The sequence below is a fragment of the Silene latifolia genome, chromosome 10, assembly GCF_048544455.1.
Source record: "Silene latifolia isolate original U9 population chromosome 10, ASM4854445v1, whole genome shotgun sequence".
Lineage (NCBI taxonomy): Eukaryota > Viridiplantae > Streptophyta > Magnoliopsida > Caryophyllales > Caryophyllaceae > Silene > Silene latifolia.
In genome coordinates this window covers 136,908,915-137,053,093 of record NC_133535.1, presented here as the reverse complement: position 1 = coordinate 137,053,093, position 144,179 = coordinate 136,908,915, and the positions used below count along the sequence as shown (strand labels likewise).

Sequence of the window (144,179 nt, the reverse complement as noted above, 5' to 3'; positions counted from 1 at the left end):
AATTTTGCTGTTACAGTATGAAATAGCAGTAATATTGATCTATTACAGTATGAAATAGCAGTACATGGAATCATGGGTGCCATTTTCAATTAAGTTCTCTAATCATTCCTCTTCAAGAATATAGAGAAAAGGGCAAAGATGGGTACACAATTCAGATAACACCACACAAAAGAACATACCGAACTACCAGCACGAAATTTCTTTTCCACAGTGTTCCCAGTCACATAATTGCGCATCTTAGTCCTCACAAAGGCGGCCCCTTTTCCTGGTTTCACATGGAGAAACTCTGCAAATTGTCCACGGGAAAAGACTAAGTTTGTTACCTTACAATCAAATTGATCGAAAAAACTCTGGAATAGATCAAACTGATTGGAAAATCGCTACAATTGATCGGAAAATCGCTGCAATCTACGAACAATTGCTTCAATTGATTTGGTTATGGAGATTGATTTGGGAAAGATGGCTGAGAGGAGTTTTGATGATGAAGAAAGAACGTTGTTTGTAATAATGTAATTGGGTCAATTTTGATCTAAACCCAGTAGCGCGCAATATATCACAGTCCACTCAACATGTATTATTTTGGTGAGACCGGCCGCCTCGCCATAATGAGGTGCCTCACCTGATCCGGCCTATATATATATATATATATATATATATATATATATATATATATATATATATATATATATATATATATATATATATATATATATATATATATATATATATGATGATCTTTGTTGTGGTTGAATTGAATCTATTGAGTTCGATGAACCCATTTGTGATTTATCTTTGTATCTTGGTATATGGTGCTGCTGATATATGCAGGTTTTTGAATGACATGAAACAAATTTAATTTTTAAAAACATTAGGAGTTCGTAATAAAAACGGTTACTAAAAAAAACCCGTTGTGAATAACTTTCGCAAATACCGCGCATAATATTCAACAACAGGTTTTAAACGAAGAACCGTTGTTAAAAGTCTTCACAATTTTGGAGGGAAAGTTACAACAACGGGTTTTAAACTAAGAACCGTTGTTACTACAAATTTCAACAACGGGTATGTATCATATACCCGTTGTTAAAAGTTTTCACAAATTTGGGGGGAAAGTTACAACAACGGTTATACATATGACAACCGTTGTTATATTATTCCCACCAAATTTTTGAAACACTTTCCACAACGGCTTACACGCAACAACAACGGCTTTTAACCGTGGTGAATACTTTCGACAACGGTTTAAGTAAATAACCTAACCGTTGTAAATACCTTTTACAACGGCCGCTTTAACAACGTCCGCTTTTTGTTTTTACAATGGTTTTTACCCGTTGTTATAGCCTTTATCTGTAGTAGTGTACTGACATTCCATTGCGTAATGACACTCAACATTTCACTCAAATTGGCAGTGAAGCATTTGTGACTGCAGAAGAGGAAGTAGCGGATGTGGTGATGTCTTGTCATGCAGACTTGTTGCTTGGGGCTGTGTCTGAGATAGATAAATCTGATAAACAAGATTCTGAGGTTGTGTTGGAGGCTGGTACTGTTGTTGGTGAGGCTATCCGAGAGGACAATGGCGTTGCTGGGTTGAATGTTCCTAATATCGGTACAAGTTATTTGCTGCACTCTGCTGCACATGAGGAGCTACTGGTGTCTGTTGTGCCTCAGAATTTCGGATGCACCTATAATTGTGGTCCTGTGGATCCTCAGCTAGTTGTCCTGTCAAAATCAATGATAACGATGAGACATGTTTTCAACCCAATGCTATCCAAGCGGAAAGAGGTTGCAGACTATTGCTTCTTGTATGATCATAATATATCGCAAGGGTAAGAGCTCGTTTGTAAAATTTTCTGCTTTCTGTTTAATATATTATACTGCTTTTTGTTCTTCAAAAATATATTTATGTGACTCTTATTTTTCCTGTTTATTCGGTTTTGAAGGGAGAATCTTGTCACTTGGGGTGTGAACAATTACCTGAATCGAGAGGATATGGAATTGATGGTTTCAGATACAATGATAATGCTTGGTGTTGTGGACTGGTGGTCCCTCTTTCTTAATGATACTTGTATAAGAGGAAGTCCAAGTCGACTTTTCTTTGGGATGGGTGCAACGGTTAGTTATTCTATCTTATCGTTTCTTTTACTTTATTTTTCATTTTTGCATCACGTTTCAACTCTTTTCTCCACTTTTTGTTTAGTATCCATTGGGGCGAATTTGTACACCGTCGAAAGATGAGAAGGCTTCCAGGAGTGATTTATGTGCGGAAGTCATATTGTCATTTACTGTGTTTGTCAATAACAACAAGAGAGAGTGTGATCTTAATTCTGATATGGTATGTTTTCTGTACTTGTGTGTATTCTACTACTATTCTCTTTGTTAGTCTACTATTACTGTTTGTTATTCTCTTTGTGTGTTTCGCTTTTTAAAAAAACCACATAATTAGTAACAATTTTTTTGGCCAAATATTTTCCCAGATTTTCATCCCAATTCTTTTGTATGAGCACTTCAGCTGGTTGTGCATCAACTTTATTGCGAAGAGGGTTGAATATCTTGATAATGTATTTCAAGAGGCGATGTTTGTTGATGATCAACAGGCGTGTGTACGTTTGGTGTATTGTCAAACTGCTGTAAGTCATTTATTCTGCCTAATTTTCTCTTGGTGTTTAGCCTAGTTTGTTTAAGTATTGTTAGTAATTATGTTTTCTTTTTCCTTGCTTTTTTGAAGGTGAGCTTGATGTCTGATTTTCTGGTCAACAAAGGAGTTGCCCGAGGCGGGGAGGTTAAAGATTATAAAATTGTCAACGTCCCTTTTACCTGGAAAACCGCTGTGATTGAAAATTTGGACTGCGGTGTATATACGATGTTGCACATGCTCTTTTACCGTGGAACTGTTTTTGATTGTGACTTGGGTAATTCTGATTCTAGAGCGCTTTACCGCGCTGAGATCGTTGCCTTGTTGGTGTTGTCTGATATGAACGAGTCCAAGGAAGATGTGTTGAAAACTTTGGAGGAGTTGAACAAGACGAGAAAGGAAACCCTGAGTGTGCTTGAAGAGAAACGGCGTATTGAGGATGCGGAAGCGGGGGTTTCTCAAAGCGGTAAGAAACGTCGTGGTTCTGGCAGGGTGAAAACTGTTGGTAAGAAGGTTAAGACGGCGCAGCCTGTTGTCGAGCCCGTCGCTTCTCCTACTGTCATTGATAGCACTGAATTCTCTACAAATACCCCTACTGCCAGCCGTCAAGTGGGAAGCAGGGGTTTGGATAGCACCGTGAGACCAAAGTCGGCTTTGGGTAGCCGTAAAAGGGGTAAGGCAGACGATGGGTTGGGTTGCTCTATGGATTGCGGGCCAGAGGACAGTAGTTTTGTTGCGGTGTCGGATTTGTTTCGGAAGAACAAAAAACTGTTCTCTAAGATGCTGAAGGTGCGGAAAAAAGTGGTGGACTTTGTTCTTCGTGAAGACGCTCACTTGAAAGAAGAGTATGTGTCGATTTTCATTTCTTTGATTGTGGTGTTCCTGTTCAGTTAGTCTTTTTGTTTCCAACTATTATTCTGCTGTTAATCTACTGTTATTATGCTGTTATTTTGTCAAACTAGTATCAGTAGTTCCACTGTTAGGTCCCTTTGTTATTCTGCTTTTATTGAACTGTTATTTTACTGTTATACCACTATTATTCCGCTGTTAGTCCAGTGTAATTCCACTGTTAATTCCTTTTGTTATTCTGCTGTTAGTGAACAGTTATTCTACTGTCATACCACTATTATTTTGCTGTTAATTCCCACTGTTATTCTACTGTTATACCACTATTATTCCGCTGTTATTCCACTATTATTCTACTGTTATTGTTCTATTATTGAACTGTTATTCTGCTGTTTATACCGTTGTAATCCCTTTGTTCTTATCATTTGTTTTTTTTGTAAATGCAGTGAGATGTTAGTGTTGTACAACGACGACGACGGCGTGTTTTTGGACAGGGGGGATATTGTTTCCATTGTGGATGCAGCTGCTATGATGTCAACAAGAGTAGTCGATGTTTGGTCGATTCTTTTGAATTCGTTGGAGTTTGAGGAACGTTCAGAACCAAGCTCAATATTTTTCGGACTTCGTCATATGGTATTTTGTTTTTTGCTTTGCTATTTTGCGTTATTACCTACATATTTACTCACATGTACTGATATAAAGTTAACACTTGTGCACTATTTTTTGTTGTTTATGCTTTCTGTTTAGGAGGATGCTCTTTATTCACTCTTAGAGAACTTTGATTCCTCAAGCCCTCTTGACGGTCCGGGTAAGAAGCTGTTGAAATTCTGGAATGTGTTTTTTGATTCCTGCAATGGAAGATGTCGTCTGAACTCGGACCTTGTGTTTGTGCCGATTCTGTACAATGATCACTACTCTTGTTTCTGCATCAATTTTATGAATGAATCGATTGATATTTTGGACAACATGACTCACGATGCCAACCAATTAGCGGATTACAGAAGATTGGCCAAGATTGTGGCAAACTATATGTATGTATTTATGGAGGGTCATAATGTTATGAAGTCTCAAGATTGCCGCAATTTCGAAATCGTTGATGTTCCTTTTAAATGTAAAAAGAAGGAACTGTTGAATTCCGAGTTTGGGTGTTTCTTGCTGTACACGATGGCCGAATATGGTGGAAGCGTGTTTGAGTCCAATCTTCACAGCAAGATTGCTCGTCGAAGCTTCTGTGTTGAAATGTCGGCTTCCCTGATCTTGGCGGATATTAATATTTATAGGCAAGTAGTTCTTGATAAAGTGATGGCTTGTGAGAATCAAAGGCCGAAGACGTTGGGTTTGGCGTCAGCAAGGAACAAGTTGAAAGAAGTGAAACCCCAATCATCTGATGGTAATGAAGAGTCAGACATCGTCGTGAATGCAGTACCTTTGACTGTTGTGTATCCAGGAAAGTCAGACTAAGTTAGTGTAAATTGTTTGTTAAACAATTAGTGTCTTTGTTATTGCAATCGTTATTCGTATAATAACTAGTATATTGTCTTTGTTATTCCCCTATTATTCTAGTGTTATTCCAAAGTGTGTACTCTAATTTAATTGAGTTTTCATATTACTTGTACTTTTTTCAAACACCAACCATTTTTACTCTAATCCCATCGTTATTCTCTGTTATTGCAAAGTATTATTCAAAGATAATGAGCAGTTGTTGTCTTTGTTATTGCACAATTAGTCTGATTATTTTAGTCTAATTAAGCTTTCTTATTACCTTTGTTTTCTACAAACACTATCCATTTTTATTCAAGTGTAAATTTAGTCAAGTGTAAAAGCTGTGGTTTAGATCGCTTTTATTCCATCGTTATTCTACCATTATTCTCATTGTTATTACAAGATTACTCCGCATAATAAGCGACTTCTCTCTGCTGTTATTGTAGTATTAGTCTACACTTATTCTGTTGTTATTTTACTAGTTTAATTAAGGTTTACAAACACTATCCAATTTCTACGAAGAATATGCATTTTCTATTCAACTGTCAATGACGGTTTTTTCTCAACTGTGATTCTATTCTTATTGCACCGTTATTAACATTGTTAGTGCACTATTATTCCGCATAACAAGTAGTTTATTCTAACTGTTATTGCAGATTATTCCACAAAAGGACTAGTTTATTCTCATTGTTATTCCACCGTTAGTCCAACATTATTTTGTTAAAACTATTCATTTTTATTCAAGTGTAAATTTAGTCAAGTGTAAAAGCAAAGTGGTTTAGACCGCTTTTTATTCCATCGTTATTCTACCATTATTCTCTGCATTGTTATTGCAGTATTTATTCTGCATAATTAGCAGTTATTATGCTGTTATTGCACTATTATTCTGGCAAAGACTTCTGTTATTCCAACATTACTTAAACATAGTAGTAAATAGTACTTAAAGATAGTATTTACATAATAAACATTAACGATCTAAAATATTAAAGCCATTATTTTTAAAGCAGCAGCCATGGACCATCATCGTTAGATTTTTATATCTTTATTCTATTCTCTGACGCATGCGCGCCGGTCCTTGGACAGTGCTCTCAACTTCCACCGACTCATCCTGAAAAGGGTTTTTGTATGCTTCCATAAGTTCCATGGCTTTCAGAACTGGTGTCCAATCGCCAGAGATTGAAATATCGACTTCAGTGTAATACTTCTTAAAAGCATTCACCCCAGAATGAATTGATTGTCCATGTTTCCGCTTCGTGTAGTTCCAATTTTTCTTTTCCTTCAACTGTCTACGCATACGTTCATTTTGAAGTTCAGCAACCTTCAACTGTGCCGTAACATTGTCGACCTCTCTTATTAAGGCCTCTTCACGGTTTTCTGCTGCCTCTAAATTTCTCCTTGTGTCGATCAACTCTATCGCGAGGAACTCTATCGTCCGTTTCGCTTCCTCGATTTTCTCCCTTGTCGGGGACCTTCGGTTATCATCAGTTACGTCACTCATCCTGCAGCATTGGAAGTATGAAACTTTTTGCATTATAAAAAGATGTTTAAAATATTTCAACCAAATTAAAAGCAAACCAAAGCAGAAGAAAGAGAATTACCTTTTCTGCAGCATCAAGTATAGTGTAGACAGATAAGAAAAATAAACATCAAAGAAAAATAAAGAATATAAAGATAAGAAATTACCTTTTTGCAGAGGAGATAAAGTTTTTTTTTGGAATTGACTTTTTCAGTGTGTGTGTTTGTTTTTTTTTACTCGAAATAGCAGTATTTATAGGGGTTTGGGGAATAGAAACAGTTTTTCTGTAATAAAGTATAGAAAGATAAGAAATTACCTGTCTACCAAAAAAAAAGATAAGAAATTACCTTTTGCAGAGGAGATGCAGAGTTTTTTCTGGAATACAAACAGTTTTTCTGTACTTATTCAGTGTGTGTGTGTGTGTTTTTTTTTAACACGCAATAGCAGTATTTATAGGGGCTTGGGGAATACAAACAGTTTTCCTATAATTATATTAGATTAGGTTAGGTAACTGTTTTTAATAAAAACTGAAAAGTGGAACTGCTTTTTATAAATATCACGAATCTGTTATTAGTCAACTATTATTGTAGTGTGTAAATGCAGTTTTATTTTGTGGGTGGTTTGTGAAAAAACAGTCAGATAATATTAACAAAAAAAATTAAAGTAACTAGTATTAATTCTCATATAATGTAGGTCTCACTTTATTATCTAGAAGAAACATTTTAGGTTAAAATGTAATTCAAACAATGACAAATAGTAAAAGTCTTTGACATTTTTAGGCGAGGTCTTCATCGTAGCCGCTGTCTTTTGCGTCTCTTTTGTCTTTGTTAGTTCATGCATCTGATTCATATTCCTGCAATGTTTGCTTAGTATTTAGCAGCTACATTAATAGCAGAATAGCAGTAGAATAACATTAATAGCAGTAGAATAACAATTAGAGCAAATTTAGCAGCTACTCTGCTGTTATTGAAGACACTATCCATTTCCACGAAAAATATCCATTTTCTATTCAAAAATAACAACACATTAATAGCAGAATAGCAGTAGAATAACAGAACAACAGTAGAATAGCAGAGTAACACCGGAATAATAGGGGAATAACAATAGAATAAGAGGATAACATTAGAATAATAGGAGAGTAATAGTTCAGATTCATACCTCTTCAGTTTCTGATTCTTCTTCATCTTCGTCATCAGAAGGGGGACTTTCAGCAAATGGAAGATTACAAGTTCTACTGTTGTGGTTCACCCACTTTTTGCAGTTACCGCATCTTCGCTTCCTCTTTTGTGGCTTGCTCTTGGCCTTTTCTTTCGACGACCTTAATCTTTTACCACTGTCCTTATTCTTGGCCTTGTTTGGCGGTCGAAGGTCAATATCATTTGAAGTTGTGATGCCAAGACGAGCCTCGATTTCCTGGTTTTAGTTTTCGGTTCAATTGGTCCTCTGATGTTCTCCCTGAATTGTGTCAGGGTTTTCTGCAGTTGCTTCATGATGCGTGTCTTTTATATGATGTTTTACACCTCATTTTACACGCATTTCAGAGCTCATGTATGTAGTTTATGCTACTATTCTCCCTATTTTCGTCTACTTTCGTGTTTTTGTACATTATTGCAAAAATGTGAAGAATCCAGCGGAAATCGAGCTAAATCCGTCCCTGAGTACCTTGCATTGCATTTGATGTGAAGTATTTACTCAAGGAACGAGCTTGGTGCGCATTTCGAGGCCTGAAAGACAGTTTTATGAAGAATTAGAAGAAACCACCAGTTAAAGTAGTCGATCGACTGGCCTCTGTAGTCGATCGACCAGAGCACGACATACAGGAGCTTCTGTTCAGCACAGTCCAGTCGATCGACCGGTCACAGTGGTCGATCGACCAAGCCGTTATTCTGACGTGAATTAATAGAACGAGGATTAGGAAGCCCATTGTGTTTTTAGGTTTTGAGAATAAAGTTACGTGATATTTCTATATAATGTAACCTGCTCATTGAGATAATCATCCAGTTTTTATCATCTAGTTCTTTAGATATAATTCAATCATTAGTTTAGTTAAATCTTTCGTAAATAAAGTTTTTGTTTTGCATTCGGTCTTGATCTTTCCTTTACAATTCCTCTATACGGTATTCTTCTGCCCCATTATTCAATTTTATTACTTTCATTCGTAGTATAGAATTGCTAGGTTAGATCTCCCGAAGCCAAATTATTGTTTTATGCTAATTGTTCATTTAATTAGTTTAAGTATGAATTCGAATGTTTTAATTGTTAAGTTTATTGTTGTTATTATTTCCAGTATGAGTAGCTAAATACCTTGTGTTAGGATGTAGGGAATCTGTAGAAGTAGGCGGCATTAGAATAGTAGACCAGAAATCGCGCCATGGTCGATCGACTGGGTTCCCTGGTCGATCGACTGGCCTCGTGAGTTTTACCTTCGTTTTAATTAATTTAATTGCTATGTTTGACGAATCGAGTGCACGCGACTAGTTGAATGTTTAGGAATTGACCGACCCAATAAAGATCGAAAGATAGGGAAGGGAGATAGCCTACCTAATTAAGACAACTAAATTAATAAGATCGAGAGATGAGTTAATTTAGCCTTTTTAGTCACTTTTCAGAACAAAAGTTAGTATTAGTGATATTAGGGACCTGTAGCGAGATCGAAAGATGCTACCTGTAAGAATGGACCGAAAGGACTTCTTATTTTCCTGTCTCACGTGTTTGTTTTAGACCTACCTAGTACATTGCCGCCGAAACTATAGTGAACCGACCATCTTAGCACCCCTTTTAGTATTTGTTTTCATCCGTTTATTTAGTTTATTTTTCTTTTACTGCCTTTAGCTATAGAACAAATCAAATCAAACCCCCACACACCGTTACTTTAAGACTTAAATAAACAACTATTAATTGCATCGCCTCCCTGTGGTTCGACCCTGACTGCCACTAGCTATAGTAGTAGTTTGGATTATAAATTTTATTTTTGGTGCACACAACGACAGGCATCAAATTTTGGCGCCGTTGCCGGGGAGGCAATTGTTTAAAATTATTAGCTGTTTTATTTTTAGTCTTTATATTAGTTTAAGGGACATCTGTTCCTTAAACTATTATCATATTCTACTTGTAGTTTCTTTTTATGCGCAGGTCATAGGGTGGTGAATTACTGCCGTTCAATCCTGAGATTGAGAAGACTTTACGTGAGTTGAGACGATCATCTAGAGTATTGCCGATAGAGGAAGAGCTGAGTACTCTGTCTAGTTACTACGAGTGACACGTCTGTCGCGTACCTGTCAAAAATACCAACTGGCTCTAACTAATATAGCTAGGGAAGTCGGGTCGAATCCACAGAGAGATAGGAAATTGTAGCTTAATCTAAGTTCGTCAAGGTAACCAAATGGGGGGTTTTTAAATGTGATATTCTAAACTAATAAGAAAAGGGAAGAGGAAATTAAAAGGAAGGAATCAAGCAGATAAGGAGAAACAGCTAAGACAGACGGTTCACCATAATCATTTAGTCAAGTAATCTAGGTCTCAGGCCAATGCAAATACGGTCTAAGGGGTAACGAACGTCACCTTTCGGTCCTTAATTCACTCTAGAGCGTAAATAGCTTAACTTTCGCCCTCACTACAATACCCTATTGTTCGCTACTAGTCTCGCCTTTTCCAACCTTTCGGTCCAGGTCAAGGATCACTAAGAATTAAAGGTCTAATTGTGTCGACTCAATTAGACGGATACAGTTAATTGTAGCAATTAACCAACAAAGACTATACCAGCATTAACCCAATAAATCGATTACTATTTCCTCATGATTATGGATCCCCTATAGTCTTAGCTTAAGGGAATTAGCTACTCATTACCATTGAATTAACATTAACAACAAATAGATAATTAAAACTTGACATGATGATAAAACTAATAAGGATGCAAGTAAAGCAATTATGATAACAATTAAAAGAGGGAAAGAATTAAAGTAATAAATAAGATTAAGAATAAAAATAGAACGATAATACCAATCGCAAAATCCAAATCCGAGTAGCAAGGTGTAAAGGAAGCACAAAATCCAAAGAACAGTAGCAAGGAATACAGTGAAGTGAAGGAACAAAGGGAGAGAGCCCCTAACGTAGTCCCCCTGCTTTGTCTTATACGAAAAATCCATCCTAAAACCTAATATATGGACTAATTACAAAAGCCCATAAAATGATCAGGCGGAAATTAACTAAGGCAGGAAAAACCACTCGATCGAGTAGAAATAAACTACTCGATCGAGTAAAACCAACACCAAACCACTCGATCGAGCGAGCGAATAAACCGCTCGATCGAGCACCTCATGCAAAATCTCCTCGATTGACTCCTTAAACTGCTCGATCGATCAGTCTTGAGTATATAAAGCATTCGATCGAGTAGAAAACTACTCGATCGAGCTATATAAGCACGCTAGACTTTGAAACGCCTTCCGAAACCAGCTCACGCGTCTTCTAAATGTTAGATTTCCAAGCTCCAGCTCCTCATCCTCCATAAATGCATGCAAATGGGACAGATTAAGGCTCAGTTTAGCTCCTCTTTGGTCAATTCCTGCAAATTACATAAAACGAATCAAAGTAGGATGTTCGGAGGCATTTGTAGCTAGATGCTACATAAAAAGTGCAGAAATGCGTGTAAAAATGAGGTAAAAACCTTATATAAAAGACACACATCAAATCTCCCCAAACCAAACCTTTGCTTGTCCCCAAGCAAATATGAATGCAACTAAGAATAAACAATGGACCAGGACCAACGCATCAGCTACAAATCATCCACTAGAACCAATTTAATGCGACAAAATGACAAAATGACAAATGAGAAGTGCAAACGAGTTAAATCAATGTTTCAAACTTACTGAACCGTCGACCTTGCAAGACTCAAAAGATATCGGACTCTCACGGGCCGCTCGTCACTCAAAATTAGGCACAAGGTAAGTATATATGTGAAAGATAGAAAGAAGTAGAGACACTCACCTAACTCGATCTATAAGAACATGCATGCAGTTAACATGAATAAAGTCTCTACAACCGTACATATGAATTCCAACCATACTAATGACCAAGACACATGCCGAGGACTTACATTTGGGTAAGTGAGGTAATGGGTAAGAAGGGGCTAAGATGAATTTGGATATGTGGAGTTAATAGCCAGGCTAGCAACAACGGATCCAAAATTAAACTGCATCCCAACTTCGTACTCAATATAACAAGATGAAACGGTGCAAACTATGCACTAAACTCACTAAACACCAATACTTGTCAACTCCCCATAAAGTATAGATAGAACATGGGAGTGAAAATCATTATCCAATTCTCATTTTTTTCTCATATATGATTTTCCTTTCTTTTTCTTCTTTTCTTTTTCTTTTCGCTTTTTTTCATTCTCTTTTTTTTTTCTTTTTCGTTTCTTTTTTTTTCAACAATTCAACATTTTTTTCTTTCTTTCTTTCCCTTCAATTCTTCCACCATCTTCTGAAATCAGATAAAATAACCATATTGCAATAAAACATTCCAAGAGCTACTCGTCACTAGCTCAGCTAGGGTAGGAAGTATTATAGAAAGTAGTTAATAGGACAAAAAGGCAATTTGGCTATGTGGGGCTCATGGGTAGAATGAAATAAAGGGGACTGCCTCTCCTAACATGTGTCACCATCCACAGACCGAATGCATACAGGTATTAAGAAGACTAGACTCATGCTTATGCAAATTGATGTTACATGCCTTAAGGAGAGTACTACTCACATCCTAAATGAAACCGGTCATGAATGTCACCAGTTTAAAAGAACTCTAACCTCAGAATGTAATGTAGCTTGCCGACATAATGAATCAAGTCTATTCGTTCAGATAAGAGAGAAACAAAAACTCGTAGATTATGCACATAATCATGCCAACTAAATGTCAAGAATATGCAAGGCTTAAGTAAGGATTCAATGTAGCGTCAGCGTTCAAACGTTCCGACTCAAATTAAACATGAAAATTTTTGAACTTTTATGATTTTTTTTCGAATTAATTAAAGCAACAATGCATGCGGAAATCAATAAACGTGAAAGCAAAAATGCAAGAAAACATGCAGACACAGATATGGATGCATACCTCCCCAAACCAAACCGTACAATGCCCTCATTGTACCAAAAATAGGGAAAGAAATGCAAACTGAAGAGAAAATGAAGAGTGGAGTCGTAAAACTTACAAAACGTCATAAAGAGGGACCTCCCCAAACCGACCATGAACATGGGAGGTCAAAGAAGGTCAAGCAGTAGCTCCATAGACGGAAAAACAGCAACTGGGAAGCATAACTGCTCGATCGAGCACTTAGAACAGCTCGATCGAGTGAACTGGCAATTGGAAGGACTCGATCGAGTGAAAAACCAATCGATCGAGTAAGCGTAAATTTGATTTTGGTCGATCGAGGACAATTATCACTCGATCGAGTGAAAACTCCCCAAAAAAGTGCTCGATCGAGCATAAAGCCACTCGATCGAGTACTGTGTCCTGCAAAACACGCATTCCAAAGCGAGAAAAACATAAGGAGTTCGTAAAACAGCGTCTAAAGTTCAACGTAAAGCTAAAGAAAATAAAATGTTCAACAAAAGTACAATAAGACAGTCCGGGCTGCCTCCCGGAGAGCGCTGGTTTAAGAGGTCCCGCACGACCTTTCTGGCATCAATTAACTGGCGCGTCAAGCTCGTCGAAGCGCAAGACTTCAACGCGATTGTCTGCTTCATTCGCCTCGTGGTAATGTTTCACATATTGGCCATTCACCTTGAATCTATGACCCTCGGAATCTTCGAGCTCCACGGATCCAAATTTGGTAACAGCTGTCACCGTATAAGGACCACTTCACCTGGACTTCAGCTTGCCAGGGAATAATCTCAATCGGGCATTAAACAGCAGCACCTTTTGCCCAACATGAAACTCACGAGGTAGGATTCTCTTGTCATGCCATCTCTTCATCTTTTCTTTGTAAATGCGCGAGCTATCATAGGCATTAAGCCTAAATTCTTCTAACTCATCTAGCTGCAAAAGACGATTCTGACCACACAACTTAAGATCATAGTTAAGCTCACGAATCGCCCACCAAGCCTTACATTCCAATTCAACAGGTAAGTGACACGATTTCCCATAAACCAGCCTATAAGGGGATGTACCAATTAGTGTCTTAAAGGCAGTTCTATAAGCCCATAATGTGTCATCTAGCTTAAGACTCCAGTCTTTCCGCGACTTAGAAACTACTTTAGACAAGATCTCTTTCAACTCGCGGTTAGAGACCTCAACCTGACCACTAGTTTGGGGATGATACCCCAAACCTCGCCGGTGTTGGACACCAACTTTAGACAGAATAGAAATGAGTTTCTTTTCCTTAAAATGCATTCCCCCATCACTAATGACGACCCTAGGGACACCAAATCGGGGGAATATGATCTTTTTAAACATCTTTATCACGGTCTTAGCATCACAATGAGGTGAGGCAATTGCCTCAACCCATTTCGACACATAGTCTACTGACCACTAAGATATACCGTTACCTTTTTGGATGGATGGGAACGGTCCTTGGAAATCAATGCCCCAGACATCGAAGACCTCAACCTCTAAGATGCCGTTTTGTGGCATCTCATGTCTCTTTGAAATGTTCCCTGATCGTTGACAAACATCACAAGCTGAAACAAAAGACCTAGCGTCAGCAAACAAAGAAGGCCAGTAAAAACCAGACTGAAGTACCTTAGCCACGGTGCGCGATGGACCGTGGTGACCACCATATGAAGAGGAGTGACAGCCTTCCGGGACTATTTTGGTCTCCCACTGCGGAATAAACCGTCTGTAGAGACCGTCTGCACATTCCTTAAACAAGTAAGGATCATCCGTATATCGCTTAGCGTTATACGTAAAACGCTTCCTGGCGATGAGAAAGGTCGGGCGCGACTTGCCACTGACGACGAAGTTAGCTATATCTGCATACCAAGGTTCTTGGTTAACAATAGACGAAATAACAGCAATTAAGGTATCGTCAGGAAAAGAATCATCTATAGGTAGAGAATCTTCCCCTTCTTGTCGCATCAGTCGCGACAAGTGATCAGCTACAACGTTTTCAGCTCCTTTCTTATCCTTAATATGCAAATCAAAATCCTGAAGGAGGAGTATCCATCTCAGTAGCCGTGGTTTAGCCTCCTTCTTAGCAAGGAGATGCCTCAAAGCTGCATGGTCAGTAAAAACAGTGACTTCTGACCCAACTAAATAAGTACGAAACTTCTCTAAGGCATAAACTACGGCTAGCAGCTCTTTCTCAGTGGTAGTGTACTTTACTTGAGCCTCATCCAGAGTTTGGCTCGCATAGTAGATAGCACTCAAGGCCTTGTCTTTCCTTTGGCCTAGCACCGCTCCTAGTGCGTAGTCACTCGCATCACACATAATCTCAAACAGCAAGTCTCAGTCGGGAGGCTGTATGATTGGCGCAGAGACTAAGGCCTGCTTTAACCTGTTAAAAGCAGAAAGACAATCGTCAGTAAACACAAAAGGGGCATCCTTAAGTAGCAACTGTGTAAGTGGTTTAGCAATCTTTGAGAAGTCCTTGATAAACCGGCAGTAAAAGCCGGCATGACCAAGGAAACTCCTCATCCCCTTAACATTAACAGGGGGTGGTAATTGCTGAATCACTTCCACCTTTGCTTTATCAACTTCTATTCCCCTATCAGAAACTAAGTGCCCTAGAACAACTCCCTCATTGACCATAAAGTGGCACTTCTCCCAGTTCAGCACAAGATTAACCTCAATGCAGCGCTGCAACACTTTCTCAAGGTTAGACAGACAATTAGAAAAATCACTTCCATACACACTGAAATCGTCCATAAAAACTTCCATGATAGACTCAATATACTCTGAAAATATCCCCATCATACAGCTTTGAAAGGTGGCAGGGGCATTACACAAACCAAAAGGCATCCTGCGATAAGCAAAAACGCCTTGAGGACAAGTAAAAGTAGTCTTAGCCTCGATAAATGCGGGTGGATAGGGATCCGAAAGAACCCGAATACCCGTCTAAATAGCAGAAAAATTTATGTGAAGCTAACCTTTCTACCATTTGATCAATAAAAGGAAGGGGAAAGTGATCTTTCTTGGTGGCGGCATTGAGCTGTCTGTAATCTATGCACATCCGCCAACCAGTCACTACTCGAGTAGGTATTAATTCATTCTTCTCATTCTTGACAACAGTTGTCCCTCCTTTCTTCGGGACCACCTGTACTGGACTCACCCATCTAGAATTACCGACAGAATAAATAATACCTGCGTCCAGCAGCTTCATTACCTCAGCCATCACAACATCCTGCATCTTCGGTTCAGCCGTGGCGACCGACCTGTCTCGCAAGGTTTGTGATCTTCCTCCAGCTCTATCCTATGCATACAAATATAGGGACTAATCCCCTTGATATCGTCCGATGTGAATAGCCCATTGCTTTCTGTTTTTCTTAAGTACGACTAACAAAGAAGTCGGTGATCATCATTAAGCTTGGCACTAACAATGACTGGATATTGCTCTGTATCGTCTAAGAAAACATATTTAAGATGAGAAGGGAGAGGCTTACGTTCTGGTACCTTTACCTCAATGGAGCAAAGAGTGCTAATCATTTGTTCCACTTGCTCTCCCTCAGCTTCGGTAAGTTCGGGCTCATCTAAATCATCAACAAGCAAATCTAACACAGCGTCATCGTCGTCTGGGCTATCTGCACACTCATCAAAAAGCATAAGAGCTTCTAGTGGGTCCTTCATGAAAGAACCCGACCAGAAATCATAGATAGATTCGTCAATAATATCAACCGAATAGCAAGTATCCTCTATCATTGGGCGAGCCAAGGTACTAGGCAGGCTGAAAGTGATAGCGTCATCCCCTACTGCAAGAGTCAAACGCCCATTTCTAACATCAATAACATCCCCCATTTGTACAAAGGAATGGTCTTCCTAAGATAATTTGGGTCCGGGTGTCCTCAGCTATATCTAAAACAATGAAATCTACTGGGATAAAGAGCTTGCCTATTTTCACAGGCACGTCCTCTAAGACACGTAAGGGCTTCCTAACAGATCTATCAGCCATCTGTAGGGTAATGTTGGTCACTTTAAAATGACTCATGTTCGGTTTCCAGACGGAAGGGCATGACATCGACATCGGCACCTAAATCGCAAAGGGCCTTATCAATAACCATGTTGCCTATAATACAAGTAATAGAAAAGCTGCCTGGGTCTTTCATTTTAGGCGGACTCTTATTCAAAAGCAAATTACTAGACTCTTCCATAAATGAAATCGTCTCAAATTCACTCAAATTTCTCTTACGCGTCACAATATCTTTCATAAACTTGGCGTAAGTGGGTACCTGAGTAACAAGTTCGGCAAAAGGGAGGACGATTACCGGAGGTTCTTCACAACGTCCACAAACTTACCGTACTGTCGCTCAATCTTTGCGTCCTTCAGACGGCCTGGAAATGGTACCCTAGTGGCAACGAGTGGACCCGCAACTTTTCCTTTACCTTTATCAATGCGTGACGTCTCCACAGCAGGGGAAGATGACACGGTAGCGGCATTAGATAGTAAAATAGGATCTCCGCCACTTGAAGTACTCGATCGAGCACTTAAATCACTCGATCGACCGCTCTCTTCTTCTGTTTCACTCGATCGACCAGTTTTGTCACTCGATCGAGTGATTTCTGCAGCAGACTCATTCGATCGAGTCATAATATCACTCGATCGACCAACATCAAATTGTGCACCACTCGATCGACCAGTAATTTCACTCGATCGAGTGATAGGATGAATTGATTCACTCGATCGAGTAGAGAATTCACTCGATCGAGTATCTTGATTACACGTTGCAAGTATTTCGATTAAGAATTCATCTAGATCGTCCTCCTGGGTATCTTGACTATCAAAACCTCGTCTTCTTCATGCGTAAGGTCATTTTGAGAATTCATTGCACCGATCGGATCGCATATTGGAAGAAGCTTGGTTTGGTCTTTCGCGAGTGTTAATCGCACGACTTGTTCTTTCAATTCGATATGACCATTTTGATTGCCGTGATATACTCATCGAATAGATTTTAATTCGGCAATTTCTTCACTTGCGAGAAGGAGAGACCGGGCATGCGATGCTTGGCGTAGAAGGGGTAGAGACATTCTTTATTTCTTCATACAACTGAGAAAAAGGAACTCCTTGCTTATAATTTCGATAAGCAAGGGCACGCTCTACACTTGCCATGTATTCAATAGGACCATGCCCTTCCTCGCCACATCTACCACATGACTCTATATGCTCAGTAATCGTAGGCATCCTGGCAAATAGACTTACAAAGCAACGAACAATCTGCAAGACTAATCAAAACTTTGCAAAAAAAATGAGACCAGCCTCAAGGAATAAATTCCTTAAGACAAGGGACAAACTTAACTAAAGCAACAAAATTACGCCACCTCCCCGGCAACGGCGCCAAAATTTGACACGTCTGTCGCGTACCTGTCAAAAATACCAACTAGCTCTAACTAATATAGCTAGGGAAGTCGGGTCGAATCCACAGAGAGGTAGGAAATTGTAGCTTAATCTAAGTTCGTCAAGGTAACCAAATGGGGGGTTTTTTAATGTGATATTCTAAACTAATAAGAAAAGGGAAGAGGAAATTAAAAGGAAGGAATCAAGCAGATAAGGAGAAACAGCTAAGACAGACGGTTCACCATAATCATTTAGTCAAGTAATCTAGGTCTCAGGCCAATGCAAATACGGTCTAAGGGGTAACGAACGTCACCTTTCGGTCCTTAATTCACTCTAGAGCGTAAATAGCTTAACTTTCGCCCTCACTACAATACCCTATTGTTCGCTACTAGTCTCGCCTTTTCCAACCTTTCGGTCCAGGTCAAGGATCACTAAGAATTAAAGGTCTAATTGTGTCGACTCAATTAGACGGATACAGTTAATTGTAGCAATTAACCAACAAAGACTATACCAGCATTAACCCAATAAATCGATTACTATTTCCTCATGATTATGGATCCCCTATAGTCTTAGCTTAAGGGAATTAGCTACTCATTACCATTGAATTAACATTAACAACAAATAGATAATTAAAACTTGACATGATGATAAAACTAATAAGGATGCAAGTAAAGCAATTATGATAACAATTAAAAGAGGGAAAGAATTAAAGTAATAAATAAGATTAAGAATAAAAATAGAACGATAATACCAATCGCAAAATCCAAATCCGAGTAGCAAGGTGTAAAGGAAGCACAAAATCCAAAGAACAGTAGCAAGGAATACAGTGAAGTGAAGGAACAAAGGGAGAGAGCCCCTAACGTAGTTCCCCTGCTCTGTCTTATACGAAAAATCCATCCTAAAACCTAATCTATGGACTAGTTACAAAAGCCCATAAAATGATCAGGCGGAAATTAACTAAGGCAGGAAAAACCACTCGATCGAGTAGAAATAAACTACTCGATCGAGTAAAACCAACACCAAACCACTCGATCGAGCAGTAATAAACCGCTCGATCGAGCACCTCATGCAAAATCTCCTCGATTGACTCCTTAAACTGCTCGATCGATCAGTCTTGAGTATATAAAGCATTCGATCGAGTAGAAAACTACTCGATCGAGCTATATAAGCACGCTAGACTTTGAAACGCCTTCCGAAACCAGCTCACGCGTCTTCCAAATGTTAGATTTCCAAGCTCCAGCTCCTCATCCTCCATAAATGCATGCAAATGGGACGGATTAAGGCTCAGTTTAGCTCCTCTTTGGTCAATTCCTGCAAATTACATAAAACGAATCAAAGTAGGATGTTCGGAGGCATTTGTAGCTAGATGCTACATAAAAAGTGCAGAAATGCGTGTAAAAATGAGGTAAAAACCTTATATAAAAGACACACATCAAATCTCCCCAAACCAAACCTTTGCTTGTCCCCAAGCAAATATGAATGCAACTAAGAATAAACAATGGACCAGGACCAACGCATCAGCTACAAATCATCCACTAGAACCAATTTAATGCGACAAAATGACAAAATGACAAATGAGAAGTGCAAACGAGTTAAATCAATGTTTCAAACTTACTGAACCGTCGACCTTGCAAGACTCAAAAGATATCGGACTCTCACGGGCCGCTCGTCACTCAAAATTAGGCACAAGGTAAGTATATATGTGAAAGATAGAAAGAAGTAGAGACACTCACCTAACTCGATCTATAAGAACATGCATGCAGTTAACATGAATAAAGTCTCTACAACCGTACATATGAATTCCAACCATACTAATGACCAAGACACATGCCGAGGACTTACATTTGGGTAAGTGAGGTAATGGGTAAGAAGGGGCTAAGATGAATTTGGATATGTGGAGTTAATAGCCAGGCTAGCAACAACGGATCCAAAATTAAACTGCATCCCAACTTCGTACTCAATATAACAAGATGAAACGGTGCAAACTATGCACTAAACTCACTAAACACCAATACTTGTCAACTCCCCATAAAGTATAGATAGAACATGGGAGTGAAAATCATTATCCAATTCTCATTTTTTTCTCATATATGATTTTCCTTTCTTTTTCTTCTTTTCTTTTTCTTTTCGCTTTTTTTCATTCTCTTTTTTTTTTCTTTTTCGTTTCTTTTTTTTTTCAACAATTCAACATTTTTTTCTTTCTTTCTTTCCCTTCAATTCTTCCACCATCTTCTCGAAATCGATAAAATAACCATATTGCAATAAAACATTCCAAGAGCTACTCGTCACTAGCTCAGCTAGGGTAGGAAGTATTATAGAAAGTAGTTAATAGGACAAAAAGGCAATTTGGCTATGTGGGGCTCATGGGTAGAATGAAATAAAGGGGACTGCCTCTCCTAACATGTGTCACCATCCACAGACCGAATGCATACAGGTATTAAGAAGACTAGACTCATGCTTATGCAAATTGATGTTACATGCCTTAAGGAGAGTACTACTCACATCCTAAATGAAACCGGTCATGAATGTCACCAGTTTAAAAGAACTCTAACCTCAGAATGTAATGTAGCTTGCCGACATAATGAATCAAGTCTATTCGTTCAGATAAGAGAGAAACAAAAACTCGTAGATTATGCACATAATCATGCCAACTAAATGTCAAGAATATGCAAGGCTTAAGTAAGGATTCAATGTAGCGTCAGCGTTCAAACGTTCCGACTCAAATTAAACATGAAAATTTTTGAACTTTTATGATTTTTTTTCGAATTAATTAAAGCAACAATGCATGCGGAAATCAATAAACGTGAAAGCAAAAATGCAAGAAAACATGCGAGACACGAGATATGGATGCATACCTCCCCAAACCAAACCGTACAATGCCCTCATTGTACCAAAAATAGGGAAAGAAATGCAAACTGAAGAGAAAATGAAGAGTGGAGTCGTAAAACTTACAAAACGTCATAAAGAGGGACCTCCCCAAACCGACCATGAACATGGGAGGTCAAAGAAGGTCAGCAAAGAGCTCCATAGACGGGAAAAAACAAAGAATCGGGAAGCATAATCGCTCGATCGAGCACTTAGAAACATTTCGATCGAGTGAACTGGCAATTGGAAGGACTCGATCGAGTGAAAAACCAATCGATCGAGTAAGCGTAAATTTGATTTTGGTCGATCGAGGACAATTATCACTCGATCGAGTGAAAACTCCCCAAAAAAGTGCTCGATCGAGCATAAAGCCACTCGATCGAGTACTGTGTCCTGCAAAACACGCATTCCAAAGCGAGAAAAACATAAGGAGTTCGTAAAACAGCGTCTAAAGTTCAACGTAAAGCTAAAGAAAATAAAATGTTCAACAAAAGTACAATAAGACAGTCCGGGCTGCCTCCCGGAGAGCGCTGGTTTAAGAGGTCCCGCACGACCTTTCGGCATCAATTAATCGGCGCGCGTCAAGCTCGTCGAAGCGCAAGACTTCAACGCGATTGTCTGCTTCATTCGCCTCGTGGTAATGTTTCACATATTGGCCATTCACCTTGAATCTATGACCCTCGGAATCTTCGAGCTCCACGGATCCAAATTTGGTAACAGCTGTCACCGTATAAGGACCACTTCACCTGGACTTCAGCTTGCCAGGGAATAATCTCAATCGGGCATTAAACAGCAGCACCTTTTGCCCAACATGAAACTCACGAGGTAGGATTCTCTTGTCATGCCATCTCTTCATCTTTTCTTTGTAAATGCGCGAGCTATCATAGGCATTAAGCCTAAATTCTTCTAACTCATCTAGCTGCAAAAGACGATTCTGACCACACAACTTAAGATCATAGTTAAGCTCACGAATCGCCCACCAAGCCTTACATTCCAATTCAACAGGTAAGTGACACGATTTCCCATAAACCAGCCTATAAGGGGATGCACCAATTAGTGTCTTAAAGGCAGTTCTATAAGCCCATAATGTGTCATCTAGCTTAAGACTCCAGTCTTTCCGCGACTTAGAAACTACTTTAGACAAGATCTCTTTCAACTCGCGGTTAGAGACCTCAACCTGACCACTAGTTTGGGGATGATACCCCAAACCTCGCCGGTGTTGGACACCAACTTTAGACAGAATAGAAATGAGTTTCTTTTCCTTAAAATGCATTCCCCCATCACTAATGACGACCCTAGGGACACCAAATCGGGGGAATATGATCTTTTTAAACATCTTTATCACGGTCTTAGCATCACAATGAGGTGAGGCAATTGCCTCAACCCATTTCGACACATAGTCTACAGCCACTAAGATATACCTGTTACCTTTACTGGATGGGAACGGTCCTTGGAAATCAATGCCCCAGACATCGAAGACCTCAACCTCTAAGATGCCGTTTTGTGGCATCTCATGTCTCTTTGAAATGTTCCCTGATCGTTGGCAAACATCACAAGCTGAAACAAAAGACCTAGCGTCAGCAAACAAAGAAGGCCGAAAAACCAGGATCTGAAGTACCTTAGCCACGGTGCGCGATGGACCGTGGTGACCACCATATGAAGAGGAGTGACAGCCTTCCGGGACTATTTTGGTCTCCCACTGCGGAATAAACCGTCTGTAGAGACCGTCTGCACATTCCTTAAACAAGTAAGGATCATCCTGTAAATCGCTTAGCGTTATACGTAAAACGCTTCCTCTCTGGCGATGAGAAAGGTCGGGCGCGCACTTGCCACGACGACGACGAAGTTAGCTATATCTGCATACCAAGGTTCTTGGTTAACAATAGACGAAATAACAGCAATTAAGGTATCGTCAGGAAAAGAATCATCTATAGGTAGAGAATCTTCCCCTTCTTGTCGCATCAGTCGCGACAAGTGATCAGCTACAACGTTTTCAGCTCCTTTCTTATCCTTAATATGCAAATCAAAATCCGAAGGAGGAGTATCCATCTCAGTAGCCGTGGTTTAGCCTCCTTCTTAGCAAGGAGATGCCTCAAAGCTGCATGGTCGGTAAAAACGGTGACTTCGACCCAACTAAATAAGTACGAAACTTCTCTAAGGCATAAACTACGGCTAGCGGCTCTTTCTCGGTGGTAGTGTACTTTACTTGAGCCTCATCCGAGTTTGGCTCGCATAGTAGATAGCACTCAAGGCCTTGTCTTTCCTTTGGCCTAGCACCGCTCCTAGTGCGTAGTCACTCGCATCACACATAATCTCAAACAGCAAGTCTCAGTCGGGAGGCTGTATGATTGGCGCAGAGACTAAGGCCTGCTTTAACCTGTTAAAAGCAGAAAGACAATCGTCAGTAAACACAAAAGGGGCATCCTTAAGTAGCAACTGTGTAAGTGGTTTAGCAATCTTTGAGAAGTCCTTGATAAACCAAAAGAAAAGCCGGCATGACCAAGGAAACTCCTCATCCCCTTAACATTAACAGGGGGTGGTAATTGCTGAATCACTTCCACCTTTGCTTTATCAACTTCTATTCCCCTATCAGAAACTAAGTGCCCTAGAACAACTCCCTCATTGACCATAAAGTGGCACTTCTCCCGATTCAAAGACAAGATTAACCTCAATGCAACCGCAACACTTTCTCAAGGTTAGACAGACAATTAGAAAAATCACTTCCATACACACTGAAATCGTCCATAAAAACTTCCATGATAGACTCAATATACTCGGAAAATATCCCCATCATACACCTTTGAAAGGTGGCGGGGGCATTACACAAACCAAAAGGCATCCTGCGATAAGCAAAAACGCCCTGAGGACAAGTAAAAGTAGTCTTAGCCCGATCGTGCGGGTGGATAGGGATCCGAAAGAACCCGAATACCCGTCTAAATAGCAGAAAAATTTATGTGAAGCTAACCTTTCTACCATTTGATCAATAAAAGGAAGGGGAAAGTGATCTTTCTTGGTGGCGGCATTGAGCTGTCTGTAATCTATGCACATCCGCCAACCAGTCACTACTCGAGTAGGTATTAATTCATTCTTCTCATTCTTGACAACAGTTGTCCCTCCTTTCTTCGGGACCACCTGTACTGGACTCACCCATCTAGAATTACCGACAGAATAAATAATACTGCGTCCAGCAGACTTCATTACCTCGGCCATCACAACATCCTCGCATCTTCGGTTCAGCCGGCGCGACCCTGTCTCGCAAGGTTTGTGATCTTCCTCGACTCTATCCTATGCATACAAATATAGGGACTAATCCCCTTGATATCGTCCAGTGAATAGCCCATTGCTTTCTGTTTTTTCTTAAGTACTGACTAACAAAGAAGTCGGTGATCATCATTAAGCTTGGCACTAACAATGACTGGATATTGCTCTGTATCGTCTAAGAAAACATATTTAAGATGAGAAGGGAGAGGCTTACGTTCTGGTACCTTTACCTCAATGGAGCAAAGAGTGCTAATCATTTGTTCCACTTGCTCTCCCTCAGCTTCGGTAAGTTCGGGCTCATCTAAATCATCAACAAGCAAATCTAACACAGCGTCATCGTCGTCTGGGCTATCTGCACACTCATCAAAAAGCATAAGAGCTTCTAGTGGGTCCTTCATGAAAGAACCCGACCAGAAATCATAGATAGATTCGTCAATAATATCAACCGAATAGCAAGTATCCTCTATCATTGGGCGAGCCAAGGTACTAGGCAGACTGAAAGTGATAGCGTCATCCCCTACTGCAAGAGTCAAACGCCCATTTCTAACATCAATAACATCCCCAGCTGTACAAAGGAATGGTCTTCCTAAGATAATTTGGGTCCGGGTGTCCTCAGCTATATCTAAAACAATGAAATCTACTGGGATAAAGAGCTTGCCTATTTTCACAGGCACGTCCTCTAAGACACGTAAGGGCTTCCTAACAGATCTATCAGCCATCTGTAGGGTAATGTTGGTCACTTTAAAATGACTCATGTTCAGTTTCTTGCAGACGGGAAGGGGCATGACACTGACACTGGCACCTAAATCGCAAAGGGCCTTATCAATAACCATGTTGCCTATAATACAAGTAATAGAAAAGCTGCCTGGGTCTTTCATTTTAGGCGGACTCTTATTCAAAAGCAAATTACTAGACTCTTCCATAAATGAAATCGTCTCAAATTCACTCAAATTTCTCTTACGCGTCACAATATCTTTCATAAACTTGGCGTAAGTGGGTACCTGAGTAACAAGTTCGGCAAAAGGGACAGTTACCTGGAGGTTCTTCACAACGTCCACAAACTTACCGTACTGTCGCTCAATCTTTGCGTCCTTCAGACGGCCTGGAAATGGTACCCTAGTGGCAACGAGTGGACCCGCAACTTTTCCTTTACCTTTATCAATGCGTGACGTCTCCACAGCAGGGGAAGATGACACGGTAGCGGCATTAGATAGTAAAATAGGATCTCCGCCACTTGAAGTACTCGATCGAGCACTTAAATCACTCGATCGACCGCTCTCTTCTTCTGTTTCACTCGATCGACCAGTTTTGTCACTCGATCGAGTGATTTCTGCAGCAGACTCATTCGATCGAGTCATAATATCACTCGATCGACCAACATCAAATTGTGCACCACTCGATCGACCAGTAATTTCACTCGATCGAGTGATAGGATGAATTGATTCACTCGATCGAGTAGAGAATTCACTCGATCGAGTATCTTGATTACACGCTGCAAGTATTTCGATTAAGAATTCATCTAGATCGTCCTCCTGGGTATCTTCAGCTATCAAAACCTCGTCTTCTTCATGCGTAAGGTCATTTTGAGAATTCATTGCACTGACTGGATCGCATATTGGAAGAAGCTTGGTTTGGTCTTTCGCGAGTGTTAACTGCACGACTTGTTCTTTCAATTCCGATATGACCATTTCAGATTGCCGTGATATACTCATCAGAATAGATTTTAATTCGGCAATTTCTTCACTTGCAGAAGGAGAGACCGGCTGCGGTACTGGCGTAGAAGGGGTAGAGACATTCTTTATTTCTTCATACAACTGAGAAAAAGGAACTCCTTGCTTATAATTTCGATAAGCAAGGGCACGCTCTACACTTGCCATGTATTCAATAGGACCATGCCCTTCCTCGCCACATCTACCACATGACTCTATATGCTCAGTAATCGTAGGCATCCTGGCAAATAGACTTACAAAGCAACGAACAATCTGCAAGACTAATCAAAACTTTGCAAAAAAAATGAGACCAGCCTCAAGGAATAAATTCCTTAAGACAAGGGACAAACTTAACTAAAGCAACAAAATTACGCCACCTCCCCGGCAACGGCGCCAAAATTTGACACGTCTGTCGCGTACCTGTCAAAAATACCAACTAGCTCTAACTAATATAGCTAGGGAAGTCGGGTCGAATCCACAGAGAGGTAGGAAATTGTAGCTTAATCTAAGTTCGTCAAGGTAACCAAATGGGGGGTTTTTTAATGTGATATTCTAAACTAATAAGAAAAGGGAAGAGGAAATTAAAAGGAAGGAATCAAGCAGATAAGGAGAAACAGCTAAGACAGACGGTTCACCATAATCATTTAGTCAAGTAATCTAGGTCTCAGGCCAATGCAAATACGGTCTAAGGGGTAACGAACGTCACCTTTCGGTCCTTAATTCACCCTAGAGCGTAAATAGCTTAACTTTCGCCCTCACTATAATACCCTATTGTTCGCTACTAGTCTCGCCTTTTCCAACCTTTCGGTCCAGGTCAAGGATCACTAAGAATTAAAGGTCTAATTGTGTCGACTCAATTAGACGGATACAGTTAATTGTAGCAATTAACAAACAAAGACTATACCAGCATTAACCCAATAAATCGATTACTATTTCCTCATGATTATTGAACCCCTATAGTCTTAGCTTAAGGGAATTAGCTACTCATTACCATTGAATTAACATTAACAACAAATAGATAATTAAAACTTGACATGATGATAAAACTAATAAGGATGCAAGTAAAGCAATTATGATAACAATTAAAAGAGGGAAAGAATTAAAGTAATAAATAAGATTAAGAATAAAAATAGAACGATAATACCAATCGCAAAATCCAAATCCGAGTAGCAAGGTGTAAAGGAAGCACAAAATCCAAAGAACAGTAGCAAGGAATACAGTGAAGTGAACGAACAAAGGGAGAGAGCCCCTAACGTAGTTCCCCTGCTCTGTCTTATACGAAAAATCCATCCTAAAACCTAATCTATGGACTAGTTACAAAAGCCCATAAAATGATCAGGCGGAAATTAACTAAGGCAGGAAAAACCACTCGATCGAGTAGAAATAAACTACTCGATCGAGTAAAACCAACACCAAACCACTCGATCGAGCAGTAATAAACCGCTCGATCGAGCACCTCATGCAAAATCTCCTCGATTTACTCCTTAAACTGCTCGATCGATCAGTCTTGAGTATATAAAGCATTCGATCGAGTAGAAAACTACTCGATTGAGCTATATAAGCACGCTAGACTTTGAAACGCCTTCCGAAACCATCTCACGCGTCTTCCAAATGTTAGATTTCCAAGCTCCAGCTCCTCATCCTCCATAAATGCATGCAAATGGGACGGATTAAGGCTTAGTTTAGCTCCTCTTTGGTCAATTCCTACAAATTACATAAAACGAACCAAAGTAGGATGTTCAGGGGCATTTGTAGCTAGATGCTACATAAAAAGTGCAGAAATGCGTGTAAAAATGAGGTAAAAACCTTATATAAAAGACACGCATCAACGAGAACGAGCTTTTTGAGGAGGATCCACCTTCATCACCTATTTCTACTTCCTCAGCTGAGACCGTCACATCTCCAGACATGGCTGAAGAAGCAAGTATAGCCGATCACTGAGCCGACAAAGTGAGAATCTCTATAAGGGATTCACATTACCAGGGACGGACAGAAAATTCGAGCCGAAACCGTCCTATATCAACTTGGTTGAGAGAAACCAATTTGGGGGAGCTGCAAAATGAAGATGCAGCTACGCATATGGAGACTTTCATTGATTATTGTTGTTCCATACCCCCACCAACCGGTGTGACCCAGGACCAGGTGAAGGAGACCATGTTCATATTCTCTCTTCGTGATGCTGCAAGGGAGTGGCACAGAGACCTGGATCGAGCTGCTAACGAGATCACTGATTGGAAGTCGTTGGCCCTGACATTCTACAAGAAATACTTCTCTGCCTCGAAGACAAATGCTATTAGAGCTCAGATCACGAGCTTTAAACAGGGTTCGGATGAGAATTTTCATGAGGCATGGGTCCGTTTCAAGAAGCTGGTGCGAACTATTCCGCACCATGGGTTTGAGAAGTGGAGCCTATGCAATCAATTTTATAATGGGCTTTATGACGATCGAGGGCTATCCGGATGCGGCAAAGAAATGGTAGATTCCAGGAGAATGTTGGAGAGACCAAGGGGTGGAAAATTATTGATGATTTGGCCACCCATAAAGCTGAGTATGGGAATTCCAGGGGAAATCAAAGGAGAAGTGCTGAATCCCCTTCTGTAGCTGCATTAGAGGCTCTCACGGCGAGATTTGATAAGTACGAGTTGGGAGGAGCTTCAAAAGGAGGGATCTATCATGTGAATGCTGTTTCACACGGTCCTTTCGTCTGCAAGAGATGTGGAGGAGAAGGACATGTTTCAGAAAACTGCAACATTCCCTATGAGTCTTGTGCTGCCTTTCAACATTATAGGCAGACAAACACCTATTTTGAGCCGAATGTCCATCCGAACTTGAGGTGGAGTAGCCAAAATGTCCTAAATCCGACTCCACCTCCACAGCAGCAGCAGCAGCAGAATTATGTGCCCCTTCATAAGCAGCAGCAGCCATACCAAAAACCTACGTATGTCCCTCAGCAGCAGCAGCAGTCCCAAGGTTCCGAATTTGCCGAGTTGAAAAATTTGTTGCTGAAAGAGTCTCAAGCTATAGAGGTCGGGATAAAGATGTTAGAGAGCCAAATTGCTCAATTGGCTAGCAAGAGTGCAACTCGAGCTCCGGGACATTTACCGTCGCAGACGGATCAAAAGGAGACCCTTAATGCTATTACTTTGAGGAGTGGGTCCACCCTTGAGGGGCCCGCTATGGTCGAGGAAGCTACTGGAAAAGATGAGGCGGAACCAAGCAAGAAGAAGGTAGTGACGAATAATAGCAAGAAAAAGACGATCAGCAGGTATATCAGACGATCGACTGACATACCCAGTCGATCGACCAGTCCGCGAAGTGAAACAGCTTCTGTTCCTGTAGAAGTCAGTCGATCGACTGGCGTGCATGGTCGATCGACTGACAACGCTGCTGATGGTAAGTCTTTTCGTCCTCCAATGCCAAATAACTTGAGGGGCCACTTGTTTCGGGGTACGACTACTCCGAAAATATTGAGGCAGGACCCAAATGCTGATGGGTCAGTTCCGGTTCCAAAGTATGACCCGATGACGATTAATGGTTCATTTTTGAGACGATCTGAAGAAGGGTCAAGCTACAACAAAGAGAAGGTAGTGGATTTTCAGCCTAAGTCCACCGATGCCGGCATGAGAGACCTAGAGGAGAGGGCTAAGTTACTTCTTTCAACCCCTTATCCGGAGAGATTGGTGCCGAAAAAGGAACAGGTATCGTTTAATAAATTTGAAAATGTTATTCGTAGTTTAAACGTACAAGTTCCTTTTCTTGAATTAGTTAATCAAGTGCCTGCTTATATGAAATTTATGAAGCAACTCTTATCTAAAAAGAAGTCACTTGAAACTGTGCAATCTGTCGCATTAATTGAGGAGTCATGTTCTTATCTGACCCACACTGCACCTCATAAGCTAGAAGACCCAGGTAGTTTTTCAGTCCCATGTAGTATTGGCACCTTTTTCTATTGAGAAGGCCTTATATGACCTAGGAGCCAGTATTAGTGTAATGCCCTTGAGTCTTGCTAGAAAGTTGAAATTGACTAGGTTTGCAGTCACCAACATGACAGTACATATAGCTGATCGATCTGCGGTCCAGCCTATAGGAGTCTTAGAGGACATTCTCGTGTAAATAGGAAAGTTCTTTTTCCCTGTTGACTTCGTTGTACTAGATATGCCCGAGGATGCCCACATTCCTATCATATTGGGTAGACCATTTCTGCACACTGCTGGTGCAGTTATAGATGTTGGCTCAGGGACATTGACCTTCAAAGTAGGGAAACACTCCATTGTCTTTGCCCAGACGGCTAAGAAGAAAGACCCCATGTGGCCCGTCACTTGTAATACGGTTTCTGAAAAGAAATCCTATTTTATGCTATCTGACATGCCTGTCTCTATGCCTGTTTCTGCTATAACACCTCCGCCCCAGATTGGGAGCAAATTGGAGGAAGATTCTTCTGTTTTGGATGTTGCAGGAGCTGGTTTGGGGAAGGAAGAGCCGTATGCTGCTCCAGCTGTGAAGGAGCCAATCGTTCAAAGTGGCGGCCTAGGATGTCTTAGCTATGTCACAGATGAGGAGCCCGATGAGGAGCCAGTCAAAGTGAGGGAGTCCGATTTGGATTCTGATGAGCAGAACGAGGTCATTGATTGGGGAGATGCTGAAGCCGTTGATCCCTTGAGTTCTGCGGATGTTGGAGTTGAGAAGAGTGCAGCTGAAGAGATGAGCACTGTAGAGGCTACCTCTTGTAGCCAGAAGCCGAGCAAGTGGGCCATTCCGTGGCCGTTCTTGATCAACTATTAGTTGATTAAGGCTTTTTCGAACAACATTTTACTACTTTTTAAGACTATTTATCGTTTTTCGTGTGCGCGAGACTTCGCAATTTCAATAAGTTTGCTTAGGATTTTATACATTTTAGACAGTTACTATGGGTTTTGCGCAATTTTGGGCGCGTTATTGTGTGTATTTGCAGGTTCATAGACTTTGATAGTTCCATTTATCGAGCTAATTCGAAGAAAATTAGAACTTACAGCAGGTTTCCCAGTCGATCGACTGCCTCCTATGGTCGATCGACTGAGCTGCGAGTTCCAGGAGCTTCTGTTCCTGTTCATACCGGTCGATCGATTGCTTGCTATGGTCGATCGACCATTGTCGCTGCTATACCTGTTTTCGATCATTCCCCTGCTGCGTTTGGTCGATTTGCGGAATTGAGGGAGTCTTTTCTCCACTTTATTCTCCGACTCATTTCTGTTTTTCTTCCGTTTCTTTATTTTACAAATAATGTTGCGTTTAATAAATTGTTTTCTCGGATTTACGCATGGTACTTTTGCTTCTTTTCAGGTACTTATTGGTAGCGCTGCTGGCTACTGAAACCTCCTAGCTCACGCTGGTTTGGGGAGGTTTCCTTTTGCTGCGCTTAAAGTCTTGTGAGTTCCGAGTCCTTACTTCATGTCTTGTTTAGTTAATTTCACGCAAATTCCCGTTTTCCTTTTATTTCATTACATAATTTTGCACAATGGGGACATTGTGTGATTTGGTTTGGGGAAGGGTTTTGCGTTGCATTTCATTTGCTTGCATTCACGTTTACATTTTGTCTTGCATTATTATTTATTTTCTCTCATATATATATAAAAATCTCAAAAAAAAATTGAAAAAATTTCATAAACTTCAAAAAATGCACGTTTATTTTAGCATATAGGTCGAGTCAGAACGGTAGTATTTCAATGATGACATTGCATTTGCAGCTGTTTTATGCCTAAGCCTTGCTTAATTGACATGTTATTAGTAGAATCATATGCATAGTCTACGAGTTTTCGTTAATTATTTGCTGGACTTGAGACTTGACTTAAAATTTTGGCAAACTACATCATTTTCCAAGGTTTAGAGCTTATAACTGGTGTCATTCATGACCAGTTCATTTAAGATAGTGAGTAGTTACTCCTTATGAGACATGTTACATCAATTTGCATAAATATGAACTTAATCTGCTTAATACCTGTATGCATTCGGTTTGTGGTTAGTTGACACATGTGGAAGAGGTTTCCTTTATTCATTTTGCCCATAAGCTCCACACTGCCAAAAATAGCCTTTTTGTCCCGTTACTACATCCTACATTTAGCCTGCCCTTGTCAAGCTAGTAGTTTAGTTTTTGGGATTGTTACTTCGTTTTGGTGGCTAATGCTCATTTTGAGATGACGTTGGGAAGATGAAAAAGGAAGGAAAGAAAGAAAAAATAGAATTGAAAAGAAAAAAAAAGAAAAAAAAACGCATGTTGTACTGTATAATCCGGTCGATCGACTGCCCATCTTGGTCGATTGACTGAAGCCCGAGATGAAAAGAAAAATCAAATCGCATAATTCAAAGTCTTTATTAAATGTCGATTTTTGCTCCCATGTTGCATTCATATCTTATGGGGAATTGATTATATCGGAGATTGTGAGATTTGTGCTTTCTATTAGCACCGTTTTGATTGGAAGTTTGAGCAAGAAGTTGGATGTTGTCATAATTTGGTTCCCTTAGTTACTAGCTTGGCTTTTAACTCTGTTTTTATCCAGATTTATCTTAGCCTCTTCTTACCCATTACCTCACTTATCCATATTTACCTCGGCATGTGTCATGGTCATTTGATTGGTTGGAATGCATATGTACGGTTGTAGAGATTATTTTCATATTAGATTGCAGGCATGTTCTTATAGGTCGTAGTTAGGTGAGAGTCTTTACAATATTACTTCTTTCTATCTTTACATATACTCACATGTATTTAATGAGTGATATGAGCGACCCGTGAGAGTCCGAATTGATAAGTCTCTATAGTTGACGGTTCAGCAGTTTTTAATGACTACATAACTCGTTTGCATGATTCGTAATGCTAATTGATTGTTAATTGTTGCATTAAATTGGTTTAGGCTATTCGGTTTGCATTTCGCTCTGAGATTGAACTCGTTCCATTAGGTTTTAGGATCGAGTCTAGTTCTTGCTTGGGGACAAGCAAGAGTTTGGTTTGGGGAAGTTTGATGCGTGTCTTTTATATGATGTTTTACACCTCATTTTACACGCATTTCAGAGCTCATGTATGTAGTTTATGTTACTATTCTCCCTATTTCCATCTACTTTCGTGTTTTTGTACATTATTGCAGAAATGTGAAGAATCCAGCGGAAATCGAGCTAAATCCGTCCCCGAGTACCTTGCATTGCATTTGATATGAAGTATTTACTCAAGGAACGAGCTTGGTGCGCATTTCGAGGCCTGAAAGACAATTTTACGAAGAATTAGAAGCAACCACCAGTTAAAGTGGTCGATCGACTGGCCTCTGTAGTCGATCGACCAGAGCACGACATACAAGAGCTTCTGTTCAGCACAGTCCAGTCGATCGACCGGTCACAGTGGTCGATCGACCAAGCCGTTATTCTGACGTGAATTAATAGAACGAGGATTAGGAAGCCCATTGTGTTTTTAGGTTTTGAGAATAAAGTTACGTGATATTTCTATATAACGTAACCTGCTCATTGAGATAATCATCTTGTTTTTATCATCTAGTTCTTTAGATACAATTCAATCATTAGTTTAGTTAAATCTTTCGTTAATAAAGTTTCTGTTTTGCATTCGGTCTTGATCTTTCCTTTATAATTCCTCTATACGGTATTCTTCTGCCCCATTATTCAGTTTTATTGCTTTCATTCGTAGTATAGATTTGCTAGGTTAGATCTCCCGAAGCCAAATTATTGTTTTATGCTAATTGTTCATTTAATTATTTTAAGTATGAATTCGAATGTTTTAATTGTTAAGTTTATTGTTGTTATTATTTCCAGTATGAGTAGCTAAATACCTTGTGCTAGGATGTAGGGAATCTGTAGAAGTTGGCGGCATTAGAATAGTAGACCAGAAATCACGCCATGGTCGATCGACTGGGTTCCCTGGTCGATCGACTGGCCTCGTGAGTTTTACCTTCGTTTTAATTAATTTAATTGCTATGTTTGACGAATCGAGTGCACGCGACTAGTTGAATGTTTAGGAATTGACCGACCCAATAAAGATCGAAAGATAGGGAAGGGAGATAGCCTACCTAATTAAGACGACTAAATTAATAAGATCGAGAGATGAGTTAATTTAGCCTTTTTAGTCACTTTTCAGGACGAAAGTTAGTATTAGTGATATTAGGGACCTGTAGCGAGATCGAAAGATGTTACCTGTAATAATGGACCGAAAGGACTTCTTATTTTTCCCGTCTCCCGTGTTTGTTTTAGACCTACCTAGTACATTGCCGCCGAAACTATAGTGAACCGACCATCTTAGCACCCCTTTTAGTAGTTGTTTTCATCCGTTTATTTAGTTTACTTTTCTTTTACTACCTTTAGCTATAGAACAAATCAAATCAAACCCCCACACACCGTTACTTTAAGACTTAAATAAACAACTATTAATTGCATCGCCTCCCTGTGGTTCGACCCTGACTGCCACTAGCTATAGTAGTAGTTTGGATTATAAATTTTATTTTTGGTGCACACAACGACAGGCATCACTTCATCTATTTAACCGTAGCATAAATGTCCATCACCCCGACAGTTGCATAAATCTCAGACCAAACCTTTGGCATCTCAGCTTTCTTGATGTCAGCTTCATCAATGTCTTCTATCACCTTTCCATTTTCATCTTGGACAATTGGCATGTAGGATTTATTTGTCCATCGAGCAAGGACATAAGGCTCGGGTATCCTGTGTACCTGCCTACCATTCCACACCCACAGTATATGCCGACAGACAATGCCATGTCTCTCAAACAGCGTACATGCACATTTGCTCTCGTTAGTTTTGGTGTTAAATTCCATTCGGAAGTCTCTGTGCTCCAGTCCATCACGAACGTCATGGTACTCCACTGTCCCTACTGTTGTCAAATTTCCGACCCCCATACTGCATATCGCGTGTTTGACTTCGTTCTGAAAGTCCGCAAAGATAGGATGTGTGTAGACAAGGGAGGCATGCATCTCTACCTTCATCGGCCCTACTTTCTCGAGCATACTATGCTCATTGGCAGTGTCCAACCTCCTTTGTGAATGCCTTTGCTGTTCTATTGCGGAATTGTACCTCATCCAGAACTCGACAAGGGTTCCAAAGTGGTTTTCAAACCGCTTGAAATAATTGTTTGAACTTTCGGAACTCTGGGTTGTCCGCAGCAAACAACCTAGAGGCAGATCCCGAAAGTAAGCCGGTATCCACTTTTGTCTTATTGCAAATACATACTTCAACCACCGGTTGCTTTGCATACCATGGGATTCAATAACAGTTTCCCAGTTCTGTTCAAATTCTTCTGGCTCGAGGTCGACATCCCACACAACGGCATTTATGTCGGTCATAAATTCCGTGTCATTGCAGATTGCCCTTCCCACCTTCTCTGGCATTTTCTGCATGATATGCCACATGCAGTACTTATGCACAGAATGCTTGAAGACATTTGGCATGCCTTTTTAATTTCAGGGCACTGGTCTGTAATTACACACTGAGGTTGCTGCTGCCCTATTCCTTTGAGGAATTTTTTAAAAATCCACTCAAATGAATCCTGACTCTCGAAGTCAAGTAACCCAGCTGCAAAAGTTACCGTCTTCTTGTTGTGGTCTACTCCGGTGAAGGGAGTAAACACCATGAAATATTTGTTTGTCCCATAAGTAGGGTCAAACGAGATCGTGTCTCCATATAACTTGTAGTTGTTTATCCCTTCCTTATCAGCCCAAATAACCTTCGTCAAGCATTTGTTCTCATCCTGATCATAAGCAAAATAGAACCCGTTTGTTTCAGCCATCATTTTGAAATGCCCAATGAACATTTTAGCATCCTTATCCCCAATGTAACACTTGATATTTCGTTTGAAGTTTTTGAAGTCTAGAAAATAGGCACCGATATTCTGATAACCATTTGAGTATTCCTTGAGAATTCTGAAGCTCAATGTTGGACCTATGTTGAGCTTAGTATGATCAATAATGGTCCTCTTAATGTAGTCATGGACGTCCCTTGAGAGCTTTTGGAACTCTCTGTTTTTGACAGAGTAAAGAGAGTGATTGTGAACGTCTACAAAGACGTCCACAATATATCCAGCCGGCCTGTCGTCGGTTTTTCACAGGTTCTCAACCTCATGTGCGCCTTGCAGCCACACCTTGTCAGAGCATGCTTCTTTGGCTGTCTAATTCTTCGCTCTTTGTTCTCTGTTGTACTCAAATTACCAGCTTCGTGATTTGTTGCTTCAAGTCGCAGTTTTCTTTTCATATCCCTATACCCCGTCTGCATTCTGGACAGTGATTTGACGCTGACGCCCCCCTTATACTTCGCATTTGTGTACCTTCTCACATCAAATCCACAAGCCAATGCATATATGTTGTAGAATTGTACTACATCGTCCAAGGTAAGAAAGAACATGCCACGTTTAGGCGTAAAATCACTCTCAACAGTCCTTACCCACTACTCAGTACCCCCCGGGTGTACTGCTGTAATGAAGAGTTGGAACAAACTCATCGTTTTCTTTGCCTGAACAGGTTGGGCTGGTGAATATATTGTTATTAGAAGAATCCCCAATAGCTAAGACTGCATTGTCTTCAACAATAGAGACAGTAGAAAGATCTGGGACAGTAAATTATTATAACGAGTACAGTCAGTGGACAATAAAATGACAATAACATCACAATACCAGTAGCATGGGGGAGAGATCAACATTGCAGTAATGTGACAATAAGAGTATGATAACAGCAGCTGGGAAACAGACGACAATCAATAACATCAGAATAATAGTAAATGTGTTTTTCTACTTAATATCAGAATAACAGACGGTATATTTTCATGCTAGTGCACCATAATATCAGAACAATAGGACCATAATATCAGAATAACAGTACAATAATATCATCATGTTTCTCTACTTTTTACAATATGAAGACAAGTAATATCGAATAACAAAGACAATAATATCATCATGTTTCTTCTACTTTTTACAATAATAGTACAATAATATCAGAATAACAGTACAATAATATCACCATGTTTCTCTACTTTTTACAATAATAGTACAATAATATCAGAATAACAGTACTCTTTTTCTACTCTAATACAAGACAGACAATACATTAATATCAGAATAACAGCTGAGAAACAGATAAAATTCAATAACAGTATTTTGAACAAATGTTGATAAAGAGATAAGAATCAATAACAGTATTATAAACTACAGCTGAGAAATAGAGAATAATTGTTATTACCTGTTTCCATATTTACTGTCGAGTTGTTTTCTTCGCTACAATTGTTGTTAATATCGTTGTCCATATTTTATACTTGAAAACAGTAAAATCAAGTATTCAATTCAATTAAAATCAACGAATTTCACGATTTTTACATTAATTTCGATAATACGATTGAATACACTAAAAATCAACGAATTTACATTACCTGTAAATCGATTGCAGCTAAAAATCAATGAATTTGTGTAATCTTATTAGATTTTTTTATGAGATTTCTATAGGCGGCGTTCTGATTTTTGTGTTTCTGTGTTTCTGATTTGTAGAGAGATGTAGAGAGAGAGAGAGAGAGAGAGAATTTCGTTTGAATGAAGTTTCTGTTTTTATGTTTCATCGCTTTTGTATTTTTCGATTTTTCCTTTTTTTTCCTAATTTATCATTTAATCTCAGCCCTTGATTTCTTTTAATCTCAACCCTTAATTTCCCCAACTCACAACTCACCATAAGACCCCAACTCACGAGATCCCGCCTATATATATATATATATATATATATATATATATATATATATATATATATATATATATATATATATATATATATATATATATATATATATATATATATATATATATATATATATATATATACTTACAAGGAGTTAAATTTACGTAACTAATCATTCCCTAACTTCAACAAAAAATTTACTAATAAGTTGATCTAAACTCGGAGTATCATGCATTTCTATTTTCTAAGACGTATTTGCCCAACATGTCCCTTACCTCGTCTATATCTACACTTGAGTACTTTTTGAATCTCTTGTGACGGGTTGATTACATATCTTTGCGGAAAACAAAGACAAGACATTATTGTGACAACATCAAATATCGCATAGCAAAATCATGGTATAGCAAACAAGCAAGACAACATCACTCTAATTTAAAAAAAGTAATAAACATATTATTAAATTACTAACCTTTTTTCGGAATAAGGATATATCTTCGCCTAATAATCTCCAACATGAACCGACAAACGTAGTATCCACATTGTATGCTATCCTATTTGGCGAGGGACCTATTATTACATAAAAACAAACAGAGACGAGAGAAGGCTCACATCGAATCTTGAACTTTAGGTATTATATTAGTATTAAAACATGATTTTTGCACTTAATGTATTGTATTTGAGCACGTACCCCTGTTATCGTAATAAAATTAGGGCCATCATCAGAATCTTTCGTGGGTTGATCCTGATCGTTAGCTCTTCTCTTCTCAAAGGCCCTTTTTTTTTAAAAAAAAAAAAAAGGAGGCAGAAACTCATTTTTTTAGGGGCAAAAATGAGCTTTTTGCTATAAATAAAAATTGAAACTTAATGTTATTATAAATAAATCAGTATTATAAACTTATTTATTAATCAAGCGCTTAAAAGTCTCGCTTGGTTGATTATGTAAAGAATCCAACCAAAAAACTTTCTTCTTTGTCGGCATGATGGCTGCTAGCACCCAATGAGTCCTACATCAAGAGACTTCATTATTATTAACAAGTACATATATTAATTATGAAAATGAAATTGTAAGGGGAAACGTAATATTAATTTGTTTATTACTCTTTTTCATTATAAGGGGCAAAAATCAGCTTCTTGGTTGTCGCCAATTGCTGAGCAATATAATCTACCCGATCTTTGAACGAGAATTCCGGAATAAATAAAGATAAAACATAGGGGCACAGGAATCCGTATTGATCAGATGGAATCTTCTTCTCGGGGATCACTCTCAATTTCAATATCCTACATTATTACGGTATTAATTCCGGTATTTAAAACACTATCTAGTAGTCAGAATATTAGAATATGAAATTATTTATTAAGAAACTTACTTCATCCAAACAAATAGATGTTGGACATGAATCTGGTCTAGGCCAGCCCAAATGACTAGCATATCCCATGACATAAGTGCTTCGCGCTCAACCCCTAGAATATCCTCCTCGAGCGGAATAACTATCAATTGCTCGGTGGCTATGCGACGGCCAGCCTCCTCATGCAGTTTCCTCATCGTCACCGTTCTTACTTTTTGCATGTAATCCTTCCCAGAATATTGTGAGTCGTTTAAACTCCTAACTTCTTTCAGGTCGGGGAAATAATGATTCTTTGATTTTATGCTACTACCACCAGCCTACACATGTAGATAATTAAAATAATAAAAAATCCAAAGGTAACATATCCTAGTTGGAGTAATAAAAATAAAAGCGTACTTAACTAAATACCTCATCAACCTGCTCTTTCAATGATGAGGTAGTAGTAGCAGGTATGACTGGGGACTTAGGCTTATCAGTCTTTTTTGTCCCCTACACAAAATTACCATGCATGCTTTTTAGAAATACAGACAAAATATAAGGGAGCGAGGTTTTTAAAAAAATGGAGAAGTTAATTAAATACCTCATCAAGTTGTTGTCTGGACGAGGTAGTTGGCATGTCCAGGGACTTAGGCTTATCCGCCTTAGCCGGCTTTTCTGTTCCCTACATACAAAAAATTTCCATGTTTTTTAGAAATACAGAAACAAAAAAAAATTAAAGGGAGGTTTTTATAAAAATGGAGAAGTTAATTAAATACCTCATCAAGTCCCCGGACATTAGGCTTATCCGCCAAAGCCGTCTTTTTTGTTCCCTACAAAAAAAAAATAACATATAAATTTAACATATAAAAACATTCAACAATTAAAAATGTAACATATATATAAAGGTATTTCTTCTAACCCCAAATGCTTTCGGCTGCTGAGGCGGAGACGACCGAGCCAAGTAGATGTGAGTTTCAGGTCATTGGATGAAACTCCCAACCGCATCTCCCAGAATGGTAATGTCGTCACGAACTGGGACATGCAGTTGAAAGTTTTTATGGCCTGTAAAGAATGTAGTTATCTCTACTTTTCTATGATTCGGCAAAAGTTTTTCGCCATGAACTACTACAGTTACCGCTGCTTATTTGGTGTGCATTTCTACGAGACCCCGGCCAACACGCACATATGGATTTTCGAATTAGGGTCAGCAAGAATAACTGGCCTCTTGTTTACGGCCTGAAGAATATACACATACATTATTATATCCCAAAATTTAATAGAATTCATATAAATGTAACTAATTAAACACTTCATGCATACCTTATCGAAAAACAGGGAACCGACTTGAAGGGGATGTATCTTTGTTTTCCATCAGCCGTCTTCTTAAGTTGCATCTCCTTTTCAGACCCATTATTTACCTAATAAAATTAACCAATGGCACGATGTCAGAAGTTATAGCATTAGAGCTGGTAGGGAACACACCCCCTGATCTTACCCAAAAAAAAAAGAAAAGAAAAATAAGGAAGTATTAGGTACCTGATCGGCTTTAGTTGTTACAACTTCAGAAGCATTAAGTACCTGATCTTTCTGAATCTCGTTGACCGATACTTCCTTCTCATGTATTGCCAAGGTAGTAGCGGCCTCTTTACCAATATGTTGTACCTTATTACCCCCTTTATAAATGACATCCTCCATCATCTTCACTTCTTCTTCGGAAATCTTGCCTCCAGCATTCAACTTTAGTAGTACGGATGCCATTAACTGAAGCTGCGTGCCAAGAATGTAATGTTTCAGCAATTTTTATCCCAACAATAACATGTGAATTGAACTTAAATGAAAATAATAGAATAAATGGTACCGTGTCGCCTTCTCGGACTTAGTCTTTCTTTTCTTCTTTATCGGGCGGTTGTCCCATAATATTTCGTTACTCCAACCTCGTAACGGGACGCCCCTCAAACGACCTGGATGTTCGGGTCGGCCGATCGCTCTAGCAAGAACGTCATTACGACCACTGGGAGTGAATTTCCCTTCTTCTACCTCTTTCAATACGTTGTCCTATAATATATTAAATAAACTTCAAATTATATTTCTGACTAAAATAATAAAGTTAGTAATGAGCTCGTCTTAATAAAATAATGCTTACTATGTTGGCCAACACTTCCTCATCATATTTGTCACGCGATCGGGATCCTTTAGGCGTGTGCCCTTCTTTATAAGTTACATGCCGATCCAAGTTGGTCACTCCCTTTGCCACCTACACATTAACATGGTAACATTTATACATGTAAATGTGTATCAATGCAAGTCCAAGTGTGATTAAAAAAATAAAGTCTCACGGGCCGGGGAATAATGCATGCTACTTACGAGGTTCTCCTCTATCTTTCTGTAACCGCCTCGAGAACCATACCATTTCCCCTTCTTGCATGAAATGTTAGCAAGATTTCTTCTGCTAACGGCCTTCAAATAATTATATAAAAGCGCAAGTAGATGAGATAATAAAAAGATTATATAAAGGACTCATTAATTAAAAAAATGATAGGTAAATCGTTAAAAGGCGAGGATATTTAACCTGAAACTTCTCAGTAGTTCTCATCTCTTTGAAAAGATCTCATTATTCCTGACTGACGGTGGGACACTTGTTTGCCACTGGGCTCTTACGCATCTCCCCTCTTGCCTTGTCCACATACAACCAATCCCTAGCAACGTCACACCTCCACTGCCTGTGGACATCCGCTGCCTTATGCATTAAATACTTATCATGGCTTTCATCGGGTATAATAAAGGCTTCCTTTACACGAGCCAAGTATAACTCCGCCAATTTTGGATTCAAAGTTCTAGCATCATCTAAATGGATAAGCACAAACTGTCTTGTGCAACATCCAATCCAACTGAATAAAAAACCCGCATTTGGACCAGTAGGGAAACCCTTCGAGCTCCATGTTATTTCCATCGGGTCTTTAGCGGCTATAGCTGCAAGGGCTTTCGGGCACTTCGTAGCACCCCTCTCACCAGGCTTATTATCCCAAGGCTTATTATTCTTTTGACTTCTTTTCCGTTTTTCACCCATGATAATCCTAAAACCCAAATATGAATGATATAGGAAATGAACAACTTAACAACGTACATGCAGAGTATTATCTAAAACCCTAAACCCTAATAGGAATGAAAATTTAAAACAACAGATTGAGCTTCTAAAATCCTAAACCCTAATAAGAGGAGTGAAGTAGATGATGCGGGATGATAAAGATCACAAAGAAGACGAAAAACAAACAGATGCATGAAAAAGAAAAAAAGATGATCGTCTTAAAACCCTAATGACGAAACACAAAACTAAAGTGAACATACCTGATGATGATGATGATGATGATAAAGAGAACGAGCAGGATGATAAAGGAAGGCAACGGAATCTGGGCGTCGGAAACTGGGCGACGGCCGGTGACGAGAATGTAGAAAGCGAGGAAGAGAGAAGAATAAACTCAGGATACCAACGGTTGTGTGTGTTTGTGTATGGTATGCTGTATGTGTTTGTAAATTAGTTTTTTTATTAAGACAAACTATTGACAACGGGTTCTCAAAGCAAAACCGTTGTTATATGTTAATAACAACGGGTCAATAAAAATCAACCGTTGTCAAAACTTTATTACAACGGTTAAAATATACCCGTTGTAATATATTTTCACCAAATTTGCGCCAAAATGAAATATGTCAAAAAAAAATCAATGAAAACGGGTAGGGGTACTACAACCGTTGTTGAAAGTAATAACAACGGGTAATGTAACTATAACCGTTGTTGAAAGTATTAACAACGGGTAATTTAAATATAACCGTTGTTATTGTTGAACCTTTTTTTAAAAAAAAAATTATCGTAATTCCATTACGGTCCAAACTGTAACAATACATACATAAAAATGAAGAAGCACCATATACTTTGCAACATTATTCAAGCAATTTCAACACCATCCACATCTAATAATAAGATCAAGAAAATAAGACACCACCAGCATGCATGCATACTGCATATCTAAGCTACAGGATTTACCATGCCATGCAAATTTGGGAATTTTTATTTAACAATGACCATTATTGATTTGCCAATAAATTAAACCATCAAATTATTGGTCTGAAAATGACTCAAAATGTTGGTCGTCCATATCACTGTGTCCTGATGAACTATCTCAGGATCGGGGACGTTTCTTGGATGTCATAGTTTCTTCGTTAACCCAAATACCTTCACCATGGTCATCACGCATATAGATGCTTTCAGTGTCCTCATGATCAGTGTCAACATCGTCGAAATAAGATACAGTGGTAGAGTGATCCATTCCCTCAAAAATGACATCCTGATCATCATCACCATTATCGGATGGACTACTCCTTCTACTCCTTATAGACAGTACAACAGACCACTTCTTATCCATAGGATCGATGACATAGAACACTTGTTTAGCTTGGGATGCCATTATGAAAGGATCATCCTTATTATTGCCAACCTTACCCAGATTGACCAACGTAAATCCCATATTATCCTTTCAGACACAATGGATGTTGTTATCAACCCAGTTACATCGAAACAAAGGCATTGTGAAATCAATGTAATCTAATACCAATATTTCTTGAATAACACCATAATAAAGGCATTTTCCCCAAATAGGCTTTTTATCTTTTAAAGTAGCAAAGTGCATTGCCTCAAATTCAGAACTCACACCACTATTTTGCATTGTGCTCAACTCATCTTGCTCGCGGGTGTAAAAAGTATATCCATTAATGGTAAAACTGTTGTGAAAGGTGACCCTGGCATTTGGACCTAAACCAAGACGTAGTAACCTAGGAGAGATGTCATCACCAGTTTGATCCGTACACTCTAAGACAATATTCCTAAACCACTATGCAAACGTCTTCGTATGCTCGTTCGCAATCCACTTCTCGGTCTTGTTTGGGTGATCGTATTTGAGCTCATCTTTGTGTTGTTGAATATAAGGTTGCACCTCATCTTCGTTGTTTAGCACATACGTGTGTGCTAAATGCAACATTTCACGTGTCACAATTTTTTCAACCCGGCCCCTAATACCTTTTCCGATCATCCAGTCACTATGACGATTCTTAGGAACGCCAATCAACGCCTCAGGGGAGAGATGAGCGTAACAATATGAAAGAGCTTCGTCTAAAATAGCGCGTTCAGCAATACAACCTTCCGGACGATACCGATTAGATGTATAGTCCTTGTAGACTTTCATCAATCTTTCGAAAGGATACTGGTATCTCAAGTACACGGGCCAAGGTACAAAATCTCCCTAACCAAGTGAATGGTCAGATGAATCATGATAGTGAATAAAGAGGGTGGAAAATACATTTCCAACTGACAAAGAGAGGTTACAACGAGGTCCTGCAATGAATCCGCGTCATCGGGATCGATGACTTTATCGCATATGGACTGGAAGAAGAGACAGAATCTAGTTATAGCATATCTTACCTTTTCAGGTAAAATGGAACGAATAGCCACAGGTAGTAATTGTTGCATCAAAGTGTGACAATCATGTGACTTTAACCCGGTGAGTTTTAGGTCTTTTATCGACACTAGGCTTTTGATGTTCGACGAATAACCATGTGGCACTTTAATTCCATTCAAGCATGCACAGAACTCTTTTTTCTCATTCCGTGAAAGGGTATAAGCTGCTGGCGGTAAAAATGTATGATTACCTCTCTTCTGTGGTGCCAACTCTAGCCTAATACCCATCATTTTCATATCTTTCCTAGCTGCGGCGTTATCCTTTGTTTTACTAGGAACATTCAGAAGGGTATTGATAATATTATCACAGACATTTTTCTCAATGTGCATGAAATCGAGGCAATGCCTGACCTTCAGGTCAAGCCAATATGGAAGTTTATCAAAAAATATGGATCTTTTCTTATACCCACGAGTAGACAATTTAGAGCCGCTCTTCTTCCCATAATCTATCTCAATATGCTTTACTTTCTGATAAACTTCATGCCCACTCAAAATTCTAGGAGGTTGACGAAGTTCTTGTCTTCCATTGAATGCTTTCTGCATCTTGCGATAACAATGATCATGATACAAGAACCTCTTATTTCCCATATATACATACTTACGATAAGACTTCAAGTATTCAAACTCGATATCCTCCCCACACAATGGACAAACCTCTTTCCCATGAACCATGTGCCCAGAAAGGTCGCCATAAGCCGGATAGTCAGATATTGTACACAATAACATCGCTCTCAAATTGAAAGTTTCGTTCTTATATGCATCAAATAATTCTATCCCACTGTCCCACAACAATCGCAAATCATCTAGAAGAGGTTCCAAATATACATCTATATCATTTCCAGGTTGTTTAGGGTCGGAAATTAACAACGACAACATCAAATACTTTCTTTTCATGCACACATATGGAGGTAAGTTATAAATAGCCAACACTACTGGCCAAGTACTATATTGGCTACTCATGTTTCCGTGTGGGTTCATTCCATCAGTGGACAGCGCTAGACGTAAGTTTCTAGGTTCATTGCCGAACTCGGGATACTTAGCGTCGAACGATTTCCATTGCATACCATCTGCCGGGTGTCTTAGCTTTCCATCATTTATTCTTCCTGTTTCATGCCAAGTTAAAATTTTTGAATCATCGGGATTCGCATAAATCCTTATAACTTTTGGTATCAATAGAAAATACCACAACACCTTAGCCGGGATCCCTTCCTTATCCTTATAACGCCACTCCAAACATTTAGGGTAATTGGTTAAGTTTTGATATAATTTCCGATACAATATGCAATCATTTGGACATGCATGTATTTTCTCATATTTCATACCCACTCCTCTTATTAGTTTTTTCGCCTCATATGTCTTAACAGGTAGAAAATTACCATCAGGAAGCAACTCCTTTATCAAGGCTAAAAAACTAGTGAAACACGTGTCACTCACCCCATTTGCCCTCTTGATATTATACAACTTCACCACAGCCGACATTTTTGTGAACTTACAACCAGGATACAGAGGTGCTTCAGACTCACACAACTTCTCATACATGTTGTTAAGGTCATCCCAATTACTAGTGTCATCACCTACATCTTCAAAAGCAATTGACTCATCATCATTCTCTTCATTATCTATAGACCCAACATTCAACTTCTCTACTTCCAACTCTTCCAACTCAAAAAACTCGGCAAACTCAGGATCATCAGTTAGCCTTTCGTGTACCTCAACATCATCTTCTTCAGAGTTATTCTCTTCCTCTAATGATTCCCCATGAAAAATCCAACGTGTATAGGATCGATTAAATCTCCATTTTTCTAGGTGTATTTTAACGTCCAGAAAAGCCATATAGCTAATATTACCACATCTTTCACAAGGACATGCAATACTAGAAGAACCTTTCAAATTGTTCGAAACGAATTCATAAAATTCAGCTAAACCATCCTTGTAGGTGCGGTCACTCATATTTGCATCAATCATCCAAGTTCGAGTCATTATTCTACATTCGTAATAATAGGCAACTAATTCAGAAAAATACAATAATAAGCAAACAAATAAACGAAATTCAGGAAAGCAATTAAGCTAAATTATCAACAAATTAGATAATAACCCAAAAAATCCTATATCTATAAGCGTTGCTAAGAAACATATATACACCTGATTGATAAACACGATGAGGGAGAGAAGACGGTGACAACAGTGACGGAGATGAAGACAGAGAGACGATCAGGGAGGAATGGAGGATGATATAGTAGCAGTATTAGCTTGTGTTTGTGTTTTGTAGCGTATAGCGGAATAAAGCAATCTGTTGTTTTTAAGATTTTCATAACATTAATAACAACGGTTATTGAGTCTACAACCGTTGTTAAAAAGTATTAAAAACGGGTTCTAAACAAACCATTGTAATTACTTTTCACTAATTTTGCGCCAAATTATTAACAACGGTTAAAATGTATTACAGATTCAACCGTTGTTATTAGTTTTTATATTAACAACGGTTTTTCAAGTATGACCCGTTGTTAAAACCAATAACAACGGTTAACAACACAGAACCGTTGTAATTAAGTTTGGTAAAATTTGCGGCATCAATTCTACAACGTGTTATGATGATTTTCGTGAATAAGCGTTGTTAAAGGGCTGTTGTAGTTGCCTGTATTTGTAGTAGTGGCACCGGTATCCGTCACCTCCGTCTCAGGCAAACAAGCATCAGTCTTTGGAATTTGATTTGCTTGAACCTCTGCCGGTGTACACTCAACAGTATTAGGCACGTCCTCTGGCGAATTATCAACAAGATAGTCTTCAACTTGAATGTTAACGTCCTCCACATCATTGTTAACATCCTCCACGTCAATGGTAATATCCCCAACATCAACTACTTTCTCACCGACATCATCTGGCTCTCCATAACGAAACTGAATGTCAGCACAGATATCCGTCGTAATAGAATCTAAACCGAGTGGTGATAATTGTGGAGTCCCCACCTTTGCACTTTCTTGAATGGCGGGACTATGTTCAACACCCTTCTTTTCAGCTATAGTCGGCTGCACATCCGAAAGCCCGACACACTCCTCATAAAATTGAGAAAACGGATTAAATGATGGGGGTTCAATGATGACATCTTCATGTCTAGCTTTTTGGAAGTGGTTCTTGAGAACAGTTGATCGCGATTTATTTGCCGCTTGCATAGCCAATACATGCTTTACCCGTTCGTCACGGATAACTTGATCCGTGAAGAAAGATGGGGTGGCAACCAAATTCTCGGACCCTTCACAACCAACTTTTTCTCGATTGTTCGGTTGTGCTTTCTTTAGCAGCTCGTCGGGTTACTTGGTCTGGGCAACTTAGCAAGGTGTGCTTGACGCATAGCCTGCTGGTTCTTCTGCATCATTTTCGACTTTATAAGTTCCGTCCGTTCCAAGTATCGGCGGCATAAAATCTGAGAGTCCCTCTCATTCAGCAGTATAAGTTGATGAACATCCTGTCAAGATAAAATCCCAAAATTTTACTTAAAACTGAATTCCAAAACATAATAACAGTACCATAATAGTAGAATAACAGAGGAATATAGTACACTAAGAGCAAAATAGATAACAGTGGATTAATAGTAGAATAACAGTGCAGTAATAAAATAACAAAGAAATAACAAAGACACTAACAATGGAATAAATAATAACAGTGGAGTAGTAGTAGAATAACAGTAGAATAACAGTGGAGTAACAATTGGAATAAAAATTAGAATAACAGTGGAATGACAGTAGGAAAACTGAGGAATAACAGTGGAATAATCGTTAAATAATAGCAGTAGGAGAACTAATGCTTAAAGACAATAACAGAATAACATTTTAGAATGATTCGTTTAAAAACAATCAAACAGGTGCTTACGTCGACCGTTGCGGACTGTACTTGCTCATCCGTAAGAATATCATCAGGTAGATCCAGCACAAGACATCGACGTTGACTACGTTGACCAGAGCCAACGATGTTTGCACGAGACAATGGGAAAGCAACGTCTGAACGCTCCCGGTGCCGAGCACCAAGGCCGCCTCACGCCGCAACCTCTCACCGAAAGACTTAAAATCCCAATGTTTAATGAGCGGTAGCTCATTATTCACCTGATCACCGCTAAAGAAATAACGGTGAAAATAGGTGATAGCCAACAACACTACACAACAACGAATATTTTTCCTCCCGTTAAGGGTTTTACGCACAGAAGTCACCAAGTCTGAGAAGACAAACTGACACCAATTAAATTCCTTGATCCTAGAAACATCTTCCACAGCGCTTAGAAGTCTAAGATCAACCACATAACCCAACACAGGAGCAACGAAACACGACATAGCAAACAGAACAAAAGTCTTCTTAAACTCATCATCCGCAACCAAAGACTCTAGCAGGGTCTCCTGAACTTTGTTAAGTGGTATCCCACTTTTGTTATTGGCGATACCATACTTCTCACGCCAAGCACGCTTCAAAGCTTCTCCATCAGCGTCTGCAGAACCAGGAAACCCAGTAATAACCAGATCCAGTTTTGGACCAGAATTTGGTAAACCAAACACATCGTGCACATCATCTGCAGTCAACTCGAACTTCTCCGTTTTAGATATTTCAAAATACTTCCCACTCCTAAAAGCATATATAATCTCCCGGAACATGGTATGGGGGAGGGAAGAAAGCTTCAACTAAAGTAAACCCCCGAATCCCATTTCCCTAACAGCCTCCTTCTGCTCCTCGGTGAGGGCTTCAATAACTCTGAAAAGACAACAGGCCGACAGCAGCTAACAAATGGATTGGCACTGTGCACACAAAGGGGAAAAAATATATAATGCATTAAAACATTTAAGATAACATAAGCAAAGCAGCAGAATAATAGCAAAATAACAGGAGAGCATCAAAAAATAACACGAAAAGTAACATATTAATAGCAAAATAACAGCAAAATAAAAGTAGAATAACAGTAGTACATACACTGTGTTATTTCCTGCAGCAACTCCAGCCTGAGGTTGGTTGCTATTTACCACAATTCCCTTCTCATGCTTAACTTTGTCAGCCAACTTACTACTAGTCTTTGGTGGACTAGACGACAACTTCGCAAGTTGGGTCTCGGCCTTTCGTTTGGTTTTTTTAGTGGGTGGTTCAGTTGTACATATTTCTTGACTACGAGTACTCCTTCTCTGAGAAGCAGTGCTCTTTGATGGAGATGTGACAGGGGATTTGGAAGGAGACGGACCCGGAGAATTTGATGATGACGGTTGAGTAGACTTTGATGAAGCGGCGGATTTGATTTTTAACTTCATTTTCAGCTGTACTATCCAGAAAATAAAGATAAGGATCACTTTCAATGATAAATAGGTATTCATTTGGACTTTTTTAATAATGACGCTTAATGAGAGTACCGTAAAATGAGAATAATGTAACACTAACAATTAGTCAAACTAATAACAGAACCGTTATAATACAGCAGAAAAAAACACAAAAAAGAACAACACGGAAGTGTAAACAAAAACACAAAGGGAATCAAAAGAAAGCCTCTTTGAATAAAGAGTCAAAGACAGTTTCAAAATTACATACGGCCTACATAAGGCTTCATAAAACAAAATAACGTACTAAATTACAACCAGAGACAGTTTCAAATTACATAATACCCAAAATACATTCTTTCCGAGTAAGAACCAAAATGTACTTCCAAAAATACAGGACATAACGTAAAAAGTCAGTCAACGTCAACAACATCGAGACTGACTTATAATACAATTCGTAAGCAAGATCATAAGCAGCAGGATAGTCCCTGAGTGTTTCAAAGTACTCGTGAATTAGCCTGATCCGTTCAGATACAGGTGCCTCAAGGATCGAGTCACGATCGTGTATATAACGACAAGCATGCAACACCGCCTTTGCTGGCTCACTTGCAAGCATGTAGCACTTGCATCGTTTGGAAACTACTTTCGAGCCCCTTGACAAAATCTTAAAACCTTCACTGTGACTTGTTGTTAGAACTTTCATATATTCGGCGTGAACACCGGGCGCACTTTTATGAAATAGGAACATTTGTGACCATTTCTTACAAACAAGACACATATTGCTCTTGTCCAAAGTAGTCTCTACATGATCGAATACTCTTTCCATTAGGTCCTGGCTATTTAAAACTGCCGACATTGATTGATTACGACGACGAACTCGTACATTAACTTCAAAGCACTTATCACTCTTATCTTCCAATAACCAACCCAATTTATTTTTCTTTTCAAAGAGCGAACTCTCTAGCAAATAACAATTTATCTTCATTCACTATATTTATTGCCCATCCCTCACAAACTAGGTCCATTAGTGATCTTTGAAACCTACAAACAAACAAAGCCAAACAAACAAAACCACTAGAATAATAGCAGAATAACACAAAAAGAATAATGAGAAAATTAAACACGGGAAAAACACTACAATGACGGGAAGAGTAACGCCGCAATGACACCATAGGACCAAAGATAACGGCGGAATAATGAAATCTTGAAAAGTGAAGACAACACGAACAAACACAAAAACCCTAGAAAAACACATTAAACAATTAAAACATGACAAATAACTTGACAACAAACTAAGCGATAGAATAACAGCGGAATAACACAAAAAAGTAAAGTGTGTAGAGATCAATAATAAAGTTCTCAACACAACTCGTCACATAGAACATGCAAATCACTTCAAAACAATAGAAAACTGCAGAAACGACTAAGAACATGCAAATCAGTTCAGGAAAAATCAGAAACTCAAAAATGCAGCATAATATTACAATGAACAAACTGCATAAACACAATAACGACATTAAAGTACTTGATTAAGTAAAACTAGCGATAATTAAACTGGAAAAACGAATAAAAAAGCATACAAAAGCATGAAATAAAACAAAATAACAAAATAAAAGAGGAAAATGTCATGAAATTACCTTCAATCGGAAGAAATATGATGAACGGCGAAGAGAAAACGGGAGAAAACACGAAGGAGACGAACAGTTGAAGAAGAATAACACAAGAATAATAGAAGAGAGAGGAACGCTTGCAGTTGATAATGATTATATAAACGGTTTTGCAGTAATATGGAGTATTAATTAGAGAGGGAAACGGTTAGAGAGTAAATGACAGAAAGAAGAGAGAGAGAGAGAGAGAGAGAGAAAAAAAAAGGAAAAAAAAAAGAGAAAATAAACTAAATAACAATGCTTTTATATGACAATTAAGATTAATCTTGGCCACTCATCTATAATTTAATCTAATGGCTGAGATTCACCCAACTCACAACTCACCATAAGAATCAAAATCACCAAATTCAATTTCTCTCTATATATAGAGAGGAGAGAGTATGATCTTAATAATTGATCATATTCAGGTTAAGTCTAGTGGCTTACCTAAAAAAAAAATTGATGATAGTGGGATATGATTTATCCCTTTAACTCTTAAAGTAGGAGGGTATTGACCTATTGTTTAAACGAAAGTATTATAGAATGATAAATCCCATTGAATGCCCATTCTCCTTATATTGTACCGCCATAATGCCCTTATGTCGAGTCGGCATGATGTAATAGGCCTCAGCAATTTCAATTTTTAAAGTCTCGGATCCGTGATCTATACACATATATCCGCCACTGGTAGTTATACATAATTTGCAATGTTTAACCAGCTAACGCATAAATTGGACCCGTCACCAGAGGTCATATGTCTTACACATTATGTAGGCCTTGTGTAAAAACTGCGGCTTTACATCTCTAAATTATTAAACAGATGTATATTACGGGTATCATACGATCATTTCGTCTGCAAATGGTAGGAGTCAGAGAATAGCAAAGGGCTTCAGGCTACTGATCAGAGATTATAATGAAGTCATATCCCTTAAATCCTAATGGCACATTTAGAAAAACTAATAGGTTTGCGAAACATTACCTTTCCGATTTGGTTTTGCGAAAATCGGAAGATTAACCGACAGTAAAAAGCAGACATTCTTGCTGTTTTTCAAATCACTGTTAGCCTAGGTAGATGCCTTGATAAAACATCAAATCAACATGTTTCTGTAATCAGGAATCCAACTGTAATGGTGCAAGGATCCTCTCCATTTCCTTCCATTTCCCTCTCACAATACAATTTAATATTGTTGTTTTGATTCCACTTGCTTTTACCTTTATTTTTCATACTAAAATCGGGTCCGTTAGATCGTTGCAAGATGAAATCTAGACCGTTTATAGGAAATTGCCTCTCCATTTCTTTTAGGAAATGGAGAAAATCCTAATTGACTGTAATGCTAGTTTGCTCTGAGCTCCCTAACTAGGTAGGAGTCGGAAAAGGCAAAACCAGGCTTGGAACATATCTTGCAATATTAAACGATCCTGCAGACCTCAGAAGCATTGTGTACTGCATAGGTTCTGATGTTCTGTACGATTGATCAACCAACGACATCTTGTAACTCCAGACGATCAGGCCATCTTGTACTTCATGAGTAGAAGTTCAATGGTTCATCACAACACACAGGCACACACAAATACAAAATCCTAGAAAAGCTACAACATTCAATTTGAATTGCATTAATCCGTTAATTAAGTGCTGTTAAATGATCCGTCCGACTCAACATATCCTTTACGTTTTATTTAAAGTATTTCTCACGAAAGAATAAAAACGTAAAGAACTTGTTGAGCCCGAGCGGGGTACTATGACAGTATAAAACAAAACCATGATGTAGCTAAACATAATAATACTCCGTAGAGGTTAAATATTCGAATCCTCGTCCTTGTGCTTCTCGAGTGTCTCTGTAGCATGAGCATTAAGTGAAATAAGACTTGCACAATAACTAACAATCTCAACTTTTGGCCCTCTATCAAGGATCATCAACAACGTATGCTTTAAAGGCTGCGAAGTTATATCGAAAACTCCTAAACGTAGTGCATAATCACCATAATATTGTGTGAAGATCTTGTTACCTCCGGTGGATCCAATTAAGTTGTCGTACATCCAGTCAGCCAAATCCCTAGAAAGAACAATTTCTTCCTTTTCTCCGGTACTTTTCAACACAGTTATGACATCCTCGCCACTTGTAGCACGTCTACCGTACTTAGATAAACACCCATTTACGACACATAATAACTCATCAAAACATCCATCCTCATCTGTAACACATGTTGAAGGCGGTGTGCTCACCTCGAGATGAGGAAATGTGTCAAAAATCTCAGATGCTAAATCAAAGGAAAGAATTTTCCTTGGCAACCCATCAAGCATGGGTGGCACGCCGCCCATCCAATACAGAGTCTCATTAACCAGTACTCTTGGTCTGCGTAAGCGCTCAGCTATTCTCAACCCAAAGAAATTATCAGAAGTATCATTGTCGATTCTTTTCATTTTGTCAAACCTTGTCGAGTAGACGTGAACCCTTATCGATTTACTAAACACTTTTTTGCATAGCCTAACAATCTTGTAATCATCAACTGCAGAAACATACCCAAATCCCCAAGTGACCATACACCCTCCAAAGTCAGAGATTTCAGAGTCCAAATATTTGCAAAATTCGCCGGTTATTGGATTCCATACAATGAACAAACAACCAGTAGTTGATCCTAAACCAACCAACCCATTACAAGTCCCCACCAAGACCATGTTCAAATCACCTACATCAAAGTCAACTTCCACGTTGACCAAGTCAATTTGGCCCTTTTCATAAGACATAATTCGGAATTTTTTGCCATTTCGTATGAGCAAGGATTGTGTGGTTGAAGGGTTTGAAAATTTGAGATGGGCAAAAGCGAAACGAGAAGAAGAGAGAGTAGAATACCAGAGTTTGGAAACGGACTTGAAACGAAGAATGGATTTCATAGGCAATCTTGTTAATATCGTCTCACTTATTACATCAAATGGCAGTTCTCTTTGCTCAGTTTGCTGTATTGGATCTTTGTCATCCTTGCTTTGACTTTCCATCTCTGCAATAACAATTGACATTCCTTCACCTTCGTTTTGTTAGTTTATTGTTGGCAAATTGGCATTACGTAAAAATTTTCATTGTATTATATTGTACAGAACATGATAATCTAATACTATAGGACTATAAGCTCATTAGATCGTGTATCCCATAACTTTCACATATTCCACTTACCTCAATCATGTCCTTAACTCCTTACTCATAAAAATATTAAAAGTAAAAAAAAATGAACGAGTCGGAGGGAGTACATAGCTTTGACTTGTGGCAAGGTCATTTGTGGCAGAACGATAGAACTAAAATCTGCAGTCCTCTGTAATGCGTGATTCTGATACCGCCATTGAAGGTCACATGTCTTACGCATTATGTTGGCCACAAGACTGATTTTGCATCTGTAAATAACTTACTGTGTTTTATTCCATGCTTATAGACTAAAATAAAGTCTAGTGTCGGACAGTCACAGCGTGCTGACATGTCGAATATCAGACACGGAGTATAACGGATGAGAAAACTATGCATTTGAATTCTGAACATGATAAGATAAATTCACCCATATAAAGATCATTACACATCAAGACTTGTTAATAAACGGGAGAATATAAAACAGAGACTTGAACGTAATCCTTACGAGTAAATCTCCAATGGAAAATGGTGAAATCAAACTTGGAACCAATGTCACAACAGGGGTCCGGTCTTTAGCCAATAAATCTGGATTCATTAGTGCTAGCTCTGAACCCTTTGAGATTACAAAAAACATTCCGGTTTTGGTGGGTCCCACCAACCCGGAACAGACCCATTTATCCGAATTAGAGGATATGGTCACCGATTCCATTTCTCCGGGTCGCTTCAAAATGGAGAGATCTGCCACGTGGCGAATGTTCAGATTGTACCTGGACAAACACCCTCCTACAACACACAAGAACTGATCCTTACCACTTGGGACTACTAAACCGGGAACTTCTTCAAACTTTTCAAGAGTTAGGCTAAAATGAACGACAACCCGTTTCCGATGAGGACCTTTTGATTCCATAATCCAATAAAGTGAGTCGTTAACTAGAACACCGACATTTGTTGTGCTTAAATAGAGACTCGGGTCAAGCCCATGATCATAAACCGGTTTCCATTCCCGAGAAGCCAAGAAAAACACAAGGACAGTGGTTTCTAGTAGGTCAGAGACTTGAGCTACTTTGACAACCTTATAGTCATCAGAAATGGAGACATGGGCAAATCCCCAAGACACAACACAATTACAGGAAGTAAAACAGGGGTCGGAAAATTTGCGCCAATTGTAACTTACAGGGTTCCATATATAAAAATAATCAGCAGAAAAAGAGGAATTTGCCAAACAAATTAACCCATTACATCAATCAAAAAGCTAAAAGCGGTGACTCAAAAAGATGTCACCAAGTTGATCATAACTAAAGTATTTAAAATGCACTTAGATTCCATACGTTCCATTAAAATACACCTCACATATATTAAACAAGCATATGGAATCTAAGTGAACGGAGGAGGTAATCTAACAGTGATTATCTTAAAATAAGTTTACTCATCCTCTTTTCCATTAACACAATTAACTATCTAGTGTAGTCACGAATATAGCTGCCCCATGATGCTTATTACGAAGTAGATAATTATAATAGAGGACCGATGACGTCACAGTCACACGAGCATCTACTTTACCATTAAAAATATGCGGGTGTAGAATATGAATAACTTAGGCGCTACATTTTTGCTCCGGGTCCAAACTACATACTCAAATTGAGTACCAAGTTGAGTACGAGAATAAAGTCGGTCTTAAATTTAAAGGAAGAAATAAAGTGGCACGAGCATTTTACGGGTGTTAAATTAAAAGGACGAAATTAATTCAGTCCTAATTATAATACGCCAAATGCCCAAATCCGAATCCCATTAACTTTCTGCATTTTGGGCATTTGGGATAATTTGAAATAAAAAATCCCATTGTTTATGCTTAATTAGGTTCATTTATCATGGGTTAAACAAAATCAGAAGACAAATACTCCATCAGAGGACAGTAAAAAAAACAGTCATCTTTTAAAATTAATCTTTTTGAATAAATGCAGAGGGGTAGCCGGGTAAGGTAAGGCTTGACTCTACTTTAAATTAGAGTTTCTAGGAGTCTAGAGCCACCTCGACTCAGAATGTAAGCAACATTCACTGGGCCAAGAGCACCCCCGTCTAGGTGGTCATATTAGTATTAAGAGTTTGCGAATATATACAAAAGCAAACTCCGAATCATTCAATAGTTTCATGAAGCCAAAGGATAAAAGATGACTCGATAAATTATCGACTAAATATATTCCTGCAATCAGGAACCCAACTGTAATCCTAACGTGCCATCCTTTACTATCAGACTATGGTGAATTATATACTCTAATTTGTTATGTAGATAAACTTCTGGAAGTCTCAGACTAGGTTATATTTTAGTTGAGTGATTTCAAATCAGTCAATATAGGGTCCAACAAAGTTGGTAACAGCTACGCGTCAGATCAAGTCTGTTTGCATTTTGGTTCTTACTCGGGTTGTAGGGTGGTCATTCAGGTTGGGTTGGTTTTCATTTCATCATCTATATAGATGTCCGCAAGCGATAATTGTACAAAGAACACTGAGCAACTAACCATAATTTATTAAAGAACAATGAGAAAACGAACCTCTAACTCTCAGAAGACCCGGCCGAACAGTGTGTCATACAGATATAAGCTCTGCAGCATCAGAATTGTCTCATAGACTCTCAGAATCAGCCATTGCAGCCTCGTCTCAATCATTTAGCTATAAAGCGATCTATACTCTCAAATGCGGCCGTGGATATCTTTCGATCTCCCAACATATATTTAAAATTATAGTCAGATATACATAACTATTCGACTACCCGCAATAACAAAGAAATTATTTCCAAAGTGATCCACAAGTAAAAGAACAACCTAAATGATCCAAAGTGATGAAATACCAAGACTCAAAAGGGCGTCGATGTCTCACAGACCCTTTAACAATAGGTATCAGAATAACAAATCCAGTAACAAATCAACAGGCCAGGATACCAGTAGCTCGTCTAACTACCCACAATTATAAGAATAGACGACTTACATGCGGACTAATAAGAAACCACAAAATCCAAAATATTTCATCAGAAAAAGACATAGTTTTACCAAATCATTTCAATATATTATCACATACTAGTATTTGGTCAGTTGTAAATCACGATTTCTATCATTATACAGTAACGTAACAACCACCTAGCGGAAAATGACACAAAATACATAACTGATAAAAGTAACAGACATGCCAGAAACACTACACAGTTGAAAGCAAAAATATCGTCAAGCAGATCAATATAAAGAAGAACAAATGTACCATGTGACTGACAAAGACGACTGAGCTATAATCGCATTGCAGGACATACAAATATGAACTAGTTGTTGCATAAACTAATCAAATGTAGAAACTTGAGTACTTTAAGAGCATATGCCAAAATCCTTGCTCATAGATTTCATACAGCATGATAGTACAACAAGATTTTCATTTCACGTTTTATATTCACAAAAACCTAACGGACTTACATGTGTGACCAACCATTAACCTTATAATTTAAGGAAAAATGTGAGATCACACTTTAAACATAGCTCACTACGAGTCTACAACCTCTATCGGCTTGTTCCAAATTTATAGGAAGAGTACATTATATATTAGTACAACATCTATCCGGGTTCATGTGCCATGTGTGCTAGCTCCAACTCCTTCAAGATGACAAAACATTTAGCGATGCTGATGAGTCCCGCCAACCAAGGACAAAAGCCTGAACTAGAGCAAAAAAATTCCACCGAAGCACAAATTCAAGTGCCCTACCAAGGAAGTACAACACAGTCACATAGAGTTCTACAAGCAATTTATAAATAGCATACAATGCATTGTACTTATGCCTCCAAAGGCTCTATGATGGGAAAAGGTGAAACCAGGCTTGGGAAATATATTGCAATTTTAAAACACTTATCAAACCTCAAAAGTGTTGTGTATTGCATAGGTTTTGTACGGGTGTCAACTAACCCTAATGTTCTACTCCCAGAACCCCCCTCATCATTTAATGGATCCTTCACAAAAAACTTGTCAGCCTTTGTGAATCCGAGCATTTGAGAGGATATGTCTAATTTGAACCCCTTTGGTAGACAAATAGATTTCAGTATTGAGGGAAGTTCCAATATATTCATTAACTTGCCAGTACAGTTGCACGTGCTCAAACGCCCTCCCATAACTCCTAAGACGTACCTTTCGGCACAATTGATCGAACTTATGTCAAACTTCTCATTCCGTAAATCAAAGCTAACAACTGAATCACCGATTTGGTTACTAATGGCAGCCCAGTATAATTTGTAATCAACAGGCACCGCATTTCTATAAACTAAGGGAGGATCATGACCAAAATCAATTTCTCTCCACCTATTTTCCCTAAGAGAGAAGATGTGAACAATAGTACTTTCTGCATTTCCCCATTCTGACAGAATTCGAACATATTTGTAGTCATCGATATTAGATGCATACCCAAATCCATAGACTACATAAGGGCAATTTAGTCCATCAAAATGCTTTGAATACCCATCTAAATCATATTTGTGCAGCTTACGGGTAGCCGGATTCCATAAAATGAAGTATTCACCATAACATTGGGTTAAACAAATTAACCCATTGCAGCATCCTGTAAGTTCAAGATGATCTTTTCCAACCCCAAAGTCGACGTCTAGCTTAACCAAATTATCTTCAAAATTGGCACAAATTTGATCATCATCGTCGCAAGAGAAAATGTAACAATTTTCACCACATTTGATAAACAAGGTGTCAATAGGAGTAGAAGGGTGAGGAAAGGGGGATTTGATAAGGTGGGCATTGGCGAAATCGGAAGAAGAAAGAGTAAAATACCATTGTTTCGAAACCGATTTAAATCGAATAATTGATTTGACGGGTAATCTTGTAAGTATTTCTTCAACTATTAGATCATCAGAGAGGTAACTTTGTTGCGGAATCACATGCTGCTTCTTACTCTTTGCCATTGAAAACTAAGATGTAATTAACTAGAATGATTACTAACCATAAAACTGAAGATTTTCCCCCAAATCAATTAATGTATGAGAACAAAGCATGAAACCCTAAAATCTGCTGCAAACCTGAAATCAGAAGCAAGAGTAGTCGCCGATCGTCGGATACTCTGCTCTCCCTCTTCTATGTGAGTGAGTGAGTGAGTGAGAGAATCTTGTTAGGGTTTTGGATCGGGTTATATTATTGATACCTTTAGTTTTGATTTTAGTTCAATTCCAATCAGGTTCATTTTGGTAGCAATGTTAATCGGCTTGTGTTATTTTAGGTCGATTACGCAACGGGCTAGGCAAATAGTTAAGGTAAGTAATTTTCTTGAGTTGGGTGTAATTTCAATGGCTTAGTTCGAATTACATGAAATTTATTAAATAAATGTTGATTAATTCAGTTATCTGATTTTCAAATGTATTCGTGTAACAGTTATCATAGATTCTTATGTATTTAAGTTGGTGATTTTTTGGGTGTATCAAATTCGGTTCATTTGGATTGAATCATGTTTCGATTACTTATTAGGTTACTATATAGGTGGTTTTCAATTGATTATGAACTCAGATGCTTTCAACCGGCATCTCGAATCATTTTCTTCCTGTGTTTTTCACCAAGTTAAACCATTTTTTTTTCAAATTAGTGATAGCAGTTTAATTACACGAATTTCTGTACATACGATTTGAATTCTGTATATAAGATACAGTTCCTCGAAAACCGATTAGGTTTGAGTTAGGCATCAAAAACAGAACCAAATATACGGGTTTTAAAAAAAGAAAAAATAAATAATAAGCATGGTCAAGTTAATTTCCCGTGATCTCCAAAATTTTTATAAAATGACTGTGTTTCATTGTTGAGCCCTGGACCTTGATTTAATACCATAATATCACCAAAATTTTTTTAACATTAGTAAAATCAAATTTTAATGTATTTGGATTAGTAATTTCAACTTTTGTAGAAAAATAAATAAATAATACTTTGTATTGCTTTACCATTTTATCGTGAATAATGAGTGGTAAACCTAGACATCATATCCATGACAATATAATTTGACATGCTACATAAATCGTATATCCCATAACTTTCAAGTTTCACATGCATAATTTTGACTTGTGGCAAGCTAGGTCATTAGTGGCGGGGGCGAGAGACCTACAGTCAATAGTCCCCTCTAATGCGTAATCCTGACACCGCCACTGATGATCATATATCTTACATTCTTACGCAATAAGTTGGCCATGGGTAAAAGTGTGACATACTGACATCGCATCTGTAAATTACATGCTGCATAAGCAGTGAATTTGGTATAAAAAGGCACTGTTATATTGTTACATTATACAGTATAGTCCATGCTTTTAGCCTAAAAAAATTACAGTGGTCAACTGTCACCGCAGATTGCCGACCTGTCGAGTATCAGATATAACGTACTCCGTATGAGAAAATTATGCATTCGATTTCAAAACATGACAAGATAAAAAGATTAGTACATAAATTACAACACATCAAGACTTGTTAAAGGAAGGGGAGAATACAAAACAGAGCAATTGAACGTAATCCTTCTAGTAAATCTCAGATAGAAAATGGTGAAATCAAACTTGGAACATAACTCACTATAGAAAGTCTGTCAGCCTGTTCTAGTGTCAGAAGAGGGGTCCGGTCTTTAGCCGAGAAACCCGAATCCATCAGTGCTAGCTCTGAACTCTTTGAGATGGCGAAAAACTTGCCAGTCTTGGTGGGTCCCACCAACCCGGAGCAAGCCCATTTCTCCGAATTAGAGGATATTGTCACCGATTTCACTTCTCCGGGTCGCTTCAAAATCGAGAGATTCGCCTCCTGGCGGATATTCATGTTGTACGTGGATAAACACCCTCCGGTAACACACAAGAACTGATCCCTACCACTTGGGACTACTAAACCGGGAACTTCTTCAAACTTTTCAATAGTTACGCTAAAACGAACGACAACCCGTTTCTCAAGAGGGCCTTTTGATACCATGATCCAATAAAGCGAGTCGTTAACTACAACACCTGGGTTGGTTCTGATTAAAGAGAGACTCGGGTCAAGCCCATGATCGTGGATTCGTTTCCATTCCCGAGAACGCAAAGAAAAGACAGACACATTTATTTCTAACAGGTCATAGTCTTGAACTATTTTGACAACCTTATAGTCATCCGAGTTGGAGACGTAGGCAAATCCCCAAGACACAATACAATCACAGGACGTAAAACAGGGGTCGAAAATTTTACGCCAATCGTAACTTACAGGGTTCCATATATAGAAATAATCAGCAGAAAAAGAGGAATTAGCTAAACAAACTAACCCATTACATGAACCTACCAATTGAACCTCATTTACTTCGTCGCCATGGTTGTCAAAATTCGGCTCTAGTTTAACTAAGCAATAATCAAGAACTACATTGTCATCTTGAACGGAAAGAAGATAGAACTTAGTAGCTACCTGAATGAATAGGTAATCTACAGGAGAAGACGAAAGGTGACCTGAAAGACGGGTTTTAAAATGAATATTGGCAAATTCATAAGACGAGACAGTAGAGCACCAATGTTTCGAAACTGATTTTAACCGAAGCAAGCATTTGATAGGAAGCCTAGCAAGTATCTCATAGGTAAACAAATCAAGAGGGAGGTCATTTTCTTGGGTAAGAATTGTGAAATTTGTGAAAGTAGTTGTTGGTGCAATAGTTTTGACGATTTGGTTAAGTAATTTGAGACCCTTGACGATTGTACGATGAGGTTTTCTCTTAACAATCGTCGTTTGGTAGGCATAATCTTCAACTCGATACACATCGGAATTGATTAATTTCCTACTAATTTGTTCCATTCTTTTTTTTTTTTCCTTTTTACCTTAACGATCAACTAATTATGGGTGAGGTGATGACTGGGGAAGTCTTAATAGAAGTTCAGGGTTTTATATAGAAGAGTGGATGACTTACTTGTTGACAGCTCTTATGTTATACCCCCAGGTTTTTCAATAAAATAATCTACAGTATTGCATTAACATCACCCTCGCTCGAACCAGGGTAAGGGGGTTGGATCTACGTACATACCCTTCACATGCAAGACCATGACACATGCAGTGGCATAGCCAAATATAAGGTAGTGGGGTCTTGTGACCCCATAGCTTTTCGACAATTGACAGTTTTTATCATTAAAATTTGTCTTTCTTGAAAATTTTATGTTTTTAAGACCCCGTAACATAAAAAATGAATAAAATTACATTAAAATAGACCTCGCACTTAAACAATTCTGGTGCCACTAGACACATGACACATAGGTTCCTCAAGTGGGTCATTTTTTAAAAAAAAAAAAAAAAAACAGGATAACTATCCGCCACATCAATAAATGAAAAGAAGATAAGAATTACGGAGAAATTTTATTTGAGACCATAAGTCTCTTCATTTCAGTTGTATTGTTTACACTTGACTTTACTAGTCAATCGATATCATGGTTTTGATAGGTTGTAAATTAAAAACGATCTTAAACATAATTATAGGTCGATGTGGAACCGATATCAAAGACTACGTAAAATATTGGAGATAAACAGGACGTAGGAAACTAGGAAATGTAGGAGTCATGCAAATCTAAACAAGAATAATTCAAAGCAAAATACACGCTCTATTCTCCACGTAAATCCATATCACCAAAATCTAAAAGCAATGACTCATGAAAATGTCACCATGTTGGTCAGAACTCAGAAGTCATAACTACGGAATATTTAATTTAATTTCCTATTGATAAGTCATGCCAATCGAAAACTGACCAAACAAAAATATTGTTGTACAATGTCAATAATTTTAGGGTGAGACTATTTTATACTATAACATGATTTAATTGTTAAAAATTATTCTTTTATTAAGAGTAATAAATGAACGATTTTTTTTTACAAAAGACCGTCTCACGGGGTAAGACTGTTCTATTATAAAAATTGTGGTGTAAAGTATACTAATCTAACTTGGTGGAGCTGGGGGCTAGCAGTACCCTCACCCCACGTCGGATTAAAATTTTGAAACTTTTAGTTACAATTTCCAGCACTCAGAAAATTACAATCGCATATATTTTTCATCATAATATTTTTCTTATAAAATAACTATAAAAGAAAATTGATAACGTCTGCCCAAGCCCAATTCCAAATTCATGCATCTCCCAAACACTAATGAGAAATTGAAATTTGAAATCCAATACAACTTGATCTCCGAACGAGCTTTTAGAGTTGAAACTGAAATCGACTTTGCACACTTTAATTTCTATATTTGAAATCATAAAAATAAAATCAATTCCGTGATTTCAAATAATAAAAAAAATAGGTTCAATTCAATTTGGATTCTCTCCATTACTTTTTCTCCATTTTCTCTCTAATACACCAATATTATATTATATATTTCATTTTCATTTATTTACCTTTTCCTACTTAAATGTATTTACAACCACCCGATCTATCCAGAATTAGATCCGAACCCTTAAAAGGTAATAAACCCCCATTTCTTTTGAGGAAATGGAAAGAATTCTTACTCGGTTCATTTATCTTTGGTGGGATGGGAGCATTGTTAATTGGCTTCTCAAAACATCAAAAGACAGACACTCTATCAGTGGACAGTAAAAAGCATACATCTTGTTTCCTACTAATTTGTTCCATTTTTGTATTTTTATTTCCACGCAGCTTCACTATGGCCTTACAATTGGTCTCTCTTGTGACGGGTCACCATTTGTGACGGATATTTTGTGAGTACAAATGGTAACATAATGGGTTAGTGAAGAAAGGGGACCACATGAATAGTGTTGCAGAAAGAGAAAAAGTGGGTACTTTGTGAGGTAAAATGGTATCCGTCACTCAAGAGTGACGGATATGTCATGTCTTCAATGAGAATTTGTGATGGCCTTAGAGCATCCACAATAGAGAGTATGTTATCTTCCTCTTAATTTTTCTCTTTCTTTCTATTTTTTTGACACCTCATTTTCTCTTTCATTCACCTCATTTCTCACCATTACCATCCTCTTCCATTAATTTTTCCCACAATAGAGAGGATCCTCTTACATTATCTCTTATACTTTAAATAATCTCTAAAATTTTAAAAAACAAAAGTATTATTAGGTAAAAGACAAATAGTGATTGGTTGGTAAGCACTAGGGCCAAGGTAAGCTTTCCTCTAGTTTCCTCTAAAACTAGAGGAAGTAAGCATCTTCCTCTTGCTAAGAGGACATCTAACATGTGCCTCATAATAGAGAGGATGTCCTCTTAGAGGAAAGAGAGTGTTAAGAGGATCTCTCATCCTCTCTATTGTGGATGGTCTTATGGGTGAGGTGATGACTGAGGAAGTCTTAATATGGTTCAGGTTTTATATAGAAGAATTGATGACTTGTTGACAACTTAACACACTTATGCCCTACCTTTTTGAATACTTAAACATGGGTATAGTAGAAACTATAATCAATATCACAAATAGGAACTATAGTACGGCATTAACAATTTAACATTTCTCTCACTCGAAACAAGGGGGTCGGAATGTTGGATATACTATAATAGTAACAATACACACCCTTCATACGCAGGGGTGGCCCAAGTAAGAGCAAACTGATCGTTTAATGTGTGTTTGGATAGCAAAAATAGAGGAAAAGGGAGAAGAGGGACGGAGGGTAAATGGAGTATGGGTGTGAAGATACAATTTTCTTCTATATTATGGAGAGATTTTGATTAGTTTTGTAGGAGAGGGAAAATAAATCTCTCAAAATCTCTCCCCTCCATTTCCTCCCACCTTTATTAGCTATTCAAACAAGGAATTTTAAATCCTCTACGCTCCCTCCCTTTCTTTTACCTCCAAATCCCTTAATCCAAATCCAAACACCACCTTGGGGAGTTAGAGCCTACCTAGGATCCAAGCTTGAAAGAAGTTTAATTTTCTTGAATTTTTTCTATTATACATTTGTATTTTTTTCACAAATTATTGAACGAGACCATTAATTTATGACCAACCTATTAAAAAAAAGTCCAATTAGATTTCTAAATTTTTTGATAACCTAATATTTCCTCCAATTCATATTATAGATCATTTTAGGAAATCAAAATTTCCTTTTTTTTCTAAGTCGTTTTACACTTTTTCATTTATTACATCATCTCTATATCTCGTAACTAGAGAAAAGAGATTATTTAAGCCATTAGATTGTTGAAAAAGAATATATCAGACATATCCAAGAGTCCAAGACTGCTACTTAATAACGCAATTGAAATCTGATCCATTTCCTTTTAATGTCTAAATTATGTCCTAAAATAATCTAACTTAATTGAATGAAGAGGTTAAAACCGTATTAAATATGAATAATTTATAATAGAGGTATAAATCCATCCCAACCAACACCTTTTTTGGGGGTGACAGGATGATATATCCTTCGTTATAATTTACAACGGTTATAAATAAGACTAATTGTTAAAATAAATATTGTTCCGTATTTTATTAAAGGAAATGGAATGAAATAGAGGGATCAATACACGTAATAATGGACATTGGACAGAGACTGGAAGTAAAGACTGTAGCAGTCATGCAAATCTAAAAAGTTAAAAAGAATTGAAAGCAGAATACACGCTCAATTCTCCACGTAAAACCATATCACCATGTCAGCATGTTATTGTTGGTCATAACTACGTAGTCCGTAGTATTTTTTTTTTAGACAAAGGTGTACTAACTTATTATAAATAAACAAAAATTACAAGAAACCGCTAACATACCAGTTTTGATTACAATCTAGGAAAAGCTTAACACGATTAAAACTATTAGAAACAGCTATCGGGACTAGAGGCATGTCGCTTTTGTAAAGCAACTGTAGAAGGTTTTTGTTGCTGATTCTGAACAGCACTGATTGGATATAGGAGGCATAAGTCATGGCCTCCAGTAGAGCTATGATGGTAGCTTGAAGACGAGAGTTGCAGAAACGGTCACAACAATCGAGAAGAACAAGATCGTTGTAACAGATTTGAAAGGAACAAGTCGACATCTTTTTGTTGAAAGCAAAAACAATATCGACACAGTGGTAAGGTTGCTGTAAACCAGAGAAAGAGGGGCCAAAAACAGACTGTTTTGAAGGTGCAAGAACAGTCTCCGGGAGCCTGGAACAGAAAACAAGCTGCTGCGCCAAAAGCTGATCAGCCTCATGAATAATTGCAGCAGGGTTGACAGGGAGAGCTCGAAAAAGAACATTATTCCTGTGATTCCAAATAGCAAAAAATAGAAGGATAAAGTGCATTTTTCCGCCAGTGGCTTCCGCATCAGTGCGAGTTAAATATCTCAAGAAATTCTGGAACCACCGATGAAAAGGGACATTGGATGCAGAATCCGTTCGAAGACCAAGGTGACTAGCAAACCAAACTCTTTTAGTGACTTCACAATCTCGGAAAAGGTGTCCCATTGATTCGGAATTCAAATGGCAAAAACAACACGCAGGGTTAATAACCAAACCTCGTCGAATTAGCACATCCGAAGTAGGTAAAATTTGATGAGCCATTTTCCAAAGGAAAATCTTAATGTGAGGTTGACATGGAATTTTCCAAAGTAAATCCCACTGGAAGTCGGAACAAAGGCGCGAACCAGAAGAAAAAGGCAAGGAACATTTTTCCAGAAGGAAGGAGTAACCAGACCGAGATGAGTATCTTCCATCTTCCGTGGACTTCCAATAAATATAGTCATCCATAGGTTGATGAGGAAGTTCCAGGGTACAAATAGCTTTTGCGGAAATTTTATTAAAGAGCTGGAAAATAACTTTTGTATTCCAGTGAGTCGAGTCTAGCAGAAGATCATCAAAGGTAACAGATTGAGGTTGTCTCTGAGCTTTGAAAGAAGGTTTATTACCAAGAATCCAAGCATCAGATTTAAGGTCAATAGATTTTCCATTTCCAAATTTCCATGCAATTCCATCCCGAAGTAAAAAAGATGTCTTGACAACGCCTTTCCAGGCATAAGATGCTGCTGAATACTGTGATTTGTTGCGGGGTATAGGAAAATCCTTCTTGTATTTGGATCGCATAACTTTTGAAAAAAGCAAAGATGGCATATGATGAGATCGCCAGAAATTTTTAGCCAACCGTGCTTGACTAACAATTGTTGCATTCTTCAGGCCAAGTCCACCATTCGACTTTGGTTGTTGTAATTGTTCAAAAGGTAACCAGTGTTGAGCATTTGTATGATGAGGTTTTTTCCACCAGAAAATATCAACTAGGTAATTTATTTTAGAAGTAATCTGTTGAGGTAAAGGGATAACGGAGGCGACATAAGCAATGGAAGCCATAAGAATTGAGTTGATTAGAATCAACTTAGCTGCTTGTGAAAAATTTGCTGGCCCCCATGAGAGGATCTTATTTGAGAGCTTGTCTAAAAGAAACTGAAAAGACGGCAATTTTCTTCTGCCCAGATCAATTGGGATGCCCAGATAAAGTCCGAAATTAGATTTTGATTGCACATGTAAAATGTCAAGAATATGCTCCTTAAAATCCGTTGGAGTATTGGGGCTGAATTTGATATATGATTTCTGATGATTTATCATTTGACCCGAGATAGAGCTGAAATCATTCAGGATTCTTCGCAAGGACTCACAGGCAGAGGTTGTAAGACGAAGACACAATAGCGAATCATCTGCATATAACAAATGAGAAATAGCAGGGCTTTGCCTAGAGAGTTTAATGCCTTCAATTTCACCATTTGCTTCGGCTTTTAAAATCAGAAGCGACAAGATCTCCATGCACAAAATAAAGAGGTAAGGCGAAATAGGATCACCTTGACGCAACCCACATTGAGGAAAGATACGGCTGGAAGGAGTACCATTGATAAGAATTTGCAAAGAAACAGTTCTCACACAAGTTTTGATTAGCTTCCTAAAAGCCTTTGGAAAACCAAAAAGTTTGAGAACTTTGAATAAGAAGGGCCAGGAAACTCTGTCGAAAGCTTTATTCATATCCAGCTTAATAGCCCCATAACAGCGGGTACCCCTTCTCCTCTGATTAATATAAGTCAAAATCTCATGTCCCAGAAAACCCCAATCATTGATTAAGCGTCCGGGAACAAAAGCATTTTGATTTTGTCCAATGATGCCATCAATAACCTTCTTGAGCCTAAGAGCAATACATTTAGAAGCAGCTCTGTAGATGACATTACAAAGACTGATAGGTCGGAACTGAGAAATCATCTCAGGTAGGTCAACCTTCGGAATGAGAACAACATGAGTGTTGTTCCAAGCAGGAGGAAGAATACCTGAGTTTAGGAAGGATAGAACAGCCGAGGTGATGTCGTCCTTGATAAGTCCCCAAAAAAGATGATAAAAACGAGGAGGAAAACCGTCAGGTCCAGGAGATTTATTAGGTTTCATCGAAAAGAATGCATTTTCCACATCACTGGCCGAGAAAGGTTGAGACAAAAAATCCTGCTGAAAACCATCAAGCTGAGGAATAGATAAATCCTGAAGCATTAAAGAACCCGTAGATCGAAAATCTTGGAAGTAAACAGGCAGGTGAAGTGAGAAACAATAAGATTGGAGAGATCCATATCAGAAGAAATCCAATTGCCCATATCATTTTTCAAAGCAAAAATCCTAAGACGTTTCTCACGAGCTTTCGATCGGCTAAAAAAATATGAAGTTGGCAGGCCATCATTAAAACGGAAATCGGATTTAGCACGTTGTTTCCAAAAGGAGTGCTGGATGTAGACATCATGTTCAATTGATCTAATATTGGTAATGTGATTAAAAGCAGAGGAGCTATCCTGAATATAAGCAGCAGAAACTGAAAAGTCTTTGGAAATTAAGCTCCAGTCTAACATAAAGTGATGACGATTCTCCAGAACCCATTGTAAAATTGCAGAACGGATTTTTGCAAGTTTCAAAGAAACAGAAGTAGCAGCATTGCAAATAGAAGAAGAATTCCAGATGACTGAAATAAGAGCTTGAATAGCCGGAAGTTCCAAACACCAATTATCCACTCGATAGGGTCGCTTTGGTTTCTTGACTTTGGCAGAAGTAGATAACACAATTGGGGCATGATCGGAAAGGAAAAGGTTGAGATTTTTAAGATAAGCATCTGGAAACAAAAGATTCCAATCCTGAGAAGCGTAACAACGATCAAGACGCTCCAAAATCAAACTAGACGAATTTCTCTTGTTAGCCCAAGTAAAATTAGGGCCGGAATACGGAAGCTCTGAAAGAGGAATATGTATACGCCAATCTAAAAACGATTTCCATCCCGTAATGTTTGAAGAGCCTCCAAGTTTGTCGTAATGATGTTCAACCTGGTTGAAATCTCCAATCATACATAGAGGAGAGTAGGATGAACACAGAGCTTTCATTTCATGCCAGAAACTAGCTCTAGACGCAGAACAAGACTCGCCGTACAGAAAAAGAGCATACCACACACTATTGGAGCCATGATTTACAACTTTACAAAGGATGAAATGCGGATCCGTTACAAGAGGGAAAATATCGGATCTGGCATCCCAAAGCAAAAGCAACCCACCACTCGTACCAACAGAGTCAGTACCACAAAAACGAGGTAGGTTGAGAGGACTAGTTTTACAAACAGCATCCGCTACAGAACATTTTGTTTCTTGAAGGAAAACTATACAAATATCATAGTAGCGTACGGACCAACATAAATATGGAATTTTAGGGGCGTCCGTACTTCTCAAACCCCTACAATTCCAAGAGAACATCTTCACTGGTAGTCCGTAGTATTTAATTTCCATTGATAATATAGCTGCCCCATGATTAGGGATGGCAGTGGGTCGGGGACCCGACCCAGATCTTGAGGGTCGGACCTTAATGGGTCGGGTATGGGTCTCATTTTTTCAGACCCAATGGGTATGGGTCGGGTATGGGTCTTAAGAAAATATTTCGGGTCCGGGTCCGGGTCTAAGTTATGAGATCCATACCCGACCCTTAGACCCTTTATTAAAGAAAAAAAAATCAAAATTACAACTTTTTTGAATTCATACTGACAGTAGAAACCCAACTAAAGTATCTTTATCTTCCCTCATCCCATAAAGTGATAAAACCCAACCACTGACAATACCACCACTCCACCACTGACACAAGCAAACCAGCACCAGCACCACAACACTGATACGCGACTGGCAACCACCTCTCTAATAGCCGGCGACCGGCAACCACCATTAACGGCAGATTAATAAACTCATAATGTTAAAGTAGTATAATTTTTTTTTTTAATATTATTGACCCCATAGCTGTTAATCTTGTTACTAAAGTGGCTGAAACTCGGATCCGCGGGTAGACCCAGACCCTACCCTTACCCATAGGGTCCGGGTATGGGTCCTCAAATTTTAGACCCTTGCGGGTCTGGGTCGGGTACGGGTCCAAAGGGAAAATCTCGGGTCGGGTCCGGGTCTAGGCGGACCCTACCCAGACCCTACCCATTGCCATCCCTACCCATGATGCTTATTGTAGACCATTATAATAGGGGACTGATAACTCGAAAATCTACTTCATCACTCAAATTAGAATAACTCCTACCCAGGGCCGTCTGGGAAGTTCTGGTGGCCCTGTGCAAAACTTTAAAATAGGCCCCCCGTATGCTACAATATACGAAAGAAACGCATAAAATAATCGCTACAAATTTCATCTTCCATACATTACATTGATTACAACAACAAAATTTATAATGTTAAGTCTCATCGTCATTAATAAATGAAACTAACCACTTAGTGATGGCTCAGGACCAATTTTGACATTTTCGGGGTGCTATTCGATATTTTACAAAGAAGCCCTTATAATATTAAATTATATACATGGGAAAAAATCTTAATAAAAGTCCCAAAATGGTGTAAAAACCGTTTATCTAATAATACACTACTATTAAATTTACTTCATTGGAAAATTACTTGATAAACACTATAGCTATATATCCTTATTTACTTTGTTTAATTAACCAAGAATATTGTGGCTGAGATGGTTCATCACCCTCTTTAGGGTCTTGAGGTTGAGGGTTCGAATACTGTTTCACACATTAATTGGTTTTCATTTTAGATAAAATAATATCTAAAAAAGATAAAGCTGGTACTGTGAATCGAACACACAACCAATTGATTAGAATAAAATGCTCTTGCCAACCGGCTCAATTGCTCTTAATGTTCAAAATAATCGCTGTAAAAAATATATATCTATACTACATGAATTTTCAGAATATTAGGCCCCCTAAAATCGGGGGCCCTGTTCGGTTGAACGGGTTGAACACCCTCTTAGCCGGCCCTGCTCCTATCTTTATCCTAAACTGAAAATAAGTCCTTAAGATTTGTTATTTTATTTTTAAGACTTAATCTAGACTCACTTTCCCACCCATATTTTACTATTCAGTATCCATGAGTCTTAAATTAAGTCTTTGACTCCAAGACCCAACAAAAACATTTCTAACTTCAGCTTGTCTTATTGAAGACGGACACTATCCGTCACAAGCTGAAGATGGATAGTGTTCCTCTCACAATATCACAAGTGGGAGGACAAGTAGGGTGCTCCATTCAATTCCCACTTGATTTGCCACTTACATATTATGATAGGGGTACTATCCGTCTTCAGCTTGTGACGGATAGTATCCGTTTTCAATGAGAATTTGTTGGGGATAAAGTCGGTCTTAAATTTTAAGGAATAAAGTGACACAAGCATTTTAGGTATATTATCTATACCATTATACTTATAATACACCAAATGCTCAAATCAGAATTCCACTAGCTTCCTTCTCAATTCATCCATTATGTAGTCTCAAAGGTCACATCAATTCAACAACTTTTGGATTTTGGGCATCTGGGATAATTTGGCTCTAAGATTTAAGTACATTTGAAATAAAAAAAATCCCATTGTTATTTGCTTAAATAGGTTCGTTTATCATGGGTTAAACCTTTGTTAATTGGCTTTTGACAAAATCAGAAGACAAACACTCTATTACTGAACAATAAAAAGCAGAGGGGGTAACCGGGTAAGGTAAGGCTCGAGTGAGTCGAGTCTACTTGACTATCAATATAATGGTGAATTTTTGAAATTAGGTACCCAATCTCTGTCAAGGTTATATTTTAGTTGAGTGGTTTCAAATCAGTTAATATAAGGTCCAACAAAGTTGGTAGCAGTTGCGGGTCAGATCGTGTCTTTTCATATTTTGGTTCTCACTCAGGTTGTTGGGTGTTTATTCAGGTTGGGTTGGTTTTTATTTCATCATCTATACGACTATACAGACGTCCGTGAGCGATAATTGTACAAAGAACACTGAGCAACCATAATTTACTAAAGAACAATGAGAAAACGAACCTCGGACACTCAGAAGATCCGACCGAACGGTGTCATACAGATTGCTCTGCAACATTAGAATTGTGTCATTGACTTGTTTTAACCAGCCAAAAAAAAAAAAAACTAGATAATTCAAGGAAAATACATAAGCATTTGGAGGTAGTATGAGCCCCAACATAGTATTAAATCATGGTTTAATACTCAAGAGTCAATCTAAAATTATTTCATCCGAAAAAGACAGTTTCACGAAACTATTTCAATATAAAGAAAAACAAATATTTCATATGAAACTCATGCTGCTATAATCGCACTGCAGGACATACAAATGTAGAAACATGAGTACTTGAAGAGCATATCCGAAAATCCTTGCTCAAAGATTCCATACAACAACAACATTATTTTCAATTCAGATTTTCTATTCACAAAAACTTAAATGAGACGGTCTTACGTTACGTGTGAGACCAACTCATTAACCTTATAATTCAAGGAAAATACATAAACATTTGGAGGGTTGTCACATGAGACCGTCTCATACAAAACTTACAAGGGAGGGGATAGGAATATAGGATAATTGAAACTAAGTAGAGTATACAAATGCTTACAGGTAAAGTGATTGATGCATCTAATCCCATATCATCTGTAGAAATAAAAATCCGCACAACCATGACGAATTTACTGATATCATAGCTGTAACTTCAGTTTCACCATTCCATTGTAGTCATTCTGTTCCTTAAGCACATTTCAAGGAAAGGGAGAAACAGCACTCTGAATGAAGCCCACTGTCTCAATATCACCCAAATCTTTCACCGACGACTTATATTTCAGCATGCTTTGATTCGGGTCAGCTAGCAAGAGCCTTCCATTGTTAGTCTGCACTAGAACCTTCTTACCCTCAGTCCTTCCATACTCTAAAAACATACTCCCTCCTATTCCGAATAAGTGTCTCATTTGGACAATGGCACGAAAATTAAGGAATATAGTTAAAATAATTAAAATTATTGTATAGGGGTAAGAATATATGAGTTAATTAATGAAAAGTATTAAATATGATGGGTTATGGGTGGTTGGGGTGGTAAATAAAGAAAAGAGCTAAGGTTAGGAAAGTAAAAAAACCATGTCCAAATATGGCAAATGGGACAGTTATGTGAATAGACGGAAATGGCAAATGGGGCAGTTATTTAGAATAGGAGGGAGTACAAATTTCCACAACTCCATTCACAGCGACTGAAGGTCACGTGTCTTACGTAGAGTTGATCATATGGCCCAGGCCCGCTAGCCCGACCCGGCCCAGCCAGATTTTTTCCCGGGCTTGGGCCTCGATTTTAGGCCCGAAAAGCCCATGGCCCGATTCAATAAAATAGGGCCGGGTTTGGGCCGCCTTTACGGCCCGGCCCGGCCCGAACGTATGCAAAATTTACGAATATGTACAATTTAAGAATGTTAATAAGCAGTTAGTGAAATAAATAAATAATTAACCAATCAATTATTGTATTGTAAATAAGCCGTAGTCACTTGTTTACATGTATTAATTTCATAAGGCTTAGTATTTTCATTTACCAGTATTTATATTCTAAAAAATGAGCTAATGATTTTGTATCACACTAGTGCCGATAAATTGTTTACCATTATCGGCGTGCTAAGTCAATGTTTTTGAGACTAAAGAACAACAAATATCAAATCAATTACAATACTACAACAACATACAACGAGCACCACACTAAAATATATTATTACACTACTAAAAATTATGCATTTAGCTTGTATGAGTCACCTCAAGCAGTAGGTTCATAAAAGTTTACATTAAGTTACTACTTCTTAATTAACAATACTCGAAAAAATCACATAATTCTAAACGAAAATTTTGATAACAAATACACAAAGTATTCTAAACTTATTTCAAGAGGAAAAATATTTAGCCCGAATTGGCCCGAAGCCCGCTTTAAGCCCGCATGGGCCGGGTTTGGGCCGATAAAATAGGCCCGCACTTGTAGCCCGACCCGGCCTGGCCCGCACACTTGCTCTTAATTTAAAGCTTGGGCCCGGCCCATGATCACCTCTAGTCTTACGCAATATGTTGGCCGTGTGTAAAAAATGTGAATTTGCATCTGTAAATTATTTACGATGTGAACTGTGAAATCGATATACAATACCATGTTTGTACCACAATGAAGTGCATGTTTTTTTTGGAGTGTCATACTGTCTCGGCATGCTGACCTGTCGAATATCAGATATAACGTATGAAAAAACTATGCACATGATGATATGAATCCTGAACATGATTAGATAAAATGAGCATTACATAAATCACTAATTCACTACGCATCAACACTTGTTAAATGAAAGGGAGAATACAAAACAGAGCATTACGAAATCCTTCTTGTAAATGCTGTAAATCTCAGATAGAAAATGGTGAAATCAAACTTGGAACATAACTCACTATAGAAAGTCTGTCAGCTTGTTCCAATGTCACAAGAGGGGCCCGGTCTTTAGCCGAGAAACCCTCATCCATCAGTGCTAGCTCTGAACCCTTTGAGATGACGAAAAACTTGCCGGTTTTGGTGGGTCCCACCAACCCGGAACAAACCCATTTATCAGACATAGAGGATATGGTTACGGGTTTTACCTCTCCGGGTTGCTTTAAAATGGAGAGATCTGCCTCGTGGCGGATATTCAAGTTGTACGTCGACAAACACCCTCCTATAACACACAAGAACTGATCCCTACCACTTGGGACTACTAAACCGGGAACTTCTTCAAACTTTTCAAGAGTTAGATTAAAACGAATAACCACCTTTTTCTCCAGTGGATCTCTCGATACCATGATCCAATAAAGTGAGTCGTCAACCAACACACCTGGGTTGGTTTTGCTAAAAGAGAGACTCGGGTCAAGCCCATGATCATGAACCCGTCTCCATTCCCGTGAATGCAAGGAAAAAACATGGACAGTGGTTTCTAGTAGGTCACGGTCTTGAACTATTTTGACAACCTTATAGTCATCAATACTGGAGACATGGACAAATCCCCAAGACACGATACAATTACAGGAAGTAAAACAGGGGTCGGAAAATTTGCGCCAATCGTAACTTACAGGGTTCCATATATAAAAATAATCAGCAGAAAAAGAGGAATTTGCCAAACAAACTAACCCATTACATGAACCTATCAATTGAACCTCATTCTCATTTTCATTTTCACCACGGTTATCGAAATTTGGCTCTAATTTAACCAAACAATAATCAAGAACTACATTATCATCTTGGACTGAGAGAAGATAGAACTTAGTAGCTACCTGAATGAATAGGTAGTCTACCGGAGAAGACGGAAGGTGACCTGAAAGACGGGTTTTAAAATGAATATTGGCAAATTCATAAGAAGAGACAGTGGAGCACCACTCTTTCGAAACAGACTTAAGCCGAAGCAAGCATTTGATAGGAAGCCTAGCAAGTATCTCATAGGTAAACAAATCAAGAGGGAGATTGTTTTCTTGGGTAAGAATTGAGAAATTTGTGAAACTGGTTTTTGGTGCAACAGCTTTGACGATTTGGTTAAGTAATTTGAGACCCTTCACGATGGTACGATGAGGTTTTCGTTTAGGAATCGTCGTTGGATAGCTATAGTCTTCAACTCGATACACATCGAAGTTGATTAATTTCCTACTAACTTGCTCCATTCTTACTTTTTTTTTACCTTCACTGTGAACTAGTTATGGGTGAGGTGATGACTGAGGAAGTGTTAATATGGTTCAGGGTTTATATAGAAGAATGGATGACTTGTTGACAGCTCTTATGTTATACCCCACGTTTCTGAATACTTACATAAAAAAATATAGAAACCACAAACAATAGGAACTATAGTATTGCATTAACATTACTCTCACTCTAATCACGGTAAGGTGGTTGGATAAACAATAATACACACACTTCACACATGACATGTAGGTCTCTCAAGTGGATCATCATTAAAAATAAACCAGGATAAGTATCCGTCACTTAAATAAATTAAAACAAGATCGGCGTTAAATATTTTATTTGAGGATGTTATTCTCTTTATCTTATTTATATTGTTCTCACTTAACTTTACTCGTCAGCCGATGTTAAATGTTGACCACTAAACACTCCGTATATTGTGAAAACATATCAGTCAAACTTAACCGTTAGCACGGTTTAACCATCAAAATTAAAGGAGGACGGAAAACAAAAATCGGACTTATCCAAGACTACGTAAAAATGGACAGAGACAGGAAGTAGGGACTGTAGTAGTCATGCAAATGTAAACAAAAAGAAATGAAAGCATAATACACGCTCAATTCTCCACGTAAATCCATATCACCAGAAAGCAATGACTCAAAAAGATGTCACCATGTTGATAAGTCATGCCAACGGAAAAGTGACGGAACAATTATATTAAAGACTATACTAATTTAATAGTGATTATCTTTTCCATTTAACGCATAATTAACTATTTAACAGTGACTATCTTTTCCATTTAACGCATAATTAACTATCTTGTCTAGTCACTAATATAGCAGCCCCATGATGCTTATTAGACCATTATAATACAGGTACAGGACCAATGACGTCACTCGAAAAACTACTTCATCACTCAATATATGCGAGTGTAGAATTAAAATAACTCTGGACTCAGTTCAGACTCTTCTATTTGTTTTCACGTTATCCATAGTCTAATGCTCCGACTCACATTAGGAGTTTAGGACCGACCACCCACATTTTACTATTTACGAGTCTTAATTTGAATCTTGGATTTCCGAAACCAAATTTAAGTCCCAACAAAAACTTTTCTACTTTGTCCAGAGTGTGATACTCATACTCATATTAGTCTCATACTCGGGTTGATTAACTTGAGCTTAGGGATAAAGTTCGTCTTAATTTGAAGGAATAAAGTGGCACAAGCATTTTACGGGTGATGTTATCAATACCCTTTTAATTATAATATGCCAAATGCCCAAATCAGAATTCTATTAACTTCCTTCTCAATTCATCCAATATGTAGTCCCAAAGGTCACATCAATTCAACAACTTCTGGATTTTGGGCATCTGGGATCATTTGGCTCTAAGATTAAGTACAGTTAGAACAAAAATTCAATTGTTATTCTCTTAAATAGGTTCATTTATCATGGCTTAGAGCTTTGTTAATTGGCTTTTGACAAAATCAGAAGACAAATACTCCATAGAAACAGTGAACAGCAAAAACAGACATCTTTTGAAATTAATCTTTTGGATGAATGCAGGGGAGGTAAGGTACACACATTCTTCTATAAGACGGTCACATTCGTCTTGAACATGAAACATGACAAAAAGTCGATTGCCTAGACAATGGCAAAAAAACATGTCCCATCTATCTAAATGGGATACTAATTGACCTGTTTTAGGGAGTCTAGAGTCACCTCGACTCAGAATGTAAGTAGTATTCACTTCTGGAAGATTCAGATTCGGTTATGTTCTTAGATGGGTGGTTTCAAATCGGTCAGTATAGGGTCCAAAAAAGTTTAAGGCACTTACAGCTCAAATTGAATCCGTTTATATTTTTGTTCTAACTCGGGTTGTTGGGTAGTTATTCAGATTGGTTGGTTTTCATTTCATCATAGGTACAGACGTCCGAGAGCAATAATTGTACAAAGAACACTATGCAACCATAATTTATACAAGAACAATGAGAAAACGAACCTCAAACTATAAAGCAGTTGCTGCAGCATTAGAATTGTGTCATACAGACTCTCAAAATCGGCAGTTGCAGCCTCGTCTCAATCATTTAGCTATAAAGTGGTCTTATACCCCCTCCAAATGCGATCATGAACTCATGATAACCTTCAAAACATTACTAACATGGTCATCTTTTGGTCTCGTAACAGATATTTTAAAATTATAGTCGGATATACGTAACTTTTCCACTATCCATACAACAACAACATCAGAGCCTTAATCCCAAAATGATTTGGGGTCGGCTGACATGAATCATCCTTTCGAACCGTCCATGGGTGAACGCATGCCTCAAAATGCGAATAAAAAAGGGAAAATGAAAAACAAAAAGGAAGAACGAAAATGTAATGGAAAGTCAAGGTAAACTTAGGGGTTTTAAAATCGAATTCCGTCTTTCTTTTATAAAAACTTAAAATTTAAATCGAGAGAAAAGATTAAAACGATTTTTAAAAACCGAAATAGAATTAAGGATCCGGAATGAACCAAGTAAAATCTGTAAGAAAGTGGTTGGTAAAAAAGTGTAATAAATGAGAGAAGAATAAATAATTTAATTTCTTTAAATTAAATAAAAAAACACATAAATATGTCAAAAAAACATCAAATACTAAAAATCCACATGTATCATTTCCCTCCATTGTGCCCTCTCCGTCACCATACTCTTCTCAAGCCCCAGAACTCTCATATCGTGCTCTATCACTCTCAACCATGTCTGTCTCGGTCTTCCTCTACCTCTAGGGACCTTTTCTATTCTCTAAGTCTCCAGCCTCCTAACTGGTGCGTCCATAGGTCTCCTTCTCACATGGCCAAACCATCTTAGTCGGTTTTCCATCATCTTGTCCTCTATTGGCGCCACTTTTACCTTTTCCCTAATCACCTTATTCCTTAACCGATCTTTCCTTGTATGTCCGCACATTCACCTCAACATGCACATCTCCGCCACACTCATCTTTTAAATGTGACAATGTTTCACGGCCCAACACTCGGAACCGTAAAGTAAGGCAGGCCTAATTGTCGTGCGATAAAATTTTCCCTTTAATCTTTGGGGCATATCTTTATCGCATAGAAACCCTGAAACACTCTTCCATTTCAACCATCCCGCTTTAATTCTGTGAGCCACATCTCCGTCTAACTCCCCATCTTTTTGAATAATAGATCCTAGATATCTGAAGAAATCCGAACCCTCAACAATATTCCCATCGAAAATAATACTCCCCGCCTCTGTCGATCTTAACCCCGCCACCTTAGTGAACTGACACCTCATATACTCTGTCTTACTCCTGCTCAGCCTAAACTCACGAGTCTCTAAAGTCTGTCTCCACAATTCCAACTTTCTCTCCACCCCCTCTTTTGTCTCATCAATCAACACAATATCATCAGCAAACATCATACACCAAGGGATGTCGTCCTGAATATCCCTTGTCAACTCATCCATAACTATAGCAAAGAGAAAAGGACTAAGTGCGGAACCTTGATGCACCCCGATGGTAATAGGAAATTCTTCCGTTCTCCCAACATTAGTGCGAACACTTGCACTAGCCCCCTCATACATGTTCTTTATGAGGTCAATATATTATCGCGACACACCCTTTCTCGCCAAAGCCCACCAAAGTACTTCTCTTGGTACCCTATCATATGCCTTTTTCAAGTCAATAAAAACCATATGTAAGTCCTTCTTCTTGTCCCGATGGTATTCCATCAACTGTCTCATGATAAAAATCGCATCCATAGTCGATCTCCCGGGCATAAATCCAAATTGGTTATCTGAGATGTCTACACATCTCCTAAGCCTTTGCTCGATTACCCGCTCCCATAACTTCATCGTATGACTCATAAGTTTAATTCCCCGATAATTGGAACACTCTTGAACATCACCTTTGTTCTTGTACAAAGGGACAAGAGTGCTTCTCCTCCAAGCCGATGGCATCTTGTTGCTCCTCCAAATCTTGTTGAAGAGCATAGTTACCCATTCAATCCCTTTCTCCCCGAAGCACCTCCAAACTTCTATGGGTATACCATCCGGTCTCTCTGCTTTCTTTGACCCCATCTTCCTTAACGCCTTTCTAACTTCACTCTTTTGTATTCTACGCACAAATTCCCGATTAACCATGCTTGGTGTTACCTCTACATCCCGAAAACCTTGTTCCTGATGTCCATTGAATAAAGTATCAAAGTAAGAACTCCATCTAGCCTTTATCTCGTTATCCTGAACCAGAACCTTGTCGTCCATATCTTTCCACTATCCATAGTAACAAAGAAATTATGATCCAGAGTTAAGAAATACCAAGATTAGGTAGCAGAATAACAAATCAGGTAACAAATTAACAAGCAAGGATACCAATAGCAAGTCTAGCTACCCACAATTATAATAATGCACGACTTACATGCGGACTAATAAGAAACCATAAAATCTAAAAATATTTCATTAGAAAAGGCATAGTTTAAACCAAATCATTTCAATATATTATCACATACTAGTATTGATCCATTTTAATTTTTAATCATGATTTCTATCCGTATACAATAACGTAACAACCACCTAACGGAAAATGACATGAAAAACATAACTGATAAAAGTAACAAACATGCCAGAAACACTTCACAGTTTAAGCAAAAATACATTGTCAAGCAGATCACATGAGATCAGCAGATCAATATAAAGAAAAACAAATGCTTCATATGAAACTCATGCTGCTAAATGCTAACATACAATATGTTGACGGACAAAGACTGAGCTATAATCGCACTGCAGGACATACAAATATGAACTAGTTGTTGCATAAACTAATCAAATCTAGAAACTTGAGTACTTTAAGAGCATATCCGAAAATCCTTGCTCAAAGATTCCATACAGCAATAACAAGATTTTCATTTCACATTTTTTATTCACAAAAACTTACATGAGACGGTTTACAAGTGAGACCAACTCATTAACCTTATAATTTAAGGAAAATACACAAGGATTTGGGTCATTGTGATGTGTGAGACCATCTCATACTAGACTTATTGTTTTCTGCTATGCGTTTTTTCGCTTGCTACAGGGGAGGGGATAGGATAATTGAAACTGAGTAGAGTATACAAATGCTTACAGGTTTAGAGCATGCTCTAGGAAATGATTGATGCATCTATCCCATATCATCTGTACAAATAGAAATCCACAGCACCTTGACGATTAAACTGATATCATGGCTGTAACTTCTGCTTTACCATTTCATTGTAATCAATCTGTTCCTCTAGAACATTCAAAGGAAGAAACAGAACTCCGAACGAAACCCTCTGTCTCAATATCACCCAAATTTACCAACTTATATTTCATCGCGCTTTGATTCGGGTCAGCTAGAAAGGACTTCCAACCTTCCATCACATGTCTGTAATAAAACCTTCCCACTCAGTTCATCCACAAAAACTACGCAAACCCGGAACCATATCAAACTTGAACATCTTCACCCAATAGTCCCATACTCCATACTCTTTCAACACCCCCATTCCACAACTCCATTCACATCCACATTCCAAGCACCTAAACAGCCACTAGTCGCACATAATTTAATACCCAAATTACCAACATTACCCAATAACATTCGCGGCATTTCGACGTCCTTGAAACCCTCATCAACCAAATCAAAACCACATATACACTTCACATTAGGAGTCCAAACTTGGGTATATCCCAATGCAACACCTCATTAACCAAAACCCCTCTACCACCAGAGAAAATAGACAATTCACCTTCACCAAACACCCCAATTCTCCTCCAAATATTCGCCGAATAAACATACAGAAAAGTATTAGCCTCCTCTTTTGAAGCCCGCCAACAAACAAAACGTAATCATCTTTTGAAGAACATAACCAAATCCACTAATCAACATCCATTGAAAATTAGCCAAAGGATCTACACCATCACAAAATTGACCCTCCACAGGATTATAAACATGAAAACAGTTATTATACCCAATACTTGCACTACCTTTACCAAAACAAACCAAACCAAACCAGACCATCTGTTGGTGTCTCGGGTATATCCATCTTAAGATTAAAACGGTCAAATTGCACCCACTTGTATAGATGGGACAAATATTTAGATATTTTGCTTTTGTCCCATCCATCCTATTTGACCCGTAATCCGTCTAAACAAGAATTTGTGGCAAACCATTACATGAACCAATTAAGAAAGTATTAACAACATTATCATAAAAGATAAGATTTTTAACATGAATTAATCCTTTTTCACTTATATGATCATCTGGGTATCTATCATATGCACCAAAATTAAGGATATAAAAGTAATAAGGTGATCTTATAAGCACACAATTAAAGGGTACATTAGGGTTTGAACTTTTGGATTGAAATTACAAAATTCCAATTTTTTGAAACTAATTTGAATCTGATTAAAGATGGTATTGGTAATATCGCGAGAATTTCAGAAAAGATTACTTCTTTAGGGAGTTCAATAACAATATCAGCATTATTAACAAGAACTACCTCAGAAAATGGGGTTGAAACGATGTCGTTTTGAGGTATGATGATAGTTTATAGTCTTTTTCTCTTTCTTTTTTCGGAATTTATCGGTTGTTCTCATCATTTGAACTTTGAAGTGTTGGGTGTTGGAGGAGGACGGACAGCCGGAGTAATCTTCGGCCGAAGATGAGGGAGATGGTAGTTTATGGTTAACCGGTAAAATCCCGATCTAATTGACTGGACTCAAGAGAAGATTATGAGTGCGAAGTTAACCTGGATAGTAAGATCATGTTCTTTTGGATTGAAACTTATCTGATCTGAATTGAACTGAATTTATAGGATCTGAACTGAACTTATAGAATCTGAACTGAACTTATTGGATCTCGAATCGAATCGAACTTATAGGATTCGAATCGAACTTATAGGATCGAATCGAATCGAATCAACTTATAGGATTCGAATCGAACTTAAATTAAGTGAGGTATAGGATCTCGAATCGAATCGAATCGAACTTATAGGATTCGAATCGAACTTATAAGATCTCGAATCGAATCGAATCAACTTATAGGATTCGAATCGAATCAACTTATAGAATCGAATCGAACTTAAATGATTCGAATCGAATCAACTTATAGGATCTGAAGTGAACTTATATTAAGTGACTTTAAGTCCAAAAGAACAGGGCCTAAGTACTAAGTAGAACGTAAAACTAGACCTCCCAAACTGGTTAATAGATCCGGTTATGTCTGATTTCAAGTGTTTTTGGGTATGTTGGACTATTCGTCGGGTTAAATGGGTTGAGTTATTTCGGCTCAGTCATTTTTTAGTTAACGATTCTTTATTTTAGCGAAAATAATATTGAGTGTGATTAAATAAGGCATTTTAAGTCTTTTGGGTGAATTAGAGCCATGTTTTGTCTCAACTTAGGAAAAAACAAGTTATGTTTTGTAGGGTTATTTTTGGGTTGGGCGGTTTCGAATGGGGTCATTTTGAGTCGGGTCAGTTACGAGTCAACAAAGCTCGAATCATATTTTGGTCGGATCGGGTCAATTCGGGTTTTGAGTCACATCAGGGTATTGTAGTTCGAGTCTTAGGCTAGCCTTTTCGGGTAAAGTAAATTTTGTCAGGTCTACCTAGAACTAGGGTGGAACTAGAATTGCCCGGGCTCAACTCCACCTAAGTTTTGCCAATCAGTAACCGACTCGATTCTAAAACATCGAGCCTTAAAATGATACTATGATATTCTTGAATTTAGTCATCACTTAAAATAACTAATTTATTATCGCCGTTAAAATAAATAATAAATTGTAAAACCCTTATTTAAAGTAATCACAACTCGGAAAATGACCTATCAAAAATAACACAAATTCTTATTATAGATTAGAGATATCCGTCTATAGTTATAGACGGCGAAATATTCACTCATTTTAAGCATAAGACAAACAACAAGTTACATGGTGGTGCCAAAAAATGTCACCACTTTAAGTATATTTGAGCCGCCTTTCACTTTAGACGGATATATCCGTCTATAGTGAGACTAATGCTCCTTAAGTGAGTCGAAATGATCCGACCGTAACTTTAACGAATAAGCTTACACCACTCTACATTTTACTTAAATATCATATTTCTTATCAACCACTCATATTTCGGTGAGGAATATTATATATTTTTGATGTATGAATTTAGAATAATTTAGTGAAATTATTTTAATTAGTCTTATACTCACATTAGAATTAGAAGCACAATAAATATTTCATCAAATGAAGATTTGAGGTTCAAATAGTACTACCTCTTTCTGGTTAACTAATTTCCACGAGATGTCATTATCAAAAATGACTCTGTGGCCCAATGGATAAGGCGCTGGTCTACGAAACCAGAGACTCTGGGTTCGATCCCCAGCAGAGTCGTTTTGTTTTATTTTTTGAATTTTGTCTTTCCTTTTTCTTTTTATCAAACCATCCCTGCCAGTCGTCAATTCTTGGTCATGACTAGACCAGACTGGTCATCTTCGGCCGGGCTTGCTTGGCCAATGTGCTGTGAGGGCGGGCGGCTCTCTGGTCAAACCGGGCCAGCCGAGGGGAAGGGACGGGCTTGTCCGGCCGGCCGGCCGGATATGCTTGACCGGCCAGGACAGAGGCGGGCTAAGGCCGGGCAGGTGGCGGGCCTTACCATTTTATTTTTTTATTTTCTATTTTTGCTAAATTGGCGGGCCAAGGCGGCCGGCCGAATTTCGGGACCGGGCCGACCTGTGGTTAACGGCGGGCTAAGGCCGGGCCGGGCCGGTTCAGGCCAGGCTGCATAAAATAACGGGCTAGGGCGGGCCGGCTCTCCTGGTCATGACTCATGACTTTGTTTGGTCACGGTTAATCACATAATTAGCATTGTTAATGTGTGACCAAAGGTGGTCAATTTGTGACCAAAAGCAAGAAATGGTCAATTTGTGACCAAGGTTGGTCAAAAGAGATGGTCTTATTGACCTTTTACGTGTCAATTTCTTATTGATTGAACAATTATAAAACAATAAAAAAACCTACTTTACACTACTCTACTCTACTTTCGTAACTAAAGTTTGGGAAAACTTTCGTAACTAGAATTTGCTTTTAATGCATTTTATCATTTCGTAATAATTAATGTTTTTAAAAAAAATGTATGCAGTATTTTATATGTCGAATCATGTTTTTCAATAATTTTTTTTAATTGTTAATGAAATCGTCTAATCACTTTTCAAAATTATAACGTTATTTAATATTTTTTTTTCCGTAAAGTACACCATAAGATTAATATAGTCATAAAATATTGGGGTAGTTTTTTTATTAAGATAATTACAATAATAGAAAAATAACTATATTTATAAAATGTTAGGAAAAATAATTGTGAAAGTAAGAGAGAGAAAAGTGGGGTAGAGAATGTGGAAAATGATTGGAAATATTGTAAAGTGGATAATGATTGGGTTGATGACCTAGGTCGCGACTTTCTGCTTGGGAGGGTGAAAATGGGTCAAGGACTCAAGGTTAATAAGGTGGAATTAAGAGTAAAATCGAGTCGCGACCTAATTAGCGTGACCACTGCTTGTAGATGGTCTCATACATCCACCTTCAACGCCTCCTTTGGGCCCTTTCATTTTTCTTTCCATTATGTAGCTCCTAGCATAGTGTTTGGGTTAATAACGCGCTTATCGAGTAATCTAAGAGGGGGAAAATGAACTTCCTGAAACTTGATAGGAGGTAGTAGCCAACTAGGCAACTAGCAACATCGGTACTTGCTCTAAGGCGGTAGAGACGAAGCTTGGATCGAGTTCTATGTGGAGTAATGAGTGAATGAACGAATGATCAATCACTATCATAGATTAAAAATAATGAAAATTGTTGCAAGAGAGATTTTCGACGACTTAAGTTAATTATAGGTTATTGATCATTTTGAGAGTAATCCAATCGTTGACAAACTAACACAATTTGGATTATCGATGCATCTTTCGTACAACATGGCCTCAGTCATGCCCATGAAAATGAGAGAGTCCACTTCACAAATTTAAGGGTTTCCGTCTCAAAACCAATTGGGTAATTGGTGGTATAAATCTTTCATTTATGAATTAGCAAACCTCTTTTTTCAGTGAGAACATTTACATGTGATACATCTACCTACGTGTTGTAAAAGCTGAAGTAGTACTTGAACAACCGTAAAACTCACTCGTATACTAAGGCCAATACATATGAATTTCCGTACTCAATTGTGCTACTACAATAAGTGGCGAAACAAGGCTATCGACATGCCTTCTAATCGACTTGACCGGGTTCTTAGTACCGAACACTTCAATGTTTTGTGTTTGTCTCGCGTTCAAATCCTTCACGAGCAAATCTCCGTGAAAGAAGGAAGAACGATCTCCCTTCTTTTCTCGTACTGATGGACAAGTTACAACGCATGCATCATCATCTCCTATAATAGTGCTCGACCGACATCAAAGTTGTATATTCTACTCCACAATTCACTAACCCCATATTTCATCATCATCCATACCTCTACCGCATAAATATCATATTCTTTTTGTGTTGACAAATGACAACAAACACTCAAATTTTGCTCTATACCACCAATAAAGATGTCACAATATATATTATCATCTATGAGCACGGTCGCTACAATGTCCTGAGGAAGCGATACCTCATTGAATGTTTCATTGGTTAAATCGAAAGCAAGAATACAAAAAGCACGTCCATATGTTTGTTTCCTTGATACAATCCAATGCGCCTTTTCATTAATAATGTTTCCTAGAGTTCGAGAGTGCCAACAATAAGGACCAAGATTGAAACTCGACTCCTTCCAATTATGAAAGTCATTATCGATACTAGTACTCCGCAATGTGTGAACATATGCCTTGCGTACATTATCATCTCTTATTACATCTACATATAGAAGTTTGTACTCGTCATTCATTGTCGAGTATCCGAACCCCCATAAGAATGGATAATTGAATAGATCAATCGCTTTTGGACAGATAACTTCTCGACATACTCGAGTAGCCGGGTTAAAGAAACATAACTTTTTCGCACCAATAGCAAGGCATATTAAGCCATTACATGAATCGATAAGCCTATCTCGGAGCCTTGACTTATTATCAGGTCCTGGTTACGGTTTAACTGTCGATCAACGACCAGGTCATGGGACGTACTATTAGAAATTATATATGGGGAAGAGTTAGACATCGCCTATTTACTAAATGAATAGGTGAAACTTGAGATTTTTCAGCTCAAATCATTTCACCTAAAAATTGGGCCTAATACTTTAGTTAATCTATACAAGTATTGGGCCTTTGTAGTAGAGATAGTATATTCAGTAGAATATTTATATTTTACGTGTGTTAGATTCTACAAATATGTTGTCAAACTAATATATTTTGCTCATATTATGTCTGAACTTTAATCATAAATGTAACTTAATTAGGAGTATTATATTTAAGGATCTTCTCCATCATCACACATATGAAAATACAACACGAAAATATAAATAATGTAATTTTTACCTCTTAATACTACATATAATAATTGTAGACTATAACACTTAATTTAAAATTTAATTACTAAATGTTAATTTCTCTACACATTACAACCTAAAAAAACCGTGTATTTGCACGAGATCTACACTAGCAATATCATTGAATTAATTATTGTGTTTGTACAATCATTTGACTATGCTATTTATACAAAAGGAATATCTTGCAAATAAGGAATGAATAAAAATATAACAACCAGTATTCACAAAAGGAAATAATCAATCAATGATCCCTTGATTGATATTAGCAACGGCTCCAAGGCAACGGCTATGGAGCTCCAAGGCAACGACTGTAGCATGGCTAATACTGATTGATATTAGCAACGGCTCCAAGGCAACAACCAGTATTCACAAAAGAAAATAATCAATCAATGATCCCATGATTGATATTAGCAACGGCTCCAAGGCAACTTGTTGGTATACTCCCTTCAAGTTGGAGCGTGGAGGTTGGAAACGCCCAACTTGGATAGTAATTCATCAAATAGAGCATGTCCGAGGGCCTTAGTAAAGATATCTGCGAGTTGTTTCTTGATATGGATATAGCTTGTGGAGATGGTGCCTTTTTGTATTTCGTCACGAATAAAATGGCAGTCGATTTCGATTTGTTTGCTGCGTTCGTGGTATACAGGATTGCGTGCAATATGTAAGGCGGATTGGTTGTCACACTTAAGTTGAATAGGACGATTGTGAGCGATGCCAAGAGACACGAGGAGGCCTTTGAGCCATTTGAGCTCACATGTAGTATATGCCATAGCTCGATATTCAGCTTCAAAGGATGAACGAGAAACCGTATTTTGTTTCTTTTTTCATGAGATCGTGGAGGAGCCTAACAACACGATATAAACTAATATGGATCGTTTAGTGGTAGGGTAGGCAGCATAATTTGCGTCGCAGAAGGCTTGTAATTGAAGATCATTATGAGCCCAAAGTAAGATACCTTGGCCAGGGCATTTTTTTAGATATCGAACAACTTTTAGCGCAGCATCCCAGTGCTCGGTAGTGGGAGCATTTATGAATTGGGCGAGAATTTGGACGGAGTAAAGAAGTTTTGGGCGAGTTATTGTAAGATATATTGTTGCTCCACAAGCCGCCGATAGGGCTGTGAGTCTTTCAAAAGAGGTGTCGTGGATGTAGGTGCCGTGGATGTACCCAATTGATGGTTAGGTCCTATCGGAATATTTGTCGGTTTTGATCCAAGTAACCCGAATTTAGTAAAATGTCGATTGTATACTTTCGTTGAGAAACAAAAATTACGGTTTCATTGCGATCGATTTCATGTCGGATGAAGTATTTGAGAGCCCCCAATTCCTTCATATAAAAACAGAAACTTAAGTATGATTTGAATTGTTCGATTAAGGCGTATCATTCTCACATATAACAAGGTCGTCGACATAGACAAGGATATGGACCGCGGTAGGGGAGTTGAGCATGGAGAAAAGGGAGTGATCATATGGGCATTGTGTAATACCGTAACAATAAGAGCGGAAGCAAGTTTGGCATACCAACACCGTGGGGCTTGACGGAGGCCATATAATGATTTTCTTAAGCGACAAACTTTTCCGTTAGTGGAAGTGAAGAACACAGAAAGCGGCTTCATGTATACTTCTTCGTGAAGATCCCCATGGAGGAAAGCATTGTGGACATCCATTTGACGGAGAGTCCATCTTTTGGCGGCAACAATGGCGAGGAGCGCACAGACCGTGACAAGCTTGTCTGTTGGGACAAAAGTTTTATTGTAATCGACCCCTTCGACTTGTCTATTACCTATTACGACAAAGCGAGCTTTATAACATTCTATTGTTCCATCCGCTTTGTACTTTATTTTGTATACCTAGTTCAAACCATTGCTTTTTTATTAGGAGGAAGAGGTTCGAGCGTCCATGTTTTGTTCTTTTTGAGAGCTTCTATCTCGAGTTTCATCGCTTGTTGCCATTCCGATACATGCATAGCTTCGGAAAAAGTACTAGGCTCGTAACCCTTGGTCACGGATGACAAGAATGGTTTGTGGTTAGTGGAAAACTTAGCATAGTTAACATAATGAGAAATCGGGTATTTAGTACCTGAAGATGTGGATTATGCGTGGAGTGAGTGTGATGAGGGACGACCTATTTTAACAAAATCCTTGTGACGGGAGTTGGCAAACTTCGTGCGATGCCCACGCCACATATATGATGGGTTCGTGGGTTCGGTTGTACTTGATGGATCAGTGGGGTTGTCCGAGGGTGTATTATGGTCGGGTGTAGGTGTCGAAGTGGGGTTGTTGGGGGGTGTCTGTGGGAGATGTTGAGGATGGTATATTGTTGTCGTTTGTGGAGGCTCCTGGTGTCGGGGTTTGAGTAGATGGACTGATTAGTAAAAGGTCATCTATGGGAGTAAGGTCGTGGTTGTGAAACAAGGTGGAGTCCGTGTCGTGAATATTAATGGATTGAAAAGGGAAATCTTTTTCAAGAAAAACAACATCTCGTGACTCAAAGTAAGAGCCAGTATCGAGATCGTAGACATGCCATCCTTTCTTTCCGAATGGATAGTCGATAAAAATACATTTATGACTCCGTGAGGCAAATTTATCGTGAGAGCGATTGATATTTTTGGCGTAGCACAAACATCCAAAAACTCGGAAGATTTTCCACAAGCGGAGACTTATTAAAAAGAGTTTCGTAAGGTGTTTTACCATGTAAAAGTTTTGTTAGGGTACGATTTATTAAATGAACTGCAGCGAGAACGCATTCGCCCCCCAAAAAAAATATAGGTAAACTTGCTTGAAAATAAAAGAACACGTGCCACGTTCAAAATATGGCGATGTTTGCGTTTCACCCGACCGTTTTGTTGAGTGTGTCGACGTTTGAAGTTTGAAATAAAATCCCATTTGTGGTAAAAAAATTGTTTAGACAAGTAAATTCAATACCATTATCGTTGCGTAAGATTTTGATTTTCTTTTGAAATTGACGCTCAACCATTGCGAATTTTTTTAATAAGGTTTGGTTAGTGTCACTTTTGTGTCGCAAAAGGTAAACCCATGTTGAGCGTGAAAAATCGTCAACAATTGTTAAAAAATAACAGAAACCACAAGACTCATTTTCGAAGTATTTACCCCATAAATCACAGTGAATAAGATCAAAAGGTGCCTCTGCATTGTTGGAACTTAACGAAATATTCACGGGTTTGTTTCATCCGAAGACAAATATCACAAGGTTTACTTAAAAATTGAGATTTGCTACGAGTTTGTTTATTAAAAAACGGTAAAAAAAGGAAATGTTGGTGGATGGATGTCCCAACCTTCTATGCCATAGCTCAATCGTATCATTGGTGCTCACCGAGTATGCTTTCACGTTGTCAGTTTGAACACCTTTTAAATAATATAGCCTTTAACGCCGCTCACCAGCACCAATCAGCATTTTCAAGGAACGGTCCTGAATAAGACAAAAATTTTGCGAAAATTGTATAGTGAGAGAATCATCAAGAAGTAAACTTGAGACGGAAATAAGATGACATTGTAATTTTGGTGCATATATACATCTTTTAAAATAAGTCGAGACGATAAAACAATGTCACCGCATTGTGTAGCTTGAGTTAAATCACCATTTGGCAGCCCAACGGACAGTGGAATGATGCTACGAATATTAGAAAAATGAGATAGGCATCCCGACATATGGTGGGATGCTCCTATATCAATAATCCAAGAGGAAAGCAGTACATTACCATTAAGACGGTCACAAGAAGCATCCTTGCGTGAGTGATATCGTCCTAATTTAGGACGATCTAGCCCCATCCTATTACCTTATTCCGACTCGATTTTGCGTGCTTAAATGGTTAAAAAGCTCATTTAATTACTAATTTATAATAATTAGTCGTCGTAGTTATATTTAATAATTATTCGGATTTTTATTTAATATTAGTATTAATATCATTTTATTATAATAACGTGTAGGCAAGGAGGAATAATGAAACGAAAATTGAGAGGCGAGACAGAATTTGAGACAAAATAAAATATGGCATGAATGAAGTCAATCTTTGACTTTGTCAAAGTCAACTCTTGACTTCAACAAACCAAATCCCACAGCATTCACCATCACCATTCATCACCATTCTGTATAAGCTCACCATCAATAATGGCATTCTTCAATACTTCATCTCCTCGTTGCATCCCTCCATTCACCAACTACACCTTCTTCAAACATTAGCCACCACTCACCTTCATCTTCACTCACCATACAACAACCTCATGTAAGATATTTCCATAAATTAAATAAGTATTATATTAATATTTAATTAAGTTATTTTATGGAAATTAAGTTGGTCCATTGTATGGTGTAATTTACCTAGGATTATGTTTCCACTATTGTCTCCCATAACTTACCACTCACAATTTAGGAAACTGTTCAGTTGCCTATTTGATGGCAAGAGTCTATATAAGGGGAACATATTTATTCTGATTAGGGTTCACCAAGCCTACCTCATTAAGAAAATACACCATCTAAATTGTGAGGCTGAGGGTTTGGAAACCAAGTCAGATTTGGGACGGATCAATTATTTCAAGCAATGGCTGGAGGTAAGTAATCAATCTCTTTTATCGCTTCCGTATTCGGTTCATACAAGTTCATTATGAGATTAGAACATGTTATTTTAGACTATAAAAACTTACAGTTGGTATCAGAGCGAGTAATCGCCTCTGTCTTGCTTGATATCTGAATATCAATTTTATATGACGGTCTTCATATATATATGCTACGAAATTGTTTTAATTTGAGTTATTATAGATCTGACTTGAACATTCATATTTTTTTGAACTATTACCATGTGTGAGAAATTTTATAATCACATGTCTACTATATACAATCCGGTTTTGTCTTCCTTTGCCTATGCCGTATTAGCAAGTTGCCTTATCATGGAAAGTTGTAGACATGAGATTTGCCTTATTGTTAATGTTACCCGTAGCTTTTAGTAGAGTTTAGACTACAACAATTTGTCATCTCTCTTCTTGATACGTGTGTCTTCTTTCTACATGTTATCTTTGGCTCATAGTCGGCAAATTTTGCTTCTTTAATTATCTGTTTTTCGCATGGTATTATTATTATTGTGCTATTGTAAGTGATTATATTCTTATAATTGTTTATAATCATATATATAGAGTGTTAGACCAATTAAGTTTTCTGGTTATATATTTTTCATATATACATTAAGTTGAGTATATAGATTAAAATTTTAACGTCGAGTGATTCAAAATTTTATTAGTTAGAGAGTAGCCACATCACCTCTAGTTAATTGAAATTTTATTTTGGAATCACATTTGAAAACTAGACTTTAATTGTGATTAGTCGTATGTAATATAATGAGACTTACCTACATGAATCATGTTGTATGTATTTGTATGACTAATTAGGATGATATATTGAATCTTGTTTCTTAATCTACCCACAGGAGTTAAGATATATATATGGTTTGATAGTATCGTTATAAAGTTAAATTTATTTATGTATCTAATTGAGTAAAACTTTAGCCCACATGCAAGTTTTATGTCTCTAGATTCATATTTCAGCATGATTTACATTGGTAAAACATGATTAAATTTAAAGTCTCAATTTTTGTAATAAGCATGTTATTTATTATATTTGCAGCAATTTTACCTGGGAGTTCTATTGATGTTAAATTTGACATTCCTGAATTGAATGGTGATAACTATAAGGTCTGGAAAGAGAGAATGCTACTGCAGTTGGGATGGTTAGATATTGATTATGCTATTCGGAAAGACGAATCACCTAAAGTAACTAAAGAAAGCACTAAAGAAGCAATTGATCTTTATGAAAAGTGGGAGAAATCTAATCGTCTCTCCATTATGTTTATAAAGACCAGAATGTGTGCTAATATTCGTGGTTCTGTCGATCAGCATACTAAAGTTAAAGATCTAATTAAGGCCATCGATGAGCAGTTTGCAACTTCTGATAAAGCTCTTGCTCGTACCTTAATAATGCAGTTTTCATCTTTGAGGCTCACCGAGACTAAAGGGGTGCGTGATTATATCATGCGCATGAGGGATATTGCAGCCCAACTTAAGACTTTGGAAGTTACCATGTCTGACTCTTTCCTTGTGCACTTCATTTTATGCACTCTTCCTCCAAAATATGCCCCATTTAAGATCTCTTATAACACACATAAGGATAAATGGTCAATTAATGAACTTATGGCCATGTGTGTTCAAGAGGAGGGCAGATTGTTAATGGAGGAAGGTGAGAAGGTGAACCTTACTGTTGCTTCTTCTTCAAAGAGGCAAAAGGGTCACACTAAAGATAAGGGAAAGGGAAAGATTTCAGCTGAGCCAGCCATTAAGAAAGAGTCTACGTGTTTCTTCTGTATAAAGAAGGGACACATGAAGATAGACTGCATTAAGTTTAAGGCTTGACTAAAGAAGAAAGGTAATTTTCATGCGTTTGTTTGTTATGAATCTAATATGGTTAATGTTAATCATAATACATGGTGGATTGATTCTGGAACTACAATCCATGTTTCGAATACCTTGCAGGGTATGATAAATCTAAGGAAACCAGTGGGCAGTGAACTTTCAATCTATTCAAGAAACCAGATTAGTTCACATGTGGAGGCCATTGGGACATGCAGCTTAATATTAAGTAGTGGTTTTATTTTCCATTTGGAAAAGACATTTTATGTTCCAAATTTATCTAGAAATTTGATTTCAGTATCAAGACTTGTACATTTAGGTTTTACCTTTAATTTTTCTATAATACACCGTATTTATAAGTCTCTGGGTACTCTATCGAGTAGGCCTTACTCTGTCGAGTAAGGGTGAGTTGCGTTTTAAAATAGTTTCTGACCTGTTGGGTGCTCGATCGAGTAACTATGATACTCGATCGAGTAAGGGGGTACTCGATCGAGTACCTTAGATACTCGATCGAGTAGCCGGTTTACGGGGAGTTATTTCTTGGGTTTTGTTAATTATGCGATTAAGGTATATAATCTTTTCCGTCATTGTTCTAAACACTTTTTAAAACCTAAATTACTGTCAAGAGAGAAAGCAAAGTATGTTCATCACCTTAATCGCATTGTTAGGAAATCCCGGAGTTTGGAAGGTCGGATTTCACCTTTCTTTATACCGTTGTGATCCTTGCGTCAAGGGTAAGACCTATATACCATTTTTATAATGTTTCTTTAAAGTTGGTTAAACCCTAATTTGGGAATTGGGGGTTTTGTAGTATGTTATGCTTGGTAGTGATTATATGTTTGTATGTTAGGAGGAGGATTCGTAGAGGAAGCTTTTTGATATCAGCTGTGAGATCGTCTGATTGTTGTGCTTTCCAGGTAGGGTTTCCCTACTCAGTATTAGTTACATAATGTGTGGTGATTGTGCTGTAATTAGTGCTTGTTGATTGGTTTTGTGACGGTTGTTGATTGATTGTTGTTGATGGATGTGATTGTTTGTCTCTGGTTCTCGAGATGCGTTCTCGGCTGAGTGGAGTCACTTGCGGGAGTGGCTTCACGCCCTAGTTTCGCCCTCCGTGGAACCCACCACGGGAGGGGATGTGCACATTAATGGGACGGGGTTATCGCTCGGTATGATGAGCGGGGCTTAGGTGGGAACAGTGCGGTCCCCCATGGCGGGTCGGTCCGGTGGAAGGGATCGGAGACGGAGTTGATTGGAGTGAGTGATTGTGTGTATTTGTTTGAGCCGTGTTGTTTTTTTCATCGTTAATTATATAAATTGTGTAAAGAGTACTGGTTTATTGTTTCTAAAACCTGCGGTGATCCATTCGGGGATGGTGAGCAGATATTGAGCAGGTATAAGATGAGTACTGGGATAGCTGGGATGTGCCACGATATGATGATAGAAGTCTTCCGCGTAGCTTAGTAGTTTTCATAACATTTCATTAGATCAAGAATGATCAGTTTAAGAACATGTATTTGTACTTTTGGTTTTGGTTTCGAGATTGTAACCTTTCACTAAGTATTTCTATTTAAACGTTGTTTCTTTATTGTTTATTTGATTATCATTGCCTCGGGTAACCGAGATGGTAACATCCTTATACCTGGGTGGTCCTGGTAAGGCACTTGGAGTATGGGGGTGTTACAAAATGGTATCAGAGCGACGATCCTGAAACCTGTAACCAATGAACCCAATGAATATAGGGAGTCAATTAAAATGAACCTGGGGTAAAGGTTGTAGGAGCTAATGCAAAAGCTTGGGAGACGTCCTAAAGTCGCGAAATCGCCCTACAATTTTGAACCGGTCACATGGGGGGTGTCTGTCAAGTCGTATGTGTTGTTTGTCAACTTGTGTGTGGATGTGATGAAGTATGTCGTAATTGTTGGATGTTTGGAGTAGAGGATTGATATATGAATGAAAGATTGATGAGATATATAGAATTGTTGTTGGAATATAAAAGCATGTTGGATGATTACTATGTGGCGTTTGATAATATGACGTCACTGTTTCGTTGATTATATGAAAAGCTTGATAAAGTTGCATGCTTAGCTATATCACATGTTGCGTTTATAATGTTGCTTAGTATGTTGGGAGATGTGAGATAACATGCGGGTAGTTTATGCGAGTCAGCATGACTCGATCGAGTAGGGGGATACTCGATCGAGTAGGTGAGATACTCGGTCGAGTGGGTTTAACTCGATCGAGTGGGTATTTGACGATTTTGAATCCAGAATCGTGTTTTTGGGCACTCGATCGAGTACCTCGGGCACTCGATCGAGTAGGGGTCACTCGATCGAGTAGCGGGCTACTCGGTCGAGTATGTTAGAGGTCGGAAGGTCCGTTTGGGTTCGGAGTCGAGGCACTCGATCGAGTATGTTGGGCACTCGATCGAGTAGCCTCTTACTCGATCGAGTAGGTTTGGGCACTCGATCGAGTGTGTTCTGGGCAGCCTGTTTTCGTGTTTTGAGGTTCTAGTGCGTATGTTTATGTCTACCCTTTCTTATATAGTTGCAAGATGCCGCCCAAGAGAAACGCGTACTATGCGAGAGCTGAGACCATGAACATAGATGATGTTGTTAAGATGTTGGAGCACCAAGATGCTCTCACTGAGGCTTTAAAGAATGTGAATAAGGATAAGGAGGTTGATCACTCTAAGATCAGTCTCTATATAGCGAGGTTTAACCTAAAAGAGTACACGGGAACCGGGGAACCAAACCTTCTTGACAACTGGCATCACGAGATGGAGAATATTCTGGACCTGGTTCATTGTCCTGATGAGATGAGAGTAGAACAAGCTGCGTTCTACCTGAGGGATGCAGCTGGAAAGTGGTGGGATACGGTGAAGGTGGGTGCTAGGGAGATGTATGTGAACCAGGGCTTACCTGCTATACCTTGGGAAGAGTTTCGGAGGGCTATGAGGAAGGAGTTTGTACCGGAACATGTGAGGAGTAAGCTGAGAGAGGAGTTCGATGGGTTTAAGATGACATCTGATATGTCAGTTGCTGAGTATTACAAGCAGTTTAATGAGAAGTCTAGGTATGCTGAGGATATGGGTCTGAGTGAGGAGAACCTAGCGCTGAGGTTTGAAAGAGGGTTGACACCCAAGATTATGGGTAAGTTACCCGTGGGAGTCCTTACCGATGTTAAGGAAGCTTATGAGAGAGCTGGGAGAGCTGAGAGGCTGGTTGAGATGGCTCAGGAGAGAGTGAGTGAGAAAAGAAAGGCTGAGAGTGAGGGTGGAGGCCAGTCTAATCACAAGAAAGGCAACCACAATCAAGCTAGAGGGTTTTCTTCTGGGTCAGGGTTTAGTGCTGGGGCTTCCTTCGGGCGTGGCCGTGTGAGTAGCAGTGGTAGTTGGGGTATGACTTGCTTTGGCTGTGGCGGTGTGGGCCACAAGAGACATGAGTGCACGAGTATGCCTGGAGCTTTTCAGGGATCGGCTCGGGGGAGCTATTCTCAGGGACCTGCTCAGAGTTATGCGAGCAATAGACCGTCTGGGTCATGGTCTAAACGGGAAGTCAGAGCTATCAGGGTGGAGGTAACCGCAATGGCGGTAATTCTTATCAGAAACCAGCTACGAACAACAACAACAATCAGGGGTCGGGTGCTAAGCCGACCACATCAGCCAAGATCTTGTCCCAGGGAGGTGGATGGAAGACCGATGAAAAGTTTGTTCATGATGGACAAGAAAGCGGTGAGGAGGATGCCCATGTTATCACTGGTACTTTTCTTGTTAACGGTATTCATACCTTTGTTTTGTTTGATTCAGGGGCTTCTCAGTCGTTTGTATCTTCGAGTCATGTTAAAAGGTTGGGTTTGAAAGTATATGAGTCTGTGAGTGAGAAAGTTTTTATACCTTCGGGAGAGTCTGTATCATGTGGGAGGTTGTTTAGAGATGTGTCTATGATGGTTGGGCAAGTAGATCTACCTGTAGACTTGCTAGAGTTTCCTTTTAACGGTTTTGAGATGATAGTCGGGATGGATTGGCTGGGAAAGTATAAAGCTAAGATAGATTGTCATCAAAAGAAAGTTTCTTTGAGAGGGCCTAAGGGTGTTAGTGTGTCTTATCGTGGGTTTATGGTCAAACCCAAAGTTAAGTTGATTGCAGCTGTCACTTTGAAGTCTTACCTGAGGAAGGGATGTCCTTTGATCTTGTGCCATGTGAGAGATGACCGGATAGAGAGTCCGACAGTTGACCAGATACCGGTGGTGGGAGAGTTTGCAGATGTTTTTCCAGACGAGATTCCGGGGTTGCCACCGAAGAGGGAGATAGATTTCACCGTTGAGTTGAAACCGGGGACGGGGCCAATCTCTAAGTCACCGTACCAGATGGGTCCTAAAGAGATGGAGGAGCTCAGGAAACAGTTAGATGATCTGATAGAGAAGGGATACATTTGACCTAGTGTATCGCCGTGGGGAGCACCAGTTCTTTTTGTGAAGAAGAAAGATGGGAGTTTGAGGTTGTGCATAGACTACAGAGAGCTGAACCGAGTGACAGTGAAGAACAAGTATCCTTTGCCAAGGATAGATGGCCTGTTTGATCAGTTGAGTGGTGCATCAGTCTTCTCCAAGATTGATTTGAGGTCGGGGTACCATCAGGTGAAGATTAGAGAGATGGACATACCAAAGACAGCTTTCACGTCGAGGTATGGCCATTATGAGTATGTAGTGATGCCGTTTGGGTTATGTAATGCACCGGCTGTGTTTATGGATTTGATGAACAGAATCTTCAGACCGTTTTTGGACAAGTTTGTGGTGGTGTTTATTGATGACATCTTAGTCTATTCCAAGACTAAGGAGGAGCATGAGGAGCATTTGAGGATTGTGTTGCAGACCTTGAGGGAGCATGAGTTAAATGCTAAGTTGTCCAAGTGTGAGTTCTGGTTAGAGAGAGTTGCTTTTCTGGGGCATGTGATCTCTAAGGATGGGGTAGCTGTGGATCCGGCAAAGATTGAGGCAGTGACAAAGTGGGAGGCACCAAAGAATGTTGCTGAGATTAGGAGTTTCTTAGGTTTAGCTGGATACTACAGACGGTTCGTGAAAGATTTCTCCAAGATAGCTAGACTTATGACAGCTTTGATGAGGAAAGAGAACAGGTTTCGTTGGGATGAGAGTTGTGAGAAGGCGTTCCAAAGATTAAAGGAGCGTTTGACCACAGCTCCTATCTTAGCATTGCCTGAAGGGATTGAGAACTTTGAGGTTTATACAGATGCCTCAAAGAATGGGTTAGGATGTGTGTTGATGCAGAACGGTAAGGTGATTGCCTATGCTTCTAGGCAATTGAAGCCGTATGAGGAGAATTATCCTACACATGATCTAGAGTTGGGTGCAGTGGTGTTTGCTCTCAAGATTTGGAGACATTACCTTTATGGGGCGACCTTTAAGGTATTTTCGGATCACAAGAGTCTCAAGTACATCTTCACTCAAAAGGAGTTGAACATGAGACAGAGGAGGTGGATGAAGCTGATTGGCGATTATGACATGGATATTATCTACCATGAAGGGAAAGCCAATGTTGTTGCAGATGCTTTGAGTATGAAGAGTGTACATTCCCTGTGTACAGCTCTATCTTTGATGAGGTTGAGAGATGAGGTGGGGAAGTTTGGGATACATATGATGCGAGAGGGGATCTTTGTGGGAGATTTGACGGTTCAGCCTGATCTTTATGATGATATTCGAGGTAAACAGGCTTCAGATCCTAAGATGGTTGAGTGGAGAGCTGGAGTAGAGAAAGGGACAGTGTCCCGATTTTCTATTCACACAGATGGTAGTTTGAGGTTCGATGGTAGGTGGTGTGTCCCTAATGATGAGGAGCTGAAAAAGACAATCATGACAGAGGCACATTGTACACCGTATTCAGTGCATCCGGGTGGTGACAAGCTATACAAGGATTTAAAGAACACGTTTTGGTGGCCTGGGATGAAGAAAGAAACAGCTGAGTTTGTGGCCCGTTGTTTGACATGCCAGAGAGTTAAAGGGGAACAGCGATGACCACAAGGTAAGATTCAGTCTTTAGAGGTACCTGAGTAGAAGTGGGAATCCATTTCTATGGATTTTATCGTGGGTTTACCAAAGAGTCAACATGGTAATAACATGATATGGGTGATAGTGGATCGACTGACCAAGTCAGCTCACTTTGTTCCAATGAAAGATACATGGACTAAAGCACAATTAGCTATGGCCTACAGGAAGAATGTGCTTAAGTTACATGGAGTCCCTAAGGACATAGTGTCTGACAGAGATGCGAATTTTATCTCAAGGTTTTGGAAAGAGTTGCAGGAATCTTTGGGAACAACTTTGAAGATGAGTACAACTTTTCATCCTGTGACAGACGGTCAGACTGAGAGAACAATCAAAACTCATGAGGATATGTTACGAGCTTGTGTGTTGAACTTTGGTGGTAGCTGGGAACAGAGGTTGGATTTGATAGAGTTTTCTTACAACAATAGCTATCACACTAGTATTGGCATGGCACCGTTTGAGGCTTTATATGGGAGGAGATGCAGGAGTCCGATTTGTTGGGACGACTTGATCTTTGAGGCAAAGATGGTTCTAGGACCAGAGATGGTACATGAGATGGTTGAACAGATTAAGATGATCCGGGAACGGATGAGAGCAGCTTAGGATAGGCAAAAGAGTTATGCAGATCTACATCGCCGGGATATAGAGTTTCAGGTTGGGGATAAGGTTCTTCTGAAAGTGTCTTCTATGCGTGGGGTTATGAGATTTGGGAAGAAAGGCAAGCTGAGTCAGAATTTCATCGGGCCCTATGAGATCTTAAAGCGAGTTGGGGAAGTTGCTTATCGTCTGGATTTACCTGCTGCGTTAGAGAGAGTGCATAATGTGTTTCATGTATCGCAGCTGCGGAAGTATGTGAGTGACCCGTCACATGTGTTAGAGGCAGAGAACTTAGAGCTAGATGAGTCTTTATCATATCTTGAGGTACCTAAGCAGATTCTTGACCTGAAGGTTAGGAAGACTAGGAGTGGTGAGACAGTTTTGCTTAAGATCCTTTGGTCTAACCACGAGACTAAGGAAGCTACATGGTTGGCAGAGGATGCCATGAGAGAGCTCTACCCTTTCCTTTTTGATCAGGTATGTTTGGTTACGAGGACGTAACCTTGTTTCTTTTAGGGGGGTAGGAGATGATCGCAAAGAGTTTTTAAGAGCTTTATACCCTTCTTATGTTGTGTCGGTATGGTTGTTGTCGTTTGAGTCGGGCTGAGTTTGAGTTAGTAACATGTTTTATGTTGAGTTTTGTTTTGGTTGTTGAGTCGGGAGTGCGTAGTATGAGTCTTTGTTTTGTGTGGTTTGAACTTCGGGGACGAAGTTCTTTTTAAGGAGGGAAGACTGTAATACTCCGTATTTATAAGTCTCTGGGTACTCTATCGAGTAGGCCTTACTCTGTCGAGTAAGGGTGAGTTGCGTTTTAAAATAGTTTCTGACCTGTTGGGTGCTCGATCGAGTAACTATGATACTCGATCGAGTAAGGGGGCACTCGATCGAGTACCTTAGATACTCGATCGAGTTGCCGGTTTACGAGGAGTTATTTCTCGGGTTTTGTTAATTATGCGATTAAGGTATATAATCTTTTCCGTCATTGTTCTAAACACTTTTCAAAACCTAAATTACTGTCAAGAGAGAAAGCAAAGTACGTTCATCACCTTAATCGCATTGTTAGGAAATCCCAGAGTTTGGAAGGCCGGATTTCACCTTTCTTTATACCGTTGTGATCCTTGCGTCAAGGGTAAGACCTATATACCATTTTTATAATGTTTCTTTAAAGTTGGTTAAACCCTAATTTGGGAATTGGGGGTTTTGTAGTATGTTATGCTTGGTAGTGATTATATGTTTGTATGTTAGGAGGAGGATTCGTAGAGGAAGCTTTTTGATATCGTTTGTGAGATCGTCGATTGTTGTGCTTTCGGTAGGGTTTCCCTACTCGTATTAGTTACATAATGTGTGGTGATTGTCTTGTAATTAGTGCTTATTGATTGGTTTTGTGACGGTTGTTGATTGATTGTTGTTGATGGATGTGATTGTTTGTCTCTGGTTCTCGAGATGCGTTCTCGGCTGAGTGGAGTCACTTGCGGGAGTGGCTTCACGCCCTAGTTTCGCCCTCCGTGGAACCCGCCACGGGAGGGGATGTGCACATTAATGGGACGGGTTATCGCTCGGTATGATGAGCGGGGATTTGGTGGGTACGGCTGCGGTCCCCATGGCGGGGTCCAGTCCGGTGGACGATCGGGAGACGGAGTTTATTGGAGTGGGTGATTGTGTGATTTGTTTGAGTGTGTTGTTTCTTTCAGATTGTTGATTATATAAATTGTGTAAAAAATCTTGACCCCGGTTTATTGTTTCTAAAACTTGCGGTGATCCATTCGGGGATGGTGAGCAGATATTGAGCGGTATAAGATGAGTCGGGATAGGGGATGTGCCACGATATGATGATAGAAGTCTTTTTGTAGCTTAGTAGTTTTCATAACATTTCGATTAGATCGATGTGATCAGTTTAAGAACATGTATTTGTACTTTTGGTTTTGGTTTCGAGATTGTAACCTTTCACTAAGTATTTCTATTTAAACGTTGTTTCTTTATTGTTTATTTGATTATCATTGCCTCGGATAACCGAGATGGTAACATCCTTATACCTGGGTGGTCCTGGTAAGGCACTTGGAGTATGGAGGTGTTACATTTTCAGACTCTGGATTTAGTATTCTCAGAAATTCAGAAATTATTGGTTATGGTATTTTGTTTGATAATTTATATCGTCTTGAACTGCAAAATAATATTACTCATAATTCTATGCATGTCAATGCTGGTTTAGAACGTTGTATTATGAATGAGAATTCCTCTATTTTGTGGCACCGGAGATCGGGACATATCTCCATTGAGAGGGTAAAAAGATTAGTAAATGATGGAGTACTTGATACTTTAGACTTTACTGATTTTGATACTTGTGTTAGTTGCATTAAGGGTAAGCAAACTAACATGTCTAAGAAAGGTGCAAAGAGAAGTTCTAGCCTATTAGAAATCATACATACGGATATTTGTTGTCCGGACATGAACGCTAATGATCCAAAATATTTTATCACCTTTATTGATGATTACTCACGTTATATGTATCTTTACTTACTTCGTTCTAAGGATGAAGCATTTGATTTAATACCCGCCCTTTTAGGGACCCTTTGACCAGCGTTGACTGACCTTGGGAGCGGTTTAGCCCTTAGAAGTGCGTGCCAGATCACCTTGGGTTGGGAGTTATGAGAGGCACTCGATAGAGTAGAGGCTACTCGATAGAGTAGCTTAGTCACTCGATCGAGTAGGGTGTTACTCGATCGAGTATGTGTGACACTCGATCGAGTATCGGGTTTTCAGCGAGGGTTTTTAATCGCGTTTTGTTAAATCCGCAATTCATTTCCGCCTCATTCCTTCTATCCTTTAGTCGCCTCTTTCCCTTCCCTTCACCATAAAACCTCCATGGAAGCCTTTTGAAGGTCCTTGTGCCTTAGGAGTGCATAGCTTGAGTCAGGTAGCGGTCTTTTGCCGGGTTTCTCCTTGTAGGTATGTCGTCATCATCATCCGTATCTTTGTCTTTGCAGTTAGGGTTTGCTTGATAGTAATAGATGATTGTGTTGTGGTTATAGGCTTTGATTGATTGCTGGATATGTCATATGTTGGCATGGATTGGTTGCATTTGCTTAAAGGTAGGTTCGCCTACTCAGTTTCTGTAGATAGTCTAGTGTGTCGATCGTTGTGTCGTTGTTGTTGTGTGGCAGCGTGTATACGATTGTTGGTTGTTGCTGTATTGCAGTGAGTTGTGATTGTTTGTCTCTGGTTCTCGAGATGCATTCTCGGCTGAGTGGCGTCACTTGCGGGAGTGGCTTCACGCCCTAGTTTCGCCCTTCGTGGAACTCGCCACGGAAGGGGATGTGCACATTAGTAGGACAGGGTTAACGCTCGGTATGATGAGCGGGGATTTGGTGGGTACGGTTGCGGTCCCCCACTGGCAGGGCTGGTCCAGTGGACAGTCGGTGACGGAGATTGATTGGAGTGGGTGTGATTGTGTGTGTGACTGTTTGTATTGTATTGTATTGTATTGTTAGATGTTGTTGGCTTTGTTGTGTCTTATCTCAGTACTGACCTTGTGTGGTTGTCTTGTTGTTTTATGTGTCTGCCGTGATCCCTTATGGTGAGCAGTCTGTCTTAGCAGGTGTTGATATCGTTGATATGGAGTCAAGGCGGAGGATGAGTCTTCACGAGAATTGATAGTTATAGCGAGTAGCCTTTGAGTTGTATCTTTTATATCGTCAGTTGGTTTTAAATCACTTGTAATATAACATAATAGTTCTTTTATGGACGTTTGATTATTACTGCCTTCGGGTATCCGAGATGGTAATGCCCTTATATGCTAAGGAAGGCCTAGTTAAGGCTCCTCTGGATATGAGGGTGTTACAAAGTGGTATCAGAGCGACGATTTTGGAACCTGTAACAAATGAACTTAATGAACTTAGCGAGTCTAATAAAATGAACCTGGTGTATGTATAATGGGAGCCCCAGCTGACGCTAGATTTTGGGTGAGTAGGCGCCCTCATTTCAAAATCTTGGCCCCATAGTACTTAAGCCAGTCACAGGGTATGGGAATGTGGAGTCCGTGTGTATATATGTGACGTATATATTAGCCGTGTAGGAGTTATTTGTGGTTGAGTCTATGCTAACGTAGAGATGAGTATATTAGTTACGTTTGGATGGCGTATGGTGAGGAATTGGCATGATTAGTGAGTTGTACGATGGTTATGAGAACCGTGATAGGAGCTTATTTGATAGAAATGCGTGAAAATGTGAAAGTGTATGCCGTATTATGAAGGTGATCATGTTAATGTTTACTTCAGGTTTTTGATAACGGTAATCGTATATGAGTTTATATTTCCTAATGTAGCTATAAAGATGATAGCTAAAGAAGTGTTTAGTTATAATATGAGACATAGTATATAGTAATACGTATATGCCTTGTTTATTAGTAGAAACTTTCCGCTGCGTGACGATCGACTTGAGTAGCAAAATTTTGTTTGTGCTGATTTGAACAGAATAAGCTTTAAATTGCTATGTAGAGTATACATTATATTTATATGACATATGAAAGGATGAATTATCGTTAATTGCATGTTTCATGTTGATGTGAACACGAGTTTGGTAATAATGTGGTAAGGTAAGTTTAAGTAAGGTATGAGGACGTGATTATGCTTTTGAATGACTCGTGAGAGGTGTAAACCGAGTTGGGTAATTTGTTGTAGCGTAATATGACATAAAACTTAATTGTTGAGACGATATGGTGTGCTTGAGTAATAATAGTAATACGTGAACGAGTATGATAACTAGTGGCGGATTCCGAACTTAGTTTGGAATCGACACGCGATATTGTTTTTGCAGGAATCTTCGATCTACTTCGTAGTTTTGACCATGTACTTAACTATACTTGACCGAGTGCGAGTGCTTACTAAACCGAGTAGACCTCACTCGATCTCGTTAGGAAGCTATGACATCGGGATGTGGAAATTTTCTGCAGATACTCGACGAAATAGCGCCTACTCGATCGAGTAGAGGGCACTCGATCGAGTACCCTAGACACTCGATCGAGTAGGTTACTGTACAGTGATTCTTACGGGTTTCTTAAAACCCCTAATTCTTTCTTATTCTCCTCATTCTTCTTCCTTATTTTGACCCATAAGCTCTTTCATCCCTCTCAAAAGCTTTCTTCATCTTGTGTTGGTGGTGATTCTTTGGGTTGTTTCTTCTTATTTGTTTGCATTCTTTTACTTTCCTACTTAATCAAGGTATGATTTTCTTCCTATTTACATGATTTATTAATTTGGATGTGTTAGAATAATGATGCAATCTGAAATTTTCGATTCATATGGACAAATTATTGCTTTAAAATTGTTGTAATATGCTTCACATGCTTTCCTTTCATGAATGTTGGTGCTTAATTGCTGTAGAAATAGGCTAAAAATTGCCAAATTGGGGCCGAAATTTTCTAGGGTTACCAAAATCAAAATTTATTTTGGGTTGTTTTTACATGTTATATGATGAAATTGGACACTATATGAGGTACATATTATGTTGAAAGTTGAATTTTAGTAATTTTCACCTTAAAAGTTGCCTTAAAACTCCGTCTTAAAAGTGCCCCAAATTGAAATTCGTCTTCTATATTTGAAATTTGGTGTTCAATATGAATGTTTAGGTAAGGGATAAACTTCAATATGATAGTAGAGATGTTAATTGATGGTGAATATGTCAAAATTGTTACAGCTGTAAAGACCGTCTGACAAAACTAATTGAATTGTTTGTGTCTAATATTGAAGGTTAAGGATGATATGTTCTAAATTGCTTTGCCATGAGTATATATGAATGCCTAACATGATGATAAGTAATTATATGAGATAGCATATTGAGTTAGTAAGTAATATTCGAACTAGTTGAGTCAATAGTGTTATCATGCTAAACTTTTCACAACTATCGGTTATGAGTTGCTATAAACTGAATTTGCATTCCAAAATTGAGAACTTGTTGGTGAATTTGTGTACCTAGCTGAGTATGTAAAATCCAATTACATGAAGTATATGCTTTACATGTTTATGCAAGTTGTTTAAGTTATATGTCAAATGATCCGAGACCGAACGTAGGGACCCGTCAGAGTAAACGGGGAAGGGTTACACAGCCTGAGATTGGGGAGGGGAGTGGACCCGTGGTACCCGCGGTACCGGAATACCCCTCGGTAGTGTTTGTAGATTTCAAACAAAGAGAGCGTTTTGTAGCTTTGCAAAAACGCAAAATGAGGCCAATGAGGTGTGTGGATACCACACTTTTGACTGATTTGGGAATAGAGACGGATGTCCGTCACATATTTGAGACCTTGGGCTTTACGGGGTTGTACCGGCTGAGGAAACATTCCTACCCTTTTCTTACTCTGGAGTTTATGAGCTCCTTTAGCTATGACCCAGCTGCCCAGACCGTTGAGTTTCGGTTGATGAACACCAGTTTCTTGCTTACTATGGACCTTTTTGCTTTTCACCTTGGGTTGGCCAAGCCTCCCAAGGATTCTATCACTGATATTCTGCTGAGTGCGGTGTCTGCCGCCTAATGCCTTGTCTGACCGGAAAACCAGCTCCCACCTCAAGCAACATGCTGATTAATGATGTTCAGCATGTTACATTGAGGATCTTCCTTCGTTCTCTTTCGAACCTCCTTTATGATAGACCGGATATCAGTAAAGTGAACAATCATGAGGTATTGCTTCTGATGTCCTACCTCAACCTGGAGCGGGCCAGGAGGGTGGTCTTCAATGCTCCTGCCATCGTCTGCGCTAGCCTTGCTTTGATGGCTACTGCCTCTTCCTGGTACTTGAGCTGCGGCGCTATCGCCACTCGGTTAGCTGAAAAGCTAACCTCCTTTGAGGCTTCTTCGGAGTACGTGCCTCTGGCAACACCGGTGCTCACGATGTACCGTGACTACTATCTCGACCTGAAATGGTTGAGAACTTTGGCCGACGGTAGCCTAGCCTGGAGAGTGTGAGAGATGAGTTGGATGGGGATTCCGGCTCCTGAGCACCTTCCACCGACCAAGCCGTTAGAGCCGGTGGTGACAGCTGTTGACTCCGACGAGGAGGAGGAGGATGATGACGTGCCCCGCCAGTTGCAGACCTACCTCATTGATGACACGATTCTCGAGGTGATGCCCGAGCCGAGGAAGAGGGAGAACGCGGCGGTAGCGGAGGAGAGGCCCAGGTTGGGGAGAGGACCCCGTCGAGTGAGAGAGAGGGCCGCTGAGACTAGACCACGGCCGGTAGCACCACCGCAGCAGCACCCTTTTTCGTGCTACCCTCGACACTCCGGAGACGCGATCGAGCTACTTAGCAGAGAGAGTGTCATCCACCTTGACACTCCGGAATATGCATGAGATGGCGTACACTCAGGGGATTGGGACAGAGGGGCCGCATCCGGTATGGTGGAGTGGAGTTGGGGACTATAGTGGAGTTTTCCACTCCTACGGGGTGGATTACTCAGCTTGGGGGACGCCTCAGTCCTTCGCTTATGGTGGCTTGACCCCATGGTACGTAGGTCCTGGAGCTGGAGCGGGGGTTGATGCGGGGATTGGGTCATCTGGAGCGGGCACATCAGGAGGTGATGGTGGGGGTGAGGAGGTGATGGAGGAGGAGCAGCAGCAGCAGCATGAGTGATACTCCAATTTCTTGATTCTTGGTTATGGTCGTTGGTGTTGGATGTTAGTAGTTTTTAGTAGTTAGAACTTTTATTTTCGGATTTGTATGCTTGGCCATAAGGCCGTATTTGCTAGTTGACTTTGTGGCAGGATTTTGTGAGTCGGGAGGTCATTCCGACTCAAGTTATGTGACGAGTATGTACATGTCCATGTGGTTTATGACAGGTTTCCCAAGGCATTTGACCTGTAGGTACTCGACAGAGTACCCCATACTCGGTCGAGTAGCTGCAGGTATGACAGAATTGATGCATTCTGATCTCAGGGCTACTCGATCGAGTAGCCAAGACACTCGATCGAGTAGCAGGACACTCGATCGAGTACCGTTAGATACTCGATCGAGTAACACTGTTACAGGAACTTTTCAAAAATTAAAATTGTTTAATGGTTAAATAATTGTATGTTTGATGTTTAGCATGGTTAGTGATGCTTAGTAACACCTTTGAACCGTTAATGTCACATGTTAGAAGTCGCGTTTGGGTTTTATATGCATATTTGTAACAAGTGGTGAAGTGGCGATTGTTTCTTGTTGCTTTAATATTACATCCGCCATATTGACTAGCTATTCATCGGAGATACATATTCTCATACACTTGTACACATGATATTAACATGCTTTCTCGACAGCGACTAGTTGTTCGGGTGGGTTGTGTATGTTTTCTAATTTAAGGAGTATATAATTAGTGAGTAATGTCCGGAATAAATAATATGGTTTTAATTTATGACATGATACAAGTTGTAACATGTGTGATAATTTGGTGGTGAACTTCGGGGACGAAGTTCCTTTTTAGAGGGGAAGAGTAATGTCGCAAAATAAAGAGGCTGATTTTGAGATTATGTTGTTGTTCGGTTATAATGTCTTGTTGATTATTTGCAAAGTTTTCTATTACTTTGGTCACATGGCTTGTATGAAGTTGTAATCGGTTACTTTAGTTCGTTGAGTAATTCATGCGTTGAAGTGAAAGTTGATAGTGTGTTTTAAAAAAAAAAAACGGTCATAAAGAGACAGTTGTGGTGCCTTGTGTCGTAATAGAATCACGTTGTTGAATAACATGGTATGTTTCGCGTTGTTGGGTGTTGCTAAGTGAGAAATTAAGTACGTGGTGTGTTGAGTATTTCAAGTAATATTTTGTGTAAAGTTGACCTATATAGAATGACAGTTGATGATGATGACATATGGGAAGGGTATCTCTGGGGAATAGTGATCTGTATTGAAAGAGTAGTGATGTCGTTGTGTCCTCGTGTCTTGTGCTTTGAGTTAGGTGAGTTGAACTTCGGGGACGAAGTTCTTTTTAAGGGGGGAAGACTATAATACCCGCCCTTTTAGGGACCCTTTGACCAGCGTTGACTGACCTTGGGAGCGGTTTAGCCCTTAGAAGTGCGTGCCAGATCACCTTGGGTTGGGAGTTATGAGAGGCACTCGATGGAGTAGAGGCTACTCGATCGAGTAGCTTAGTCACTCGATCGAGTAGGGTGTCACTCGATCGAGTATGTGTGACACTCGATCGAGTATCGGGTTTTCAGCGAGGGTTTTTAATCGCGTTTTGTTAAATCCGCAATTCATTTCCGCCTCATTCCTTCTATCCTTTAGTCGCCTCTTTCCCTTCCCTTCACCATAAAACCTCCATGGAAGCCTTTTGAAGGTCCTTGTGCCTTAGGAGTGCATAGCTTGAGTCGGGTAGCGGTCTTTTGCCGGGTTTCTCCTTGTAGGTATATCGTCATCATCATCCGTATCTTTGTCTTTGCAGTTAGGGTTTGCTTGATAGTAATAGATGATTGTGTTGTGGTTATAGGCTTTGCTTGATTGCTGGATATGTCATATGTTGGCATGGATTGGTTGCAGTTGCTTAAAGGTAGGTTCGCCTACTCAGTTTCTGTAGATAGTCTAGTGTGTCGATCGTTGTGTCGTTGTTGTTGTGTGGCAGCGTGTATACGATTGTTGGTTGTTGCTGTATTGCAGTGAGTTGTGATTGTTTGTCTCTGGTTCTCAAGATGCGTTCTCGGCTGAGTGGAGTCACTTGCGGGAGTGGCTTCACGCCCTAGTTTCGCCCTTCGTGGAACCCGCCACGGAAGGGGATGTGTACATTAATGGGACAAAGTTAACGCTCGGTATGATGAGCGGGGATTTGGTGGGTACGGCTGCGGTCCCCACTGGCAGGGCTGGTCCAGTGGACAGTCGGTGACGGAGATTGATTGGAGTGGGTGTGATTGTGTGTGTGACTGTTTATATTGTATTGTATTGTTAGATGTTGTTGGCTTTGTTGTGTCTTATCTCAGTACTGACCTTGTGTGGTTGTCTTGTTGTTTTATATGTCTGCCGTGATCCCTTATGGTGAGAAGTCTGTCTTAGCAGGTGTTGATATCGTTGATAGCTGGAGTCCGGGCAGGGATGATTCTTCACGAGAATTGATAGTTATAGCGAGTAGCCTTTGAGTTGTATCTTTTATATCGTCAGTTGGTTTTAAATCACTTGTAATATAACATAATAGTTCTTTTATCGACATTTGATTATTACTGCCCTCGGGTAACCGAGATGGTAATGCCCTTATATGCCAAGGAAGGCCTAGTTAAGGCTCCTCTGAATATGGGGGTGTTACATTTGATGACTTTAAATTGTTTAAGGCTGAAGTAGAGAACCTATGCGGTAAGCGCATTAAGATTGTGAAATCTGATAGAGGTGGTGAATACTATGGTATATAAACTGAGAACGGATAAGCACCTGGTCCATTTGCTAAATTTATTCAAGAGCATGGGATTGTTGCCCAATACACTATGCCTGGTTCTCCAGATCAGGATGGTGTAGCAGAAAGAAGAAATAGGACATTAATTGAGATGATGCGTTGTATGAGAAGTAATGTTAAATTTCCTTCATTTTTTTGTGGGTTTATGCTCTTAAGACGGCAGCGTATATATTAAATTGGGTTCCTTCCAAGGCTGTGTCTAAGACACCTTTTAAATTATTTAAGGGATGGAAACCGAGTTTGAGACATACGCATTTGGGGATGCCCGTCGGAAGTGAGAGTGTATAATCCACAAGAAAAGAAACTTGATCCAAGGAATATTAGTGGGTATTTAATTAGATATGCCAAAAAGTCTAAGGGTTATAGGTTTCAAGGATTGTGGAATCACGAAATGCTAAATTTCTTGAGAATGACTTGATCAGTGGGAGTGACCTAATTCAGGACATTGTCCTGGAGAGGGATCATCATGAAGCTCCACCCTCTGATTCAAGTGACAGATTGGTTGTCATTCACACTCCTCAAGTTCAATCGAGTGTTACCCAACCAGTGACAGAAATTCCACAAAATGTCGACCAAAATATGGTAGATCATAATGAGGAAGAGGTTCACCACGAGGATGAACAAGTTCCATTAAGAAGATCTATTCGTGAATGGAGATCGACTATTCCTGATGATTATGAAGTATATCTACAAGAATTTGATTATAATGTTGGAGCTGATAATGATCCTATATCGTTTTCACAAGCCGGAAGTTCTACAGATTCAAACTTATGGATGAATGCTATGAATGATGAGGTGAATTCTATGGCATCTAATGGAGTTTGGGATCTCGTTGTATTGCCTAATGGTGTAAAATCTATTGGGTGCAAGTGGGTCTATAAGACTAAAAGAGATTCACTTGGCAACATCGAGAGACATAAGGCAAGACTCGTTGCTAAAGGATTCACTCAAAGGGAATGAATTGACTACACAGAGACCTTTTCTCCTGTATCAAAGAAAGATTCTTTTCGAATTATCATGGCGTTAGTAGCTCATTTTGATTACGAGTTACATCAGATGTATGTGAAAAGAGCATTTCTCAATGGTGATTTAGAGGAAGAGGTTTATATGAAACAACCCGAAGGATTCTTCTCTAAAGATGGTGAGCATTTGGTTTGTAAGCTAAATAAATCCATACACGGTTTAAAACAAGCTTTCCGCCAATGGTATAAGAAATTCCATGAAGTTATTTCTTCATTCGGTTTCGAAGAAAATATAATGGATCTATGTATATATCTTAAGGTCAGTGGGAGTAAAGTTTGTTTTCTAATGTTGTATGTGGATGATATTTTGCTAGCAACCAATGATAAAAGGTTGCTACATGAGGTGAAACAATTCCTTTCAAGTAATTTTGATATGAAGCATATGGGTGAGGCATCTTATATCATTGACATTAAGATCCATAGAGATAGATCTAGATGCATTTTGGGGTTGTCTCAAGAGGCCTACATCAATAAAGTACTTGAAAGATTCAGGATGAAAGATTGTCCACCAAGTATAGTACCAATTGTGAAAGGTGACCGGTTCTGCTTGGACCAGTGCCCTAGGAATGACATTGAAAGAGAACAAATGAAGAATATTCAATATGCTTCAGCTGTTGGTAGCATTATATATGCTCAGGTCTGTACTAGACCCGACATTGCATATGCGGTTGGAGTGTTAGGAAGATATTAGAGTAATCCAGGACTTGATTACTGGAAGGCTGCAAAAAAAGTGTTGAGATACCTTCAAGGTACTAAGGATTACATGCTTATGTTTAGACGGACTGAGAATCTTGAAGTAGTAGGTTACTCTGACTCCGACTACGCTGGTTGCATAGATTCACGTAAATCCACATCAGGATTTGTGTTTATGCTAGCTGATGGAGCTGTGTCATGCAGGAGTGTGAAGCAAACCTTGACGGCTACTTCTACTATGGAGGCTGAGTTCGTATCTTGTTTTGAGGCTACCTCACATGGTGTTTGGTTGAAAAGTTTCATATCTGGGCTTAGATTTATTGACTCTATTTGTAGGCCGCTAAGAAAGTATTGTGATAATCAAGTGCTGTGTTTATGTCTAAGAATAATAATAGTGGAAGTCGAAGTAAACACATCGACATAAAGTATCTAGCCATAAAGAAGCGTGTTCAGGAAAAGAAAGTGATCATTGAACACATTAGCACAGAGTTGATGATTGCAGATCCCTTGACTAAAGGCATGCCAATTAAGACTTTCAAGGATCATATAGTGAGAATGGGACTTGGTTCCATTATGTAGTACATTCATTAAGTTTTTGTAAGACACTTTTATTAAGTTGGATATTTTCTCTTTTGGATTTATGCGCATATTTATAAAGTAATGTTGAGAAATATCATTTTGTTTGAACCTCGAGTAAACATGGGGTTTACTCATTAAGTTAAATGCGTGTGGTGTGAGTGACTTGATATATTGTGATACATGGAAGATTAATTCTTGCTCTAAGAGAATTCGTCGCCATGATCCATATGTAGTGTCTCTTGTTAAATAGACCAAGTGGGAGAATGTAAGATATTTCCATAAATCAAATAAGTATTATATTAATATTTAATTAAGTTATTTTATGTAAATTAAGTTGGTCCATTGTATGGTGGAATTTACCTAGGATTCTGTTTCCACTATTGTCTCCCATAACTTACCACTCACAATTTAGGAAACTGTTCAGTTGACTCTTTGATGGCAAGAGTCTATATAAGGGGAACATATGTATTCTGATTAGGGTTCACCAAGCCTACCTCATTAAGAAAACACACCATCTAAATTATGAGGCTGAGGGTTTGGAAACCAAGTCAGATTTGGGACGGATCAATTATTTCAAGCAATGGCTGGAAGTAAGTAATCGATCTCTTTTATCGCTTCCGCATTCAGTTCATACATGTTCATTATGAGATTAGAACATATTATTTTAGACTATAAAAACTTACACCTCAACCACGGAGCAACGGCCCGCATCCGAGCTCCACCTCGTCATCACCTCAGTCTCCCCACAACAACCAATTCGACAACCACCATGAGTTCAACCACCGGCACCCATCAACACCATGGCTCCTCTTCTGTCCGTCAACTTTTTCAACAATGATTCCAAGCTCAGAATTCAACTCAAGTAAGCCAGGGTTCAGCGCTTGACGCCAACAACTCTCACAAGTACCATTAATCGACATCATAATTCATCATCATCCTCTAACCACCATAATTCTTTAACAACCACCAGATGCTAGCCACCAGGGAAACAATAGTGGCATATCGACCTAACACCAAAATTGACCACGAATTGAAGCTCAAGCTCGACAATGTCTCATTGAAAGGAAGACAAGCTCCCTGAGCCGGCTACCCGGCTGCCGCCTCCAACCCCGGCTGGGAACACACTGCAATATCCTCTTCCAACTTCCAGAAACCTCCTAGCCGGCCATACCACCGGCTGTCGACAGCCCGGCTCCCAACATCAACGATCGCATCAAATTGCTCTCCCAGCCGCATACCCGACTGCTGACGCCTCCACCGGCTCCCACACCACCAACAAATCACCCAACCTTTCTAGAGACCTCCTAGCCGGCCATGACGCCGGCTCCCAGATCACGAGTGCTATTTCAATCATTGCTGCTTTTGGTCTTTGTTCTGCTTTTACAAAAACACGCCCTCCCCTTTGTGTAGTGAGTCGTGTATTTTAGTTAATTTTAGGATATTATTATTATTATTATTAATTATTATAATTATAATTATAATTATTATAATAATTATTATTAGTAGTATTATTAATAGACTAGTATAATAGACACAATCCCATTACCATAGTTTGAACCTTACCTTACACCTTAGATTATTCTACACCCACACAATTAGATTAGAATAACTAGTATCTCATTTTGTAAGACAAGAACCCTAGAATATTACTCTCTTTAATTTTCCTTCAGTAAAAGTTGTAATCTTTCTTCATTATTAATTTAATTACTCTTTAGTTTATACAAGATCTACAATACTCATTAGTTTACACTTGCTATTGGGTTATGATCGGAAGACAAGAAGAGATTCATCTTCCTTATTTCAACCAAAGTTTCCACCTTTAATTAATGTTGATATAATTCTTCTCTTAATTCCTCTTCCTCTCAATTGTTTACATGTTTATTGAAGTTTAATTTCTTGTCTTATCATTATGTTTGTTCTTCTTATTTTCATGTTAAAGTTCCCATATTTTATTCTCATTTCCATTAGTATGTTTGAGTAGTGTATTGTTAGGGTGGAAGGGAATCTTGTGTGGTTAATAGGGGTAGATTATTGGCTTGAACAAACAAGCAATTCATGATAATTTCTCTTCTAATTGTCATGCATACAAAGTGTTTGTGGAAATGTCTCAATGAGAATTCGGGTCAATTTCACTATTTTATAACTTGTTGGATGAGAGCTTGACTTGTGGCTAGATAATTAATGACGATTAGTGGGTTATGGGTAATTAGAAAGAGAGTTCGATTATGCTAAGCCTCGGGTTAGTCTCACATCGAGAGGTTGGGACATACCTTTGATTTTACCTTGATTACTTATTAATTTGTGCCTTTACCCATTGTCTACATGAGTGAACCCAACCACCCTTGCTTCCTTAATTAGCATCTTAATAAATTCGACATTCATCTAGTTTAATCGTTTGCTTTAGTTTTAGTCTTATTAGTTAGTTTATCAATCATTCAACATTTGCTAGAACTAAACTAGGAAATAAACAATTAATCTAAGAGCCAAGCACCGTCTATGTGGATCGGCCTCCTTACCCTACTACATTATTTAGTTTGGTATTGAGATTATAAATATTGTTTGCATATCGAGGAGTATGACAAACTCGGTATTAGCAAGTTCCATAGGCGTGTTAGATCGGTCATCTCAGCGGGTGTGAGAGTATTTATATCCAGAATGTCGATAGCATGAATACTAGATGAAGAGGACGGCTGTCTTCCTACCATGTGGGCATGTGGGACAGAACCAGAACTAAGGCGCATGTCCTTATGAGAGCCCCTGCCTCGCTCATTGGGTATAACCACGAGGTTGTTTATATCGCTTGTATCTACGTATATACGGTCACGAGGTTTATCCCCTCACCATTCCGAGAAGTTAGCGGTGACCAAAAAGCAGGTTTTATAGGTATAGACAGGGCGATTACAGGTAATGCAACGAGGTCGAGTAGAGGGCAGATTACCACTTACAGTTTTATTGGAGTTAATATATGGTTTGGAATCAACCCGAGCCCCCCTTGAACACGAGTCTCCTGAGTAGCACGTGTGACAAAGGCCATGAGTTCGGGCCTGGGTTCGACTTTGGGATGAGTCAAATTGCGGATTCCCTCTTCCTGTAACAAACGATTATAAGAAGAATTTAAATTGGGAAGAGGAATTGTACCGATTATTTGAGAATGAGCGTTATAAAATCGATCGTCGAGACCAATAAAAAACCCCGAACACAGTTCTTTTCTCTATGCGCATCCATAATAGTCACCCAATCACATCGACAAGGATTGCAAGAGCAAGAGGGAAGAGGATCATATTCCAGAATTTCGTCCCAAAGAGTAGTGATGCGGCCATAATACGCCATTAATGATTCAGTTGGTCCTTGACGGCACGCTATAAATTTGGCTTGCAATTGATATACCCTTTCATCAATTGCTTGACAAAATCTGTTTTTGATATTGTCCAAGACCTGTTTTGCTTCAGGTCGTAAGGAAATTTGTTTCCGAATGTTAGCCTCCATGGAGTTGTAGATCCATAAAGTTACCAATGCATTAGTGGCTTGCCATGATTCCAAATTTGATGCCGAATCAGGCGTTTTAGATACGATTCCATCAATGTATTCAGGTTTTCCTTTAGCGAGAAGAGCAATATTAAAAGATTGGGACCATTCGTCATAGTTGTTGCCATTTAAAGCAACTTGTATGATTTTGGTGCCAAGATTTTTGACATGGACAACATTGTAAGAGGATTCAGTTTTTTGATCTGCAGAATTCGTCATGGTGATGAATACTGTGTGTATGTTTTTTTTTTTTTTGGTTTTCGAAAGATTGCAAAGAATAAATCTTATAGAATAAAAAGATTGTTCATTGATACCATATTAGAAATTATTTATGGGGAAGAGTTGGAAATAATATCATTGAATCAATTATTGTGTTTTTACAATCATCTGACTATACTATTTATACAAATGGAGTATCTTGCAAATAAGGAATAAATAAAAACATAACAACTAGTATTCACAAAAGGAAATAATCAATGATCCAAAGGCAACGGCTATGGCGTGGCTTGATACGTATTACCATGATCTGCATGGTTAAGAAAGTAGAGCGAATCATCAGAGCTACGAACAAGAACGGTACTATGTTGGCTCGACATCGATCGATGGAGATGCAGTTTTGTAAATCAGGGATTCGAGATTACGGCAAGCCATTGTTTGGAGACACGTTTGAATCGAAGCAATGATTCAATTGGTAATCTTGGGAGAATTTCGGTCTCTAGCAAATCGATGAGTATATTACTCTCTTGCTTGACTTGTTTAGGGTTCTTGATCGAAATTATGTTCACCATTGGATTTCTAATGGCGTGAACTCATATGTCCGGTGGATCAAATTATTTTTTTTGGCATTAATTCGGCGTAGGATGAACAAAAAGTGGCTTGAACCGGTAAATTGGATTGACCCAGAGCGACCGGTCCGATCCAAACCGGATATATACTTGTCTGGTCTCCTGGTTTCAAAAAATATGGTGACCAGTCTCCGGTCCGGTCCATATCCACACAGTTTTAAAAAAACCAAACTCACCTTACTGCAGCTGTAACAGTAACATTTTCACTTTCTACCCATTTTGCCCTTCTCTATTTCCCCTCTTATATGCGTCACCCTCTTCGTCATATTCTCTAATTTTACCCTCCCTCATTCCCCATTTTAATTCTCAATTCTTTTTTACGACTCATTTCCTCTGATTCTCCTTTTTTTTTTCCTCTCCCACCCTACATTCATTTACTTCTTATACCTTTTCACGGTGTGCATGCAACTGTTGAGGATGAATGGATAAATGCATTGACATTACCCATTGATGCTGATGTAAATAGATGTTAACTATTGAGGTATAATATTGATTGTGAATTAAATTAGTTAGGGTTTAGTTCTTAGGTTTAAATTTATTGCATGTAATTTCATTTATGGGTTATTTTAGTGTTTTTCTTTTATATCGTTGATGTGCTTTACCTTATTTTGCATAGTTTGGTGAGGTTGATCGCGGTATGTGAAAAATTGATCGAGGTGTATTGTAATTAGGGTTTGATTGAAGTTGTCCTACTTTTAATTTGTGGATGGTGTTTTTTTGCAGTAATGTTATCCTTGGTGGATCAGTCATAACTCACAAGTTAGTTCTGTATTAATCCCTATTTTTTATCCTATTTTTACCTTTTTTATTGAACCTTTGCATGCCTGGTGTGACGATCCGCACACTTGAGCCCTTAGATTTATTTTATGCTTATGTAATTTCATTTTCCTTGTACATTTGTAGTAAGTATTTTCTTAGTAGTTTTAGAATAGGTTTCCATAAATAGGTATATCGCTATTCTGAACTAAACTTGTAAATTCAATGTATCCTGCTACCAGGACCAAATAATCAAATTTCCCTCTTTGAGAGGTGCTAGTCAATGAAAAACCGCTTCTCATCCAAAAGCTTGTTGTTGCTTGTTGCTTGCTTTCAATAATCGTATTGCTTACTTTTATTGCTTTCGTGTGTCGGACTTGATAATCGTGACTAGGATTCCCGACACACACCCCCGAGACCCGAGTATCGTGCTAGTGGGCGATCCCTCACTAGTACGAAGAGCCTTGTCGCTGGCATCTTGCCTAGAGAAGGGGCAAAGGTGCGCGCCACGGTCCGGCAAAAGTAGCGGACCGTGACATTTGGTATCAGAGCCCGGTCTTCGGACGGGTTTCTGCACGCCGCATTTGTTCATCGAGATCGAGAAAATGGGCGGAACAATCGAGGACCGAGTGGATGCCTTAGAGGACGCAATCGACGTCAAGCTTCCCAAACTCGAGGAAATCGTTATGCGGATGGCTGCGAGCCTCGAGGAGTTGCAAAAGACGGTTTGTGACCTTGAGACGAAGGTGGACGGGATGGACACCCGCATCCAAGTGATCAGTGGTGCGATCCCCGACGATCGGGAGGAAGAGATCAATCATCTGCATCGAAAGATCGAGATGCTAGAGAACACTTGCGCCACGCTCGTGAAAGCGGTGGCCAATGACGGGAAATCTGTGGGGAGCCATAAGGTGAAGGCACCTCCACCTCGTGCCTACGATGGGGCGAGGGATTCGAAAGCGGTCGATAACTTTATCTTCGATATGGAGCAATACTTCCGAGTAAGTGGGCTCGACGAAGACGCAGAAGTTGTCACGGCAAGCATGTATCTAGTCGACGATGCCAAGATGTGGTGGAGGGCTAGGTACAAGGAAATCGATGCGGGCACGATTACGGTGACATCGTGGGCCGACTTCAAGAAGATCTTGAAGGATCACTTCTACCCCGAGAACACGGAGTTTGTTGCTCGGAAGAAGTTGAAGGAAATCAAGCACACCAAATCAATCCGAGAATATGTGAGGGAATTCTCAGCGTGCATGCTCGAGATTACCGAAATGTCCGAGACGGATAGGACATTCGAATTCATTGACGGGTTGAAGAGGTGGGCACAACAAGAGGTCATGAGGCGTAATCCCAAAACTCGTCTTCGGCCATATCGGCTGCAGAGCGCCTACTCGACTTTCACGGAGAGCGAGAGGCACCAAGAGTTGTGGCACCGACGGGGAATATGGGTGCATCACAAAGTGGGTACAATGGACAAAGGCCACAAAGCAGCGCCATTTCAGTTGGGAACAGTCGGTTCCGCTCACAAGGAAGTCAAGCCCAATCGGCGAGCACTACAAACTCGCCCTCAAGCTCGTCTTCTAAGGTGGGAAACTCTACTGCTTCCACAACGAAGAGACCGTTCGCGTGTTTTGTGTGCAAGGGTCCTCACAAGATGGCCGATTGTCCGAACCAAGCGGAGTTCAATGCCATGTTCAAGAAGATGCCGAAAGGGGCTCGAGAACATCTTGATGGGGCGTTGGCCAACTATCACCAAGAGTGTAACGAAGACTCGAGTGATGGTGAAGACCAACCACGGATGGGCTCACTTCAACGGATCAGCGCGATGGGGAAATACGAAGATTCCTCCGCCAAGAAATCCAACGGGCTCATGTACGTGGACTTGATGGTGAATGGGAAGCAAACACGAGCCTTGATCGACTCGGGCGCCTCCCACAACTTTGTTACGAAAGAGGAAGCTGATCGGTTGGGGCTAGTTCTGCGGGATGCTAACAGCTGCCTGAAGCCGGTCAATGGGAAAATGAGGCGCGTCCAAGGAGTGGCTAAGAAGGTCGCGGTCCAAGTGGGTGAGTGGGCAGGGGAGCTCGACTTCACCACCGTTCCGCTGGATGACTTCAAGTTAGTACTCGGGATGCAGTTCTTTCAGAAAGCATTGGTGGTATTGAAACCGAGTGACGGATCGATGCTACTAATGGGGTCTATCGTAGTGAATACGGTAGATGGCGACGAAGACAAGGGGCAGCATCGAATTTCGGCTATGAGGGTGATACCGATGCCGAAACAAGGGATGCGACCTTGGGGAATGCCTAAAGGTTCGGTGGAGCCGAGGGCGAACAAGACCCAGGCTAACTACGATGCTAAGTGGCCTGGGGGACGAAAGAAGAGTCTACCCCCTCACCGAGGAGTAGACAATGAGGGCAGAGATGCCCAAAGAAGTAGGCCTCGTACCATCAGGGGGCCGCGTCGATGTGCTGAATCGACGTCCTGGTTTGCGGGTCAGTCGACCCAAGAGATAAGGCCTCGTACCATCAGGGGGCCGCGTCGATGTGTTGAATCGACGTCCTGGTTTGCGGGTCAGTCGACCCAAGAGAGAAGGCCTCGTACCATCAGGGGGCCGCGCCGAAATGCTGATTCGGCGTCCTGGAGATCTCACATTCCCTTGAATGCAGGTGCTGAAGTGACGAGAGACAAGACGAAGGTCCGTTGGGGCCAGTACTTGGAGAAAGCCCGAGAGAGCACTTTTCAAGCCGCGGCAAAGTGGGCGTTCCCGAGAGACAAGGAGCACGTGGTGAACTTGGAGAACATGACGTTCGGCAGCTTCTATGTCAAGGAACTCCAGCCTATCCTTGAGGGGACGAAGAGGCCAGTCATTGTTTGGGACGAAGCGCACATTCAAGCCGAGTTGTACAAGCCAATCCCCAACACTGCATGGACAGTCAGAGCTCACCGAGGATGTCTCACTGAAGCACCGTTCAAGATTTTTTGTGTTGCCGAGGGCGGCAACAGATTAGGTGGGGGAGAGTGTGACGATCCGCACACTTGAGCCCTTAGATTTATTTTATGCTTATGTAATTTCATTTTCCTTGTACATTTGTAGTAAGTATTTTCTTAGTAGTTTTAGAATAGGTTTCCATAAATAGGTATATCGCTATTCTGAACTAAACTTGTAAATTCAATGTATCCTGCTACCAGGACCAAATAATCAAATTTCCCTCTTTGAGAGGTGCTAGTCAATGAAAAACCGCTTCTCATCCAAAAGCTTGTTGTTGCTTGTTGCTTGCTTTCAATAATCGTATTGCTTACTTTTATTGCTTTCGTGTGTCGGACTTGATAATCGTGACTAGGATTCCCGACACACACCCCCGAGACCCGAGTATCGTGCTAGTGGGCGATCCCTCACTAGTACGAAGAGCCTTGTCGCTGGCATCTTGCCTAGAGAAGGGGCAAAGGTGCGCGCCACGGTCCGGCAAAAGTAGCGGACCGTGACACCTGGCTACCCTATTTTTAGCTTATGCCCTTGAGTTCTTATGGTTATCATCATATTTTTCATCTTTGTTGCGAATCTGTGCATGTTGGGGCACCCAGTTTTGGCCTCTAAATTCAGACTAGTTGCTCTTGCTGCTGATTCAAATGTTACTCTTCTAGGAGATCAGGTATCTGCCTATTTACATAAGACCATCATGATATCATCACATGCTATTATTTCCCATTCCTAGCTCATAATCCTCATGCTTATATCTGAATTACTGCTGTTTAATACTGAAAAGAATAAGTCATCCGTGGACTCAACTCACATGTCGGAAAATTAACATTCATATTATGCTACCGTAAAAAACAACACAATGAAGCACATTCCATCAGGGATACAAATGATTCTAATTGGCCATTTAGTAATGTAAAATGACAATGGCATAAAATGTCATAAATAATGCAGTTTCTTAAGGGCTTATTTAGATAGGGTAAATTGGGGGAAAAATTAAGAGATCCGGTTTTACTCCCCCACGTCATATCAAAATTCCTCCCTGGCCTCCTTCCCTTGAGTCCCTTCCCCTCCCCTTCTCTCATAAAATGGTACTCAGTATCCATACAAAGTTTAAAATTAGTTGAATTCGGCGTCTATGGTTAAATATTAATCGGAGGTAGTACAGTTTAAGTTATGAATGTCTTGGATTGAATGGTGTGAGGTGCTGCGTTTTATGTCTGTGATTTTTGATTTGATAGTCACGATGATTGACAACAGTTATCATTTGTGTTTTTTTTCCTTGTTTAGTAAGTTGAGTTTTCCTTTCCTTACTTCAAATTATTGTTTTGATATGAGTTTCGTGGTTGGGTGAGCTAGATGGTACAATATAATTTACTGATTTGTTAGTGTAAATGATGGCTTTCTTCTCCAATCATTTCCAGCTCCTGTAATTATTTGATCCATAAAACTTGTATTGTGCTTTTCTGATAAAGATTTCACAGATTTTGGTGCTATGATATTGGAAATACGGATACAAACTTGGCATCATTGTTTATTTCCACATTATGTTATTCTTATGGTCATTTGGCTTTCCGACTACGTTCTTTTGTAAAGACTTTGGTTGTTATGCTTTTTTAGTATGATGTTAGATTTTTCAGCCTCGGTAATCTTTATGTAAGTTAATAAATGAGTTTTAGTTAATGTTTGTGTTGTTTTTGTTTAATTAGGATTTAATCAATGTGGTTAATGTTTTAAGGTTTCAATTGTTGTTAGAAGCTAATAAAATTGAACTAAGCAGGTGACAAACAACATAGTATTTCGTTATTAGGGTGAACCAACAAGCGGTAAAGGAGTGAAATGATAATGAAGAAAGGTGTTACAAGTGCCACTCTTCTCAAAACTGGTACCCCACCATTGCTATCCTTGTTTATCACACGCCTTTTTTTTTTTCTAACTTTTCTGTAAATTTAAGTGTAGTTTAATTACCCCAAGTCGTTTTCCTTCTCAACTCTTAAATCTTTAATTCCCAGAGTTTAATCCATCTTCATTATTGCTGTTATTAGTTTGTTTACTTTTCCTTTTCTGATGTTTTAATTTGCTCTTCTCGTAGAAGTTTGAAAACATGGTTTTATTCTTCAAATTTGTACCTTCCTACACCTTAATGCTCGACATTTAGAGCAAATCCCTCTATGTACAGAAGTCTGGAAACATGGTCTTCTCATTTATCGATTTACATGTGGTAAAAAGATTAGAATACTCTCTCTCTCTCTCTCTCTCTCTGGAATTTAATAAGGGTTTGTGTTCTTTTGTTGCATAGGTTAATGGGAGTTTGTCATTGCAAAGGGCTAGTGACATGCTAAGTCAGACACCTCTCAAAGATAAACCAAGTGGCCTAAACTAGTGCAGTACAAGAAGTCGGGATCGTATCCACAGGGAGAAGAACGTAGGGCCCTAGAGGACTGACCCACCTCCCTGGTGGAACGAGAAGGCTGGCTAGAGCGAGAAGTGGACTTCTAGGGCAGCGACTAAGGGACGTGGTAGGAGGGAAAATGAGGTTGGGCTGCTCTATTCCCAACATGTGACATACGGATAAGACGTGGAAGAGTGTCACAGGGTAAAGGGACTAACAAGTATGTGGAGATCTTCCACGTACAATCATCAATCAGCCAATTTAGATGTTTCATGTAAGACACAAAAGGTAGACACAAGCCATTAAGGCCTGGGTCCGCGTGACCGATGGGCAGCATGCCCCGGGAGAAATCAGGAAAAAGACGGCGGACAACATGTGTGACTAACCCCGCCCAATGAACATATGACCAGACTCATATCGCGGTATTAGTGAATCGCCGAGCAACTAATTAAGCAATATTAAGAACATACTGAGGTCCACTATCAATGTTCAAATAACCAGCTAAAATAGACAACTACTCAGCATTAACATTATTAGACTTTTTCCTAGTAAAAAGTGTACCGCCGATAAGACGGAGCCAGATACGAATTGGTGGATGGTGAACAAATTTACCCCACCTCCTACCCTCAAAATGGTCAGCAATGGCGGCCTAAATGGGCTCAACTAACTTCTGAGGGGCGGTGTAAGGTCCCTCACTCCCTCACTGTGTATGCCAAGGTGAGCGCCGATCTCAGCTAAAGTAATACGAAAATCCCGATTAAACAGACAAAACTGAACGCAATCAAAACTTGCGTCTGTGGACATGGGCCACCTGCGACGCCTAGCCGATCTGTGGGACGTGGCAGCGGTCTTTTTGAAAGCCACGCTCAGCGGCGTAAAAATGCTTTTGACCGGATTATTTTAGATCGGTTGATTTCGTCACGGCAAGGGTCTCGAAATGATGCAAGAGATGTTAGGAGTCGCCACCCAAGCATTTGTGGGATGCTTGGAATTCGTTTGAATCCACTTTATACCTAGGTCAACCAAGGCAAATAGCAGTGTTTGACATAGGTACTAAAGATAAGGAATTGTCCCTCTTTAGCATCCTATCTCTAGAATGACTCTCGTACGCCCTGGATAATGTTGTCCACTATCCAAAGTTTCTAAGTAAGAGATGAAGATACGTATTGGGAAGCCCTTTAATCGGACACCAAATCCCGTCCGCGGTAGCACCCTCTACTGATAGATCTTGGTTGGTTAAATTCAAAAGTTGATAAAACGGGTAAATGCATGAATGCGCATCCACAAGTTTGAATCTAACATGTGAGCTTTCTATGTCGTTTTGTTTAATCCAAGTATCAAGTATTTGATGTCGAGTTGGATTTAATGTTGATTTGCATGCAAGACGGAAATTAAACATCCATTTACCGAGTTAGGTTTATGGTGCATAACATACGTAATCCATTTGTCTTAGTAAGGCGTTTTGCAAATACAATGTAAATTGGGCAGATTCATCATCTGATCCGTCATATATTCGAGTTAACCGAAGTTGGGATCGTCCTAGACACATGTCGATATGAAGAACGAGACTTGAATAATTATCATTATTTTGAAAATATTCGATGTCGGGTTCGGTTTTGCAAGCTTGACATGAATAGTTTTGAAAATGATTATGAACTAATTGTTTTTAGTTCATTTGTTTGTAATTAGTCAATGTTCATCATCGTACGCGGGTTAAAATCTGACATGGAATGTAGAACCAAGGATGATTTTATGGCTAATGCATTTGTTTTGAAAATGTAAAGAAATGAAATAAAAGTTTTAAAATGCCTTTTAAAATGTAATTAACCAAATATTATCACCGAAACACGGATTAAACCGTCATGGTATTAGGGACCAAGGGTGAAAAATGTTTTATGGTTAAAAGGTTATCATAAAAAAATGATTTGAAATATTTGAAATGGTAAAAAACCAATTACAAATAAGAAATGAAATAAAGAGACGATGAAACCAAACACGGCTGGATTAAGGCATGAGAGATGATTTACGCAGCCCCGATCTCCGGCCAAAATCCGGTTTTGGCTCATTTATCCCATATTTGGAGCATGTTATGCATGTTTTAGCATGTTATGCATGTTTTAGCATGTTATTGTCATAAAACAGATGAAAAACATGATGAAAGAGGATTTTTACACCCTCATACTTACATGCTAGGTTTGAGACAAGAAATCGACGAAAGTGTATCAACTTGTTTGGTCGGAAAACTCGGTTTGAAAACTTTTTTAGCAATGTAAAAGAGTGTTTTAAGTTTAAGTGGTGGTGTAGTTGGTCGAGATGGTCGGTCAAGTGATTTATTACACGATGACGGTACCAAACAATGTGTAAGGCTTATGTTTTCGATCGGTAGGTCAAAAACACGTGTCGGTTTGTGACTTGAGAAGTCGAGTCTAGAATTTTAAGGGAGAAAAGAGGGGGAGGACACTTGCGTAAGGTGTTATGGTATGTGAAGGTGGGTATTTATAGAGAAATGGGTGGTTGTGTGCGTTTTGAGCGACGTGGCCTCATGGGCTGCTCGAAGAGGAGCGAGCCATTTCGCGGGTCTTCGAGGTGTCTTGTCACTATCACGTAATTGTAATCATGATTTGTTCTATCCTATGTTTTGGATGATATGATTTGTACTTGACCATGAAGCATTCCGGGAAATACTTAACATGGAAGTCTTGAAAAGTTTTGTTTTTTGTGTTTGACTCGGTTTGACTCGTTGTTGGAGTCGAGATTTGAATTTTTGAGTCGGTTTTTGGTCCGGTGTCTGTTTTGACTCTACTTAGTGTCATTGTGACCCTGTCGTCATGCATTAAACACTCCAGATACTTTTGAAAAGTTTTAAAATGTTTTATTTTCGAAATCGTTTTAAGTTTTTCGACGTATAGTTATACAAAACTGTCGATTAAACGTTGCAGTTACTAAACATGCTTTAGTCCGATAATCATCGGGTGTTTGTTGGAGACTCGACAGATACTGTGTATCTACAGAGCCCCCACTTTGACTGAGGTTTAGACAGGGCAAAAGTCAAAGTATAGCCCCCAGTTTAATCGAAGATTACAACCTGTAGACCGAAGCGACGTCGAGGAGGCTCGAAAGGGTTCGGGCCCAGGACCTGCCATTGGGGAGGGCGACGCCAAGGTGACTCGAGGATACGAGTCATGGACCTATCGTCGGGAAAAGTTTAGAGTCTGTCGACTGTCCGTGCGGGTCGTTTAAAGTCCATTAGACTACGTACGAAGGCTCGCTAACCATAAGAAGGAGTCATACCCGAGGCATCTTCGGGATATGTCCTTGAGTTGTTTCTTGTTTGCTGGCAAAGGCTCGCCAGAAGTGGTGCGGATATGATGGCGCTCTCCAGCCGCGTTGCGGATATGAAGGGGCTCGCCAGTCGCGTCGAATGTGCGTTTGTGAGGCTCACCAGCCATATCGAATGTACATTGTGAGGCTCGCCAGCCATGTCGGATGTGCGTTGTGAGGCTCGCCAGCCATATCGAATGTGCGTTGTGAGGCTCGCCGGCCATGTCGGATGTGCGTTGTGAGGCTCGCCAGCCATGTCGGATGTCGATTGATCGACCGTGGGAAATAACCGCGTTGGATGGGCCTATTTTGAGAAGTTGTTTGAATTAGCGGGCTCCGCGAGGAAGCCTCTGATATCCTACTGGGGAATCTCGGTGTTTATATTAAATGTTTGTGGCGCCGGAAAGGGATAGGCTCGTGAGCCTGGCTCCCGTGGTTGGCGGTGATTTTGAATCTCGAAGAGAGATAGCGGTTTTTATTGCCGTTTATTTTGTAGAGAAAGGACAGATGTATATTCTGCCATTCAACGTGTGTTTGGGAATAACGGTTTCGATTTCGTCTTCCCACGACTTGAAATTTGTGAAGGGTAGTGAATCCCTCCTTGAAGGTTTGACGGTTTTTAATGTCGTTGCCTGAGATTTGAAAATGTTGTTGAAAATTTTACGAGAATTGCGAATTTGAACTTCACTATTTATTTTGTATTTGAAAGATGACGGCTTTCAATGCCGTCATTGAAATTTGTGAAAATAGCGAATTTGAATTTCACTACTTTTTCCGTTTTTGAGAGATGACGGTTTTTAATGCCGTCGTTGAAATCTTGTGAAAATGGCGAATTTGAATTTCACTATTTTGTTTTTGTATTTAAAAATGATTGTTTTTAATGTCGTCGTTGAAAATTTGGTGAAAATAGCGAATTTGAATTTCACTATTTTGTTTTTGTATTTGAAAAATGACGGTTTTTAATGCCGTCGTTGAAAATTTGGTGATTTGTGTGGAGAATTGGGCCAAAGCCCAAAATTCCGTTGAATGCGTAGGGGACACCTCAATGAGGCGCGATCAGTTGTGCGAAGGAAGGGAGCTTCCCTTTTTTCTGTAAAAAGACGCGAGAATAGGAAGCTCCCCATTCTCATCGTCTTCCTCGACACAAACACAAAAAACCCGAAAAAAGACGCCATTTTCGACCTTGTTTCTTGCTTGTGTTTTTGCCATTGTCATCATGTCATCTCAAGGTATGTAAATCCTCTTGAATCCATTTGAATTTATTTGTCTTTTTGTCAATTGAATTAGGGTGAAACCCTAACCTTTCGAAAATTGAATTGGCCGGCGTTTTTGTTTAGCCCATTTTCGAGTGAAATTGATGATTGCATTAGGTTAGAAACCTGTTTAGGAGTATATGGGTGCTTTGAGTTTGTATTTTGGTCCCCGTTCCCGCTCCCTAGGCTCGAAAAACGTGAATGAGACGAAAACACCGTCTTATTTCACAAATGCCAAGTTTATTTGCTTGAGTTGTAGGCCTCACTAGGTTGTATTGTAGTTGAGGAAGACCGTGTTTGCCATATTGAACCTTCGTTGGGTGTTGTGGGCAAATTTGAGTTTTCGCCTTTTGCGACGGTCTTATATCTGATGAAATAAGTGTCTGTTTGAGCTCAAACTAAGTCAGTTTGTCTTGAAATGGACCTTAACGTTAGTTTAGATCACTTTGAGACGTGATTAAATCACATTGTTTTGTCGTGGTCGTATTTTGAATTTTTGACCTGTTTGTGCCCGACTTGGCTTAAATTTGCCTTTTTGAGCTGCGGAAAATACTCAATTGTGTCGGGGATTTTTTGTTGATGTTTTGCGGGCCTTGAGGTGTTGGGTGGTTTTTGAAAAAAAATTGTTGTTTTGACTCGTCTTTTGCTTGTAAAGAAAGGCGAGTCATTTTTTGTGTGATTGTTGTGAATTTTTTTATTGTTTTTGTTGGATGGGTTTGGGCGGGTTTGCCCTTCTTTTTGTTTTTTTTTTGCGTTTGCAGGGATGTGTCTTTTTTTGGATTTGTCCATTTTGTGCCGTCGTAATGCCGAATTTTTAACTGACGTTTTTGTTTTGGTCCTGATTGCAGGGGAGTGTTCTGGGCCCTTTGGGTCCGTTGCTGAGACCTTAGAGCTTGTTTAGGACTGGGCCGATTAGTACTATGGCGAGTGCGCCTGAGGCGGTGGTGGAGGACGCTTCTGAGGAGAGGAGAGATAGTTGTTGACTTGTCCTTGCCGAGTTGTGTTTCTCCCTGGCGGCCTTTGTCCAGCCTTTGATCAAGTATCGATCACTGGCTGTTGTCTGTAGAGGTTCAGACGTCTGATGATTGGGGGTCAAGATGGGTACATTGTTCCACGTTACCGTCTTCGATCGTGATTGAATTCCGATGATTGGGGTTCAACATCGGGGCGGCGCCCTATGTCATGGCTCCTTCTCGTCGCCGAATTCCGACGATTGGGGGTTAACGTCGGGGTGATGCAATGAGTCACAATTCCTGATTGTCATGTCGTCAGAAATCAGCCAGGCATAGTTTTCCTTTTTGTCACAGAGTAGGAATGAGGTATTACCGTCATGGTAACCACCTTTGCTTCCGCTATTACTCCTTTGTTTTTCATGTTGCTCATTTTCTTTTCCGATCGGAAGGATAGGGAATGCTTAGTTCGGTAGGTGGCGGATAGCCCCCAGTTCGTTGTTTTAGGCCAGTGTGTGTATGATAAATACTTGTACCGGATCCTGTTTGTATGGTCAGTCATTTGTATCAAACGTGTGTCGATGTATTTTGCGTGAGGTGGTTTGTATAAATGTGTTTTTGGTTTGTAGTTTATTTGGTTTGGGTTTTTGTGTTGTGTTTCGGAGAAGCACGGTCAGCTGGTAGTTCCCCTTTGCTTTGCATTTGTTTATGCGTTGTTAGTGTAGAAAACAGGCAACATGTAGCACGTACGCATAAACGTAAACACGCAAAAGCATTTGATTTGTAACTCGAAAACTAAAATTCAATTAAATTTGAAAATTAAATCGAAGGTAAAATTTGAAAATTAAATTTTGAAAATTCCGCGACAAGTCGTCACGTTTGGATTTTTCAAAAGAAATTGATTTGAAATTTGAGCAATTAACTCGTTTTGAATTAAATTGCATCGAATGTTGCTAAAAATTGATTTGTAACTCGAAAACTAAAATTCAAACCGCCATGGATGAATTTTAAAACAGATTTTTGCGAGTGTATTTGATTTGATTTTTGTGAGATCAAGACTCGGATTTGCGAGATCTTGAATTTTGGAGGAAAATTGACGTCGTGTTATCAACTTTCAAATTTTGTGGAAAATATGAAAAAGCGAAAACTTTTCGGGATTTTCGACTGACATGGAAATGATCCGTCACGGATCGGGGCGACTAGCCCTTCCCCCCCTAAAAATAAGAGAAAAACCCGTATGCTTAAAGCTGCGTCGTGGAAACCGTGTCGAATTTCGTAAAACGCGAAAACATGGAAATGTGAGTGTGAGAAAACACAAAAATTCCCTGAATAGGCCCGGAGAGGTGCGAGCCCTGTGGTGGGAGGATTTACGTGTCAGGAAGAAACACAACCTGATAGGGACAAATCAAGGAGCGTATCCTGAGGACCAGCCCAAAGAGGCGCGAGGCCGTGGGCAATGGAAGTGAGCTTCTCCTTTTTTCGGAATGAAGCGTTGATTTTTTTGTATAAATAGGGACGTTTGTGCTTCATTGTTTCATCATCCGAAACACGAAAAATATCTCCACAAAACCTTTCTTATTCTTCCACAAAATAATTCATGGATGCTTTCGAAAATAGGTTGCGACATTGGTGTCGGGATTTGTCACCTCCCGAGAAGTATCAACTCGTTGTAATGAGAGTTGGTCAATTGTTGGTGCTTCGTCAAGTTAAAGTGCAATCATCGTTCCTTGAAGCACGCTCTCGGTTTTTGGGATTCAAAACATCATGTTTTCGTTTTCTCAAAAATTGAAATTTGCCCTCTTGCCGAAGAAGTGAGTGCTATTGGTGGATGGCCGGGTTGTACTCCGGTGCTTCCTCTGACTCGGTTGTGTTACAAAGAGAAGTTTTGTTCAATGTTGGGCTTATTAACAAGTGAATTCAACTTTCTCCTTGCTCCCCTTGGTGTGGATATGTTGGCTCTTATCAACATTTTCTTAAACCGGTTGGATGTCAAATGTTTCGGAGGTGGCTAGGAGAAGGGCGCTTGCGTTTTGACTAGTGCATACATACCTCCTTGTTGATGCCTTGAAAAAGGAGGGGCCAAAGTGTTATGGTAGTATGACCCTTGTGCATATAGTTGAGCAAATGGAGCAAGATAGGGATCCATCATGGTTGGTGCTTGGCGAGATCATCCAAGCTTTGGACAAGAAGGGCTCTTATGGAGAAGCTCCTTCGTTTGGATCTCCAAAGATCCTCCAAGTGTGGCTATTGGAGAGGCTAAGGTATGTAGAGCCTCTGACCAATTCTTCTTCTTACTCCTTTGGTCACCTTACTATGAGGAAGAAGTTGTACTCGGATAGTTTTGCGTCCACCGAGGCCTATTGGACCTCGAGATTGGTGGAGGAGGGTGGTCCTCATATCCGTTGGGTGGTGCCATGGTGGCACTAGAGGTCCTTAATGGGGTTGTCCGCCCTGGTTGTTAGTTCTTGTTCTTTGATGGTGGTGAGCTTGAAGGTTGCTTCCTTCATCTATCCCGAAAGGCTTATGAGGCAAATGGGGCGCCAACAAAAGGTGCCCGCTCAAAATGCTCTGGTCCAGGAGAGTGTTTTCCGGAACTCCGAGCTTGTGGAGGTCTTCGAAAGGTGGTGAGCCACTCAGCCGATTTGGGAGGTACCAAACCCCGTTGCCATGACATGGGTGACTTCCGCTTATGGAAAGTGGTTAAGAGCTCAAACCTTGGAGAAAAGGTCCAAATCTCGTAAGGACGAGGTGTGACACCCCCATATACCAAGGAGCCTTAACAAGACCTTCGCTAACATATAAGGGCGTCACCATCTCGGTTGCCCGAGGACAGTAATTATCAAATGTCGATAGAAGAACAATTAAAGTTACATTGCAGTGATTAACAAAACTAAGAAATACAAAAGGTACAATTCGGACTACTATCCATTACATGAACTACACTTCTGTCATCACCCGTTTAAGACTCATCCCACCAAGTATCTAGCTATCATCTAAGACATCACCTGCTAAGACTGACTGCTCACCATAAGGGATCACGGCAGACACAACAGAAACAAACAAGAAGACAAACCACACAAGGTCAGTAACTGAAGAACCACACCAACTACTGTTATCACAATATAATACAACGAAACACACACAAGCCAAATCTCCTCCTATCAATCACCGTCACCGACTGTCCACTGGACCAGCCCTGCCAGTGGGGGATCGCAGCCGTACCCACCAAATCCCCGCTAATCATACCGAGCGATAACCCTGTCCCATTAATATGCACATCCCCTCCCGTGGCGGGTTCCACGGAGGGCAAAACTAGGGCTTGAATCCATTCCTGCAAGTGACTCCACTCAGTCGAGGATGCACATCGAGAACCAGAGACAAACAGCCACAATCAGTTGGACCACAACAACGATAATATGCATAACACAACACCAACCAATTACTATAACCAATCAGCCATATCAACACAACAACAATCAAACCACATCAAAAGAAACTCTAAACAACTAACAGTACTGAGTAGGCGAACCTACCTTTAGCGCACCGCAACGATTCCACTTCCGACCACATGATATCAATCACCCAAGCAACACACCTACATATACCATACAATCGTCTATCACAACCACTACAACCCTAACTGAAAACAACAACGACAATGATGATGATGGTGACATACCTACGCATAGCAATCCGACGTCAAGGCCGCTACCCAACACAAGTAACCCATCCCCATGGAATAAGCATCCTCAAGGACATCAAAGGAAGGAACTACGGTGAAGGGAAGAAGAAGAGGCGACATTTAGGTTTAGAGAAGAGAGGCGGAAATGATTTGCGGTTTCACGAAACACGATTTATAATTCCCCGCTACGAACCCGTTACTCGATCGAGTAACTAACTTACTCGATCGAGTGGCCCCTACTTGATCGAGCCTCCAAGCTATTTGATCGAGTAGCCTCGACTAGATCGAGTACCACACACCCAAAGCTTACCACATCACAAGACATCGCTCGTACGGTTTCCAAAGGTCAAGACATGTCACTAAGGTTGGTCAACGTCACTCAACGGGTCCCTAAAGGGATGGGTATTACATGAGGTCGTCGAATTGAATTATAGAGATGTTGGCAATGCCAACCGTGCCTTCTTTGATGATTTTTTCGATGGAGCTAGCCCTGATGTAATAAGGCCACCAAAGAGGAGAAGCTTGGGTCCCAAAGAGGTAGTGGCCCGTTTATGGGTTCGTCTTGGACCGAGTATGAGGTCATGCAAGATACCGGAGGCCGTCGCCATTGTAGATCCATTGAGGATCCGTTCCGAAGAGGAAATTCAAGCTAGGCGGGCCAACAAGAAGAACAAGAGGAAGATATACCTCGAGGGAAAAGGCAAAGGTAGAATGAATATCTCCATTACCCGTTTTATTATTATGTTGTATTAGTGTTGTGAGTTTTATTATGTTGTACTAGCTATGTATTGCGTATTTTGTGCTAGTTTTACTATGTGAGATGTCTTAATCGACACTCTAGCTTTGACAAGTTGTAGATTTGCTTCGCTTTATTTGTTGTCAAATTTGTAATCCTTTTCATTATTAATTAAATAATAGGATTGCTTGTGTCAAAAGAAATTGTGAATGCTTGTTTCTTCCATCCATTTTGTAAAGGAAATTCGGTTTGAATTATCCTAAACATTGCACTTGGGAAATGAGATTTTTGTGGGAAGGAAGAAAGGCTTTTTTTTCGTGCTTTTTTGTGGGAAAGGGAATTTTTTTTCCTCTCTCTTTTTTTATGTTGATTTGGGTGAGTTTTTTTTGTATGTGGGGATGGTTTTATGCTTCTTGTGTAAGAAAAAACTGCCTACGTATCCACCTAAAAAGCTGAAATCAAACCATGCTCGTAGTTCAAAATATTTTGTTAATTTTATTTGGGTTTTGTGGTTGTATCCTTCTTGTGTAAGAAAGGACTGCCTACGTATCCACCTAAAAAAAGGTGAAATCAAACCATGCTCGTAGTTCGGGTTTTGTAAGAGTGCAAATGGATGTTGCCTTTGACAGATCAAAGGTCGTTTGAAACGTGGCAAGGTGCCACAACTTAGACTTACTAAAACATGCAATTCAAATCAGAACGCGTTGAGGAACTTGACTTGAAAGGGATATTGTGGTTACTAGTTGTAAAACTAGGGTAAGGTTTGTGGGCTATCTAGGTCTCAAGGGTAGTATTTCTTGAGTTGGTCTAGGTTGGTCGGGTTTATGATTTTCTTGACAAGGTATGGCCGGCCCAATTGGGTTTGAATTTCCCCTTCGGATCGATGGGTAGTGGTGCTCGAACCGACTTGAGGACCAAGTCGCCTTCTTTGATATTTCTGGGTTTGACCTTTTTGTTGAATGCCCGTTGTATACGTCATTGGTACAGCTGGACATTGTGCAAGGCGTTGAGTCGCCGTTTGTCTAAAAGCGTGAGTTGTTCGAACCTTCGACGGGTCCATTCCATCTCAGGAACTTGACTCTCCAGCAGGATACGTAGAGATGGGACTTCCACCTCTACTGGTTGAACTTGGGGTGTTAACGAGCCGAGCCGATCCCGAGCTTAGCCTTGCTTGGCTTGTGCTCATAAAGTAAAACTCGAGTTCGAGCCGAGCTCGAGCTTACCTGAGCTTGAAAAAATTGTGCTTGTTATCAAGCTTGCGAGCTTTAAAGCGAGCTCAAGCTCAACTCGAGCCTATATATAATTGTTGAATTATCGTTTTTTCTCTCTCGATATGTTCAATAACAAGGCTCGAAAGTTTTATATACAAATATTGGAAAATCAATAAGACATTTTTGATATGTGTAATATAAATATATAATCATGACAAAATATTTTTATAAAATATGAGTAATATCTCTCATCTTATTACACAAGTTCGAGCCGCTCACGAGCTTTTCGAGCCGAGCCAACTTTTGCTCGGCTTGACTCGTTAAGCTCTCGTGCCGAGTCCGAGCCCGAGCCGAGCTTACACGAGCCAAGTTTTGACCGAGCCGAGCTCGAGTTGCTCGCGAGCTATATCATCTCATTAACAGTCCTAGGTTAAACCGCCTCCATACCGTATTCTAGGTAGAAGGGTGGGCTCCTGTGGGTGTTCGAATGGAGGTTCGGTATCCCCAGAGTGCGAATGGGAGTTTGCTTGGCAAATTGCGGTAATTGTCTTGCATCTTTTTGATGATGTGATTAGAGTTTTGTTTGTTGCCTCTACCGCTTTGTTGGTTTGGGGACGATAGGGGGATGATCGATGTTGCTTGATTCTGTATTTGTCCAGCTAGGCTTGTGTTTCCACCCGGAAGTGGGACCCTTGGTCGCTGATGATTTCATGGGGTACCCCATATCTGCAGATGATGTTGTCCTGTATGAACTTGGCCACTTGTTTGGTGGTCAAGACTGCGTAGGACTACGCTTCCACATATTTGGTGAAGTAGTCGATGACGACGAGGACAAAGCAATGCCTATTGGTGCCCGCCGAGTAGACTTTCCCGATGATGTCGATGCCCTAAGTCGAGAAAGGCCATGGTGATGTCATGGTGTATAAAAGGGATGGTGGTATGTATTGTATGTTGACAAAGATTTGGCAATTGTGGCAATGTTTGACGTAGTTTTTGCAATCGGCTTCCATGGTGGTCTAGTAGCAGCCGAACCGCATGATTTTTCGGGTCTTCATCATTACGCTCATGTGAGGGCCGCATTCTCCATCGTGGACCTCTCACGTTTTTGGCTTTGTGGTGGTCAATGCAAAGAAGGAGGATCCCTTGGGGTGATCTTTTGTATAGTTGTTCTTGGTTTATCACGAATTGTGATGCAAGTAAACGGATGGCTCTTTGTCCTCTTGTATCAGAGTTGGGAGGGAATTCGTTATTGGTTTTGTAGTTGAGGATGGCCTGGTACCAAGGTTCGACATGGTTCTCCTCCTCGTTGTTGATGGCGCTGATGTGAGCTGGCTCGCTTCTTCTCTCGACAGATAGGGGCATCGATGTCATGTCGTCAGGTATGTTAACGAGTGCGGCAAGTTTTGCCAGGGCATGAACAAATTGATTTTCCTCCCGTGGCAAGTAGAAGTAGTTGACTTGGTCGAGGAACTCAGCCTCTTGATTAATTTTTGCTCGGTAGGGTGCTAAACTGTCGTTTTGGATTTTCCATGACCCGGATACTTGATTGATGATGAGTGATGAATCGCCGTGGACCCTCAGTCTTTTGATGCCAAGTGTTATGGCTGCTTGTAGGTCGATGAGGCATGCTTCATATTCGGCGGCATTGTTTGTGACAACGAAGTCTAGCTTGACTGAGATCGGAACATGTCCTACCTCTGGTGATATTAGAAGGATTCCTACCCCGAAGCCTCTCAGGTTTGATGCACCATCGGCACAAAGGATGTCTTTGTCAGGAAGTGACCATGTGTTGGTCGTTGGGTCCTCATTGATAGGGTTTTCTACCAGGAAATCGGCAACCACCCTTCCCTTGATAACCTTGAGGGATACGAATTTGAGATCAAATTCAGATAGCATGAGTGTCAATCTAGACATCCTTCCGTTTAGTACGGGTTTTTCGAAGAGTTATTTGACCGGATCCATCTTGGAGTAGATGTGAACCGTGTAGCTGAGCATGTAGTGTCGTAGATTCTTTGTTGACCAAACTAGGGCAAGTCATGTCTTTTCCAGTTGAGTGTACCTTGTCTCATACCCGATGAACTTTTTGTTGATGTAGTAGATGGCTCGTTCTTCGCAGTCGACTGTTTGTGCTACCATTGTTGCCATGGCTCTGTCGGTGACAGTCAGGTATACGATAAGGGAATTCCTTGTTGAGGTGGCATGAGGACACGAGGCTTGGATAAGTTTTCCTTTATCTTGTCGAAGGGCTTTTAACAGTCGTCGTCCTAATGGGTGTGATCAGAGGCACGAAGCTTCTTGAAGAATTGTTCGCAAATCATAGTGAGTTTGGCTATGAAGCGGTTGATGTATTGAACTTGACCGGGAAATCCCCGAATCTCCTTCTCGTTCTTAGGCCGACGCATTTGTTGAAGAACTTTGATTTTGTTAGGATCAATCTCGATGCCTCTTTTGCTGACAACGTGTCCCAGGAGTTTTCCGGAGGTGACCACGAATGCACACTTTTGAGGATTTAGTCTCATGTTATATTTTCGCAGACGAGCGAAGAATTTCCAGAGGGCGTTGATGTGGCCATCCCGCTCTTTGTATTTGATGATCATGTCATCGACATATACCTCCACCTCCTTGTGCATCATGTCATGTAGGGGTATGGTGGCGGTTCTTTGATATGTTGCTCCGACGTTGATTAGACCCAAAGGCATGACCGTGTAGCAATACATACCCCACTGTGTAGTGAATGCAGTTTGTACATGTCTTCCTTAGCCATTTTGATCTGGTTGTACCCAGCATATCCATCCATGAATGATAATAGGGTATGCTCGGTGGTGTTGTCCACCAAGATGTCAACATGTGGCAGAGGGAAGTCGTCTTTTTGACTTTCTATGTTCAGATCCCTGAAGTCGACGCAAACCCAAATTCTCCTGTCTTTCTTGGGTACAAGAACTATATTGGCCACCCAGTGAGAGTATTCGGAAACTTTGATGAACCCAGCTTTGAACTGTTTTTCTAATTTTTGCTTGATTTTCAAGACCCATTTAGGGCGCATTTGGCGCAACTTTTGTTTCACGAGTTTAGCTTCGGGTTTAATGGGTACTCTGCGCTGTGCAATTTATCTGTCGATCCCAGGCATATCTTTGTAGGGCCAAGCAAATACGTACTTGTACTCATACAAGAGGTCGATGAATCGCTATCTTTCCGAGGGGTCAAGGGTGGTCCTTATCCTAAGTTCTTGAGGTGTGTTGTTGGTTCCTACGTTAATAGGTTCGGTCTCCTCAATGATGGGGGTCCTATCTTCTCGTTTGTAAAGTTCTTTGGCTAGGTGAGGTGGACAGTCACTCAAGTCAAATTCCTCATATTCGTTCAGAATTGCATTGCAGTTAAAATAAGACGAGTCATAAGCAAACTTAGCGTTCATTAAGTCAACTTGAGCGAAAAGCTCGGATAGGACAAACATCTCATGGGCAGTCAGAGGCGACACAACAAAGGAGGTGGCCCCTGGAATAACCTCCAGGTTGCTACCTTCCATGGGAGTAGGGATAACCTTAGTTTACTCAACCTCTGAAGCAGCCACAAGTTTGTGATAAAATAGTGGAAAATGGACTTTGACTAGGACATTAGGAGTGCTAGGAGCTAGGATAGACTCTAACTCTGACTCCGACTTAGACTCAGACTCTTCTTCACTTTTCTCTTTGAACATAGGGCCTTCTCCTTTGTGACCTTAAGGATGCGGCCTTGGCGATCGGTCCACTTGACAGTTTTCCTCCAGCCTTGTGTAGCTTTTTCCGGGTCAGTATCAAAGATTAAGATGGTGGCTTGTCCGTCGAGGCATGGGGTCGACTCAGATTTGGTTGATGCAGCTTTAGTGTTGTCGGGGATGATGTAGCAGTCTTGAAAGACTTCAACACCCGGGTGTTTGACCTTGGCTACGGAGTCGTAGATCGGCCGGAAGCCGTTGTAGAGCTCGGATTCTCCCACGGAGACGAAGCATCCATTGAGAGTCAGATGGTAGGGGAGGAGGATGACTTCGTGCTTTTTGCGCTTCCGTATTAGGAGGTTCATTTCCTGGATGTCTTCATCGGTAGGCTCATAACCTAGCCCGAAAGGGATGTTGGGGACCTTGGCCTGTTTCATAGGGGGCAAGGTGTTCTTCAGCTGATTAAGGGCAGGCCCGAGAAATATCCTTGGCGCATTAGCATACGATTGACCGTGAGGTTGGGTCACAATCAAAAGGTGTTGATTCATCGGTTAGGGTATTTACAGCTCGGAATCCCCACATTTCGCTGTCGTCTACCTCAATGTCTTGGGAGGATATTTCCTTTTTCATGATAGCCTTGATCGGGGAAGCGGGGATGGTGATTGTCTTCCGGTCGAAAGGGACCCTGATTTTATGATGAAGGGTTGAGGTGACGGGCTTGACGGCGCGAATCCAGGGGCGTCCCAGAAGCATGTTGAAAGAGGCGTCGATGTCGACCACCTGAAAATTAGTTTGTCTTTCCAAGCGTCCAGTTGCAATGGTCAAGGTGATAAGCCCCGCAACCTTACGACAAGTGCCGTCATAAGCGCATAATCCTTAGTTAGTTGGGACCAAATCAGTTTCTTTGATACCCATTTTATAAGCCGTCTTGAGGGGAATGACATAAAACGCAGATCCGTCATCCACTAGAACGATAGGAACATTCTTCTTGAGGCATTGTACGGTGATGTATAGTGCCACATTATGGTTGGCTCCGAATGGAGGGATATCTTCGTCAGAGAAGATGACCGAGTTGTTCAGGTCGGGGACATCCCTTGTCATATGTGCCACTACTTCTTCAGGAGAGGAGATAGAGGGAACTGTCAACTTTTCCAAGGATTTTAGCAAAGCTTGCCGATGTTCGAAGGACGTAGCAATCAGTTTCCAAATGGAAATTTCGGCCTTTGCTTTTTGCAATTGATTAAGGATCGAGTTTTCTGGAAGCTTGGGTTGAGCGTCCATGTCCGGGACAACTTGGTCATTCGTTGGAACGACTGTTGAATTGTTTGGGTTTTGGTAGGGGAGTCCGGACCAGGTATGATGACCGATCTCTTTCGCTTGTCTGCCATTTCCTGGAACCATGTAGACATCCTCCGCGTTGTCTCTCCAGATACCATTGAGTTCGGGATCTCGAGGTTACCTTTAAGAGGTATTCCTCGGTGGATAGTTTTTGTGAGGGAAGCTTTTGTGGGGGTAATTTTTATGGGGTTGATTATTGTGGGGTTGATTATGGTGGGGTGCGTGCCAGAAAGGTCGCGAGAGCAATGCTTTCTGCTGAGGGTAGTTTTGGGTGTTTGGAGGACCCTTCCTCGAGTGTGGTGTTGGTGGGTTTAAAATCAACCGGTGTTAAGCATCCTCAAGCCGGGTAATCCTTTCTGAGAGACTGGCTATGGCCTCCTCAACCATTTGGAAAGCGGCCCTGAATACGAATATCCCATCCGGGGTATCCTTCTCCAAGGCATTCACCTCGTCATTAATTGGCAGGATAAGGTGCGAGTAATCCAAGGTTGGCTCGTCGTCAGAGATAGCATGGATTCCCAAGGGGTTTGTTTTGTTGTTTGGTTTTGTTGGTGGAGGTGGAGGTAGCTCTCCTTTCTCGATCATATACCATCAATAAGGAGCGTATCACAACGGTTTAATGCATTTAGTAACGACACTTAGATTACCATGTTCACAATATTGGCGGAAACCTAGACCGCGCTACTAAGAATAACGGTTTCCGTCGAAAACCGTTCTTATTATAATGTGACAACGGTTGTTTAACAAACTGTTATCAAAAACGTTTAACGGTTTCCATAAACTCGTTATATAATCACCCTTATCAACGGTTTTTAGACAACCATTACCAGTATAAGAAAACGGCGTTTGGAAAACCGTTACTAAATTAACACTAGCAAGGATTTTTGGTACCCGTTGTTATGTTATAGCTACGGGTTTCTTGTAACCGTTATCATTTTCTATTATGATATAACGGTTCCTCTGTACCCGTTGTCATGTATCATTTACGGGTGAAAAATAACCGTTATATACTTTTTTCAATGTTTAATATTCAACCGATGCATGTATGATCAATAATGAACCGTTGCATGCATTGTTTTGTTTGACCATTATTACTATCCGTCCATTATTACATCAACTCATGCATACATATTTTCCTATAAATATCATTTATAATGTGATCAATTAACCATACTCACCAATTCAAAGTTCAATTAATCATAGCCTATAATTTAATTAAAAATATTACACTTCGATCACCATATCGTCGTCGTATCCTACACCCGTCGAATTACAATCAAATATGCGCTATGTCCATCCTATTACGTGTATTATACACAACCTTCCAATCAAATATGATGACAATGGTAAGGCTTTTTCGAGAATTTTTACTTGGATGAGAGATATGCTTTGTCAAGGTGGTTATACGAACGTTAAAAAGGTCCACCCAGCTTGGACTAAAGTTCATGGTTTTCTTGGTTACGCAATGATCGAGTTTGAAGGTTTAGGGAAGAAGCTGAAATCTTTTCGTCAAGCGAGAAAACTCCAGGCAAGATACAAGGATCATGATACTGGGAAAAAAAATTATTATACGGATGATGTGTTACAAGCGCAATATTTATGGATTGCAACCGATTGTGATATTAATTTATTAAGAACATATTGACACTATATTGACACTGTGCCTCGTTCATGGGAGGCAGAACAAGTGTCTCTTAATAATCCACATATTGAATTTCCAATATTTATCTCAATCACAGGGGAATTACAAGATGATTATGTTAATTACTTATTATTATTATTCTAATTAATGATTTTAAAAACGCGCGTCTTTTAATTTCTTATTATGTATGTGTTTTTCTTGAATAATATATGCGTGGTAGTGTATTTTATTTTCTAATTATTTATTGCAAGTTACGTAGGTTTAAAATATTTGTTAATAAGTTAAATTTTACATTAAATTAATTACCAACGGTTTTGAAAAAAGTTATAAATGTAACAATAAATTTTAAAGCATCCTTTACTAACATTCATTAATCAAAGCACAATATTTCATCTCCATTACAAAAATTTGAAACAACATGGCAATGAACCCTAATTTTATCAACAACGAAGAATGACTTACACAAACGATTGAAGATGATGGGAAGGTTCTCGCCGGGCTTCCCGCCGATCAACACCCATTAATCAAAGCATCCCTTGAACATCAACGGAATTATTGGATTAAGTGGCGTGAAGCAGTTCGGCTTGTCAACCAAGCCTCATCATCATCATCATCATCATCTTCATACCTTCGTCGGCCTGTTACTCGCAACTTGGCTGCAGCCAGAGATATGTTGAGTTGTACTCTTCCAACCTTATCTCCACATGCAAGTCGTGTCCTTGCATATATTCAATCTGTTATTGCAAAATATGAAGCCAGTGACCTGGAAGTTAGCGGTATACCAAAGTGGCGTGATTGGTGGCCGGTTGAGAAGCGCTTTTTACGCTTAACCGGGGTTGTTCCGGCTTATTATACATCTTTTGATTTCTGATAAATGTTGTAATGTATTTGGTTTAAAATTAAATGAAATGATCATTTTGAAAGTGTTGAGTTATGCTTGTTTGATTGACTTCCATTTTTTGAACTCCATAGATCAATTAGTAATCAAGATCCAGATTCCGGCTACGTAATACTCATCAACAACGGTTCACCTGCAACTGCTATCAATTGGTTCATCAATAATAGTTCACCTGCAACCGTTGTCAATTGGTTCATTAACAACGGTTAACCTACAACTACAACCTTTGTAAATTTGTTCATTAACATCGGTTCACCTATAAACGTTGTCAATCATGACGTTCTAACTTCAACGTGCACCATTTATTAATTGTTTGACCATACGACTCAATATATTAAAAAAATAAATATATGTAAGATATGGCCATACGATTTAATATATTAAAAAATAATTAATTGTTTGACCATACGGTATTTTTTAAGCCGTGGCTAATATTTCTCATTATTTTTGATTTGACCAATGCACAGACGGTTCGGTTATTTTTTATTGAATCAACGTTGCATTATTGGTGGGTTTGAATCAACACTGCATTATTGGTGGGTGATTCTATAATTTTAATTTTGTTCCAAACTTATGGTCGTTAACCAAGGCACAAATAATGTGAGTTCATACGTGCAGAGGGATCGTAAGTTGTCAGAAGAAGCAGAAAATAAAAGATTAAGGGAATTGCGGCGTCAACCGAGCTATATTGAAAGCGAGAATAAAATGGATGCGTTACGAGAAAGGTTAAAGGAACAATGTCCTTTCCATTTCATTAAGTTCCCCCCTAAACATATAATTCTTGAAGGCACAAATGAGAATTCATCGGCTTTCGAAGTTGGTTCATCTGAGGATTTGATGGTGGGGGTATATATAACCCAGATGCGATTGGTATGCATCTCCCGTAAGTGAAGCAACAAAAGCTTGGCGTCAATGGTGGTTTAGGTCATCGAAAGTGATGTCGGATTTGGAGGAAAAGACCAGAGTTGAAATAGACTCCTACACCATCATTAATGGGAAGAGATATTGTCCACGACGTAGTGTATTTTGGGTCATTTGATTAATATATGTTTATTAATTTGTCATTGGGTTGTATTTAGGAAACTAATTGAGGAAAGAAGTTACATTGGGTTGTGTATAATTTAATCTTGAATTTCCATTTTCTCCCACTTGCTATCCCAGTTGCCTAATTGAGGAAAGAAGTTTGTACTAACTTAATACGGATTACCAAATATGGAAGATGCTTTTTTTTGGCGGGAAACACATGACACAATGAAAGATAAATGACAATGAATAGGCACCAACCGATGTAATATAATGAAAACAATTAAGGGTTTATAGTCAGCCGTGGTCATATTGCAAAATACAGAATACGGTTTCGCTTAACCCGTGTTTATTAGTTTCCATCAAATAATTATTCAAACAA

At 39.6% G+C, this 144,179-nt stretch overlaps 6 protein-coding genes, 1 long non-coding RNA gene, 1 other non-coding gene and 1 pseudogene across 8 annotated transcripts; 1 reads left to right on the top strand and 8 right to left on the bottom strand.

The window, feature by feature from the left end:
• Positions 1–52,823: 52,823 nt before the first annotated feature.
• On the bottom strand, positions 52,824–57,615 carry LOC141606021 (F-box/kelch-repeat protein At3g23880-like). Its single transcript, XM_074424984.1, has 2 exons — positions 56,905–57,615; positions 52,824–54,624 (listed from the first exon to the last, which is right to left on the bottom strand). The coding sequence occupies exon 2, from the start codon at positions 54,253–54,255 to the stop codon at positions 53,035–53,037; it is 1,221 nt and encodes a 406-aa protein (XP_074281085.1). The 5' UTR covers positions 54,256–54,624; positions 56,905–57,615; the 3' UTR covers positions 52,824–53,034.
• An 86-nt stretch (positions 57,616–57,701) lies between these two features.
• Positions 57,702–59,292, bottom strand: LOC141606022 (F-box/kelch-repeat protein At3g23880-like). The gene has a single exon (XM_074424985.1). It carries the CDS (start codon positions 59,290–59,292, stop codon positions 58,165–58,167), a length of 1,128 nt encoding a protein of 375 aa, XP_074281086.1. The 3' UTR covers positions 57,702–58,164.
• Positions 59,293–60,886: 1,594 nt separating this feature from the next.
• Positions 60,887–62,155, bottom strand: LOC141608314 (F-box/kelch-repeat protein At3g23880-like). The gene has a single exon (XM_074427676.1). The coding sequence runs from the start codon at positions 62,153–62,155 to the stop codon at positions 60,887–60,889; it is 1,269 nt and encodes a 422-aa protein (XP_074283777.1).
• Positions 62,156–66,030: 3,875 nt separating this feature from the next.
• LOC141608313 (uncharacterized) lies at positions 66,031–68,778 on the bottom strand. The gene has a single exon (XM_074427675.1). The coding sequence runs from the start codon at positions 68,776–68,778 to the stop codon at positions 66,031–66,033; it is 2,748 nt and encodes a 915-aa protein (XP_074283776.1).
• On the bottom strand, positions 68,778–70,046 carry LOC141608312 (uncharacterized). Its single transcript, XM_074427674.1, has one exon. The coding sequence runs from the start codon at positions 70,044–70,046 to the stop codon at positions 68,778–68,780; it is 1,269 nt and encodes a 422-aa protein (XP_074283775.1).
• Positions 70,047–74,846: 4,800 nt separating this feature from the next.
• Positions 74,847–81,483, bottom strand: LOC141606018 (F-box/kelch-repeat protein At3g23880-like). Its single transcript, XM_074424977.1, has 4 exons — positions 81,395–81,483; positions 77,093–78,416; positions 76,581–77,049; positions 74,847–76,533 (listed from the first exon to the last, which is right to left on the bottom strand). The coding sequence occupies exon 4, from the start codon at positions 76,259–76,261 to the stop codon at positions 74,987–74,989; it is 1,275 nt and encodes a 424-aa protein (XP_074281078.1). The 5' UTR covers positions 76,262–76,533; positions 76,581–77,049; positions 77,093–78,416; positions 81,395–81,483; the 3' UTR covers positions 74,847–74,986.
• A 42-nt stretch (positions 81,484–81,525) lies between these two features.
• LOC141606019 (F-box protein CPR1-like) lies at positions 81,526–82,794 on the bottom strand (annotated as a pseudogene).
• Positions 82,795–84,597: 1,803 nt separating this feature from the next.
• Positions 84,598–84,670, top strand: TRNAR-ACG (transfer RNA arginine (anticodon ACG)). The gene has a single exon. It is a non-coding gene; the product is annotated as a tRNA-Arg (tRNA).
• A 6,250-nt stretch (positions 84,671–90,920) lies between these two features.
• Positions 90,921–117,513, bottom strand: LOC141609221 (uncharacterized). The gene is made up of 2 exons (XR_012527296.1): positions 116,690–117,513; positions 90,921–91,219 (listed from the first exon to the last, which is right to left on the bottom strand). It is a non-coding gene; the product is annotated as an uncharacterized LOC141609221 (long non-coding RNA).
• Between the last annotated feature and the right edge of the window lie 26,666 nt (positions 117,514–144,179).

Excerpts from the sequence above, each read along its gene's own strand:
- LOC141606021 (XM_074424984.1), bottom strand. The coding sequence starts at position 54,255 with ATGTCAATTGTTATTGCAGAGATGGAAAGTCAAAGCAAGGATGACAAA.
- LOC141606022 (XM_074424985.1), bottom strand. The coding sequence starts at position 59,292 with ATGGCAAAGAGTAAGAAGCAGCATGTGATTCCGCAACAAAGTTACCTC.
- LOC141608312 (XM_074427674.1), bottom strand. The coding sequence starts at position 70,046 with ATGGAAATTAAATACTACGGACTACCAGTGAAGATGTTCTCTTGGAAT.
- LOC141608313 (XM_074427675.1), bottom strand. The coding sequence starts at position 68,778 with ATGCTTCAGGATTTATCTATTCCTCAGCTTGATGGTTTTCAGCAGGAT.
- LOC141606018 (XM_074424977.1), bottom strand. The coding sequence starts at position 76,261 with ATGGAGCAAGTTAGTAGGAAATTAATCAACTTCGATGTGTATCGAGTT.
- LOC141608314 (XM_074427676.1), bottom strand. The coding sequence starts at position 62,155 with ATGGAACAAATTAGTAGGAAATTAATCAATTCCGATGTGTATCGAGTT.